Genomic DNA, 136,253 nt, shown 5'->3' on the forward strand with positions numbered 1-136,253 from the left:
AAGCAGAGGAGTGCTGTATGGATCCCAAATTTCACGTTGTATAAGTTCTGAGGAGAATCCGTTGAGGGAGGAGGGGGTTCTTTGTCCCCTTCACATGCAAACCAAATCGCACATGAATATCTGTCTCTCTCTCAACAATGTTAGGAATTTCCACAATGGAGCAAATTTTAAAAGTACCTTTTCAGACAAAAATACCCCTAAATTTCTAGGAGCTTTTACAGGGTTCTTATTTTTTTCTTACAGCACAATTTACGCTGGTCCACAAAACTCAGCGTATTGCACCAAGCAATGATGGCATTTGTTTTCCAAAGACACAAACAATCCTTGGATTGAAGTTGTTAGGGAAGACATGCCAGCTTTTTAAAAAAGCCTCCCCAGCAACAGTGGATTTTGCCCATCTTCCTTTCTTTCTTCGATTTTTCTCTTTTATTAGTATTTTTTTTTTTTTTGTAAATAACAGTCCTCACTGGGGTGTTATGTGGGTGCCCAAATGGCGTTCATTGTAAGACAGAGCATATCTAGTAGATGGGATGCTTGACTCTTACTTAACTTTCCCCTCTACCTTTGCCTGTCAACATGTGTATGTAGATGCAGGTGGCCCTTTGCCGGATGAGAGAAGGTGCTGGAGAGAATTGTTTTCTGACTCTTAGAGAGAGCCTCGAGTCACAAATGTAGGGGCAGGTCTTTTCCTCACTGCAGTCTCTGAGAGTCCTGCAAGTGATTTTGGTGGGACACAACTGAATCTCTACTCTCTGAAAGTATGAATCTTAAACAGACCAAATTCTGCCTTTAGGAATGTACCAGTTGCATTGAGGAAAGGAAACAGAGCCAAATCCTTTGTTTTATCTGACTAATAAATAAATAAATATATAAATCAGTGTTTTTCTTGTGCTCTGTCTTGCTGGTTCCATGATTATTAGTCTTTTTTTTTTTTTTTTTTGGGTGGGGGGGAGAGTGTGGGGAAAGATATTCTTTTGATCTTGTTAATTTGAATTGAAAAAAGGTGTGGGAGAAAACTGAACCCCAGCATTTGCTCTGTTACCTGGTATGTTTAACATTTGGAAAGAGTTGGAAAAATGAAAGACTCTGGAGGAAAAAGCAGAAAAACAAATACAAAACAAAACAAAACACAAAAGCCCTCAACACAAAACAACACACACACAAAAACACAACCAAAAAACCTCAAACCCACCAAACCCCACAGCCCATTGACTGAGCAGGGGACTCCAGGGAAGGTTTAGAATGCAAATGATGAGAAAATTTCATTTTCTGCCTTCACTCCTGGAAACATCAGGAAGTGACAACCACCAAAAATAAGGAGACACCAAATGTCTTGAAAACACAGCAAAATCTGTATTGCTTTTGCCTCTCTCAAAAAAAGTCTTGGGAGTGGGGCAGAAGATAATACATTTTCCTCTTAAGCCTCCATTTCACTGCACTCTCAAATATACCAATGTCATGGAAAAGAAAATCAAGTGAATAAATGTTGCAATTTATATATATTTGAATAGATAACAAGAACAATTTTACTGTTTGTCATAAATGAAAAACCCCACCAAATCATTCCTCTAATTGAGGTTCTGAAGCTCTGTTTATGGCTGCAAAGTGATTTGATACAAAAAAATTACACATTTTGAGTTATTATATCACCCAGAAATTTGATGCCACTTAACTATGTAATTTTCAGAAATGATATAAAACCACTGCAGAAAAACATTTAGGGAAGCCCAAAAGACCTCTTTTTATCTTTTTTTATGGGTCTAAAATGAGAATTCACAGAGATCCTTGCACTGTATGTGAAGGCTGAACTGCCACCTCGGGAACTTTATTAATATGTATGTAAATATGATCTGGTTAGATCCTGTGTTTCTGTGTCTTTTCACAAGGTGGAGCGGCTAACTAAGCCGATCAGATCAACACCCTGTGTTTATTATTATTTATTTCTCTTCCCAAGCAGCAACATTTAAAGATTCAAAGAGAATGAGGACAGCAGCCTCATTTATGGCACGACTGTCTCAAATCTCCTTCCTTCCTCCCTTCCTTCCCTCTCTTTCCCCCCCCTCCAACTCCCAGATCTGTATCAAAAACAATTTACTTCTAACTTAGCATGAGCTTTCTCAGTAAAGACTGGGAAAAAACTAAAATCACATCACACAGAATCTGCAGCTCCAATTTTTCTTCCAATGAAAAGTTATTTGAGCAAATGGAGAGAAAGTGGAAATGCATTCAAAATGTGTCCAAGTGACACATCAAGCTTATCCCCTGTGAGGATATTTTGACTTCCTCTTTGCACTGAAGCCACTGTTGTTTATGTGTCTATAGCCATTCCAAATTTTAGCTGAAGACATTGTATAATTAAAAATAAAAAAATAGAAAAATTTAAAAAAGAGAAGAAAAAAAAGAAAGAAAAACCCAGAAGCTGAACATGTATGTGCAGAGAGTTCTTGACTCAGCATGCCTTGTTGTATATAGGATAAAATGGAATATTTAACATATGAGCTTGATTTCCCTTATGATAAGGACAGTGTTTCTGGATGAGAACTCTTCAAATCCCTGGTATATTATGAAGACAGAAAAGATGATTACCTTAATAGAAGTTATTTTCTGCAAGAGAGTGCTTTCGCCCCCCCTAATTTTAAACAAGGGACTTTAGCACCTTCGAAGCTAGCTAAAAGCCTGTTCTCATTCTTGCAGGTTCTGCTCCCGTTTTGCCTGGTTATTTTTATTCCTTTTGGGGATTTTTTTCTTTTTTTTGTTGAAGTCGTTGTTGGGTTTTGGGAGTTTTTGTTGTGGTTACATGGAGCTGCGGCCCCAGATTCTCAGGCCGATGGCGGGAGCCGGGGCTGTACCGTTCCCCTACGGCGGGCGAGCAGGGGCCGACGCACGGGCCCCCTTTCCCGGCCGCGGGTACTGAGCACGGCCGTGCAGTCCAGGACAAAGCGGGGAGATGCCGGGGCCGCCACCGCCTCCCGGGGCAGCCCTCGGGGACCCCGACCCCTCGGGGGGGGGGGGCCGCTGCCACCGGCTGCGCCGGGGCCGGGGGGAGAACACAAGCGAGGGGCCAGCTGTAGATGGAGGCGGGTCGAGGGATAGGTCAAGGTTAGAGAGCGCTTGCTATTGATCTGGCTTTGAACGCGAGACAGGGAGAGCAGAGAGACTAAAGGGGGAGCTGTGAGACAAGACATTAACAGCTTTCAGTGCTAATGATCACAAGTGCCAGACAGGGGAGGAAAGAGGAGACTGAGAAATCACTTTGGAATTTTTTTTTTTCCCCTTATAGGGATGTATTTTCGGAGGAGGAAGAGGAGGAGGAAGGTTGGGGGCTCGCCCCCCTCAGCCCTGCCCGCACCCGAGGGGAGGGGGTTCCGCAACCGCCCGCCTGGTCAATCATTGCCGGCCCTTATCTCTTGCCCTCAGTGCCCACTGGAAGACACTGGTGATGCCCAGTAACTTCCTGATAAGCTGCGCTCCGAAGGAAGCTGAGGAACGGCCGCAGCCGCTGCGGACTGGACTTTGCACCCCACGGCCCTGCCGTGACCGGGCCGCAGCCCCGCCGAGCCGGGCCGCGCTTTGCACAGCAGGCGCGGCCAGGCGAAGCCTCCCGGCCTCGCAATCTGGGAGGGAGGAATGATCAAAGCAGGGAGAGGAGTGAGGGTAATCCCCATCCCCCCTGACCGGCCCGGGCCTCCTTCCCCGCGGGTGCGGCGGCCAACGGAAGGGAACCCCTTCCCTCCACCCCCCGCAGGGCGCCGCATCTCGACCCCAGAGGCTCGTACGACGCTGCCCGGTAGGGTCGGCGCGGGGCCACCCGTCGGGGCCGCGGGGCCCGCCCTTCCCTGCCCGGCGGCGGCGAGCTCCCGCTGCTAGCACTCTCGCTTTTCTTTGCAGGACCCTGCTAAACAACCCAAAACACACAGTGCGAAGAACCTGAACAGCTTCAGCGCTGTTAAATGGCTTTTACGTGTTTGCCGTGCGCTAACACAGGCGAGCGTTGAACTGAGGGGGCTGAGGAGAGGGGCACTATGAGGCTGGCCCGGCTCCTCCCGCCCGGGCGGGGAGATGGGTGGGGGCCGGCTGCCCTCGGCGTGCGGCCGAACCGGGTGCCGGGAGGCCGGGGTCTGGCAGCGAGCTGTGAGCGGGAAGGCGGGTGTGGGGAGGGAAAGGCAGATTTGCTGGAGGAGGCGAGAGCGATGCTATTTAGCCAAATTCTACTCAAAGCTGATTAAGGGCACCGAGATGAATTCTGGTTTCCCCCCAGAGGCTCTCACGCAATTTAATACCAAAAAATGCTCACTTAACGTGGAAAGTAAATGACAAGACTGAAGAGCGGCTCTCTTAGCCTGCTCCGGGTGAAAGCTGGGTTACTTGGGTTTCTGCTCCATCTGCCTTCAAGCCCCCCCCGCCCCCTCCTTCCAACTCCCTCGCCCTGTCCAGACCTGGTGCTGAAAAGCTGTTCGCACCGAACAATTTCCTTGTCTGGGGGCGGGGTAGGGGGAGATGGAGACAGAGAGAGAAAAAAAACCCAAAACAAATTATCGCAGGAGATGTGCAGGGAGAGCGGAGGTAGAGGAGAAAAAGTTGGTTTCCAAGAATCTCCCAAGTTAGAAGCGCAGGCCGTTGTGGGCATTTACCTGCGTGTGAAATAGGAGGACAAGTGCACCGAGATTTCGTCCCTGGGAACTCGGCGTCTCTCGATTCGTGGCCGAGACTTAGTTTCTCCACGGGAAAAATCCTCTCTGCCAGGATTTTAAGGGGGGGGGGGGGGGGGGGGAGAGAAGAGGGTCGGAGCGCGTGTGCGGATCGGGTGTGCGCGCGTGTCCCGTTACCATCACACTTCGGGTAGGGAGAGAGGAGGGAGAAAAAAAGAAAAACCCGTCTCCCTCAACCCACACAGATATTTGTGTTGTTGGAAAACTGTTCGAAATAAATGCAAGGGGGACGTGCTCGCCGCCGAGGAGCTGCGGCGGCGCCTGGAGGAAAGAGCGGCCCGAGTTCCCCCTGGGAGCTGCCGCTCCCGGGCACGGACGGCGGGGAGCGTGACCCAGCGCCGAGCCCGGACGGCGCAGAGCGGTCGCCGCAATGAGCAGCAGCGCAGCGGCGGCACCGGCGGGCAGCGCCCCACAGCCTCCAGCCCGCACCTGCCTCCCCCGACCCCGGCCACTGCCCCCCGCCCTGCCGAGCCCCCGCCGCGCCCGTGGAAGTTTGGCCGTGCGTGAGGATGCGGATCTGCTTCTTGTCCACCCGCTCTCCTCCGCTGCCGGCACTCCGCGCACCACGAAAGCGAAGCTGCACAAAGCCCGGAGCGGCTCCGAGCCCTGCATGGGCTCGACTTGGTGTGTGTGCGGTGCGTGGTGTGTGTGTGCGGGTGTGTGTGTGTGTGCGCGGGTGTGCGCGGTGTGTGCGAGTGGCGTTTCTTGTTCTCTCGCAGGGTACAGTGTTAAAAAGCCACCGCTAGTCGCCCCCAGTGCTCCTACTCTCTGGGTCTTTTTGTCTCTAGTGCAGATTAAACGTCACGTCCGCACTTGAACTTGAATTTTATCCCATTGTACAGAGGCAGCCCCAGCCATAGAGAGACAGAGCGCTCCCAGAGAACCAGGACTCCGCCATCTTCACATTGCAATATATAATAGTAATAGCCAGCACCAGCCCAGCTGCACTGGGGGCTTCCTTCCTTCCAGTCCCAGTGCCAGGCGAGGGGGGAAGAGTGCAAAGTGGTGCAGGAGCATTGGCAAGCCAAAAGCACCCCGGCAGAGCAGTGCCACTTGAACTGGGAAAGAGGAGACACAGTTTTGGCTACCCCTTTTAAAAAAAATTCTCTCTATATATCTACCCAGCAAGGGTCAATTTCTGAAAAACATTTTTTTGGCTTTTTTTTTTCTTTTTTTTTTTTTTTTTTTTTTTTTTTTTGGTGTGTGTGTGTGTGGGCAATCCCAATTCTAGTACTTTTTTTTTTTTCTGCTTTTCAGATTTTTGCTTTTTAAAATTTTTTCCTTCCTTTTTTACCCTCCTGGTGGAAAAGCGCACTTGCCAATTTGCCAAGCACTCTGGAAAGAGGAGAAAAGTGTCACTGGCGGTGCATATCCTCCTAAGTTCAAGAAGAGATCTGGAAGTCCAAGTGGCAGAAGCAGTGGAGAAAAGACAGTGTGTGAAAGAGAAAAAAAAAAAAAGAGCGAAAAAGACCTGATGATGATGATGATTTTTAATTGAGAGGGGATCCCATCCAGTGCACCACAGCAGCGACAAAAAGGAGGCGCTTTTTTTTTTCTTTTTTTCTTCTCTTTTTTCTTTTTTTTTTTTTTTTTTTTTAAGAAGAAGAAGAATTCGATAAAGAAGAATAAAGAGGGAAAAAAAAAAACAGAGGAGGATCGCCCCCCCACTACATCCCCCCAAACCAGTGCAGCTCTCCAGGCGATGCCAGTGTAAATGCCAGGGCAATGTCCCGTCGCAAGCAGGGAAACCCGCAGCACTTGTCACAAAGAGAGATTATCACACGTAAGTTTGAACTTGGAACCAGACCGAGCCGAAATCGAGCAGCAAAATTAGGGACGGGGAGGAAGCTGGAGGGGGGGGGGGGGGGAGGAAAGACTCCAGGAGAAACCAAAGCTGGTAAATGACTTCAGAGAGAGGGAGAGGAGAAGGGAATTAAAGAGGGGAGGGGGGTGTGTGGCTAGGGGGGATGGGCTGGGGGTGGAGGGGGGGAGAAGCCCGAAGTTTGCTGTGCGTTTTTGCAGCGGTGCGGAGGTGAGGCGGGCAGGCAGGCGGCGTGGAGCGGGGAAGGCGCTGCCGGCGGGGCGAGCGTCGCGCGGGGCTCCCCCGGGGAGCGGGAACAGGGGGCGGCGGGGCGAGGCGCGCTGTTCCGGGCTGGGCCGGGCCACCCCGCGGGGCTCTGCTGCTCGCCCCCGGCCCTGCTCCCCGTTCCCTGCTCCTGAGGTAGCGCGGAGCGGTGGGAAAAGTTGCTTCTGCGTGACAGGCGGGCCGGGGAGGGGGAGGCGGATCAAGGTGGGCAGCTAGGGGGGAAGCAGCGGAGAGGCCGGGGGGGGTACTTAACAGAAAGCACATGAAGGAGGTGGCCGGCCGGTGCAGCTCGGGCAGGCAACGGCGGGCGCCGAGCTCCCGTGTCGGGGCCGCGGGGCAGGTAGCTGGGCAGGCTGCGCCCTGCCCGCCCCAGGTGCATTGCCGGAGGGGGAGATAGCTCTCCCGCAAAGAGGGGAAGAAGCAGGATCAGCTCGGCTGGGGTTAGAGGCAGGACAAGGGCTGCAGAGCTGCCGGGGGCGGGCGGCAGCGTCTGTTGGTGGCGGGGGCCGCAGGGAGAGCCGAGGCGGAGGACGGGGCTGGGGGCCCGAAATGCGGGCCCGGCAGCGGCGCCGGCTCCAATGCCGGGGCAGGAGCGGAGGCTGTAGTTTGCCGAAGCTCCCATTGTGAAATGAAAACACACACATACCCGCCCCCCCCCCACGCCCCCCCCCCCAAAAAAAAATAGGGAAGGGAAAGATAGAGCGGGGGGAGGGAAGGAGACTCCCCCCTCCCCCCCTCCAGCATCCCCCCTCCTCCCCGTTCCCACCCTTAAAGCTCCGGGAGAGGGGCGAGCGCCTGCAGGCACAGTCGGAGGCAGGTCCCCGCGCTGGCACCCCGCTCCTCTGGTCCGCCGCTCCCGCAGAGCTTATGCCGCGGGGGAAGAGGAGAGGGTCTCCTGCCGGGGCGCGGGGCCCCCACGGCTCCCCGCTGCTCTCCAGCCACCGACGCACGGGGAGGGGGTGGGAGGTCAGGAGGTCCCCATTTCCCTCCTGTAGCATCGGACCTGTTTCGGGGAGGGGGAGGTAAAAAAATGCCTGGGGCAAATGCGAGGACTGGGGGCGGCAGAGGCCGGGATGGGGCCCCGCACCACGCCGGGAAGGCCGGCCGGACGCACACCCCCCACCCCACCAACCGAGTCCGCAAGTTGCTGCGGGGGGCGGCGGCGCGCACGGAGCCAGCCCGGGGCTGAGCCTGAGCCGCAGCGGATCCGAATATTTATGTTGAGATTTTAAAGAATTTAAATAAATAAATAAAATATTCCCCCGGCTTCTCTCCCCTCCCCTGAAAGCCAAGAATAGGAGCCATCTGCCAGGAGCATTTGGTGCTTGCGAGCTCTTCTCTTTCTTTGTTACCGGTGATAAATTTCCGTTTGTAAGATTTCCTTGGGAATCGATATATATATGTGTATACAATTTTTCCACCTCCTGTGGGATTTTTTCCTTTCCGGAGCGGAGGGTTGCGGGGGGACGGTTTGGGTCCCGAAATCACAATTTCTTTCGCTCTGTCATTCCTTTTTCTTCTTTTCTTCTTCTTTTTTTCTTTTTTTTGTTTTGTTTTGTGTGTGCCTTTATTTTTTAACCCATTCCTCCTCCTCCCCTCCTCCCCCGCCCCCCCCACCCCCTCCCAGCCCATCAGCTGGTGGAACATAAATGAAGATGCATCTGGTATTCAGCTCTTTCTGGGGTGTGTGTGTTTAATTCATTGTTATTTTGGAGCCAGATTTGCATCACCATAAAAGGTGGCTTTCCCCCCTCCTCAATTCCCTCCCCTTCGTTAATTGCATTTTTGTTTTTAACCATCCGGTTTGGAAATCGTGTTTCCTTTTTTGTTGGTGGCTTCTTAATTTCCCCCACTTTAAAATTTTTTTAATTATTTTTTAAGAAAAAAGCATCCACAACCCTCTAAATCCCCCTGTGCGATTTCTGCCACTTCTTTTCTGTCTCACTTGTGAGGAGATGTGGGGTGTTGAAAGGGGGTGCCTGGAAAATCTGGTTTGTTGCACACGTCTGAATTTGTTTAAAGGGGTGAACACTTATTTTCTCCCTGCTTTTGCTGCTGGTGAGGGTGGGGGTGGAGAAGAGAGCCAGGTAGGTTTGTACTTCCAATTTCATCTCCTTTTCTGATCGCTTTACTTGAAAGTAAATAATGAGGCAGGAGAGCATTAAAAGGTACCGAGGAGCTGCGTGTACAATGGGTTTAGCGGGGAGGCTGGGGAGGAATGGAGAGCAGAGCGGTACGCAGCTTTCCACCCTCCCCTCTTGCATTTATCTCTCTCTCCATCCTGAGGAAGCTGGCGGAGCAATCAGGCTGCATACTGAACAGTGGCAGAAAAAAATGAAGGTATCCAGGGGCGGCGGGGGCCGGGACGGGGGCACCGGGAAGAGTAGCATTGCAGCGCACAGGCGCTGAGCCTGGGCTGCGAGGGTAGGGGAGTTGCAATCTCCGCACTCCTCGGGAAAGTATCTGTCATTCCTGGGGAAAAGCAGCCAGGGAGACGGTCCTCCCTAAAGGGGAGTTTGGAAAGCAGAGGGCAAGGGAATGGGAAACATTACAACAAAATAAAGCCAACCCAAGACAAACCCCCAAAGCTGGGATGAATTGATACTGTTTTAAGAAATCTTGCCTTTATGTCATGCTTATCTTGGGCTTCCCCCCCCGCCCCCCAGCCTCCCTTTTTGGCATCTGTCAGGAGAGTTACATTTCAGGATGGATTGGAGGTCTGTGCCAGGCAAGGAAAGAGATTGGGAGAGAGATGGAGAGAGAGGGAGAAGGGTTTTCTGACACTGCTCAGCTGGAGTTTATTGGGTTTCATGCACTTGGTGTTCAGAGAAATGTTTAGATCCTGAGCGTAAGAGAAACAAACAAACACAGAAAGCAGGGAGGCTGCAGTGTAGCTGTGCTCCAGAGCTGAAGCGTCTCATTAGTGCAGTGGTCTTTAAGACTACCAGATGAAGTGGCCTGTTCATCCTCACCAGGCTTACTCAGGCAGCCTTGCAGTGGGTGCATGTGTAGGACCAAACATAGGGAAACACATGGAGACGAAAGAGTAGCTCTGGACCTTCCTTCAGTGGTGTTGGGCAGAACAAACTTTGTAGCCGAGCTCACTTAGATGGCTGGACAAAGCAAAAGGGGTGATGATGTAGAGAAGAGGAGGCTGAGCTGTGGAGCTGCTCCGTGCAAAGAAACGTTATTTTGGTTTGATTCAAATTGCTGATTTTCAAGCTTAAGATCTTTTTTTAACTTGAGAAATCTGTTTTCAAACTAGCCCTGCATTTTGCATTTGAAGGAAATGTGAAAGGCGAGAGCATGTGAAAAGCTCACTGGTAGCAGTTTTGCAGACGGTGGCAAAGCAAGAACATTTCTGTAGAGCAGCAGCAAAGATTGGGAGGGAAAGGCACAGTAAAATCATACAATTCCAGGTAAAGCACCAGGTTTCCCAAGGAGGCTTTTCAGTACCTGGTCAACAGGTTCTCTAAGAAGAGTAATAGTTTCCTTTATTGCTTTGTATTTGTATGCAGTCATTAAAAACAATAATAAAAACCCTATGATTTTTTTTTGCATGTCAAAGTTTTGTAAATTGCTTCAAGGAGCTTCTCTTAAAATGCACTTAGTTTTAGTGCAATTAATGCACTTTTCCTGCAGGAAAACCCCACACCAGTGTAATCAACTCTAATGCAAAGAAAATATAAGTGATGACTGGAGAATTGGTGAGGAAGTTATTATTTTGGAGATGGCTGACTTTTTCATAATATCCGCATAGTTGTGCACAGAGCAGCTTAGAATGCTTTTAGAAGACATTATATGTGTTGGCTTTAAATAGGACAGGAAAGAAAAAAAAGGGTTGTGTGCTGTTGACTTCTAGGTTACCTTTCATTTGACTATATTTGTATCGGGTTTACAGGATAGAAAAATAAAAAATGGCACATTTTCATAGTTCCTGGTCTTTTAAATTATTTTGTAAAAACTGGGGCAGGGTGACTGGACTGTGGATCTGGGTTGTTCCGTCCTTTTTGGTTGATGTGCTCAGTGGCTTAAATAGATGTACAGTGAGTGAGAAATAATTTGCATTTTTTTGCTGGTCGGCAGATGCAGAGCATATTTTGTCAGCCTTATTTAAATACCGAGAAATAAAAGTCTTTAGGATTTTGCAACCTGGCTGCCTTTAGTAGGAATGGTTGGAGCCCTTGTCTTGCACAAAATGCATTTCTCTGCAGAACAAAGGGTTGTGTTGTGGCGTATTTGATAATAATTATGACTTAAAGGAGCGTGTGCTCATACAAATTATTGATACCGGTTACCAAATTCAGTTGACACCTCTTCGGTGGCTCTTCCCAGGGCTGAGCTTGCTGCTACCAAATCCTTTCGCTTAAAGAACTCCTCGCACGAGATGTTCGCTTCTCTTCCACATTTCCTACCTGGATAGCTTTGCTCTCGGTGGTCTTTGTTGATGGAAAAATACTTTCCAAAATAAACTTTGCTGGCTTTTTCAGTTGCCTCGCAGTCTGCCTGGTGTCCCGGCTGCCAGTGGCGGGTGCTGGCGACTAGGGGGAGCTCCCGACCCGCCGACGGCCGCCGGCTCCGGGATGCTCTGCCCGGGAACCGGCCGCCGCGGCTGAGGCCGCCGGCGCTGCTGCAGAACGCTTCCCTCTAAAGTTGTAGTATTGATTTTCATGCGAAGATCTATAGAACGCTCGCTGAGAGGGGCTGCCAGCCAGACAAATCTATTTTTAGCTAAATCGCCGCTGATTAATTGACTAGGGCGGACAGGAGTTTTTTAATTAAAATTAGTTTTTAACAGCGTTTTTTATTGTCAACACGCAGTCTCTAAATTAACCATTTGTTGTTGTCAGATTGTGATTGGGGTAATGATACCTGTACATGAGCAAGTGTCTGTGTGCGTGTGTGTGAGGGAAAGCCCACGGAGGTCTGTTCGTTTACTCCAGTGGATGTAGAAACAGAGAGCGAGGAAGCTGGAGTTCTAGGAGAAGGTGTGTACAGGAATAAAGCAGACATACATGGACATAATTTGGCATTGTCAGAAAGCCACACATACCCCTGCCGAGGGGATCTGATATTAAATAGTTTACCGTACTTTGAGCCTCAGGTCCTTACAGCAAAAAATTCTGTAGCTCCTGCAAATGAAAACAAGCATTGTTTATTTATTTCTTTTTCCTAGAGAATTAAACACAAAATTGCATCTGTCATATAGAAGTTGCTGCTGAGCAGCTCCCGGGTTGCTCTGTGGTGTTTGTGCTGTTCTCTGCTGCAGCTGGCTTGTGCATCGTGGACGGACTTTCGTGGGACTCTTTCTTGCCTAAACGTACAATTCTGTGGCGTACATACGGGGAGCTTTGATCAGTGGAAGTTTATTTTACCCAACCTGACAAATTCAAGTTATGGCATTATTAACACGGCACAAGCATCTTATTTTTAGGGTACAATATGTGGATGGAGGTTATCTCTTGACAGGAAAGCAAATTTTATTGTAACCTGAAAGAGAAGTAAATTAGGTCAGACAAAAGATCAGGGCTGTCATCAGCTGTACAAAACCCCTTCACTCTTAGGTAGAGAGGGCCAGCAATTTATCTGATGATTTCTCTACTTCGTTTAATGTTTGAACTGAGCTAGTTGGAAGCATGTAGACTGCAGCCAGCTTGTTTGGCAGACGGGTAAGCTGAAAAGTAGTTCTCCGGGCTGCTGCTGCTGCTAGTGTTCCCCAGTGATGGGGAAAACCTTCCCTTCTCCCTTCCCAAAACCTCAGACATTGCTGACTGTGGCTTTCCTTCCATTCCACGACTGTTAACTTTTACCGAGAGAAGCAACAATTCCCCTGTCCTCCTCCCCGTTGCCTCTGCCCATCCAGCTCACACTCTGCCTCCCACCATCCCATTCCCCCAAGTCAAGGCCCGGTGGAAAAGTCTTCATGCAGAGACTTGCTACCCCAAAACGGCTTGCTGCCTCCTTGCTGGCGCATTTCCTTCTTTTTGTTGCAGTTTGGTTTCCCCAGGGTTGTGTTGCAGTTGTCAGTTGAATTTGGTCTCCCCTCGGCAGCCTCCAGAGAAAGCACACAGAGAAATAAATGGGGGCTGGGGGTTACCACCTGTTTTAAAGTTAGCTATGCCATAAAAGCACTTGATGAAGCATCCGTATTGGCTGTAGACAGATTTATATATATGTATCTTTTTAATGGGGGAGGGAAAAGGCATCAATAATTGCATGCATTGATAAGTGCATGATTCACTCAGCTTCACTTACTACGGCATCTTCCTCTTTCATGTTTATTTACTTTCTTAAAATGTATCTGGGCAGGCTGTGCACCGTTCCTCGGCACCCACAGTTACAGCCTCAGAGGCAGTTGTGCGTTCAGCTTCTGAACATCAGCTAAATTTGCTCACTGTCTGCCCTCCCTCTTGAAAAGCTGGTGCGTGCACCGTACTGTAGACCCTTCCCGGAGCTTTAAGTAGCAGCTTCTTTTTTTTTTTCCCCTTTTTTATTTTTTGAAAGGATATATAAAAATTTCCTAAAGCAGGCTATTTGAAAACAGATTAAAGCAGAGGGACACACTTCATGTGTTGCAGGCACGCGCCAGTAGAAGGGGGTTAGGAGAATATCATCATTTTACTAGCAAAAGTGACACCAGATCGGGGATTTGATTAATGGTGTAGCATTCACAGGGACTTAGTTCTGTGTTTTTGACATATGCAAGTCTTTTGTGTAGTTGCCTCAGTGTAAGAAATTCCGTTTTGTTTTGTTTTGTTTTGTTTTTTTCCTGGAGCAGCTGATAACTTGTGTGTGTGCTGAATATGCCCAAGGTACTTTCCAAAGACTAGGCACTAGACAGCGTAGTATAAAAAAGGAATCCAAAGTTAAGGGAGAGGAAAAAAGCACACTGGTTTACTTAACTTTTTTATGACCCCTTTTACTAAGCCACTGGAAGGAGCCATAAATTCACTGAATGTTATAATGAATATGCTTCAATGAAAGTAAAAAAAGGCTTAAGAAAATTGTATATAAGCAACAGTGTGCCGTACACAACTGAGAAATACAGCCTCTTTAGAGCAGGATATTTAAGAAAGGAACAGAGCTGTTGTGTATTTAATACATGTTCTAAACTAATTACTTAATTTTGATCATGCCTTTTAAATACCTTTTGATCATGCCTCGGGTAGAGAATCTGTGCTTCCAGTATCATTTTCTATGCCAGTAAAAAGCCTGCACCCAAATACTACTCCTTCTCTTTTTGTGGTACCAAGCGTTCCTTTTTCTCCTTGGTTGTCGTTTAGTTTTAAATAAAACAAATGTATTTACTGGGGAACAAAGAATGCTTTTATATCACATCATCACATCCCATTTTTATCTGCAGAGATTTACAGCTTCTGCAGTCTATAGAAGAGCCTATGCATTTTGCACTCTCAAAAGCAGTAAATATTTTTTATGAACGTATAGTTTACTTAAGGGGAGACACGCCACTCCCTTCTTGAACACTGTACATAGTTTCAGATGAAATAACATCTGACAAGTGCTGGAGGTTCACACTGATCCTCAGATATTCCTAGCTTTTGTTCTGTTTGGGTCCAGCATGGTCATTGTGTCGTTTTTCCTTCTTCTTTTCTGTAAACCCTGCTGTGTTGGTTGGCTCTTTGTGGAGGTGCTTGGGCTTGCTCCATCTCAGGTGTGTACCGAGGGTTAAACTGCTTTCTGAGAGATTCAGGCTACCCTGCAAAAGGCGTTTGATTAAAGGCATTGCAGCAAAGCCCTCTAACTCAAAGCTGTGCAGGGTGCAAAGGCATTGGAGTGAAGCAGGCTATTTCACCCACCCTCCTTGCACTGCTGGGTCCCCATCCCCTCTGTCCTGGTCCCCTCGCTGTCGGTTCCTAGTGGGGGCTGTGTTGTGCCCTGGGCTCCACCCTTCCTGCTGTGGGCCATGCTGAGCCACTGTCCGGTGTGCGGGACTGGCATGCGTGCTGCGGTGGTGGATGGGACCGGACGGCTTTGGCTCAGCAGCTGCAGAGGGGCCACGCGCGGCACGGCGGCGGTTTGCTGCTGTTGTCTCGGCCTTTGTGCACTTTACACATGCCTGAGACTCACTCGGAAAGTGAGGCAGAGCTGCAGCTCATAACCCCTGTTCCTGAGGCTTCCCCGTCATGTTCTTTTGGCCAACTCAGCCTCAGACTTCTATTTAGAGAAAAAAATAAATAATACCACAAACAATTGTTTTTTAATCCTCAGAAAAAATAAAAAGTTGATGGCAGATAAGCAGTGCCTAGAACTGCCGAGGGTGATGCTGAGCCAATATGTAGGCAGAGCTCAACTCTGCACCTTGCAGCTGCAGGGAGCTGCAGGAGGCTCTGGAAACAGGTTATTGATAAACTTTGATGGCGAGGAGCTGCACTGCCCGCTTTGAGCAGTGTTAGTCTTTGTGCAGTGAGGATCCTGACACTGATCACAGCGATAACCCAGCTAAACAGCGTGTGATGCGAGCTATTTCCGTTAAGCATGTTGATGTTAAAGTAAATGTGACATGTGGGTGTTGATTGAAGGGACATCATTTTCAGGCCTGCTTTGGCCCAACAACACCCTGAAGAGCAAGTCACTTCTTTGTGCTCACTCCCCAGCTAGGCTGAGCTCTTTCTGGATGTGCCTTCAAGATAGCAGTGACTGCGTGTGGAGAAGGGTGCGCTTGGCACACTGCGGCGCACTTGCAGGCAGCTTCCCATGCCTGGACAGCGTGAGCCATGTCCCCATAGTGGACTCTGGGCTGCCCCAGCTTGTCTCAGAGACACTTCTCCCCTCAGGTGGGCATGAGGGCAGGCAGTGACTATGGTGGGGTGCTGGGGCAGACAGGGTACCCAGCAGCACCTCTGCAGTGAAAGCACTGGCAGCGCTCCCTTTAACCACCCCATTACCGATTTGTGCAGAAGCCGGCAACAGAGAGGAGGTTTCACACGCAACGCTTTGGCCTAGCACCAAGCTATTCCCTCTACCCCCTTTTTCTGCCCCGTTCTGATACTGTGGGATGAGAAAAATAAGGAAGATAATAGATTGGCAACTTTTTGATCCCTTCTTACTTTGGTTCTGCAGTGCAATAAAAAATCAAGGAAATAAATTGCTGCTGCTTGGATCCAGCCTCACCCAAACCCTGTGAACAAGCATCCATGGTCCCATCCTCTGAGGACTTGTAAACGATTTTTAGTAACACAGTGTTTTTCACTATTAGTGGGTAGGAGTTTGAGACATGCGACAGACAGAAAGTAGTTAGCATGTGCATTTGCTTTAATACTGGGCATGAGATTATTGTTTGCATGGGGCACATATGTTCTAATGATGTCACCATGCTGAAGTAGGAGCACTGGTGGTTTTGTGACAGTGCCTTTATGGAATTAAGGAGTTTGTCCACTGTATCCTGGTGTGGTAGGCAGCCAGAGAGCCTGGAAATGCTGCTTAGAGTCCAGGCAACAAGTGTAATGCTTTTAGAAGCAAATGATTCAGATCATCCGGTTGCATTAATTTTATGAAACCATCGGGTAACAACAGTGTCGCTCATGCCCCCATAGATCGCCCATCCCTGACTCGCTGTTCTGCCTGGGCAGGCAATGCCACAGCAGTCCTTCTTGGAGAAATCTCTGGGTGCAGGGAAAATGCCGGGCACACCTTAACACACCTGGAAGAACCAGAGCACGAGTCCTGGCTGGAAATAGCTCATTTGCATTTTTTTCCTTTTCCCACGTAAGGGAGATGAGATGTTTTCCATCCTTCTTTTTTTTGTGTGGCTTGATTTCTCCTTCTTAAAAATAATACAAATTAATTTTAAATAAATACTCATGAGGAAACACCCTCCTCCCCCCAAACCCAGCTACCAACAAATAACAATAAAACCACAGAGTTAAATTCAAATAATGTGAAGCGACTCATTTGAAACCCACAGACACAAGTGGAGTCAGAATTTCAGATTGAGACTGGCCTAAATTGCCCCATTGGTATTAAAGGACTCCTTAAACAGCCTAAGATCTTGGCTGTTGTATTAACCAGGCATGACCCTATGCGTTATGGGCTGCACTTGCAGGCTTTTTTCTCTTTTCCTTTGTGGGTTTTAAATCTCTCCTGTAATGTTACTTGCATGCAGGTTTTTAATGGCTTGAGTTGTCAATAGGAAGGGTTTTTTTTTTTTTTAATTCTGAGTAAAAAAAAAATAATGCAAATTGACATGGATAAAATGCATTTGAAGACCTATTCAGCATTTTGTTTTTCATTCTTTTATGCCTGCTTTCCATGTCCTGAATAAGGGGATATAATACAGCTTCTGCATTCTTGGGTATATGGCTGGTCTCATGCTTGGTGATTTATTAAGCTCAAATCAGAAATAGAGTTGATAGCAAAAAGTCTTTTGATATTTTGAAACCCAATTGCTACTGATCATGCGGGCCCAGCGTACCAAGAAAACAAAAAGCTGATTTTTAGTAATGTGACGACTGACAAAATATGAAGGAAAACCAGATGTTATTTAAAAAAAGTGCCACTGCAGAGTCCTTGGAAAGAGAGTGAGCAAGTGGAAGCAAATAGGCATATGTGGATTTAAATAATATTCACATGAAGTGTAGAATGGAAAAGAAAGAATTTGTAACACTAGCTGGTCAAACCTCCTTCATGTTTCCACAGGCGCCTGGTCAGGACCCTTACCAAGTGCAGCACTTTTGCTACGTTTTTGGAAGAGCACAATTTAAATAGCAGGCAGAAAAATATAATAAACCTCACATAAAAAAGATAAAGAAGTTGAAATCCGTGCTTTTCTTTTTATTTGGTACATATATATATGCCAAAATTCAGCCTTTGTAATTTAAGAGATGCACTTCAATCTGAAGGCTCTACAGGAATGTTAGGTGAAACTGGTAACAAGCATTTCCCCCCCGATACCCTTTTTCCTTACAATCCTTGGTTTAGTTCCTGTTTTCATGTTGTCTTTTCCAGTTCTTTGTCCCATCTCCTGCGTGTGTATCTGCATGCCTGTGCGTGCCTCTATGGGTTTTTATTTAATATTTTGACACACTGCTCCCCCTTAATAGGAATTTTTCCTACAAATAGCACGCACATTTCTAAAGGACCCTTTTCATAGTCCTTTTCTTTTGGCTCTAAAATGATGTATATGTAATTGGTAATTAAAGGTGCAAGCTCTCTTCAATATAAACAATATTGCTCAATGTTAGATCATTAAAGGGAACCACAGCACTAAATAATTACCTTTTGCATCGTGAGACACTGTTCGCAGGCATCCGCTCCCTTTCCTGCAGTCCCCGTTCAGCGCAGGGTTATGGTTACATTTTCACTAAGGCAAGGAGGCATCTTTTCATGACATAAATTGGTGAATTAATTACGTAGAATTGTCTTCAAACTCCTTTTAAACTTAGATTAAGGGAAAAAGGTAATTAATGGTTTTCAGAATGAGTGTTGTGCTGTGTATTTGGTAAGCTTGGTGTGAGTTAGAAAAACAAAGCCTTCCCATGTCCATCATCTGCTCTAACAGGATGATCTGTGCTTGGGCGCTTCTCTGGGGTCCCTGTTCTTTTCTGCTGTCACTGGTGCTGCTGCTGCTCTCTGCTTTGCTGTTGATGAGCTGATACAACTTGCAATACAGCTGGTAGATATACTGATCAATTATTTATTCTGGAAGGCGAAAATGGGGGCAATTCTTTTTCTAAACGGCCTTTTTCAAGGCTCAACCATTTTTGTTTCCAGGTAATACATTTCACCTTCTACCTCTTGTCCCTTTTCTATGTTTTTTTTTGGGTTTTTTTTGTTTGTTTTTTTTTTGTTTGTTTGTTTGTTTTTCACTTTGCTCAAGAGTAGGACAAAACTCCTTTTGTTTTTGGCCAGGAGGAGAACCCAGATCTGGATTATAACATCTATTTATCTCAGTCTTCTTCTTTGAGATATTTGTGTGATTTATTTTCCCAAGGAAATCCATAAGCAAACTGCTCAGGCTAATGGAGAACATTTTTCCTTTAATCCTGATTCGATTAGAGGTCTCACTCACTGATTTACATACTGTTAGTTCCTGTTTTGTTCAGCCCAAATCCTATAGTCATTGCAGAGGCAAAACAGCCTTAGGCAAAAGTCAGTGGAAATTTTGCCTGAGCGAAGACCAAGGTTTGTATGATTTGGCAGTTACACAGCAGAACAAGAAAAAACAAACCAAAAAACGCATTTTGCCCCAGAAAGGAATTCTGATCCATAATTATTTTATAATGTAACAATTATCTTCTAAATACCTATTAAAAACACACTGTGTTTTATTAATTGTGAAATGAGAAGCTGCTTATTTCTTAGAAACTGATGTAGGTCACTCAGAAATGCTTTTCCAGTCTTTGGGGGTAAATGCTATGAAATCCATGAGGTCCATGGGCAAAATTTAAACAAAAAGCTTTTATTAATCTGTATAGCAACTGCGGGGTTATTGGACATCAGGAAAATTGAGTGGAAGGTTTCAGTCTCAGCCAATGTTCCAGTATGTTAAAGAAGTGCCTCATTCTCTTTCCCACTGTAGACACTTCTGAAACCCCTTAACTTCTCATGAGACCGTATCCTGCTTACCTTACTCTTGTGAATAGTTTGCTGTAATTCTTGCTAATTGGTGGTCATTTAACTGTGCAGGTGTCTCTGCAATGGGGCATAGTGATACTAATTTTGCATGCCACAGGGAGCCTGATCCTGCTCATGAGCTTTCCTCCTCTCTGAAATAAGAGGAAAAGTTCGGGTGCGTAAGCTTTGTTGGATGGGGCCTTGGCCAGATGGCTGGGAGACATGGTGGGAATGAGAAGGTGGGATAAAAAGAGAGGTACTATTTCAGAAAGTGACTTGGGGCTCGAACGTTTGCAAAATGGCTCTTTGCTGATATCCTTGCAGCGCTGGCAGCAGTGAGAAGGAGCTGTCAGGAAAGCTATGCCAGGTCAGCTTTTCCATTTTGTTTCAGGCAGGCTTGGTTGCAAAATATATTGAAATCATTCTGGGAGAGCAGAAAAGCTGAAAAATAAGAGAAAGATCTAATCAAAAGTGGCTTTTTGGGGCAGGGGGAGGAAGGCTGGGCCTCTTGTGATGCATCCGTCAGAGTCTGTGAACATTCAAAGCAATCTCTTTCTCTTCTCCCCTCACCCCTCTCCTCCCTCTTTCTCCTTGTCCATGTAAAGCAGAGGCTGACCATGTGGAACCGGCACTCGCCGACGAGGATGAGAGCCTGGCAATAGCGGAGCCGGGTGGCATCAGCATCGCTGCAGGCGGGACAGACCCCGACTTATTAACCTGTGGACAGTGTCAGATGAACTTCCCGCTGGGAGACATCTTGGTTTTTATAGAGCACAAGAGAAAACAGTGCAATGGCACTGGTGGTGCCTGCTATGAAAAGAGCATGGATAAGAGCAGCCCTCCCCCCTCCTCACGTGCCGAGCTCAGGAAAGTATCAGAGCCAGTGGAAATCGGGATCCAAGTCACACCCGATGAAGAAGACCGTCTTCTCACGCCTACAAAAGGAATTTGCCCCAAGCAGGAGAACATTGCAGGTACAGCATGTTTTACACTCAATCAACTGCCTAGGTAATCTTTTAACGAGAGCCCTCTAGAAAGTACTGTGAAACAGAGGCTTCAGTAACAGGTCTTTGTAAGAGCCATTGTCCTGGAGGATCTCCGTGGCTGCGCAGGACTCAGGGGGGCTGTCCACCATATTTAATTATAGCTATCTGCCAGCTCCCAGAGAGAGGGTCCTCTCAATCCCCTGGGAGAACCAAGGGGCAGTCTGTACATGTAGGAAAAAGCAGAAAGTTGGGGTCAGAAATCACTTCAGGAGTGTCCTTAAGCAAGTAACAGTGGTGGAGGGATAGGGGGCCTTGGTGAGATGCTCAGTTCAGTCCAGATCAGGTTCTCTTTGTCACATTCAGTCCCACTGGGAAGGATCAAATCCTGGCCCTACTGAAGTCAGTGGAAAAATCCTCTTCCTACTGACCGCAGTGGGAAGAAGATTTAGTTGCAAAGGCTAAAGCAGGGGTTCATTAAGTCCTTGCTTGCTTCTTTCAGTGAGGTAGGCATCAGCTTCCTGGTCTGCGTTGCTGCCTGTGTCTGCTGTCCTGGGTCTCTTCAGAGAGCTGGAGTTGGCCGGGCAGCACCCCCATTCACATGCACACCCAAATGGGGCTTTTGAATGAGGAGACAAGAGCACAGGCTGGCTCTGGTGATCAAATTGTGGGCATTTCTAAAACTCTTGTATGTGGTGCAGTTAAGACTCAGAGGGCCTCCCTGGGTCAGAGGTGGGCAGGTGTGTGATGGTACCCACCTGGGTGAGCTGATGCATAGTGGTTCAGCAGAGCACCCAGCGTGGGGCTTCTTTTGGTATGCAGGGCGTTTCTCCCCTTTGCAGTGGTGTGTTCCTCTACAGCAGTGAAAGGAAGGCTCTGTTCCCTGCTACTGAGTGGGAGCTCTATATTACACAGGAGGATCTTCCCTCAGAAGGGCCTTTTTTGTTCAAATTTACTGTGTCCCATACAGAATACCTGTGGCAATTTGTCTTTGCTACTGCTGTCCCAACCAAATTTTCTAGGAATTGTCCTATGGGATTATATTTGACAGTCCAGGATCCTGCCTGTAGTAGAGATGCTCCCATGAGGGGATCCCCAGAAGACTTGTGAGAGGCTCCTATCTTTACAATTGAAGCTTTAGAGATTCCTGCTTTTAGCATTGGAGATCTCAGAGTCAGTCCCACCATCTCTGATGGGCTTGGCCATCATATGAGTAAGGAACTGCTGAACTCGACATGATCTGCCTCTTAACGAGAGGCCACATGCCACCCATTTACTACCTTGTTGTCTTCTAGGAATATTTTTTGGGTGCAACCATCATCTTGGCTTGGGGTAGCTCTTAGCTTTGAGGGCATTAGCTTTGCCAGCTTGTGCTGTAGTGTTGTAAGCAAGTTTACTGTTGCTTACATCCTTGACCCCATCCTTTCCTCATCCTTTTTCAGCTTTCCCCACCCTTTTTCAGCTTTCCCCACCCTTTTTCAGCTTTCCTCATCCTTTTGCAGTTGTGAATGCATTTCTTGGCAGAGATGACTACCTCGTGGTGTAGCAGCTTTTAAGGCTAGATTTGATTCCCATTTGGTGGGAACAGAAGACAAGTACTCAAGACCTCCTTCAGTCTGCTGAAGGCCTCCTGAATGGTGCTGAGCACTTTCAATAGCTGTTGTGCAAGCTGATGGTGCTCAGCCCCTTCCAGAGGGTGCCCAGTGCTTAGTAAGGGTGGTCCAGGAGACCTATGTTGTCATTCAGCCCAGATTTCATCTTTTCCTAATCTGTGCCCAAGTTTAGTCTGTAGTAAAATACGTCATGTTATACACAGCACAGAGCATGCTGTCCCATCCCAGCTTCTGGGGGTCAGCATGAATATCACTGTCTCTTTTGCCATGCAGAAAATCTGCTGGGGGAGGGTTGAAGGGGATGTTCACCTGTGGAAAAGGCATAAAAAATATATATATTTAAAAGCCAATCTGGAGCACCTAATCTCTTTCAGACTAAACTGAGTAGCGAATGAAAATATGTAGGAGATATTTTGAATTGAGAAAAATAAAAGGGTTTATTATTTGGCTGGCATTTTCTCAGCAGTGCATGGAGATAGGGACATCCACTAAACAGTGCAGTAATAATGCTTTCTCAATTAGGAGCCCAGCTCCAAGATAAAAAGGTGCAGTGTCCTTCCATATTTTTTTTAATGGCAGCGGATAGTTTTCAATAGTAGGATAAAAGCCTCACATTACAGCCGTGGAGGGTAGCCATGAAAAAACCCACAGAAGTCATTCACTGGAAAGGCTTTAGTGGGATATACCAAACCCCTTATTTATATTTCAATAGAAAGGCTTTCTGCATTAGCCAAGAAAATCAGAATCTGCATTTAACATTAAAGGTATTTCCCAGTGAGCGGCTGTAGAGCATTGTTGTTAGATTTGTTAAAAAAAGAGACTAAATACGATTTCATAAAAGGGAAACTTAATCTCTAAGGCAGCTTTCTCCCACCCCACCACCCCCTCCCTTTATTTTTTTTTTTTGTAATAATGCAACAGCCTACAGTATTTTTACTTTATATGTGACGAAAGATATTCTTAGCCTTTCTGTACTGCGACAGGAAGAATGAATTTCTTTATTCCACCAAGAAATATGTAAAATAATCCCTTAGAAGTATGGGGAGATATGTTTGTTCAAAGCATTTAAAATGTTATTTTAATCAAAGGCACAAAACACTCTACATGCTGTGTCAGCTAAAGGAGACCATTACATTTTAACAGCAAATCGTGCTCTTTTTCTCCCCTCCTAGCCAGCCCCCCCACTTTAAAACTAACTTTTTTTTTATTAAATAAAAAGGAGAAAAAGATTAAAGAATAAAAAAAACACTTCAGTGGCTCAAATATATAAAGTAATTTAATATGGTGGAAGCATTAATTATTTTAGCTTAATTGAATTCTGAGGACTGCAGTAGTTGCATTTTTGTAGACAAGCTCTGTTTATTATTTCTTTGTGTAGATTAACAGTAAAGGAAACATAGATAACTTTCAGTTATTTATTGTAAAATAAATGTGTCAATTCATGTGTAAAGCAAGCTGTTCAAAGATAATTGAGTCTTTATATTTGAAGAGGGAAGCCAGAAATCACCCACTCGCCACTCCAGCTCCCTGAAATATGCTGCCACCACAGCTGCCCTCAAATAGGTTTCAGCTCCTCTCCTTGATCTTCTGTTATTTTTGTAGACCTTTTTATTTGTTCAGAATGATTTGTGTGGCCTTCTGCAGTGTGACTAAGCCACGAAACCTTACAGCTTCCCATGCCTGAGTGCAGTGAGGGAACGTCAAGTGCTAAGCTTGGTTCTGCCATTGCACCTCTTTTCCCTCTGCGAGTGAGGATGTTGGGATGCAGCACCCTGCTGAGCATTCACCTTGGTACATGGTGCTCTGGAGTCATGAGGTCTTTCTTCCTCTCTTTCTTTTTGCCTTTCTTTCTTACTTGGTAACTCCATTCGCTCTGATCACTGATTGCCTCTTGATGACAAAGCAGACCTTGGGCCACTCTGAGGAAGTCAGGTACAGCTCAGGAGTCTACAAGAATTTGCATGCATGCAACACAAATCTCCAACTGACTTTTCCAGGTACCAGTAGAGACAAAGGCAACTTTATCTCTGAAATCAGCTTTTAAAGACTTTCTGACATCTTTTCCTAACTTGTAACTTGAAAATCCAAGCTTTTCAAGGCACTTTCATTTAGTTACCACAGTTGGTAAGGTGTGTAATAGCATGTTAGCTGGCACTGGGTTGACGTGATTTGCTTGGGAGCAGTATGTCCTGTAAAATTTTTATCTTTTTTTTGAATTGGCTGACCTGTTTGAAAATAATTTCTGCCTGTTTTACAGAGGGTGTGATAGTATCAAACAGATGTACCAGATTGTCGCACAGCGAAACACAGCTGGGCCAATGGGTTAGCTGGGAGTTATCAGTCAGTGCTTCTTTCACTTCACTGCTGGCAGGTATTTTGGAAAAAAATTACACCACTGTTGTGTTTTATACCTCTTTTTATATTTCATATTTATTAGATCTTGAGCCTAGCCAGGTGACCTGTCCTGGCTGAAGAAGGCTCAGGGAGGTGGCTCCTGCTGTCCTTTGGCAGATGGTATTTCCTGTCCTCATGGCGCTGCTGGGCTTGTGGGCCACCAGGCTGTTTGTTAACAGGGCTCTCTGAAACAATCCAGGTTAAAGAAGAAGTATTAATCAGCTTGTGTTTAACGCTGTATGGTTTTAGAGAACCCTGGTGCCTCTGTAGGGCAAGCACCACTTGGACCAGACCTTCATCAGCTTCACTGACTGGTCCTCAAGGTCAGGGCAGCATACCCTCGTGGACAGATAGCCACACCAACAGCAATGGTTCTTGAAGACAGTGCAGCTAATTTCTGCAAAAATGGTGCTAGGGAAGGGGAGAGGGTTGATTGGAATTCCTCGTTCATCCTATCCCGGCCGCCAGTGCTGGGCTCCATACATTATGTACTTGAACTAGATGTGCATCATGAAAAAAGGCTCCCTGTCAGAGGCAGGATTTAACTGCAACCCCTGCTCCACGAATGTTCATTTCAGGCTTTTGAATGGTAAAACTGCCAGTAAGAGAAACTAAATAACTTGCATGTGCTGGAAGCCAGAGATAAACACCGCTGCAGGTTGCCATGAAATAGGCTATTTGATATATTTAGAATTGTTATTTTTCTCCAAATTAAGATTAGTTAAATCCATGTGTGTTGTGTGAGTGATTGTTAACTCAATGGCATGGATTATCCTTTTTTCAAATCATGACAGCTAATTATTATTGCTGTCTACCCTGAGACATTTACTTACAATGTACCATTATGGACCCGTGCACCCATATTAACTGTAGGACTGAACCAGCCATCGTGATGTGATGTCTTCACACGTGAGGAGAGGAAAATGTGAACTGAAACAACCCGAGGCCTGTGGCAGCAATGTCAGGCAGGTTGGCAAGAGGTGTCCTTAGCAGTGCCGAGCTGACAGAGGTCTCAGGGGCCATTCCCTTCCCGAGGCTGCCATGGCATCCAGTCCTCCTGCCAGCACATCCCCAGGGTGGTGGGTCTTGCAGGAGTGATTTGTCAGAGCCCGGTCAGGAAGAACGCTATGTGAAGAAGGCAAGGCTTCCAGAAGTGTGTGGTAACAGTGCCTGAGAAACTCGGGCTCTAGCTGCAATCTTTTTTGTGAGGCTTTTCCAGGCTTGTTTCTTCCCTTGCATTAGGCAGGCTTTCCCTGAGCTCAGAGGAATTACGTGGCCTCCTCCTCCTCCTCTGCTGCTTCACCAGGTATTTAGCAATGTGTTTTGCTAATTGGTGTTGCTGAGCACTATGGGGGGGATGATACACTGGAGATGCCAGCCACTGCTCCTGTGAGAGTGGGGTTAATGAGCAAGCCTCCTGCCACAGGAGACCTCGTCTGAGGTCCTGACTTGGCTCGTGGTGAGAAAAACAACCTGGGTGATCTCACCCAGAGCCCTGCTTGTGCCTTGAGCAGGTCGGGGGGCACGTCAGGGGAGCCTGCAGCGGCAGCGGCTCTCCCCTGGCTCTCTGTCTCCAAGCATGGTGAGGGTCTGCTGAAGTCAGAGCTTCAAGTTTTTAGGCTGACAGTGACCTAGATGGAGAACAGCGTGGGGCTCTCCAGGAGATGTAATCCCCACTCTGGGGGCTCCTAGGAGGGGTTGGTGTGGAGGGTGCCAAGGGGTGATTTGGCAGCCGCTGTCATCAGCATGTCCCCAAAGACATGGCACAGTTGCGGCCACAGTGTCTCCCGCCAAAGCAGCAGTAAGCACCCTGATAATCCTGGGAGGATTTAAAGGTGTGAAACCTGCTTACAAAACCCTTTCTTCCCCTTGCTTGAACTCCACCACACCCGCATGGCGCTGCTCCAGTCCCCACTCCTCAGCCCCAGCCCTGGGGACACTGGCCGCATTCTCCCTGCCACCATCTCCATCTCAGCTTGCACTGGTCATTTCCTGCTGGCGTCCAGCTCCATCAGGCTCCAAGGCTTCCCTGGCATCCACTAGAGTCAAGTGTGAGATTGATAACAGACTTTTAAAAGCAGGCTAAAAAGCTGCTGGGGAATATTATGAACTCGATCCTCCCTGCCGGTTCTAGCTTTTTGTTTTGTTCCTCTCACCATCCTGTTTTTCAGAGTTATTTTCTGTGCTCTGTGTATGGTTAACTGGATTCCCACAGGGCTGGGACAGCAGGTGCTGGTGCTGGAGGGGTGGGTGGGGTGGGTGTCTGGTTTGTCCAGCTCTGCCCTGATTTCACATGGGGTAACTCCCCTGAAACCGGCGGTGCCATGCCAGATTGATAGGGTGGCGCAAGCGGGGTTCTGCCCATGAATGCATGGGGTGCCAAACTGCGAAACAGGAGCTTGCTGATGGTTTTTCTCTGTTATCTCCCTTAGCTACAATCATCTTCATTTTTATGTGTGACAACTCTTGGTAAAACCTTTTCGACAAGTGCCATTTTGCAGGCTGATGAGAGGGGATTTAAGAAGGTCATTCAGTACACATGGCCAGAGCTTTCTTGCCCTGGGGTAGATGCGCAGCACGAGTCATTCTTTAAGAGGAAAACTCGCTTGTTTGCACCAGCGTTGCACTGCTGTTACCCTCTTAATTCAGTGGAAGGACTCTGGACCTTTTCAGAGGTCGAGCCCAGTCAAAATGTCACCCAACAAAATGTTTTTTGCCTTTATTTGAGCCATCTTGTGAAATTACTTGGGCCCTGTGTGGAAGACCAGAAACAGTGTGTATATTTCTGATTATTACTAGCATGGAAAGATTGGTAGTTTTTTTAGACAGTGTTAGTAGTAAATGATGGAAAGGTACTGGTCAGCCAGTCATTACTCACTTTTCTTTATAACTTTGTGAGCAGCTGTTAGGAGAAAAGTAAAAGTAGTGTTCAACCATTCCATAGGCTCCTTTTGCACTTGTGGGTATGTGACTAATAGCAATAGGCTTGTGCTCAGTGGAGTATTGACTGCAAAAAAAGGAGTTCGTGTGCATTCGCAGGGGAATTTTGTACTTGAATGTAGCTGAAGGAAAGCCTATTTTGTGGAAGCACTATATAACAGAAAAGCTCCCATATAGATAGAAAACATTGCTGTTTGTTTCTGGTGGTGATTAAATACATAAAGGCACAGAAATGGTTCCTTTGCTTCAGCAGGACAGAAGTGCCACTATAGCATGAGGTTGCCTCCCCTTTGTGTCTTTTCCATAGATTGTTTTTCTTTCTCAGCCTGTGTTTGAACTGCACTGCCTTAACCCACAGTGACCAAATCGGCTGTGACATAAAGGTTGAACCTTTCCAGGGATTTTGGAGATTGCAACATTTTTATATCATAACTCCAGAAAAAACCTCTGTGAAGTAATCATACTTTTTGTACAAGAAGGGCTTGGTTTTCTATGTCATGTCACATAACTTCAAAGGGCATTGATTTCAGGCTGAGTTTTTAGCACTGGCTTCGGTGGCTGAGTGGGAAGATGGGAGCCCAGAGGGTGAGAAGTAGAAGAGAGATGCCAGGTATAGAAATAAACCCATGTTTCTCAGCAGGCAACCCTGGAAGCTCTCGGCTTGGGAGATGTGCGTGCTCACTCCGACAAGAGCATCCTTTTCAGCATGGTTCCTTCTCCCCATTCCCTCCCACCTTCCAAATGGTAATTGGTGGGCTGTGCACTAGAAATGTTATGGAAAAAAAAAAAAAGAAAAAAAAAAGGAGAAAAAGTGGGTGGGTGGGGTATCTGGGGATTTGGTGTCTAAGCTCAGGAGTTAAGCCGGAAATCCCAGAGATGTAATGAAAACAAAACGGACTTTTCACTCGCGCTGTGGCATTCTGGCAGTGAGAATGCTTTCGTGAGCCAATGTTTTCATTGTAGGTTTTCTCGAGAGAAGTAGTGGAAACGAATCGTTAACCCCTTAACAGGAATGAATGTGGTTGCTGCAGCAGGGAGAGAAGAGCTGTCTTGGCTCCTAGTTGCCATGTAGCAGTACTTTGGGGTGTGTGTATGTTTGTGTGTAGTGGGGAAGGTGGGGTAGATATCGCCTGTAAAGAGTTTAATAATGTTAATGGCAGATGTGGTTACTTAGCGGTTGCTGTTTTTTCCTCTTTGCATGTATGCGTTTGCAGAAAGATTCAAGCGCGATCAGCACAAACCACCATTAAATACAACAGCTTTTAAACTCACTCTTTCTTCTGGCATTTGGTAGCATATTTCTTGACTGGGAAAAAGGGGACACTGCTGGCCAGTACCTTGGCGGAGTCATAAAAGCTGCAGATGGAAAAGACCTACCAAGCAGCAGATCCCAGTTTTCTTGAAAAGTGGAAGTACAGGATGCGTTCTGTCACAGGCATGTTATGTATATGGCTTTAAATGTCCAGGAGCCTTGGATGGCTTTCAGCCTTGCAGGAGTAAGCCCCTTCATTAAAAACAAGGGAGTCTGGGGAGGAAGGGAGGCAGGAGTGTTTAATCTAATTTACTTTAACAACCACTTTTGGTGAAGAGATTGTGTATCCCTGTCCTCCATGCTCTGATTAGGATGCATTTTATATTGATATTTTATTTCACCTTTTGATCATGGCTGGCACTTACCATATTTTTCTCTCCACTCTCTCGTTAGGGTATTTTATCTGCACGTATTCTTGGAAACGGTACAGAGCATTAGCCTCCTGCTCTGGCTAAAGAGCATCTCCTCTAGCCTTTAGCATCTTGGAAGGGCAATTAAAGTCATTGCACACCTTCTTCCAGCTGTCCTAGATCCTGTGGTCCAGTCTTTGCATGCAGGTTGTGGGACTGTCGGTGCTGTGCAGACTTCGGATGTAATTGCATAGCTGCTGCAAGGGGCTGTGCCTCTGCAGCTGACCTTGCTCAGTGCATCTGGCCTCTGAATAGATGTTTGCCTTCTTTCTTCCCACTTTGACAGCTCCCCCCTACCCTGCACTCTAGCCCCTCACTCTGCCCCAGCCCACTCCTTGTCTGCTCATGCTAGGAAAGCATTGCGGTGGCAAGGTATTTATGGCTGAAACTGCCTCGTCAATGAACAGAGGCTCAGGAGAGAGTCAGTTCTCTCACATGCCCCTGTTTGAAGAGGGAAAAAATAGGAAAGGAAAGAGATGCTGCTGAATAGATGATGGTTCTACATGTTTTTTATACCATGCTGCTTTCGTAATGGTCATTTAAACAAGGTGGTGTGGTGGGGGAGGAGAGAACAGGACGAGACTGCAGACAGGGATTAAACAGCCCTTTTCTTTTAAGACATTTATTATTTTCAGAGTCAAACCTGTAGCCAGCTAATGTAACTGTAAAAGTCTCCTTTGAATTACTGGAGAGGCGCTCTGAAGTCTGCTGTTATAGCTGATGTACTTGCGTGCAGGCAAAATCCAGATTTGAATTTAGCACCTACTTGTTTTATTTTCTTTATTAAACCAACTCCCAGCTCATTTTTTCCTTTCAATGCCTGCTTTTCGTTTCCCGTTTTCTAGAGTGCCCTATTACTAGCTCATAAAAAGAGTTAGAAACTGAAGGGAAGTTTCCCGAGCAAGGAGGAATTTTCTTTTTTGGCCTTTTTTTTTTTCCTTTCCCTATGGCTTGGCAAGGAGCCAACCTGTCTTTCAACAAGTAGAGAGCCATTCCAAGTTGAAATTTATAGAGGAGAGTCCAGGTTCAAGGGCTGAAGCCCGCCAACAGCTCCAGCCTCTTTGTTACTGATTAATTCTGCAAGCGGTTCAGCTGGTTTGCTCACTTCTGCCCGCTCTTCACAGCACCACAGTGCTTCTGAGCCGGCTGTCCCTGCTTTCCCCCTTGCTTTTCAGCAAGGCTTTCACTTCTCACTGTACAGCATCCCCCCAGTGCAGTCCAAGCTGCACCAATTTGACTTTATGGTAAATTTACAGAAAATTCTTTCCCTCCTATTTTTTTGCCCATTCTCCCCCTCTCTTCTCCCCCCCTTTTTTTTTCTTCCTTTTCCCTAGAGCTAATTTTAAATGTCTGGAGCTTCCCACTTCACTTCCGCTCATATTAACAATTGTTTCTTGGCATCACTTGGAACCCAAGTTCCCAGGTTTTAATTACTTTACTCAAATGCAAGCAGTGTGGCAAAATAGTTTCTTTCAGCTTTACCTGCAAAGGATGTTTCCTGTCTCAGCAAGGGGGTTTCCCTTGCAGAGGGATTTGAAAGGCAGAAGTTTTCAAGCGGTCTCAATATGGGGCCCCACAAAAGTGAGTGTGGGAGATGAGGGGGAGAAAGAGCAGGAAGGAAAAACGAGAAAAGAATTAAACAAAACAACAAGAAAGAGTTTTGGAAAGTACCTTAAAATGAGGATGGTCCCAATCCTGCAACAAACTGGGTGTCAAAGAATAACTCTATTGACATCAGTGGAGCTTTTGCCATTGGCTTTAGCAAATTCAGGGTTTCACCCGTAGCCTGCACGGAGCTGTAGGTATGCCAGTGTTCCTCTTGCAGTCACTGGGATTACTGATATGCAGAAAGTTAAGCATGTCTGTAAGTGTTGGCAGGATTAAGATCTGTGCTGGTATTTTCAGACCAAGTGAAATGCATGTGGGAGGTTTTTAAAGAAGAAAGTGCATGGGAGTTGAAGAAAAAGGAGAATATAGCCGAGCCTGCCATTTTTAAGTGCCTTGGGGAAAAACCTGGGTTGCTATTAAAAATATTGGAGGACTAATGTGTTGCTAATTGTGACACAATTAATTTCTTAAAAGTATTTGATTATGAGTCCTGAGAAAATAAAAAGATGGGGATGAAGAGCTAGAAATTCAGGCCTGTGTTTCCCTTTAAACATTTCTTTTTTATTAACTAGAAATAAAAGCAAGCCTTGAGGTTCACTTTACCTTGCATCCTGGTTACTCTACTCCCAGAATTCTACTTTTGAGTAGTTATTTAAAGAATTAAAAAAGAACAACAACAAAGAAATGAAGCTCAAACCCAGCAGCTGTCTGAGACTCCTAGATGTGGCTTTTCCACAAAGCTCTTTAAATCTTGTTTAAACATTTCTCCAGAGCTGTTACTCAGGAAATAAAAATGTGTGCTGTTTGTCTATAGCAGATTAAAAGTTTACCTTTAATGTGACAGCTTCTCCAATCTGGTATCGGAAACATGCCTCAATTTTAGGGTATTATGAAACAGGTCTGGAGCAGAAACAATATATTTAACTAAGAGAGAACGAGAGAGAATTTGTGGGTTTCTTTCTTTAACGGTTTATAACCAGAAACCTTTTCTGTGTCTGTCTCTGAAACTTCTGTGCATACAAGTGGCCAGCACATGTAAACTACACTTTGAAATTTAACAGCTAACCTTAAAAAATCTTAAGTTCAGCAAAATAGAACCTTTTTTCCTAGTCTATGGACAGCTCTTTGTAATGATCTGGCAGAGGAATCTAAAGTGTGATGGTTTTGTTTTTTCTCTCCAAAACATTCATAATTTCAGCAGTAGAAAACTGAAGTACACCCGAGCTCTGAGAAGGCTCTCTCACATCTGCCTCCGCCTGTGTGCTGATTCCCTGGGGTCCCATTTATAACAATCTAACAAGATAGAATCTGCCTTTGAGTATCAGTAAATATGGCTAAAGATCACAAAACTGTACTCATAATTGTTCAAGACTAAAAGGCAGAATATAGTGTTTGATTAATGTTTATGGTACAGGGCCTTTTTGCAGAAAGAATTTAAAACAGTAGCCCCTAAGCCCCCCTAAAAACAACCCCTGAGCCCTCACTCCAGCCCCCTCAGCCTCCACTGAAGGATGCTATCCTCATTGTGCAAAGCACATCATTTAAGATGATACATTTTATTTTTGATTTTGAAGCTGATCAAGGGTAACAGATTTGAGCTATTGAAAGGGATGCAGAAGGTAGTTTTCTGTCAGTAGTGCTAGTACACAGGAGCAAGGGACATCTTTACTGGCCACGAGAACCAGATTTGAGCTATTGAAAGGGATGCAGAAGGTAGTTTTCTATCAGTAGTGCTAGTACACAGGAGCAAGGGACATCTTTACTGGCCACGAGAAGCACCCATCCCTCAGGTCAGGGGGCTTTTGGCAGTGCATTGTCTTGGACTGGCCTCATCCTTACCATGTCTACTCTATAAATGAGGAAAACCACCCCCAGTCCTCAATGCTCCCTATCTGACAATTAATGTTCATTAGAAATATTAAAGTGGGGACATGCGGTGGTGTCTGTCAGAGGCACCTAACAAAGGCATTTGCTTGTTTTAGAAGAACTGATGAGCTGGATTGATGAGCTCTCTATTAGTGCTGGAGCCTTGGGGCTGCTCAGGCTAAGGTTTGTGCCACGTGACTGGCAGCTTGCAGCAGGCATTACCCAGGTGGGGTGATGCCCTGGTTGTCCTCACTGCCTCCATAGGAAGCCTGAGAATTCCTGTTGTCTTTGCTGCTGGGAGACTTCCCTGCTGTCTGGAAAGATTTATTTTTTTTTCAGTGGTAGTGAGTGGAGAATACAATACAGACGGATCTGCTTCTCTTTCATTAGCTCTTCTAAGACACTTGTTTAAATGTGTTCACTTTGCTTCTCAAATGGTGAATGGCAGTGTTTCAAATATCACTGCTAACAAGGGGAAAAAAAAATCTTTTAAAAAGCCCAGGCCAGGACTACTTTAAAATGCTGGTCTAGAAATTGCAAAGGTGAGTCTGGATGTGCAAAAAGAGGGGAAGATGTGGGGAAGAGTTGGTGCTAGTTTGCATTTAGGGTAGGTCCCTTTCCTGCCAGGGCAGAGCCCAGAGTAGGTCGTGTGGCAGCAGCCAGCAGTGGGGGTAGAGATGTGGCTAGCAAGCGGGGATGGGTGCTAGTGAGGGTGTTCAGGGGATGTGCTGAGTGGTGGCTGTGACTTTTGCAGTGAAAACCCATGTTTTGAGGAACAGGGCTAAGGGTACAGAGAGAAAACCTAGAAGGCCAGATATGTGTATGCTCCAGCGGAGTTTGTTTCTTACAGAGGAAACTGTGGCCTTTGGGGTAAGTCAGTAACTGGAGTGTGCAGAGTCTAAATACCACCCCAGTGTGCCACATGGCACTTCCAAAATCATGCTTGAATACCTGTTTCTCATTCTCCTGTTCCTACACTTCTCTTAGCCCTGCCTGTGTGATATCAGTGCTGAGCAGAGCCTAAACTCTGTTCCCCATAACCCTTTTCTAGGGTAGATCTTCATGGTTTGATGGGTAAAGCAAAGGAGACCATCAGCCCTTTCTGTAGCCCTGAAATCCCACCCTTGTTTCTGGGAGTGGTGCAAGTCCGGGGGTTTTTAGTGCTAGTTGCTGTCAATTTTAACCCTCCCATCTCTTTGCCTCTGGCAGCTTTAAACCGCCCACAGGAGATATGCACTCATTTCTCAGACGAGGCAGAAAAGATGCGAATGGCTTTATTTTCCAAAGTACCAGCTGCATCTGGCAGGGGTTTGGGGCAGCCTGTCATGCTCAGCACCCTTTTGGATTAGGCCACTAGCATTACCATCCAAAATGACAGCAGGGAGCAGGGGTGATGGTGGGGCTATGGCTGTGAGAGCCTGCCCTCTGGTTCATTGCTCACAGCACTGCCCTTTTGTGCTGCACTGATTTTTTTGAACAAGCCCAAATCCCCCTGGGTCTCTGTGCTGTTAGCACGTTCCCCCATCGCCAGACTCCTCAGCAAAAAGGCTGGATTAAACAAATGTGATATTACAGGCAGGGCACTGGGGAGGGTGGTGGTCTGTCACCTATTGCAGCCCACATGCTGCCTATGAGGATGGATGGAGGATGAGAGGACACTTCCCAAGCCTCAGCAGCATTGCCACTGCAGGCATTGGTCCAGAAGATGGCTTCTGACTCATAACTGAATAGGCATCTAAGGAAATTTCACTTATGAGTGTGTGATAAGGCCCTTCCTGTGCGCGGAAATAGGAGCCGTGGAGCCGGGTGCCTTGGGTGAGGTGCTGAGTTTGGCTGGATCCATCCGAAGCTGGGTGCCCTCAGCTCCAGTGTGGGTGTCGGTCCCTAGAGGAGCAGGGTGTCCTCAGCACTGCATCCCCGCAACTGGGTGCTGAGGAAGAGGCAGGAGGGAAAGGGGGGGGGGGGGGGGAAGGAAGAAAAAAAGATCTGTGACAAAATCATGCGACACCCACGTAAATATTGTTTGTATGAATTGGGTTCTTCATCTTTTGTTAGCAGCAGCTTGTTAATTAACAGCAGATTAGTGCTGCTTTCTTCTGACACATGAATATATTTTGGGCTAGAAAATACTTGTACTCAATAAAACTGTGTGACTGAACAATTCAGAAAGTACCAGCAGAGTGCCATAATGGATTCCCTTTTCATCCCCTCCCCCCCGCCTCCTCCTGCTCTAAATGCAAGCAGATTTCTGCAGTCTAGTGCAGAAGAGACATGTTAAACACAGCTAAATAAATCATGTTTACTCTTGGCGTTCTTGGTAGTGAAAAATCTGTTGGCTGTTTTTACTTCCTTATTTCTCAGCATTTGCTTCCTACCTGTTTTTGAGCCTGTGCCCAGAAATAGTAGTTTTGTCAAACGAGTGGATTATGCCAACCAGCAGTTCCCTCTGCCAAAGAAGCTGCTGGATCACAAACCCTGGTGACTTCTTTCTTACAGTGATACTGAGATTCTCCCCCTTCCTCCCTCCCCCCATATTAGAATATAAAAGTATTAAAGTTTGGAGAGGGCAAAAACGTAAGCAGATCCTGGCAGTTTAAGAGCCCAGATGAAGGAAAGTTGAACTTCTGTTTCAGAAGCCCTCCTTTAAGCTGTTTGTGGAGGTGAAAGCACTGGAGAGGATAGCAATAATAGGAACCAGCCATTTTCCTTTTCTTGTTATCATTCCTTGTCCCATCCCCACTTCTTCCCTCCCCCTCCCCCCCCATGGGTGTGGGTTTTGTTTCAGTGTTGGGGTTTTTTGGGTGGATTTTTTTTTTTTTCCCCTCTGCAGAGAGTTTACAGCTGGGAGGGAGAGGTAACTAAGCTTTCATTTTAACCAAGTCAGCTTGTGAGTTCTGCTGTTCCAAGCAGTGGATGAGCTCTGATTTTGGGGCTGAATTCTGCTTGTGACCCTGCTTTCCTGGACCACCCTGTAAACCTCTTGCTTTGGTGAGGTCTAAGCCAAAGGGTCGTAGCTCCCTTTGCAAGGTGGGGTGAATGAAGATGTGACAAAGCATGTACAGCTATATGTGCATATATTTTTACGTGTATATATATATTGCATCTCTGCTGTCATCAGCAGAGCTGCATCGACTGGAGGGTAGCAGAGCATAAAATGTAACTAACTCCGTTTTAATGCGCTCTTCTTTGACCTCATGTGGCAACATTTTAGTCTGGACCTATCCTCCTCACTTCTTTTATCCCAGATGTCAATGATCCCAGATGTGACTGTAACATGGATTATGAGCCTGGTGGACTCTGTTTAGTTTTAAAATTAGAAAAAAGATTCTTTTTCCCATCAGAGCTTTGCATGTATTTACTCTTTGATCACATTGGAAGGGCCTTATCCTGTCTCCAGAGGAGCTTTAGTTCTGCTTTCAGTGGTAACAGGGATCTGGCCCGTGCTGAATATTAGCATTTTAATAGCTTACTTAAAACCCCATTGCTGGTGCACTCACAGGGCTCCCTGCAGAAGAGTCCAGCTCTGGGGTTTTGTAAAGCGATGTTGCAGGCTGCAATGCCTGCTGAAAGAGAGAAGCAAGGATGGCCTATTTGTCACAGATTATTAGTATTGTCAATAATAATATGTCTACAGTAGCCAGATTAATTCCTTCTTCCACTTTACTAAGTCCAAGGAATGCCAGATCAGTTTCAGAACAGGGGAAAAAATAAACAGAATCAAAGTTTGTATGTTATGATTCCTCGGAATTTCTGGTGGGAATACTCTGTGATAGAAATGATATTTCCACAGAGGCATTGGCTGCCAGTTTGCTTAATTACATTAAATAGTGGTATAAACCTCGGCAGAACATAAACCTCTGTTACAGCCAGTCATTAGAATACTGAATCATAAGGAATAATGATACCAGTGGTAACGTGTTACAACAGTCTTTATTATATTAGTGATTAAAGTGTTATTTAAAAAATAAGGTTTGTTGTAGCGGGTTAGGTGTGCATGCATATTTTCTCTGATCACCTATTAAGAGACTGAGAACTGGATTTGAATTTATTACAGGGAAATAAAAGGCTTGCTTAGAGGAAGAACTACTAGATTGCTGCTTATGATTTTACAATTTGATTCCACTTGTCCTTAAGGAAGATTCATAATGCTTACTTCAGAAATGCCATCTACATCTAGAAAATTAGGGTTAAAAGGACTACTTTGTTGAAACTAATTACAGGCTAGTTCAGTTTTTTAGTTGGTGACATTTTAGAGATTTTACTTGTAACGTAAGAGGTTATAGAAAAATTTGGTTAGACTGTGATATACAATAATAAGCTGCTGTTTGAGTATGTTTACATTTTCATCAGAAACAAACAAAAACCCACTAGCCTTTATTTTACTGGGATGATAGGTATGAACTTGGTATCACTTTCTCACACTGGCTGTGGATGTTTGAAGGAATTCTTTTGCTTCACCTCAGTTTGTACAGTATCTCTGTTTATTTATTCATTTATTTCGATACACTTTCCTGGGTAATCAACTTCAGTTTCCATTTCAAGCAGATCTGATAGTAAAAGTCTTTTTGTGTCTTACACTTTTATCTTACAGAGAAAGATGCTATTCTGTACAAATAAATGGCTGAATTGAGAGCTATGGGGAAATCTGATCCAGAAAAAACATCCCTCAGAAAAAATGCACTGTATGCAGAACAATTCGTGTTTTCTTGTAGTTGTCTTTGCTCCTAGTTCTTCTGTCATACTAAAAGGAGCAAGACCTTCTTTTTGTACCATACTTGCATTTTACCTCTCATGGTGCAGGGTTCAATTATCCTATCTAATTAGCACTTGTGAGTGGCCAAATCCTGCTTAGATTCAAGTCTTCGGGTGAAACTTTTCATTTTATTATTTAGCAGCAGGTTTGCAGCATGCTTCCTTGTGCAAATGAAACATCAGTTTATTATTTCCCTGTTTTAACTTACATTTATAGTCTGAACTGGATTACTGGTTGCTGTTTTATTTTTCTGCTTTCTTTCATTATTTAAAAGCTAGTTAATTTTCTAGCCTCTCTTCCATTCAGAGAGCATTATTTACTTGGTTGTGCTGGTGTCCAGTAAACTGGGGGCTGAAGCTTTAGATCCTCAGGGTTCCCCTCATTTGGTGGATTGTTTTACCATCTCAAGCTGATGGCTCCACTCATTTAATTTGACAGATTCAGTTATCAGACTTGGTCCCCTTTTTACACATGCAGCTGGATTTGCTTTCCCTTGAGAGATCCAAAACTCAAAGGGGAGAAAACCTAATTTTAAAAATCTCTGTTGCTTCCATGACACCACCTCCCCAGTCACTTGCCCTGCTTTGCTTGCTTAAGTTTGCTTGGTGTCAGTCAATTGCTCTGCTGAGTGTGAATGTGCTCCACGCACAGGGGAAAATTTGCAGATTATAAACATGCACTTTAATGGGATCCCTCTAAACTTGAAGTGCAATATATGCCTAGGCAGGTAGACTATTTTTCACATTGAAATTCAGCACTTAAAAAGTGCCTAGACTTACATTGCTTTTGGCAAGGGGTGAGCCAAAAACCCCAGGAGCTGTAGTTCTCTCTCAAAGCTAATTGTGTCTGTATATTGTTTGTCCATCTGTGCTTTGCAGGGATATCTGCATTACCTGATGTCCCTCCTTTGCATTACCAGCAGTGAAACGGTTAACAGTGCTGCTGCTTAGTATATTGCTGTTACAGAGTCTTTACAATTTCCAGGACATTTAACTAAATCAGGTGGACATCATTAGCTGATTTTCACAGATGGGGAGACTGAGGCACAGAGGGGCAGAGTGATTTCATCTGCCTCTATTTCCCAAAGTTCCCTCCCCTTCCAGGAATTGTTTGTGCTACCAAATAGCTGAAAAGTTGTTAAAGCCTCATCTTGCCTAATTCCACCAGTTATATTTTGATTTTTTTTTTTAGTGTGGGATAGGGACAAAATTAAAAAATACTAGCAGAAGGCAGAGCAAGGCAGAGATACTTACTTGAACAGAAAATCCTGCTGTTCTCTTTTTCCAGAAGTCATATTCTGCCTGAGGATGCTTGTGTGCAGTGCAGTTCTGAATGGCCAAGGCAGAGGAGAAGTCCACCGGTGTTACTGGCTCTTGCCCATCTGGGGCTCTTCCCTGGCCACTTCACTTCCTTTGGTTTAGCCTCTTGACAGTGCTCTTGTGGTCAAGCCCTCTGATTATCTGTAGTGGTATTTCTCTCTCAAGAGCTTTTATATATTATTGTGCCCTTTGGAAACAACTCTTTCCATCCTCTGATTTCCTTTTTTAATTCCAGGGCCTGTTAAATTGCTGTGATCATCTGTTGGGGTGGTTATATGTTTCAATTATATCAGGAATATTTGCTGGTGTATAGAAATATTCATGGTATAATTAGGACAAAAAAAATTAATCCCCACAAGGATTTTTACAACCACTGAAACTCCCCAGGACTTAATCACATGAGTTGGGGAACAAACTTGGGGAAATTGGTGAACTGTTTATTGTCAACCCTCTATGCCTCTTCAAAAACAAACTGCACAAATCAGGGTGATTATTGTTACTTGTTAGTTTATTGTGGTAGCTTCTGGACATTGCAGCTCAGATCAGGGCACCATTGTGTTAGGCGCTCTGCCACCCCCACAGTGAGAGCTAGGCTCTGCTTGGAAACATTTTGGGGCTGAACAGACCAGATGGGCAGAGGGTGGGAAGGAGAAAGCTTTGCTCTTGTGAGAACATGTACTCTAGTCTGGGTGGCCCATGCCCTGGGGTGTGCTCCCCAGCCCAGAGATCTGTCTGCGAGATGAGAAAATGCCCTTGTTTCCTATCACATCTGTTTATATGCTGTATTTATCCCTGATGATGTTTTTAAGCCAAATCCTGCCCTTTTTTTCTCCTGCTTTCCCACCTGGTTGCTGTCATAGCAGGGAATATGGTACTCCAGGGACAAAGCCTTGTGTTGGTGGGGTGGGCAGAGGGCACAGAAGGAGAAAGCAATGAATGCAGCCTTGGGGTAGGCAAGAGTCTTTATTCTTGTGTGCTTAATTAAGGTGATTTCAATTTTCACTTAGCTTCATGTTCAAAGCATAGACAATGGGCTAGGAGCAGGTTGAGATGAGCATCAGGTGGGAGGAGGGCCAGGTGGTCTTACAGGAGCCCCCACAGGGACCCAGCTCATAGGGATGCTGCTGATGTCTCTGTGTGGCACCTGGACACCGACACCCCTGCAGGCTTGTCACCCTGGCCCCAAGCGGGTCCAGCAGCAACTGCCACTTCCTAAAAGATGGGGTTTGGCATTGAATATGCAATTTTGCATGCATACTGTGGGCTACTTCTGGGAATCCACATGGTCTCTTAGGTAAGTAAAAATCTCTACAGCCTGCCCTCGATGTTTGAGCCTCCAAAATGCTATGTGCAAATATGTGGATGACCTAAAATGTGGATTTTTATGCAGTAAGAAGAGTTGCGTGCTCAAAACAGTATATTTAGATATATTAGGATATTTATTAACCACACGGGGTGTTCCAAGCTCAGTTTATTTATCTTTGTAAAGTGCTTTCAGATCTTTGCGTGGAAGGCACTAGAAAAATGAAAGGCTTATTATTATTATTATTGTTATTATTGTTGTTGTTATTATTATTACAGCATCTAACTACTGACAGGCAACCACAGCTGCATGCTCAATTCAAGCCACTTAAATTTAGGGGCTGATTTTTACACTATTGACACTAATACTTTTTCCTATTGACTCCATATGCAGAAATGTGTGTTCACCTGCCCTGCTGAAGTATCATTATTCTCCAGAAATATGTAAATGGGGTGCTTTTAAAGAAAGGAAGAAAATGCGGCATAAATATTAAGTGTTCATATTTATATGGTAGAACTCAACTGCCATTTAAGAAGGGCTTCAAAGCAGCCAACTGTATGAGCTGGTGGTTGCTCCTCTATCATTAAAAGAGAAAATGCATTGATTAAAATAAAACCAAGGAATCTCGTAGACAAAGAATAACATTTGCGGTGTTCTGGGTTCTGACATGAGCTATGAGCAGCCCAGGAAATGGAGCCCTGAGAGTTTCACAGTCAAGCGGTTTCACCAGCATGGTTGTGCACAGCCGCGTGTGGGTTATGTAATCTCACACTTCACCCACCCACACCTAGAGACAACAGGCACCTTCGAAAGGTCTTGGCATTATTCAGAGGGAAGGCTCCCAGCAATACCCCTGCACGGTGTTTAACCTTATCTCTACTTACCTTGAGGAGTTCCTTTCTCTTTTCTTTCCTCTCCTTCCTTCCTTCCTTCCTTCCCCTTCTTTTTTTTTTTTTTTTTTTCTCCTCCTTTTCTTTCCTGTGATACATCAATAGTGAAATTTTTGTGTCTCCAAAAATGGAGCAGGTATAGGGAGAAAAATCCCATTAGCACCATGATGTGTTTTCACGGCAGCTCTGAAGGTTCCAGTCATGGCCGTTTTGTGCATTTTGTAGCATTGTCCTCATGCTGTTATTCTTTTTTTTTTTTCTTTTTCTTTCTTTCTTTTTTATTTTTTCCTAAGTAGAGTTGAAATGTTACATTCTGAAAACACCAGCTAAGTATTAAATGGTACCTAGCCTATGCTTTCTTGAGATTTTAAAATAGGAAATTATTAACCAGTGGTTTTAAAGATCTCCCGAACAGCCAAACAGGCCTATGAAACCCCAGGATCTAATAACAAAGGTGAGTTGGTTTTCCAGTGCCCTGAGAGTTTGAAGATACCCTCACTCTGGCTTTTGAGTTACAGGAGCTCAACCATGTTTCATTCTGGTATAACACAGCCCTGAATTTAACTGTTTTTTGAAAAAAGACAAAACTGCAAAACTCGGGGATGTTGCTGGCTGCTAATTAGATGTATTTTAACTGCAAGGTCATTTTAGCAGCTAATATTGTTGTTATGTGTTTCAGTGTGAATCCTTAGTGAAGCTGTTAAACTGTGAGAGCCTGAACTTACCAGACATTTTGTAACGTGGCTGGATTTTTTGTATCCTTGTTCAGAATTCTGTGGGGGGTGGAGGACCTTTCTGGCTCTGGCATGGAAAACATATTTCTTACCAACTGATTACCAGGGTGGGCAGCTGAGACCTTCCTGCTTGCACCTTCCTTTTCACCTTTTTTTCAGTCTTTAAAATTTTCCCTACCTGGCAATAAGATTTCTTTTTTCTGTTGCACTACCTTCCTTCTCTCCCGGGCGGTAGTCAAGCCCCGTGGTGCACCTTCTAGCTGAGGATGCGTATTTAGCAGCAAGGACTGGTCTCGGTTATTTCAGGATACTTTTGACTCCTGCCTCTTGTGTACGACAGGTTGGCAGCTCTCAGTAGTCGGTGGGCTCTCAGCATCGGGCAGGCTTCTGCTTTTGTAAAGCAATAGCCCACAGCAGATAGCAGACTTAGCCATCATTTTCTGATCGGTTTCTCACCCAGAATTCTTACTTTGTAATTGCTGGATTGCATTTCTCAGGGTTAGGATTTTCCCCCGCTGTCTCATTGCATCAGTTGCTTTTATTCTCCTTCGCACTCTAAAACAAAGTGACTGATACAATATCCAAACTGATGAAAAAGAAGGGGATTTTTCCCACCCTTTATTAGCTCAGATTTGAATTGGGTTATCTGCCTATCTTGTTTATGAAATTTTGTGCTGTCTTTTCTGCACAGACTGTGACTCCCAAATCTTCCACAGCTCCATTTCCATATTCCTGCGTGCTTGTTCTTTGTTAATCACTTGGCAAGCGCTTATTTGAATATTAAAAATTTCTTTAATCATCAAAGGCAGGAGCACAGCTTCATGAATATTCATATTTTTTTCCTCCTCAGACTGGATTCTAGTTCATTACCCTGCAGTAAAGCCAAACAGTCATCAATCGCGCTCATTACAGCCGCTGGCGTTTTGATTGGCTGCCTGCTGCTGGTAGCCCGCGTCCCCCATCCTCCCGCTCTCCTCCATGAGCTGTCGTGTACCTGCCAAGAACAACAACAAAAAAAATATCAACAATGCAAGAATAAATTTCTCTGGTTGAAAAACAACTTTGCAAACTTGTCAAACAGTCCTTGTCACTTTTTTAAATTTTTTTTTGGTTTTGCACCAAAAAAATAGTAAAAAAAAAAAATTAGAAGGGAGAAACTTGAGCTTTAGAGATGAATATTTGTCAAGAGAGTTGACGTAAGTTTCATTTGCATAATGACTTTGTACTTCTGCATTAATAAAATTTGCATATGAAGCCATGTTAATTACTCCTGATCATGCTTTTTGCATTCATGCATAGTAATTTTCTCCGACTTGTGAGAATTAATGTCTTGGCATGGGGGGAGGAAGGGGGGGAGTTGGGGTACTGTCAAATTTCTGTGCCAGTGCCCCTCACTTGCACTCTTTCTCCTTCTTGCTCACCACGTTGCTGTTCTTGATCTATGAGTCATTTATGCACTATCATTCCAAATTCATGGGAGAAAGAAATGTATCAATTCAGAGGGAATCCTTGTCTGCCAAAAAAAAAAAATAAATATAAATAAAATCCCTGAGCAAAATATAACAAGAAATCCCTTCCCTGCCTTTCTTCTTCCCTCCTCAGTGCAGCCTTTCCATTTCTAGCTCTAGCAAAGTTTTGTCTTGGCATCATAAGTCGGTGGAGGGGAACTGCTCCAAAACTGCTATGTGTGTGCTGGGGGAAGAGGTAAATGCTGGTGTGCTGGTGTGTCTGGCTGAGCACTGGACTCTGTGCCTGAGTGTGTATAATAGCATGTCTGCCTGTACCCCTGAGTTGTTCTGCCTTTCCTGGGGAATGTTGCCTGTGTCTGCCACTTGCAGGATGTGCATGCATTACTCTTCTAGTTGCTGTTGGAAATGTTTGTGCATCTGTGTCTATGTATCCTCTGTGTGTGTGTACATGTGTGTGCTTGTGCATGTCTGCTTCGTCAACCCTGTTGGTGTCTGTATAGAAAGGCATGGTAGAAAGATAATATCAGGTGGGAGCAGTCTGTATGAGAGAGTGCAATGCATATGAGATGTCTTGTTTCAGGAAAAGCTTGAAAGAAAAATCTGTTGTAAAGGTTAGTGAATAGATCTGTCTTTCAGTTTGGATGTGCCTCTTCAAAGCTGCTGCAATAGTATATATAAAAACCATCTCAAAACCTCTGCAGTACTGTCCCTGAACATGCTGGGCACAGGGCAGCGATGAGGCTCCAGCATGCACTCTGCATTTGTAGCCATACACTGTTTGAACAGATGTTTTTCTTTTTATTGAGAGCTTTTTAATAATGGAGCTGATCTTTAGTCTCTAACCAGCTATTGACTGATTTTTCATCACCAGACAGGCACAGAGAGAGACAAAGAAAAACTTGGTTCATGCCCTGTTAAGTGACTTACATGTCTGCCTCTGTGCCTGCCTGTCTGCCTTGTATACAGATACACACCTTAGGCACCCACACAGGCAAGACTACAACACCCCAAGGGACACATCAGCTACACAGCTACATGTGGCTGCATTTACATGTGACATGAGACATAAAGCAAGATCTCTTAAATTAAGATCAAGTCCCCTGGTCTATACCATGCTGAGGTGGGACATTGTGAATACTGCTTGTAGCTCCATATTTGTGCTTTGCTCAAGGACTTTTCTGCAGATGTGCCAGGGTAGCGTAGTGTTTTACGTATACCATATCATATGGCCAGGCTCGGGGAGAGACACACAAAAGAATTAATTTTATACCTTGATTGTGGCTTTTGTCATGTTCATCTAGGCTCTTATGCTCATTTCCATCTTCTGGGGTCATGTCCAATTTACCTTATTTTCTTCTTTGCAAGTTTAAAAACAGAAGAGAACAAAAATATTACTGTTAGTTGTGTCCAGGAATCAACATAACTTGGGAGCTACTGCCATGTACAGGCACTAGCCTCTTAAAGTGTAAGGACAAAATCCTCCTTCACCATCAGCAATGCAGATCTTTTATTTACACGGTGACAGTCCCTGTGCATGTTTCACACTTATGCTGTGTGCAAAGCTCCCCGTCGTATTCCTGCAGAATGAATGCAGAATATGTAATTCAGATCTGCAGTGCAGGTGAGTGATTTCCCAGAGCAGACCAAAGAGGAAAATTGAGCCCCACACATCTTTGTCAGCAATGTCCAACTGACAGAACTGTACATGTGTGCCCGTTCATGCCTGCTCACCCCATCCAGATTGAATATTTGCTCTAAGATTGCACCTCCGTTCTTGTGGTCTGCTTTCCCCTAGTGCCAGCTGTGGCTTTGCCCTTTGTGGCAGTCAGGGGCTTGCAGGAGTGTTTTCTTTTTGAAACCAATGTGCAACATGATGTGGTTGATTGGCTGTAGTATTCCAGAGACTGGCTCCCCTCCCTCAGCTGGTTGAGCAAAAAACTGAGCACCGCCTCAGGATACTGTCTGTCTATCTGCTTATGTCTATTTATCTTTTAATCTTTGTCCATTTTGTGTTTGTTCATCAACAGTAGAGTCCCTGTCTTTGTTTTCAGCTTAAAATAGAGCCTTTATGGGGAAAAATCCTGCAGAAGAGGAGCTGGAGAAGTAAAACATGGGCATATTCCTAGTGAACACAAGCTGAGCATTTCTGAGCACCACTGTTATTCTTTCCGTAGCAATGAAGAGGTGCCATGTACCTAATGGTAGAGAGTTCCTTTTTGCCATGCCTTTCCTCAGGTCCAGTAGTTACGATTTCCCCCTTCCATGATTTGCTACTAGATCTCATTCTATAGGACCGTCCTGATTTGTGAAGCAAAGAAGCAAACCCTAAAGTGGCAACAAAGATGAGGAGGAATCACCTGATTTGACTTTGCTTGCAGGGCAGGCTCAGCCTCCTGGTCTGGCAGCGCTGTGGTCTTTGTCTCTCAGTGCTGGACCCAGGAGTTTTGATGGGACACCCTGAACATCTGCCAGAGTCTTTCTTTGCCCGTTCTTCTTCTTCCTTACAAACTCTTTCCTTTCTGACACTAGGTTAGCACCTTTTAAATTTCCTCATATATACATCAAAGGACAGAAAAAGATGTGAGTAACATGTTTAGTTCCATGACTCAGGTCAAAAAGACCTGACTAACATGTTCCAGTTGACTAGCAACTGGTTCACATATTCCTTCACATAAATTTGTTAGGTACCTTATTAAAGCGGATTGCTGGCTTGCCCCCAGTGCCTCTATTGGAAGGCTCTTACAGGATTCCTTTGCCCAGATGGTTAGAAACCTCCTATTTGAAACCTTAGCTCCCATTACACACTAGAGGAGATGTATTGAACAAGAGTGGGGGTGCTCCCTATACTCATTTCGTGAGCTCTTATCATCTTCTTGAATGCCTCAGGGCTGTGCAGATTCTGACAAATTCATTGCCAATGGATAGGTGGGACTCACCAGGACTAGAGAAGAGAGAGGCTCTTGTTCTCAGGGTAATGTTGCATGCTAGGGCCAATGCGCCACCATGTTAAAACTCAATGCAGTTGTGGTTGATGGTGCACTTGATGGGCTTCATATAGTACCTCTATGTCTGTGTTTGAAGGAAATTTGTGACGATTTCCTTCAAAACCTGTAGTCTGGCACCATGATGTGCAGGGGGCTGAACGACTGCAGGATGTGTGCCCTTAGTCATAGGGCAGCTGCAGGCATGTCTGAGTTGTAGTTGCCCTGTGGTCCTACTCTAAGTCCTGATTTCAAGCTCTCGACTTTCCCAGTGAGGATGAATATCCAGGCAGCCCAACATAGCCTATGCTAAACCTATTTTTTTTTTGTAATTGTAGGAACATAGGATACAATTGTTAGGTCATTGGAGGGAATCATTGCTACTTTTTGCTTGTTCCATGAAAAAACCCCACAACCTTGTTATTCAGATGTGTTACAGTGGCAGTAGAGTGGTTCATAGGCACATAGAAATCCATGTCTGATATCAGTTTTCAGATGCCCAGCACACACTCCTGCCTAGAATGTAACGTAGGTACAATCTGGATAGCAGCTATCATTACCTGCTTGTGTAGTACTTTCAGTGAGATCAAACAGTTATGAAAGCCAAGCAACTGAGCCCCCAGAATGAAAAAAAAACCTTCCTCATCCCATGAGCCACATAGATGGCTTCTATTTAAAACCAGTCCTCACAAAAGAGCACAAATTTTATCCTTGATGCTTGAAGCTCAAGTATTTACACAGGGAATTTAGACTCTTCACTTGTGGTTTTGGCAAAAGCTTCACACAAATGTTTTGCACTGGTGGTCTCTTAGCCATTTAAGATAAACGACAAAATCAAATGCAGTCCTTGCAGACTGTATCAGTGGATGTTGTGCCAAGGATGAAGTATCCCCTTTTGCCTCATGTGTAGCTGTCAGATCAACATGCATGCCTAGTTTCTGAATCAGGACTCTCTAGGTGGAGAGGCTCCCTTAGAAAATGTTGCTTTTTTAGGGTTGGAGGGAACACGGATAAATATTTGTTCTTGCAGCCACAGTGTAACCTCCTTTAGAAATTTTTTCTAGAGTTGGAGGGAATGCAGAGAGGTATTTCTTCTTTCTGCCACGTTGTTTGCATGTATCTGCACGGCGCACATGCACACACAGGCAGATTCGCCACCATTTAAAAAAAAGAGAACATTTGCCAGAAGATAACCCCCAAGTAACACGTATATTTCCTCATCTAAATACAGGGGGAAACTGTGGTTTCTGATCTACCACTGTGTGGTAACTATTGGCAAATGCCACCTTTTTAATGGTGACCGCTCCACCTCATATCTTCTTTTAGGAGCTGCCCTTGATGAGTAGCTACCCTTTATTTAGTAATTAAGTGCCAGGCATAGTTTTAGATGAAGGGGGTGGGATTCTTGGTGGATGTAAAGTGATGCTGTTTGCTTGACTTCTCTTTAAACTCTGCTATGTTGCACCAGCCAAAACTGTGACTCCTACCTGATTCTGTGTGTGTATTTGTTTGTGCGTATCTGTATTTGTGCAGGTGTATATCGATATTTAAGACTTATGTCTTAGGTTTTCAAAGCTGTGGAGCTCAGTTTGGACTAGTGCCAGGAGCAGGAGAAAACTCTTTTAAGTACAGCTTATAAATGGCAGGTGTTTCCTAGAGGGGTTAAAAAGAAATGATATGGTTGGCGGTTACAGTATCATCTTTTAGCTACCAGGAGCGAGGTTGCTCCCTCCTTCACAGGCTCAATAGGGAAGCAGCCTGCATAGTCAGGGCATGCAAAATGCACAACTGGCCGCAGCTCAAGCAGCACAGCAGCCGCCAATGCTTCCTTCTGGGAGCTCAGCTCCTGGCATCTCGCTGAAGCCATTTGAGCTCGAAGTCACCGCATTTTGTCCAGGCTGGTGCATGGAGCCTGCTTCAATAGTGGCTCGGCAGAATGCCTGCTCAGTTTTGTGTCGGCTCAATGCATTAACACAGACATATAAACAATAATACCCCTTTTGATTCACTTCCTGAGCAAGTGCTGGTGGTGATGTCCACTATCTCTGTCTCTGCTCCATGCCACGGCCAGTCACCCCCTTCCATCACCATTTTTCCCCATTCTGTGCCCCCCACAGGCCCCCAGCTCTGGTTTGCAGGTCCCTGAGGTCTTTTCTTGCTCTTCCCCCACCTGGTGTGAGCCTGCCAGCCTCAGCCGGACCCAGAGAGAGGCTCAGACCAAGTGTGTCGCGTGTTAGGCAGCCTGCCCCCACCTCGCCTGTTTCCCCTGATGATTCCTCCTGTGTCCCTTCAGACTTAGATCCGACTGACAGTTTTTTCTATTGTTTTTTCTCCAGGGCCGTCCAGGCCTGCAAACCTGCCGGGGGCTCCCATAGCTGCCTCCTCCCACCCTCACACATCCGTGATCACGTCACCTCTCCGCGCACTGGCCTCCCTCCCGCCCTGCCTTAGCCTGCCCTGCTGTGGTGCACGTGCAGTCTCAGTTGGCGGGACTCAGACTGAGATTCAGACTGAGACGTCAGGCACATTTGGATGTCATTGTCAGTTGTCAGGTAATAGAAACATTTTTTTTGTTGCTATCTGAAGGTCAGTAGTGCTGCCAAGTTATGTCTTTGCTGTGGGAGAGCTGCCTTCGCTGGGTCATGTGGGGAAGGCAGAAAAAAATGTCTTTAACCACCCCCTCTCCCTTCCTTCTTCCCCCTCCATCCTGGTGGAGGATGGGGAGTGGGAAACGGTGTGCAACTCCTTCCATTTCCGCATCCCTCCCCTCCTGCCTGCCTACCTTCAGCTGTTACCAGTGGCCACTGCTGGGCTGTTTGTGCCACATTGTGAACAAATGTTTGAGACTCCTCACAGAACGTGATACCCCAGTATCAAGATTTCATCTCTCTGGGCTGTTTATTTAAAGCTTAATTGGATAACATTTAACATCTGAGGCTGGTTTGTGGTTTGTTTTTTTTTTTCCTCCTTTTTTTTTTCCTTCCTCCCTAACCATTTGTATTAAAAGCTCTCCTCTGCATCCATGTGCACGCAGGATGTATGTGCTCCATGCCATTGTCTCCCCTGCTTTGAGAAAACGCTTCTTGGTAACTTGCCATGGATCCCTTGCCTCTCCCCTGTCAGCTTTTCTTTCCTTTTATTCCTTTTGGATGCCTGACTTTTGTCACTGCAAGGAGGGTAAAGTGATGTGGAAACGAGGGTGTACCGAGCTAGCCAAAGAGGACACGGACATATTGTCACCAGACCCCATCATTTCAGACCCAGCAATCTCTTTGAAATCAGTGGGTGTTTCAGAGTGTGGCTCAGTTGCAAGATTGGGTCTATGGTGAGCTGCGGGCTGGAGAGGTGAAAACGGGGAGGGCTTAAAGGAAAATACAGCCGTGGCAAAATCCACAAGTGTTTGTGGAGTCTCACTGTGGTGGGCCAAACCCTGCAGCCCTCACTCATACTAACATGTGTGGAGTTTTAATAGGGAGTTCCCAGAACGATGCTGATAACTGATGCATAAGGACCAGAGGATTTAGACAGACAGCAACAACTGTCAGGAGAAAAGCCTTTGGGAAATTGCTCCTCATGCTCCCCTGAAGCTGGCAAAACTTTGCTGCACTCAGCTGTTCCTTTCACAGGCAGTGGTACCACATGGCTGCAGTACGCTGTATTTTATGAAAATGTCCTTGTGCATCTCTCATTGTAATAGAGCAAGACAAAAGCAAGAAATTTAAATTTGCATCTTGGAAACCCTTGGTCCTGAAAGAGGAATATTCTCAGGAGGAGTCTGAGAGCATGCTGCAGGATCCTGTTTCGACCGTGGGTAAAGCTCAAGGCATGTGAGGAAGGCTCCTGTGCCTCCTGGGAGAGGCTCGGCCTGCACCCTGCCACTTGTGCCAGGATGCAGGAGTGGGCTTGCAACAATGCGCTATGTGATGTGGTGCAGTCAGTGCATCCATGGGATTTGGTTAGATTTCCTAATTCAAGCTGCCATATTAAGTGTGTGGGGATGCTGTTTTAATAAGGCTATGCTTCATCAGCCTCAGCAAATTGTCCAGCTTGCCTGAGACAGGTGCAGAGATGGGCTCTTCCAAAAGTGAGTGCTGGATCAGAAAGTAAGATAGCTGCTGTACCTCCCCAGTTCCTTCCTCTGTGCCACCAGTAAACCAAACTGGAACTGATCTGATATTTTGCTGTTCTCTGTCTTCACTGATGCAGTATGCACACAGGTGCTTTTAGTAGGCAGGTAGTTGTAACAGTGAACTGGATGCCCTGGTTCCCTGTTGCTTCTGATGCCAGCAGCTTGTGGGGAGGGAAGCAAGTACAACTAAAAATAGAAAAGGAAGGAAGGAATAACTTATTAAAGAACATGGGAAGGCAAGGCTTTTGTACTTTGCGTACTTTGAGTTCTCGCTGTGGATTTGTGCACTGTGAGTTTTCAGAATTGCCTGTTTGGTGGGAGAGTGATGCCAGCTCTGTGGAGAGAGAGACCTGTTATCATGGCTTCCTGTAATTACTGCTGCAGTCTGTGGCACTTAGAGAATAGGTTATATCAAAGAGCATGCTACATGTTTATGACAGTAGTTGGTCAAGGTCTGCTTGGAAGAAACATTTTCTTCCCTTGAAAAAGGAGATTATATCTACTTAACCCTTTCTTAGCTCCCATAGTAATCACTGTATATGAGACTGCACATGGTTTAAGCTCTGTGGCAAGGGTTATGGGATCTTTCTAGCTCCCAGAAGGTTTTGTGGAAATGAAAGAAAAGTGAGTTCTTTGTTCCGACTAATAATCTAGTGATGATCCCTGCATTGTGCCCTCTTTTTTTAATACAGACATTTACAACAGTCACTTGCTCCAGCTTTAGAGATCTGCTTGTCTTTCTGACTTGATTAGCCTTTTATTCTGTCAGCCCTGTTCTTGCTTCTGAGGAATTGTTTCCTTCTTTGAACAAAACCCATCATCAGTTCCTGCCTCTCCTCCTCCTTCATCATTTCTTACCTTTCCTGTTTTTCAGCATTCATTTAAGTCAGGACCTGGAGTTTTTCCGTGCAGTTCTCAAGCAGGCTGTGACTCTGAAGGCTTGAAGTTGCAGGTACTCCCAAATCTCTGCTGGGCACTCACAAATCAGACCCTCAAGAGTCCCAGCAGTTTTGTCATGGAGAATCTAAACTTCTGGCTGCCAGTGGGATTTGAGGTACATGTGTGAGGAAACTGCATTTGGAAATCTCGAACCAAGAGAACAATTGCCTGGAATGCTGAGTAACGTTCAGTCATGGACAGGGGAAGTCGTGCTGCTCCGTCCAGACCTGTTTGTGATTTTTAGAATTCGTGCTGGTGGTAATTTCTATCACAGTAAATGATGCTGGGAAGTCCACTTGGCTGGTGCTGGTCCTGGTCCCTTTTATCTTTGTTCAGTCGTTTTTGTTCAGGGCACCACAGGATGAAGAATTTGCTAGTAAAGGTGTGTGTTTTTCCCTGTGATTAAAAAACAAACAAAAAATATCTACCACTGGAGCGATATCTCTCAGTCTCTTTATTATTTTTTTTTTTTTGTCTCAGAGGCTTCTGTCTGTTGAATTGGGTTCTCCCGTTTAAATGTTTTTAGTGCCTATTTAATTAGAAGTTGGAAGAGAGTCATGAAATTCACAGGGTTGTGTAGCTTGGAACTAAAATATAAATGGGCAGAGCATTCATTTTGCTTTACCCCTTGCCAGATTAGGGTGCTTTTTTGAGCCTGCTTTTTATTTAATTTCAATGAATTGCAACTGCTCAGAGTAACTGTAAAACACACACAGTTTTTTTTTGCATAACAGAGGCATGCAAATGATTGTTGAGAGATGTAATTATGTAAAGAAAAGTATATGCTCGTATGCAGGCACGTATACATTGCAATGCTTTTTGTGGGGCTATTTTTTCACAATATATCTTCATAAGGCTCTTTTTTATGATGCTGATTTATTAATATTGTACATTAAGGCTTAGATTGTCAAAGCTGCCTAAGAGATTTGGATGCCCGTTCCCCATTAAAGTTAACGAGAAATGAGCTTTGAAAATCTCAGCGCAGAAGTGCATGGCACTTTACAGTGTGCTCTCCAAAGAAAGAAGTCCCTGCATTGAAGATACTACAAATGCAGAAGCCCCCCAAATGGAATTCTAATCAGCATAAGACAATAGGGACTGTAATGGCACAGATAATAATTTATCCTCTATGCCGCAATTCAGATATATACCTGATCCAAGATCTTTGGATCTGGGCCCATGAGTGAGGGTTTTATATACCTCTGAAAAGATAATTAAATCTGTCCAATACACATATGTTCAGCTAACCAGTGAAACTGCTTACTTCCCACATGTAGGTTGATGGAAGAAGGTGGAAAGCAATTACGATACTTAGTTGCATATATAAAAACAGCAAGTAGGCATGGGCAGCAGTGATTAATGGACATGGATGTGAAGTTTAAGGTCTAAAACAGAGGAATGCATGGGGCTGTAGCACAGAAGAGAGGAACAAGCTCCTGTTATTTCAAGGAATCAACTCTATTAGTCATTAGGATGTTTTGAAAATCATGCAGTCATCTTGTAAAGTTAATATCAATTTACTTGGCTACTGAAATTCTACTTACAGCACCATTTAACAAGTCTGGTGTTTTCTTAACAAATCTTAAAGTGACAGTAAAGATAAAAGAAGTACCTGTAAGTAAATAATAGGTTTAAAAAGAATACTTTTTCCTCCTTCAATTATAGCACTGTATTCATTGTGTTGGTTTTAAAATGGAGTCAGTCAATAAGGAGAGCTAGTTAGACCACCCTGCTGTAAAAATCTTGATGCAATTAATACAGTCTGTCTAGAAAGCAGTATTATTTGAAAAAATTTTATGTCAATGATATGGTATGTACTCAGCACATTTCTTACTAGAACAAGAAGCAAGTTTTTGTTCACTCCAAACTGTTTTATTAACACAGGAGGATCAATGGAAAACAAAACAGTAATCACAGTGGAGAATGCAAACTCACCCAGCAAAAACCTTCAGCTCATCAAGTCCAGGATGATGGCTAATACTCTACTCTTCATATTTTGTTGAGTAGAATCTCAAAAAAAAAAAAATAAATTAAGAATCCACTAACACTTGATTTCTGATCAGCACTGGATGCTTTTTTGAGAGGATAGAGAGGAGCTAGGTATATGTGTCTGAGGGCAGACAAAGACCTATACTTTCCCTGAGACCCTTTGTAAATGTATCTTTTCATCTTGCTGCATAAAGAAGAGGTTTGCGTAAAGTAGGGGCTAACATTCAGGAGACATGGCCCTATTAGTCATGGTTACATGTATTTATTTTAGTGAAATAGTTAATGCATGCTACAGTGGAACTGACTTTGTAGACAGTACTTACAGAGTGCAGGAGTGTGAGAGATGTATATACTATAAACGGTAATGCATGTCTGAGTGCATGCATCCATCGTTTCATCTATCAATCGATGTGTTCATCCATCTATCCGAGTATTAAAATCATATGTGACCTGTCTGTCCGTGCAGCTCTCTGTCTCACCAGATATTAAAATCAGATCCAAACTCAAAATAGATGGATCTAATCACAAACTGATTTTTTTACTGAATGGTGTGTTTGTCAAGATGCAACGAAGAGACCTTAAGACAGCAAAGATGCAACTAAAATTAGGGTGCTACATGGGGCAGTGGCATTGGCAATTCGACATGTCTGAGGCTTTGTTTTAGACAGATACCCGATCAGTATAACTTTGTAAGTCCTAATTATGTCAAGAACCAGCAGGAGCAATAATGATATTTAAAGATGCTTTAAAGTGGATGCTTGCCATTTCCAGACATACCAGGAAAAAATAAAAGTCCTTAATTACAATATTAACGGGTGGAACTGAATCTGATAGTCTTGGGACAAAAGAATTTAAGGCAACATTGCCTGCAGTGAAGACAATGCCTTCAACATTGAGAGAGTTAACTCGATCGCATACCACTATGCTGAGCCCGAGAGTCTGAACTCTTCAAACGCTCCAAATGGAGAGCTAAATCAAAGAATCCTGTTTCAAATCCATCCAAGATGTTGCTGTTTTTCTCCTCTGACAGGAGAAGCATTTGGAAGTGCAGTTTCTTTCTTTTTTTTATAGCTGTCTTAAAAAGGAGTTTGGATGTTTAGCACAGCTGGTGCTCATTACATTATGCACTATCAATAAAATAGCATGTGTAATTAATTTTTAATGCAGTACTGTATGCAGCGCTTTAAAGCAGTTACTGTATGGGGAGAGCTGACACTGGTCACTGACATCAGAAATATTGAAATAGGGGGCTAGATTTTGCATTTTTAAAGGATGTATGTGTGAGTGGGGGAAGGATAATTCCCAGCCAGCAATTCTCTGGCCACAATCAAATTTAAATATAGGAACAAGATGGATGAAGGTGATTTTATAATTTGCTTATTGGAATGAACAAATTTATTTCCTTTTAGAGCTTGCTGAGTGATGGCTGGGTTAGGAAGAGGTGACTTTGGAGTATAGGTAAGCACGAGGGGACAATACAGCAACTGATCCATCTTTGTTAAAGCACAAACAGACTTTGGTGGTATCAGGTAGGAGATGAGGCAAAAGGGGAGGTTATGGGAAAGCAAGCAAAGGACATTTCTGTTCTGTCTCATTGAGTTTTGTGGTTTTATTTCATTTATTTATTTATTTATTTACAGGGCTCCTTTCTTGTGCCTTGCTCCCATTCTAAAACCTCCTTTTTTTTACCCTTTACCTCTTTTTTTCACTTGATTCATTATATGTTTGTGAGTATCAGTAGGGAGAGAGCATCTTGGTTACAAAAAGGCACCACTGACAGTAAGGTGCCTCCTGCTTTGGCAGAACACCCAAACAGATCACAGGGATTTCTTTGGTGTTTGTGCAGTACTTTTAATAGGCAAGGTTCGGGCACTACCGTAGCTTTGGGCAGCCATTTTGTCCAGAAACACCTTGGTTGTCCAAAGAAGGAGCAGACCTGTTCTTGAAGTTGTAGCATGATGCCTGTTCATATTCAGCAGAGACAGAAATGGCTTTCATGTTTCTGCAGCAGAGTAACCAGCAGGGATGGTTTGTAGGATAGGATAGGATAGGACCGGCCTCTGTCTGCTGCCACCTCCTTCCCACCCTTTTCAGGGAGTTGAATGCCTCTTGGTGAGCACTTCCTAAAAGGAGAAGAAATCAGATGCAGGAAGAGAAGGAAGGAAGTAATCACCTACAAAGCGACAAAATTAGGGGTACTGTTTGTCAGGTTCCTTGCCTTTTGGTTGAGAATGCACCAGCTTTCTAAGAGCTGTTTGTTTGGGTTTTTTTTTTTTTTGAATACACATGCATGAGGCATAAATGTTTGCAATTATTCTTTCTTTCTCTCAGTAAATTTCCATTCATTTGTACATAACATATGCTAAACAGTTCACTTGTACAGCTTCACCTGGCATATTCAGGATAGAGTTTTCTCCTGCCCCTTCAGCAGTAGCTTTTTGTCATCACTTTTCTTCTTGCTTTCTAGTAGATACGTGCGGATGTGTTTGTCTGTCTGAGCCAGGAAGTGAATTGGGCTGTTCATCTTGTGAAAACAGAGATAAATCTCTTGTATACAAATATAATGCTCAGCATCAAAGGAAGTAGGGCAGGCCACGGTGTATGGTGTAGGTAGTTGCAGTGAGAAGCACTCTTAGTTCACAAGCCAGAGTGGGAAAAGTGGAGGCAACAGTGAGGCACTGTACATTCTGTAATGAAAGAGCTTTATTTTATTTTATCTAGAGGAATTGGATCACATATTCCTGGGGTGGCTCAGGTTTAGGCCAGAGAGCTGCAGAAAAAATTACCCTGTGTCCCCCCAGAGCTGCCTAATTCAGAGGCCCTGGGTTCTTTTTTCTTTGTTGAGTGCTTCATAAAAATAGATAAAAGAAAGAGTTCTGTGCTCAGATGGGATGGTTTATGTTCAGAAAGGGATTTGAGTCAAAGAAGCCATGCTGATGCACCTCGTGTGTGCCCCACTGGGCTCCTGTGTGCTGCATGTTGGTCCTTCTTTCTGCTGAGCCGTAAACAGCTGAGCAACTGTTAGCAACATACGTTTTTATTCTGTTTGCTTTCTTTTGGACAGGCTTTTCCCAAGCATTTTTGCAGTATGTACAGAAATCTGGTAGGCTAGAGTATGGTGCGTGCCTTTGCTATCTTTATTTCCCTCCTGGTTTTGTCTTAATCAAACCACTTCTGTGTTCCTGTTCCAGCTAACACAACCTGCCATAGCACAGGCTGGGGAAGCCAGGTTCAATGAATCAGTAAAACATGCACTTGGAAGGAAGCAAGCAAAAATCCCACATAGCAAAGACTTACATTTTTTATGAGTTCAGCTGTAAGAGTCAGAGGTCCTGGGACTTCTGGAATAAGGTTAATGCAGGCACTAAGCAAGGCGGTGGGGAGACACAGGTGCTGGAATCACATCATGAAATGGTGCATTCTAAATTATTGTCTTTGCTATTAACATAAGGAATCTCTGGTTAGAGAGAGGCCAGTTTGCACAACATACCTGCAGCTTTTATGATTGTTTAAATGTCACTTAGCTATTTGGAGCCAACTGTAAATGTATTATTTTCAGTACATCCCCTGGCAATGTGAGGGGAGCATCCTGTCCTTTCCGTGTGTCAGACTGTTTCCTTGCATGTCCTGTATTGACCTAGATTATTTCATGTGAGATCCAGATCTAAACCTGATCTTTACATATCTTCCATGGCTGTGTGACAAGCAATGATGCTGCCAGGGTATGCTGTACCATGCTAGCAGTCCACTGAGGGCTGGGTTAGGGACCGCCTGGGGATGCTTAGTTGATCATCTTTCTGTGAGGTGTTTTCTGACTTCAGTGCAGTTGTACTGTTATGCCAGCTGTGAACATGGTCTATGGAATTCAGGAATGTACAGAGATTTAGGTAAGAATCAGATACATACCATTTAAAACTGTCCACTGTGATAAGGTTGGAAAACAAAAATTCAAGGAATCTTGTAAGACCTCAGCATAGCACTAGCACCCTTTGTCTGCAGGGAAGCTATTTTTCAGTTTGCATCTTCTAGCAGATATTTGCGTTATTTTTTCCTCCCCTCTGTTTGAACAGGGAGAGAGCAAGTTCATTTATTATGGCACAGACTGGCTTATAATGCAAACTCTGTCCAAAAATTAGGTCTGTTTACGGATTGATTAATCCAAATCCGTTATAAAAACGCGTGAACTGTTGATTAAACTGGGAACAGGATCATTGTGGTTTTGCCTACAGTGAGGACAACATTAATGAGCAACTTTATCTTTCTGCAAAACCTCATATAAAATCTAATCTCTATTCTTTTCTGGTTTCTCCTTAAACTGACCATACCTCCACTGTAAATTTGAGATAACAACTTAAAAGCTCTATTGACTATTGAAGCCAAATATTTTACTATCATTATCAATAGATACATAGAATAGTTGTAAAATAATCCTGTGAAATTGCTGTAAACTGCCAATTTCCTTCGTACTTTCTCTGCACGTCCTCCACGAGGAGCAGTGTGAAAGCTGCAGTGGTGCTAGCTCCTGCCTCCACCACTACTGTCAACATTCATTAATGCAGTTGAGCACACTCATAAACGTCTGAGCTGTTCCCATATTTAGAGCTCTCTAGCCAGCAAATCTTCTCTTTTGACTAAAAACCCAGCGATCAGGGTTTGAGGTGGCTGCTTGAGGTATAATTTTAATTCTGTGTCCTGGTATCATCCAGAGCTGTAAGGAAGAGTGTGTGGGAGACAGCATCATCATTGCCTTAAATGATTTGCTCCTTGCCCTTTCCCTTTAAGCTTGCCAGGCCATGTTTTGTGATTATAAGATGAGATTTCTTAAATTTGTTTTCTCCTTAATAGGTAAAGATGAGTGAATGCTGTTTCTCACTTTCTCCTCGCTCATTCTTCACAGATGTCTTTGCTCTTTGGGGCCAGCTGGGACTACTGGGGAAGTATTACCCATGGGATTTCTTTGCCCCAGGGTTAGATTTGCCTCTCTGCATGGCAGCACAGGGCTGGATTGCAATATAGCTCCTTCTCAGCAAGTTTCAGTGAGTCACCATCCTGCTTGTTAGGCTGTCTGATGGGAAGAGGCTTGATCTGCCTGTGGCCACCCCACCTATGGAACTTCTCCCTGTCTGCACCTTTCCCTTCCCCTGCTCTGCCCCAAACATTCATAGTTCGTTCTTTGTTTAATATATCATTTAAATTTTGCCATCAGGTAGGTCCTTCAGTTACTGCTGTCACTGCCTGCGGTCCCTGCAGTAATAATTACAGCATTTTTTCCTGAAAATCAAGTCCAAAGTGAATTTGCTGGATTTTGTGTGTTTTGATTATTAACTTCCCATTTTTTTTTAAGTGGAAATGACTGCTGAAAGTAAACACAGCGTGCAATGGACAGACTTATTGGGCCAGCATGAATTTCCTTAATAAGCTGGGGTATGCGTGTGCGCGCGCGCGTGTGTTTTTTCCCCGTAAACCTTGCAATAAGAGTGCTGTCTCTTTAAATCCTAACTCAAACTTTACTGGCGATTTTACAGAGCCTGGTTTCATTTATAGTGGAGCCAGACTTGCTGTGTGAGAGCCGTCCGCATGCTGGAATTAGTCTTAAGCTTGCTTCTGTGGCGTTGCCAAATTCCATGTTTGTGTTTTATTTAGAATTCTTTTCACGGCCAGTCGAATCTGTTCAGGCACACATAGGCAGTGTTGCGCCCCATGGAGAAAATAAGCAAGTTTGCGTTTTCTTTGGCATAGGCCATGGCCACAAAAGACTGCGGTCTAAAAAAACATTTTTTAAAAGCTATTTTAACCCATAACAGATGTATAAAGTAGGCACACGCATGCCAGCTTCCTTAGTTTTAATTAAAAAATAATTACAGCTTTAATGGGATGCTAGTGACAAATTTGGATGAATGGTGGGTGACATTATCTCAAGGCTTGCTTCAACTTATAAATTAGTGCATTTCTCTTGGCCAGTGGTACAGATGAAATTAAACGAAGGAGCAGATTAATATTTCTTAAAGTTACATTGAACCAAATGAAAAATCAAATCAAATAAACCAAGGCCCCTTCCTCCCTCTCTTGCTCAGATTCCTGTTTGCATGAGATCACAGAACATGCCGGAAAGGTTATTTTCCCTGGCTGATAAATGGTCTGGCTAACGATAAACTGAGCTTAGGTTTGCAAGATACCTGTTCCTTTTGTAATTTCACATTGGTAGCTACATTGCCAAATTATTGTGATTAATGTCAGCAGGCGTGTCTATTTATAACCACATCTAACTAACTAACACAGTACCTCCAAGCCAGGAAATCTTAAATATAAAACAAGCCCTACATGCTGCATGTTGCAATGGTTCTCTCTCCGTACCTCGGCTAACTGCCTGCCTTTTGGGCTGCAATGCCGGCTGTGATCCTTCACATCTTTAGGCTATTTTCAATTTGGGGCTTTTAAAGCTCACCAGAACTGGGCTAGATGTACAGGCTTGTGCAGGTAACAACAGTTTATATTTCTGAAGAAATAAACAAAGGAGTAATAAACATGTAATAAGCTAACCTCAGATGGTATCTCTGCTGTTATGATGGTCAGGTGCATGCAGACCTGGAGAAGTGAGAGGGAAGGATCAGTATGGGAGGCTGTGAATATTGAAGGAGGAGAGGTCTGACAGAGACACTGGAAAAAAGTATACCCTCTTTCCATGCAAGCCTCTATCCCAACTATGGACACCCTAAACAGGTGCTGAGAGGAGATGTGACAAAGCAGCACAATTTTGCATGGTGTGCAGCAGAGCCCCATTTGGGGGGCTCTGGACTTGCTTGTCCTACCTGGGTGCTTTCCAGCAGCAAAGGCAGCCCAGTGCAGGATGGGGCTTTCTGGATGGGAGCAGATGATGGCTTCATGATCTATGGCACAGGCAGATGAGGATCATTTTGTTTGACATTCTCAGATGGCATTCTTTCATGAAACTTTTCATCTGCTTAACATTTAGATCTTACAAAAAAACCCTGAAATGCTGTGTATACATGTAATCTAAATGATGAAAGCTCTTCTTCACTCAGGCACTGCCAGTTTTCTGTAACAAATATACTACATTTTTTCCTCGTTAAAATATAAACTCATTTTTTGAAGAAAGTTGAAGAAAGATAAGAGTATCAGGTGTCTGGTGGGTAGCGGCTTGCCTTCCCCTAGACCAGTCCAGATTTGTCTTGTGGTCATCTACAGATCTTTTGCTACTAATTTCCAGGCAAATGTGGCAGAGTCCTCCACCTTGCTTGCTGAAAGCTGTCTGCCATGTTAAGTTGGAGAAACCCAGCAAGAGGAAGCTGCTTGAAGTTTGAGCTAGTCTGGAGAACGTGAGCTCCTCAGGGGGATCTGTTTGATCCCTCCAGGAGGGCAGTGTCTCTCTTTGGTGTGCAGGATGTCCATTGCCTGAAGCTGAACCAAGCCAGACTCTCCAAAGATACGACTCTTAGGCTTCGTTTAACTGCAACAAAAGAGAGAGATTTTCCTTTGTTGATTGAATGAGGAGTTCTGTGGTAACATTTTCCTGAGCTTGAATTCCTCATGAGTGAAAATGAAGTTACAGCATTAAAAACATGAGTCACACAGTGCAGATGAGAGTCATTTTTGCATTCCTGGAATTTTTGGAAGGGAAACATTACATTCACAATAATCCTTTCAATTATACCTTATTGCTAAAATAATCCATGAGGCATTCTGCAGTAGAGCCCTCTGCTATTTGGTTACAGTTGAGGCTTTGAAAATAGCACCTGAAAGCTTTTAGTCTCCTGTGTGTCAGTATCTTAATTTTCTTTTTATGTTGCTGCACATGGGATGGTCTGGTGTCTTTTTTATTTACTCCTTAGGATTTTATTGTTTAATAAATAAGGCTAATTCGATTTGTTCTGATCTGTCTCAAGTATCTAATTGCTGCTGTAGAGAATGATTAATGTCCAGTTGAAAGGATTCCACATCTATAAATGAGAACTGAAAGCAGATGTTAGTTTGATGAACGTGTGCTGTCCATTCCTTGTCTGCACTGGCTCAGAGAGCAGGCTGCCGGGGTATTGCTGTCTATCAAAAGAGAGATGTTAGATGCCACATACAGTTCAGAGTCACACACCCATCATGAGCTGAGTGAACAGTTAACAAATAATGTATCCCAGGTAGTTTTTTTCTCTGCTTGTGAAATATCTATACACAAGACAGTCTTATCCTCAAATTGTCAGAAGTGCTTGACAAACTCCAGCTCAGGAGAATGCACTGTGAATTGATTACAGCGAGGACTTTGTCTCTCAGTTTTTAGTCAGAGGGTAGCACTGGTATGTTATCTGGGGGCAGATAAGTTCAGTTTCCAGTGCTATTGCACGTGCAGTGCTGATTCTGCAGTTAATTCAAGCCACAGAAAAAAAAACCAAAAAATGAAGCTGATAACTGTTCTTTTTTCTATCTGTGGACTGGCTAGGTGCTCAAGCATTTCTGGCGAATCAGGCCAGTTGCTTTTCAGAGTTCACTAGTCTGAATTCACGCAGGTCTGTGGAGAGCAGACAGTAAAAGGAACGAAAGGTGGAATTGCCTGGCCACGAGATCAGATTTTGTCGCATCCAGCCAACTTTGGCATACACCTGCACACAAGCAACAGCTTTTTAGATAAGAGCAGGTATGAACAGCATCTTTTTGCATGGGTTCCCCAGTTTAGTAATGCATGATGCTTTAAGGTCCTTTCACAAGTGGTTCTCTCTTGGCCCCTGTGGTTCACCTCCAGGGACAGTGTGTAACAGCAGGTTAGCAGCCAGTGAGTGCCAGAGTGGAGGAGGAGATATTTTGGCCAAGGGCAGTCATTTCTAATAATGGCAGTTGGAACAAGAGAGCATTTGGTTTTTAAGGCCTTTTCTCAAGATCTTCCCTGTACTTTTAAAATATTCACCAGGATTACTGTGAACAAAAGAGAGAAAATAGTTAGCTTAGCAGATTTAGTCACTTTGATTTTTTTTTTTTTAATAGCCTTTTCATTTTTATTTTTTTATGGAATTGCTATTCAGGTAATGTCTATGACTAGAACACCGTTTCACAGATGGACAGATGGAGATGTAACGACCAATACAAATCTTCCTTGCTGTCCTTAAACCAGGCTGACTTGGTATGTGTATATGGCAGGAGGAGAAAAAAAAGAGGAGGGGAGGATAAAAGGGACAGAGAAAGAACATGGAGTCATAGAGGAGGATACATACTGGCATCCCAGAGCTCTGGATGAGTCAGCTTCTGTACAGTAGTCATGTCAAAACTGCAGCAAAGAATGCTTCCAGTGAGACCTTCCATCCACTGATACCTGAATAGGACTCTATGTACAGCAGGCAGGTGAGACAGAGGAGAGACTGGTTTTACATTTAGCTTTTCCATTTGGATTGTAACTCTAACAACATTAATTTGGATATTATTATTTCTTAAAACACTTTGATTTTGTTTCACAGTACTGAACTAAGCAGTGAAACTTTTTTGATTAAGTTAACTATTCTTTACTAGGGTAAATCTTGGCCTGTTAGATTGTTTCTGATGACTTTTGCTGACCTGTATCTACCTAACTGTGCTATAACGTCAGCAGTTCCCAACTGATACCTCACAAAATGACTGGAAATCTCAAAGTGGCCTAAAGTAGAATAAATGGTAGCTCACTCTCTAGCAGGTCACATTTTCAAGTTACTAAAAAACAAAGCCTGATTTTTGTATTCCTTTGCTTCTCTTTTTCCTTCTTCACTCTCAGCTTTCTTTCCTTAGAGGGAAGAAATGTAATTAATGCAAGTACGACTATCCAAAATTAAGGTGGTGAGATACTCGTGGCTGATATCATTACTGGTCAGCCTGCAGCAGGTGGTAAACTTAATTTCTGTGGAGGATACCCAGGACTGAGGTCTAGAGATGGGGCACAGCTTACAGTGCACTCAGCAAGAGGCGTTGGACTTTCTTTTGGTGCAGCCTCCTGACTGCTTGTTCCTACATCCTTACATTGGATAGAAGACATCGAGCAAATCTGCAAAGAAAGCTATCCTTTGTAATGTGATGGCTTTCCTCATTGCAATGAGCTCAGCCCGCTGAATGATCTGTGAATGTGTAATTTTTGCAGAACAGGGCCTGTCTGCAGTATTTTTATTGTTTCTGGAAGTGGTCACTAGAGCAAATACACATGTGCTATGAGTCAGTATTGGTTTGCTCTGGCTGCTTCTTAGCAGGTTTTCCTATGACTAAAGGTGTGCCTGGCCCTGAGCAAATTGTGGAACTCCCTTGTGTTGGCAGTGGGAAGGTCTAAAGTGGTTGGGAACTTCATGTGGAGCACATAGTCCAGTGCACATCAGAGGCTCAGCATCTTTGGTCTGCATGGGCAAATACTTCGTTTTCCTTAAACAACTGAGGGCGTAGCTGTAAGTTTTAAACATGCATCTAAAATCAAACGAGAACACTGCACAGGGAGTGTTCCTTGGAAAAGGCAGCTTTAGGAGACCAACAACAGGTCTTTACAGGTGGAAGAAATGAAAGCATTCCTGTCCAGGAGTCCGCAGTGATATCAATGTAAGGACCCTGTATCTGGCTAAAAAAGAAAAATCCATGTTGAAAAATAGTCAGTCAGTGGATTTGAGAACTTGCTTTATGCTTTTATTGCTATCTAGTGAAAAGTAGTGATAAGAGAAGGAATTTCTCGTATTAGATGTCCTATTTCCTACAGTTTGGAAAATCTAAATGCAAGCCTTCACTGAAATTTCCCTGTGATCTTGGAAAAGTCCCATGGGTTCACCATGGAAAGTCTTCCACCAATTCAGTAAGGAATCACAACTCTTCATTCTCTGATGAGAGTGTTGTCAGGATAACCTTGGAAGTTTCTGAGATGCTCAAATAGTAAAATAATAAAAAGCTACAGAAACATAAAATGAGAATTGTTTAGGCTAATTTTTGAGGAATTACTCATCCTGAGATTTACTGGATGTGATGGAAAGGAGACTGAGGCCATTGATGGTGAGTGATGTTTGTCTAACTGTTAACTGTGTTTAAAATAGTCACGTGTGTAAGAGGTACTACTGTTTCTCCTCTCTGTGAATGGTGGATCAAATTGTACTCGCAGGTACTGCAGCTCAAGACCATTGCAAATTAAGCCACTGGAAATCAATGGGGTTGCACATTTGTAACTGAGATCAGAATTTGGCTTGGCCTTGTGTGGTGCTCTGTCTGTTAATTCTTGCATCTAAACCTGGAAGAAATGGCTTTTTTATTACAGCAGTGCTTGAAGAGACCCCAGGAAAGTAAGGTGTAAATATTAGAGGCTGCCAACAGCTAGTGGCAGTTTCGGCCTAATAAACTCAAAGTAAATAACTTGGTGATTAGCTGGAATTGGCAGGCCAGTTGAACACAGTGCTGACTGGGTATGTGGTTTTCCCTGTTCACACCTTAATACTATATAACAGTACAGATAGATGCCTGGAAGATATATGAGCCTCAGCAGAACTTGTTCTGAATCTACTTTGACACATCTATTTGTGAATAATCTCAATGATAATAATAACAACAGTATGTACTTAGTTAGAACCTTTCATCCCAAGGAGCCCAGAGCATTTCTAATTTGAAGAGGGAGCAAACAATAAAGAAAAAAGATTGAGGTATTACAGCAAGGATAGGTTTGCAGCTCAAACGCTGAACTGGGAAGCCAGCATAAATCAGGGTTTCTTGCTGCTGCCCCCTCCTTTCCACCCCCCCTCCCTTCACCCCCCAACCCCTCTGTGAACTTGTCTAGCTCTCTTTCCCCCCACTGTGTCTCTGTAGCAAGGACTTGTGAGGCTTAATCTCAGACAAGCAGGTATGTAGGTAAAGCAAGCAGTTCAAGAATCTAACCAGAATTATTGCGAATAGACTGATAGACTTGTATGTTCAGAGAAATTCAACCCATGGAGATTCATTCTAGGAAGAAATATGATGAAATAGCAAGGGAATAAATGAACTCTTTCAGGGCAGGACACAGACGAAGTCCATGGGAATTATCAGAAAAATCAATTGCTATTGATTCAGTGAGCATTAGATCAGGCTTCTTGCTCCCTGGCTGCCATTAAGTTGTATTTCAAGAGACAACAGGGCATTTTGGCAAGGGCAGTAAGAGAAAGTTTGGCACAGTCCACTCATTTTTGCCACTGCCATGCTTCTCTGTCTTCTTACATGTGTGTAATGTAAGTAGCAAGGGAAGATTCTGGTTCAGTTGTCATTTGCTGCCTTTCTGAGTTACACTTTAAGCTCTAATACACAAGCTTGCTTTAACATTTTGTTGCTCTCCCAGATGACTTTACTTTTTCCTTTGCAGCAATGAGGTTCTGCTGCAAGGAGGAATTCCCCTTTCCTATGTAATAAAATGACCAGACTGAGTTGGCACTGTGTTCCCAAAGAGAAAAGGATATAAAATACTCAAACAGGCTCCCTGACAGAATTAATGCCTCATGGTATTGTGTCATTCCTGCAGCCTCTGCTTTTCAGTTACCCATCCCTCTTAGTCATTTCATTAGTCATTATTTTTGGTAATGGGTGTAGCTATCTGGTTTGATTGAAAGCACCAGGGTACAGTGTCCAGGTTTGTTACTTATGCATAGTGGTCATCATGTTGACATGTAGATTCCTAAGAATTTACTCTGTGTAGTGGTCAGAGAGTATAGTGTTTCTTGACTCCTCTGATCTCTGAAGTGAAGTCTTTTGGTGGTTTAGAAATGGAGTGATAATCCTTAAAAATGCTGCAACTTGCCTGAGATTATGCAGCATAGTTCATCTTTGTGGTTTCTCCCAGTCAGCCCTCACAGGTGAGTATGACCATTTTACAGGCAGAAAAAAAACCCTACAGGGCTTGGGCACAGACTTGGTTAGGAAGTTCTCAGCCTCTAGAAATCTTTGTCTGGTCACGTCGCTACATGAACAGCAGGAATAAAGTGAATGTATGGTTGAAAGTGATTTGCTCTGGGTTTGGATTACACCCATAATCCAGGTCAGCAGTTATCAAATTATCTTGCAGAAGATAGGAGTATTTTGGCCCAAGATAGTCAGAATTGAAATGCATGACAAAAGTACGCCTAAAATTCTTACTTAGGAGGGCTAAAACTGATGCATGGAATATTGCTGATCAACTAATAGGATTTTTAAAAAGAGGAGACCTGAAATATTTAAATAAAACTGATTTTATTTTGTTAAGATTCAGTACTTGATTCCTGGAGCATCCTAGGAAAGCAAAACAGGGTTGGCTCTACAGTGTGAGTCTCTGGGTTTTGAAGAAGCCAAGAATCTAGTAAGGCTGCTTTATGTGGGATTTCTTCATTTCTACAACCTCTTGGGCAAAAGTCAGAGCTGTGTGAAGGTAGGTGTGCACAGTATTTTGCAAGCAGACGTGAGCTTGTTCTGCCCAAGCTTCAAGCCAACTGGACACAAGCCAGCCCTGCACCGGAAGCTGTGCAGCTGCATGAGTGAGGATGTTGAGCTCCAGCCCTGTCTCTGTGAAGGGCTTGTTAGCTTGGGTTTGGGGTTGCCCTAAACCACAGCTACATGTCCTCTGCATTGGTGCTGGCTTGCGTCTGGCCAGGTTGGAGTGCAGGCAGGGTGAGCCTTTCTCAGCCTGACCACATACCATGTAGACATACCCTTCCTCACCCTAGGTAGCAGTTTCTCAAGCACTTAATTTTCATTGAAGTCAGCATGAGCAAACATTAGTCATCCTGGGTAGCAGTTGCCAAAGGAGATCCTTTGTGTAATGCATAGATTTAGCAATCTAGGCATTGACTTTGCATTACTAATATTTGGTCTAATATTCAGTCCTTTCTACTCTCTTGGTCACTGTCAATCTCCTTTCCTGCTAGCTACTCCAGCACATAATTGCACCTGACTGCGGTGATACAGTTGTCAGCCCTGGAGAGGTTTCTAGACATTATCACTACCCTCCCTCAGGCAATAGGCAATGCAGTTTGCCACCAGACCTCAGAGGCTGGTTTGGGGGCTCTTGAAATTGTTGAGATCTCGACAGTGCATTATGGTGATATTGCCCTTTCTCTTCACCTTGGAAAAGGGTGTGGCAATTCAGCCATGAGAGAGCAAGTGACTTCAGCAAGCTGGTGTTTCTTCCCTAGGGAGTATAATAAAGGTTTCACCCTGAGGGGTCAAACAAAAAGAACAAAAAAGAAGCTGGTGTTACCTCATGTTTCTAAATTGTCTGAGCTTTGATTGGTTTCTGTAATTCAAGGAATTGTAGAAGTACATTTTATGTTTCCTTTTATTGTCTGTTACTAATTCACTATTCCTTCCTACTTGGCATCTAGCTGAGGAAACTTGAACTTCATAGTCATATGAAATTTCCCATAAGAATTCGACATCCTTCACTTTTTTAAGTGCTTGCACTGGTGCTCTGAAACATTCCCCCCCCCCCCCCCCCCCCATGATCTAGGTATGAAACTGTGGTCTGTTCAACCCCTCAGAAACTTCATGGTGGCTTCTGTCAGGTTTTTCACAAGCATTTTCATCCTAAGAATTGAGAAGAATAACAAATGTTCAATTTGCATCCATTATTAAAGTTTCAAATTGTGTTTTTCTTCCTACTGGAATGAAACCTAAACTTAAAGATTTCTAAGGAATGTAATTTTTTTTTTTCATTTTTTTTAGGCAAAACCATGATATTTTGGTTCAAATCCTGTGGCTTCTGTTTCAGTATCAATGTTGTTTCCGCATATTTCTCCCAGACCATTTGCAATCTAAGTACTTAGTACTAAGGCAGGTCCCCGACCATTAGGCAACTCTCTCTCTCTTGCATACTTTTTCTGATGAAACTTCACTGAAACTCAGCTCTTAACACAAGACATCTTGGCTGTCAAGAATCTTGGTAACTGTTCTGAACAGCTCTAGTCCGTGGTCTTCAAACTTGTTTTAACTTTAAGTACATCACATCTGTAAGGTAAGATCTGTGGTGTCCTGTGAAAAGGAATGGGCTTTTTACATCAACAACGCTGCTTGGCTGGTACAGTTATCCTCCAAGAACTGTTTAACGTGATGGACATAGAAAAGCCTTCCAATTGTCTCTTCCATGTCATGCATATCCCAGCTAGAATCCAAATAGGATCTGAAAGTCCAGACATAGGTCACTCAGTTTTGGGGTGTTACAGATGCCCTCTTAGATCTGGGAGGAAAGAAGTAGAAACGTACGTTGTAGAATGGATGCACTTCACAGTTGGAGAGATGTAACCTAATTTGTCAGCTATGACAAAACACATTTCATTTCCATTGGTACAGTTTTGGCTAGAACTCTTCAAGCCCTACTGGGTTCAGTTCACAAGGTTGCAATGTAAACTGAACCCTACTCTCAGGTTGAGGAAGGGTGGGTGGAGAATCAAACCTTTCAAGTTTGCTTAGAGGATGAGTCTGAGAAATTCACACCTTCAGGTCTCTTCATACCTCAGTCTTCCTCTACTCACATATGCACTGAGCCCTTTTGTACTCCTTACTCAGGACTTCACAGTGATCCTGGTAGTACTTTCTCTGTTTGCATTTCTGTCTCTCTGCTGAGTCACTCAAAGTGCTATACAGCGCTTTCTTCTCCTTCAGGGCTCTAGGTGCTGCCACTAATTAGTTTTTGCATTGTTATAAAGTACATTCAGGATCTGCTCCACACTGAAGGTTACCTCGTTGCAGATTTGATCTTCTCTTGCTAATTCACATGCGAAATCTGTCTTTCTAACCAAGTTCATGAGAAGCGTGGTTTATAATTTGTAGAAAATACGATAGGGCTACAGTTCTACTCAAGCTACTTAGAACAAACACCAGTGCAATATTGTGGCTTGTTAAGGCTATTTGCAGCAGGATCTACATTCAAATAAAACCCAACCCTGCATCTAGTAGACAAAATCGTGTTTATGTTCCACAGCCTTGATGTGGCATGTGCAAGAACTCTTTTTAACTCACAGTTGTGTCCCTGTCAGTGTCCCCTTCTTGAACATTCATATTAATCCCAACTCTTGTTTTGGTGTGTTGGCCATATTCTGTTTTTGCTTATGCTCAGTTGATTGCCATGAATTAAATACTTGTTGTGGCAAAACATATTAAAGATGAGATAATAAAAGAACAGGATTTTGTGTATGCTTCCAATTACCTTAATGAGTATATATATTTTTACTTTGGCTGTAGAGATGTTTTAATGTGGCTCCTCAACTTGGCACAAAGTAAATCCCTTTCTTCCTGTAGGTGTTCTAAGAAAGAATAATCCAAGCCTGTGAGTGATTTAGCTGCATAGTCCACCTCACTTTACTCACAGTGACAGTATAATTTCTCTGTTTAAATACAGTACAGAACAATTGGCTCTGAACATGTGGATTTTGGTGGAAGACACAGATTCCCTCTCCCCTGGGTGCTAGAAATAGCAATAAGCAGTCAAAATATTTCAGTCTCTCATTCTGACTGTATTCTGAGTATCTCTGAGTGTGCCTGTGTTTCATGTCCTGTTATCAATGCAGGAAAGAATCCCCCATCCTCTATATGTTTTTTTGGTGCTTTTTGCAAACATGAGAGTGAAGAAGTAAGGGGGAGCTCTTCCACAACAAATATCACTGCATGCTCTGGGATCTTTTGGAAACAAACCTTTTCTTTTCTTTTTTTTTTTTTTTTTCCCTAAATATTTATCTTCCAACAGTCCTTATTATTAAGATATTCATTCTTATAAGGGGATGTTAAATAATTAAGCCTGTGGAAGGGGCAACATCAACAAATGCTGGAATATTTTTGAATAATGAAGAACATCTTTAATTTGTACATGTAAAATAATTGTGGGCCAATGGCAGGTTAAGCATTCATATTTATTAAAATGTACTTGTGTCTCCTTTAGAGGAAGAAGGTTGTCGTTTCCTATACAATCCCTCAGCCTGAGCCACTTCAAGGCTTCCTTCTCTTCAGTAAAAAATAATCAATTATGCGTTGTGGCTGCTTTTCCCCAAAATACTTTGATTGCCTCATTTTGTTTTAGCTGAGAGCACTCAAGTCATTCCTCTCTATACAGGAGGGAAGAGGGGTGTAGAAATTACCCAGTCTGTAACCAAATAACCTGGCCTTTAGCACAGATTCCTAGTGATTCAGGATATTGACAGCAATCAGGAGTCTCAGGCTGTTGAAACTTCCCCTCTAATTGAACTGGGAAAGGTAAACCAGTTTCAGTGCTCCACACGCTGTAATTGCAATAATTTAATTTAGCTATTTAACCTGTAATTCAGTGGTATTTATTAAAGAGCATAGGAGAAAATGAGGCCATTAGGAGCCAGAGATGAATACATTGAAATGAAAATGAACACTTCTAACTGCTAGTTGACCTTCGTTTTGTAGCAGTTTTTATTAGGCTGGTCACGGTAATTACTGGGACGTGAATCATGGAGAAAAGTGAATAATTCTGTAATGAACATTTTTATTCATCATCTCACATTTTCAGGAATCAGAAAAGTATCATGTAAAACTATCTCCAATGTTCTTCTTTTGTTTGTTTTTTGAGCAAATAATGGTTTATGGACAATAGCCCGGTGCAAAGCATCTCTCCACTGTGAGAATTCGTGTCATGCTGAATTGATGGGACCACAGTGTTCTGCATGCAGTGTGTGGGGCTGTAGAGAATGCTGAGGGAGACTCAGCAGTTTGTAAATCAAGCCGAAGCCATAGTAGTAGAGGTAGGACATACTGGTCACTTGTGTTAAAACTTAGAAGGGCATACTTTTTTAGTGTGAGGTGGCCCTGCCCATGGCAGGGGGGTTGGAACTTGATGATTTTAAGGTCCTTTCCAACCCTAACTATTCTATGATTCTATGATTCTATTTTGGGACAAAAGCTGAGGTATTAAAATCTTCCATTCACTTGTGTTGGGCTCTCTGGTCTTGAGCCCATTCACCCTGGCTCCTGCCAAGGGGCAGTTTGATTGGGAACAGGTCTTCCTGACCATCAGTGAGCTGTTCTGGGAAGCAAAGTCAGCATCTTTGGAGGCGTCTGAATGCTTTTTGTAAGGCAAGAGTGAGGTCTCTCCCAATACCACAATGCAAGCAGTAGAGCATCCTCCATTCCACAGCCAGCCTGTCCCTGGAGCACGCAGGTTGCCTCCTCAGGGTTTGCTCCAGAGGAGAAAGGGTAGAGGGAGAGCAGATTTGTGGCCCTGCCTCTTGCACGGCTGCTCTGGGACTGCAGTCTTGCTTGGGAGCAGGAGGAGAATCAGCACCCTGTGAGGAGGGGAGGGCCCACGTGCTGCCCTGCACTGGTGCCTGCATGCTGTGAAGCACCGTGGCTGGGCATCCTGTCACCACAACCCTTCCAGCCATGTTGTTTCATTAAATCTGCTCCTTTGCTGCAGCAAATTGTTGGGAGTTAGTGTCTCAGTGAGGAGGAGAACGGGCAGCGTTTTGGCAGTTGCGCCGTGATTGATATTCTGTTCACTGCTTTTGAACACTCTGATCGTTCTTTTTACCACTCTTGTTTTCTTACTAGTGTTATTAAACCAGCCAGACTCTACAGGGACCTGGCCTCCTGCTCTCCTGTAGTTCGCAAGATCTGGAGGGGCTTTTTTCTCTTTTCTTTTCTTTTCTTTTCTTTTCTTTTCTTTTCTTTTCTTTTCTTTTCTTTTCTTTTCTTTTCTTTTCTTTTCTTTTCTTTTCTTTTCTTTTCTTTTCTTTTCTTTTCTTTTCTTTTCTTCTTTTCTTTTCTTTTCTCTTTTCTTTTCTTTTTTCTTTTCTTTTCTCTTTTCTTTTCTTTTCTTTTCTTTTCTTTTCTTTTCTTTTCTTTTCTTTTCTTTTCTTTTCTTTTCTTTTCTTTTCTTTTCTTTTCTTTTCTTTTTCCTTCTCTCTCTTCTCTTCTCTTCTCTTCTCTTCTCTTCTCTTCTCTTCCTTCTTCTCTTCTCTTCTTCTTCTCTTCTCTTCTCTTCTTTCTTCTCTTCTCTCTCTTCTCTTCTCTTCTCTTCTCTTCTCTTCTCTTCTCTTCTTCTTCCTTCCTTCCTCTTTCTTCTCTTTCTCTCTCTTCTCTTCTCTTTTCTTTTTTTTTTCCTTTCTCTTTTCTTTTCTTTTCTTAACATTTTCTTTTTTAGTCTTTTTGTTTTTACTAATTACTGCCCAATATAATGAGATGTAAGTTCAGTGAGAGTATCCCTCCAGCATATCTTTACTCTTCATGGACACAGTAGTTCTAGATGGATGAAGAGGGTGAATTTATCGATTGTAATTATTCATGCTGAAGAGGATGCTAATAGTTCTAGGTTTGAAGTTCTGCATACTGGAGATGAGCTTTGCTAGTCATTCTTTTCCCTGCTTAAATGTAGCCAATAAACTACACTAAGCAGAGTGATGGAAGTGTCTGTCTTCTTGAAACTCTGATTCTGAGCTTGACTTTGAAAAGGAACATAGGTCTCATTTAGCTTTAAAGTGTCCCAGTGATTCACATTCCCAAGATAGTTTTCCTAATTTCTTTCACTGTCTTCTGGCAAATATCTCGCTGGGGCTGGCATTGACTTGAGGCTTGGTATTCAAATGGCTGAGGCTATATTCTGTGTATTTAAGGTGGTAAAAACAAATGGAGTAGTAAGTGATAAGGTGTAAATACTTTCAACATTCATCTGGGGGTCAGAAATTGAGCGTAACTTAAAAACGGAGATTGGAAGAGCATGCTGATAAGAGAGACCCCAAGGAGCTGAGCTGAAGACAGGGAATGTGGTATTTTCCAGTAGACTGATTTTCCTGACATATCCCCTTACCTGCAAACTACCTTTTACTGTGTAGCCTAGAATCCCAGCCTGGTAAAGGTATCACTGTTTGCACCGATTTTGTTTACCTGATACTGATTTAACCTTTACCTCACCAAAGAGTCTAACCTGAATGTTTGCTGGGGTTTGGAAAGCACTCGTCCCCTCTTTGGAATTTGGCAGTGTGATCTCAGGGTGGCTTGCCAAGTCTTTTGTGGGGGGTTTAGTTACCTATGACTAGCTTTCTTTAGAGTACTGCCACATTCTTCTGGGCCTCTGTTGCTAAATGGAGATGTGCAAATGCATGTCTGACCACCCCCATTCAGTTATCAGCCAGAAAACTTATTCTTGGGAAAATCTAATCAGGTTGAGGTTTATTACTAGTAGTTTTCATCTGGGGTGGCTAGTTAACAATTATGGATGATATGTGAATGCTGACTCAGTATTGTCAAGATACTTAAGGATTTGAGAAGGCTTAATGCAGCTCAGAGTTTAAAAACAATTACCAGATTTTAGGCTGCATTTCTTCTACAGACAGTTATTTGCCTTGTTTATCTAAATGGGCATAACTGAATGTCCTTGCTGTACATTTTTCTACATCTACATCAAAACCCGCCTGGACACTTTCCTGTGTAACCTTATCTAGGCGTTCCTGCTCCGGCAGGGGGATTGGACGAGATGATCTTTTGAGGTCCCTTCCAATCTCTAGCATACTGTGATACTGTGATACTGTAGTGGTGAGAGTTACAGACATTCCTGTACAAATAGATATATATTCAAGATATTCCTTTTATATTCAATATGTATCTTCTACACATATGCATCCATCTGCATGTTTATGTGGGTAGGTAATAAGCAATTTTACCTTTACATTTTTGTTTGGAAACAAATGCCAGCCTGTGATAATGGTATACATTTTCTGACATAGGATCTTCTTAAGTCATAGACTCTGCCACTGGGGACTGCGCTATGAGGTAACTGACCTCCATGTGAGTTATGTGTCCCGAGTCTAAAGCAAGGGCACACGTAGTGGCATCAAAATCAATTATCTTATAATCCATCCTCAAGTGAAAAGGGCTACTGCTGTTAGAACAGACCCATGAAAAAGATTTGGATATTTTAAAATGTTTTCAATGACTTAATTCTTAGAAATAATATTATTGCATTAAGCAAAGAAATAGAATAATGGTGCTGGATTAAACTGTACTGAGCGTACCTACAGATGGACTTGGTATAAGCACTCAGTAGCTGGGTATGAAATCTCATTGGGGTATCACTGACGGGGTATCACCAAGGCTGTAGTAACTGGGCTGCCTCCATTGCTGCCATGCAGGTGACCGACAAATAGATGCATCTCTGTTTCATCTCTGGTTGCCATCTTCTTGTGTGTGTCAGGGAGCAGCAGAGGTAATGGACAGAGCTGTGAAACTCTGAGGACAAAATTCTACTTCCGCTAACCCTTGCAAACCCTCGCCAGGGTAAACCTATTTGGAGAGAGCAAAGGTATTTAACTTAGGGATGGTGTCTCCAGTCAGAGCCTGATCACCCAAATGATCATAGCTAAACTGTCATGTACTGGAACTTTGAAACTCTTCAATTGCCCAGTTGCTTGGTTACAGGACCATTTGTCATCTCTTCTGGTAGCAGGGTGAGAGGTGGAGGAACTGGAGGGAAGAGGGGAGAAGATTACATGGACTGTTGAAAATGCAATGAGCACATTTGATCATATCTAATTCCCATTTATATTACTGTGGACATCCTTACTGCCCAGCTGCCCTCTCAAAGACTCAGAGCTATGGGATTTTTTGATGCATGAATGGAGACTGGGAAGAGGGCCAGCATGCAGGCTTCTTCATCATTTATTACCTCCTAGTTTTAATTGTTTCCCTGATTCTCTCAAGATATTTATCTGGGAGGAATTGTACTATGCAATACAGACACGCGAGGTGGCAACTGAAGATTGCTTGTTAGCTCAGTGCACCATAAAGTAGATGGATCTTAATAAAAGAGAGAAGAGTATTTACATTAATAGAAGAGGCCCATTTATAAACCTTTTATTACTGAAGTGCATAAGTCTGACTCCTGTTTGTCCATTATAGAGGTGTGGGTTATATAATAATCACCATATAACTGCATTGTCTGTATCTTTATAGTAATGAAAATCAGATGTCTCTGTATGCCACATCGTTGCACCCTATTGTGTCTGCAAGGCTACATTTATCTCTGGTGAAAGCCTCGGATAGATTTACAGTAGGGCAAAATTTAGTCTGCTTAGATTCTGACTGGTATTTCAGCAGTGGAAAATTAAACAGGAGCTACCAGAAGAGCTCTTGATGATAGGAGGTAAAACAAAGGGGAAGCTGGCAAAGGAGGGAAGAATAGTTAGTAAGGAAAATATAGGCATGGAGTGAGTGCATCACAGAGCACGATCGAAGGGAGGAATTCAGATCCCTAGTTCCTTGTATCTTCAGTGGTGCTTTATGGCCCTTTTCTGTGGTCAGCTTTTAGGTATTACCCTTGCTGCTGTTTGGATTCCCTCATCAGAGCCCAGTGCCTTTGCCTCAGGCAGTACCTCTGGCTACCTTTCGTGGTCCCTGTGCTGCTTCCCAGCCCTGTCCCATCCTGCTGAAATTGTGCCACAGACTTTCCTCCTTGCAAAGCTGGTGACAGCTGTGAGGGGGGCAGTGCATGGCCAAGGTGCAGAGGAATTTGGTCTGTGGTCAGCCTCCTGCACCAAAACCTGACACAAACACATTGCTGTACCCAAGGGAGAGAACTGGAAGTGACATCTATGAAACAAAGCTCCAGCCTTCACCAGTTGGTGCTTTATATTTTCAGAGCACCCCACACTGTGCAGGAGATGTGTCAAATCTACATCTCCGAATCTCCAAGGAAGGTCAGGCCTGTAGGGTAAAGCAGGAGTGACCATTTTGATTTAAGTCTTCTTTGATTTGAAGAATAAAATAATGCAAGTCTCTTTTCATGCCGTGCAGGATAGAGAATTAGGGGAGCGTTCACGCCTCTGTCCCATTTTAGTCTTCAGGAAGGCGAGGTTTATGCATTACTCCAATTTCTTTTTTCAAACACAAGAGTGTAGCTGAGAGTAATTGTGTGTACATCAGGACTTGGAAGAACTGAAGGCCACTAAATGCAGAGGATCTTCCTAGTTGGAGAAAGTGGCTTCAGAAGTAGGCATTTTTGAATTGATACCTCAAAAATTATTTTATTATTTCTCCCAACACTTCAATGACCTTGAGTGTTTATCTCACCTTTTGGGGGTGTGAGGGGCTCCTCATTTTGTCATTGTGAAAGTTCATGTTATTCACCAAAGGAGTCAGGACTCTTCTGTTTGTCTGGTAGCTAGCATTCAGTTAGTTAACTGGAAGAATATTTGTTGACTTTGAATGGTCTGCTGAGTAGAGTCCATGTTGCCAAGTTCAGTAAACAAAGCATATATACCAGATTTATCCATTCCTCATCCATCTTGAGAAAGGGATAAATATTGACTCAAGTGCTCAGTCCTGTTTCCCTCCCATCACTCCTCCCAGCAAAACCCAAAGAACATGTTTTATGGATAGAGCCAAATGACCAAGCTTACATAAAAATACTTTGTACTTGTAGATATGAAATTGAATCAATTAGTCTGAGTAACAGGTCATCTTTCCTGAGACAGCACACATCATTAGGTCTAAAAAAAATGAGAATATATAATTTATAAATATATATCATATGTATTTCCTAATGAGTTAGGAAAAACCTTTTACCGTGTTGTACTTTAAATTGTATAATAATGTTGAAGTATGTGAATCAGCTTGATTTTAAAATGCGAAGAGCTGAGTACCCTAATAATAAATCCGTAGGTGTTTGTTGGGAAAGAGATGTAGTTTGTGTGACTGATGAGATATTAACAGTTTCGACCTATCTCTCAGTGACTGATATTGATAACGTTCATTTCTAGAGAGCACTGAGGCTCCCATACAGCACAGCCTAACTTGAGGTTGGAAGGGGGTGTGTGCAGCTCATGCTGAGTCCAGTGTTTCTAAATGGGGTACTTAGAGCAACCCGATTCCATTTTTGTGAATCATGGCCATAAATTTAGAAAGCAAAAACCGCCTGTTTCATAATGCTACCCTGGCTCTAGCAATGCAACATTATTTTTGTTGTGTACTCTCAAGTGCTCCTCCTTGTCTGAGATGCCTCCACGTTGGGGCTTCTCTTAAGGATATGCTGGCCTCCTAGTTAGGAAACGTTTTCCTGATAATCAGCCTACACTGTCACTGGCTCAATTAAATCCCATTACTTCTTGTTATACCCAGTGGGAGCCCTCAAACAATTCCTTGGCATCCTCACTATCTGTCTCCTGTCAGACACTCCTGGATGCTCATCTGGAGCCTCCCGCCAAACTCTGGCTATAAGTCAGTCTGATTGCTGTCTGCTCTGTGCATGTCCAGGGTCCTTCCCATAGCCCTCAGTTGCTTGTTTTTTTTTTTTTTGTAAATCTGGTGTGCCATGATGTTTTGGTTAGAAAATTACTTCTCTGTAGAGTTAAGCATCTGTCTGAAATTGCTAAAGGCAAAACATTCCAGACTGAAGGTTGTCAGTTAATCCCTCTGTCACTCACCTCTGTCTGCTGGTCTCAGGGGTCATAGAGGAGGGAAGGTTCTTGATCACTGCTTGATTGAGGGACAGTGACACCAAGCTATGGAAAATACTGTTACTTCTCAATCTGTACACTCCAGTCAGCCTTTGTTACGCACATGGGCCAAATTCAGTCCTCACTTTCACCATCCCAGGTTGTTGAAGTCAGAAACTGATCCACAGCAAGGCTACATGGGAAACTCTTCTCCACAAAACTGTGACCCAAGACTGCCTATAATTCTGTGCAGCTTGCTAATTGGAGGATGTTGTCAAATTGGAGGTAATTCAGAGAAGAAGAACAGAAGTGATTAAAATGTTGCCAGGATCATTTGATACAGAAAGATGGAAAGAACTAAAAATACATGAGCCAGTTAAATAAGGAGCAGGTAGGGGGAGTATGATTCAGGTAACAAAGAGCATTTGGAGTGATTCTGTAGCCTGACAGCTCCTCCGGGCTCCATTTCCATAAAACTTGGAGTGAGGTTACAAAGTCCATTAAGCCAACGGGGCTTCAGTGTCGGTTTGATGCTCCACACCAGGTGCCTATTCAGTATGAAAGCTACAGTCGCAAATAATAGGTAAACTGAACTACATGTGAAATGACCATTAGGAATAACTTCCCTGCCATGACTGGTTTTCAGGTTGTAGAGTGTTCTTCAGAGATGGAAAAATGCCAGGTTTCAGCATAGTACTTATAAACCCATCTCCTACCATGAATGCCTCTTCCTTGTTTGAAGCATTTAAACCTAGATTAGATGTTAAACCTTAGGAACAGAGCAAGAAACTATTCAGTCAATCAGAAATCAAGGGCAAACAAACTAAAGGAAGGATGGTTTGGGAAGTAACCACCATATCTGCCTTATGTCCAATCCTGAGTTTTCCACCTGCTATGAGTTAGAAGTCAGTCTCCCGTGGAATTGGTAAGGATTTGCTAAAATAATAATTGTGTAAAAGCAGAGAGTGTGATTTTGCTGTCAGTACCACCAGGGAGTATTTTGCAATGGTCTGCGGCCATGACATGCTCAGGTTGCACTTGGCAGTGCAAGTGTCCCTGTTAAATGCCCTGTGAGGCAGGCACCAGACATAAAGCTGATGCAGTTTTTCTCTCACACCAAACAGAAGTGTGGAACTCATTGCTGCAGGATATCACAGGGGCTGAAAGTAACAAAAGGGTTCAGAAAAGGACTAAGCAAAATCAGGAAGATTTGATGGGTGGTTAATAAAAGCGTTAATCTGGTCTGGATCAACCCCTGGCACTGAAAGACTCTAAATCATTGATTGCTGGGAGCTGGGAGATCTGGATAGGGTCTAGCTGTGAACTTTTTTTCTACCTTGATTCACCTGATCTTTCCCTAAGCTTCTGCTGGTGGTCATGGTTGAAAATGGTATCCTGCCTGTGGGCATGACCAAGGGGTTTTATGTTCTTGCATGAGCAGGAGCAGTAGTATCTGGCTGATGGAATCTCACTGATTTCACTTTGTCCTTAAAGAGACCTCAAGGTTCCAGCCCAGGATGCTACCATTTCTCTTACAGAGTTCCTGTGCAAAGCCAGTGCAGCATTTGGGTCTGACCTGAACACCCTCTTTCACTAGTTTAACTAAAGTGGTATTTTAGCAGGTTCCAGAATATTTCAGAGTACAGATTGTTTTAACTGATTGCCACACCAGTTTAGCTGACATGTTTTAGCATACCTATAGACATTTACAGTGAGAAAATTCCTGATATAGCCAGTTTTAAGCTGGCAGAGATAGAGGCCACACTGGGGTTTGCACTGGTTAAAGCGAGTCCTTTTGATTAAACTTGTGCCAAATTCTGTGTGGACAAATCCTCATATTGTAACAAACCCACACATCCTCCCTTTCCTCTGACAATCATATCAGGCTGGTGAGTCCTATGGACCCAATCTAATAGAAATGGATTTTTTACCATGCAAATCTTATTACCTAAAGTGCCAATGAAACTAATGGGATTTTGGATAGTAAAAAATACTCTATATGTGATACATAGTTTGGAATATAGATTCATGTGTGTGTGGGGGGGAAGTGTAAGGAAAAGGAGCTGTTACTGCATGTGGCCCTCTGGAGGACCTGTTCCAACACCCCTCAGCTCCCCCTTGATCTCAGTGGGACCAAAGTGGTCTTCTAGCTTCTTGCTGGAAATACTGAGCTCCTTGCAGAATTTGATTTTCAAAATGCACAACTAGTGTCTGTTTGGCTTACAGTTCATTTGAGGGAGAGGAACAAATAAAAAATATCCCAAATGCTCTACTCCAAGAACAGACATCTAGAGGAATATATATTTTTCCAAAGGGAACCATTTTTGCTGTGAAAGTTGGCTGAATGCGTCGAGAACACAGGGAGCACTTGGACATACTTTGACAATCCCTGTATTAAAAAACCCCAACAATCCTGAATCTGTTTAGATAACATTTTAATTTAAGCCTTCCCAATACATGCACATATATGTGGTGTATGTTATATATCTGCTAGTGGCCTTAGGCTGCCAACCTGCGTGGCAACTCTCAGGTTGAAGACAGTGTCAGCAGATAGATCCAGAGTTAATAACTGAAGTTCTGCAAATGCTTCAACCTTTAAAACTATCTCCTATAGTTCCTATATGTTGTGATAACAGCACAACTTGCAGAGGCTTCAACACCCCTTCTTATTGCTTGGGCAGGATGTCTACTGACTTTTCTGGAAACTTAGTTTATGTGTACATTCAGGCCCCAAATATTTTATAGTAAAATCTTTTTAATAACCTACAGTGTTGTGCCATTTCAGTGGTGATGCTGGTTACTTGGTGCCGTGGTTTAACCAAGCACCATGCAGCCACTAGCTTGTTCCCCCTCCACTGGGATGGGAAGGAGAATATGAAGGGTAAAAGTAAGAAAACTCGTGAGTTAAGAACAGCTTAGTTATGGACATAAATTAAAATATAATAAGTAACAATAAAATTGCAATGAAAGTGAAAATAATAAAAAGAGACAGAAATAAAACCCAAGAAAAAAAATTATGCAAATTGAAAACAATTGCTCACCACCAAATGACTGATGCCCAGCCTGTTCCTGAGCCACGGCCCCTTGGCCATCATTCTCCCTAGTTTATATGCTGAACATGATGTCATACAGTACGGAATATTCCTTGGGTCAGTAGGGGTCAGCTGTCCTGGCTGTGTATCCTTCCAACTCCTTGTGCATCTCCAGCCTGCTCACTGGTGGAGCAGCAAGAGAGCTGAAAAGTCCTTGTCTTAGTGTAAGCACTACTCAGCAACAACTAAAACCTCCGTGTGTTATCAACAGTATTCTCATCCTAAATCCAAACTGCAGCACTATACCAGCTACTAGAAAAAAATATTTACTCTACCCCAGCCAAAAGCAGGACACTTGTTTTTCTGTCGCCTTGGAAGCAAAGATGCAATAAACAATACCCTTATTTTTGTTTTTATTTTAATGAAACACACATAAAAGGCACTTTAGAAAAGTGGAGGAAAGAGGAGGAGGTCAGATAAAAACAACTGCAGTGTGATGTTCGTTTTTGTGGCGTTGATAGTTCTTATTCCCAAAGAAAATAATGTCCTTTTTTATTTGCTTTTAACATTTTGCCCTTGGCATCTGTTCCATCCATTGTGGACTAACCTAGACTCTGTTCTTTGACGATGGGTTAAAGCGAGCACTTACTGAAAAGCATTCTGTACTTAATTACTTTTCCTTCTTCTGGAAGCTATTTTTTTTATAGTCACATGTTAATTGTGTATTAGTAGGCCTTTCTGATTAGTTGAAAACATAATGAAACCTTTGTAAACAACAGGGAGAAAGAGGGGGAGGGAGGGAGGGAGTGGGAAGGGGGGAGAAAGGGACAGGGAGAAAGAGAGGTGTGAAGTGGGGGCTGGACCCGTTGCGGGGAGGCTCGTGAATTTGGAAAAGCAGAAATAATGCTGGTAGAAATGTCTGGGTTTTTTTGAACAACAACTTCCCTCACCCAAATTAATCAACTTACTTAACGAGAAATGAGATGCATGGAGATGCAAATTGCTGCCGATCTCCAAAAGCAGGGTGGCAAAGGCAGCAAGTTGGAATGGTGTGGAGGGGGGCTGAGCCGCAGCTGTCCACTAACAAGTCAGTCGTATTTGTAAAGGCCATGGAGCTGAATAACGGTTTTGTTATTGTCTTTCTCTCAGCTGTAGGTAGAAATGCTGCATTTGTTTCCTGAGACTATTTCAGTGAGAGAGATGTCCTCCTCTTCCATTTTTCCTGCCCGTTTGATTCCCACAGCAGAGCCCTGTGTTCCCCATGCACCCCATCCTCCCTTGATGGGCAGAAAATCTGGATGCATGAGGAGCACAGGCTCAGGTGCTGGGTCTCAAACACACAAGGTAATACCAGGAATTATTAAGTTATCTGCACTCCTCTTAGAAGGGCAAGGAAAAAAAAAACACCAAAACCAAATAAACAGTACTTAGGACCCAATTCAGTGATGCTCGGAGCCCAGCCAGCGCAGATCAGATTCAGTGAAACAGCTGAATCAGGCCCTTTTCTCAGAGATGTTTTCTTTTCTTTCCCTGGAAAGCTGCTTCTTAAACACAATTCACATTGGTTGTTTTTAAAAGGACTATCCTCTGTTTGCAGCGCTGGCTTTTGAACGGGCAGAGCCTTCCCCCCAGCTCCAGTCCTCCGCCTCCACCCCCTTCTGTTGCTGCTTTAAAGAGCTATGCTTATAGGGATTTTGCAGCTCTCCGTGTGTTATTAGAAAACGTGTGGCTGGGACGGTTAAAATGGGAGTGCTACTGTATGCAAGAGCAATGTTCACTGTAAGCAATCCAAGGAAATCCTGCCAAGGCAGTATATGAACAGCAGCCAAACAAAACACAGGCGCCTTTCCAGTGAAAACCAGCACACTTCTGCAAATAGAGGAAAAATTGACTTTCTGATTTGGAGTGTTTCTACAACTAAGAAGAATTACTACAGTGATTGTTCTAAAAATATTTTTCAGCAGCACATTCTCAAAGGGATGCTTAGCATTGTTTAATTACACTTCTCTTAGGTGATCAGTCTGGATTGTATAGAAATAAAATAGGAAGTTTTTATGATTTTCTCTTAAGCCAAGAGTGGCATTATTTTCTGTAATGATATAGTGACATAAACCACAACCTATTTAAAGATCAAAATTAGTATTTTTATCTTTGCACTTCAGGAAGTATTATTGGAGATTCATCTTTTGCAACTTCATAGTTATAGATTGCAATTTAATTGCTTAATCTAGAGCAACCCCCAAGACCCCTACTTCTGTAACTGATGGGTGTTATTTTTCATCTGAAGTATTTTATATCTTCCTCCTTCCTTGCACCCTCCGTATTTAGCCTTTTGAAGGTTCTGGTCGTTTTCTTCTTTGTTTACCCAGTCTGGGTTTTTCCTTTACAAGACTTTTGAGTCTTGTAGGAACCCTTTAGTATAAGATGTCTGGAGATATTTGAGCATTCAAAAAATATCCATAATGATGGAAATTGAATGGAATTCCACAAATTTCTTTATTACCAAGAATAAATGTTATTTAAAAAAATGTTTTGCTAGTCACAGCTACAGTTTTTTCAAATAATTATTAATAATGGAGTTTAATAATGCAGTCAGTTTATCTGAAGTGAACTAAAGAAATAGGATAGATCTACAGAGAATCATTATTATCCTTTTTTACTTCCAAAATGCAACATAATATCAGCATTAGAAAAAGCGACAGAATTGTCAAGGATTAATTTTAATTTATATATTAATGTATGTATTTGTCCAATTTCAACTGTTTTTCTTTTAACTAAAAATAGAAAAGATACTTTACTAGATATGTCTCCATTTATTCTTCTAAAATATTTACATCTTTAGGCTTATAGCTGCTGTGAACTGAACTTTTCTTCTTTTAATTACACAACCACATACCAGATTTATCCCTCCATTGAAGGCAGTGTTGAGGCTAACAAATCCCAATGTGGAAGAAGATCCTCATCCAGAGCCCATTGAAACCAATGGAAAGATTCATATTGACTTTGGTGGGCTTTGTACTGGGATATTAAACATTAATTTCCTCTTTTTTTTTATTTTAACTACTCATTTTTCAGGGTGAGGTACTCTTTACTTTCAACAGATCTTAAAGTTGCCCTAATTTACCAAATTAAATTGTGCTGTATTTAGTATTCAAGCAAAACTTCCAGTGGGGTGGAGCTGTTGTATAGGCTTCTCCCAGGACAAGACTGTGGTTTTGAAAGTCTGGTTGGAACAGATGAGGTAGGACAGACCTCTGCCCTGTGCTTGGCCCCATTCCTCCTTTGTGCATAGTCCTATATTCATAGCCACTCTTAGAGAGAGCAAATCATGTATATATACGTATATCTGTACACACACACATCTATATGTATATATATATAAATAAAAGAAAGATTGAAAATGTAAGCATTTCTGCTTTGAATGTGAGGGATATCATCTGCTGTGTTCAAATTAGGACATGAAAGTTGTGGCATATGCCGTGTCAAGGCACAGCAACACAATTCTATATCTTTAAATGTTGATGTATCACGGTGAAACCAGGTGAGATCTGGCCCCAGGTGCTGGCTTTGCATGCATTGCTAAACAATTTTTAAAAGATGCAGATTGGGTGGTTGGAGGAGGAAAACGTAGGTCTTTTTCTAAACAGACCTTTTTTTTTTGTGAAATATATTGTAGGTTTAATGCAATGGTTAAAAACAAATAATTGACTTAAGCTTTGTACGTTCCGCTGCTAACAGCTAGGTATAATCCAGTCCTGACCTGGCTCCCCCTGATGTGCAGTGATAGTTGTTGTTGAGCCTCAGTTATGCCAAGCTGGGGAAGATTTTGTTGAGACCATGAAACTCATTTCACTGGTGACTGTACACAAATGCTGAATTAAGTGTCCTTCACAGAATTACTCTACAGGGAAAGCTTGGATGCTGAAGAGGTGCTCCAAGGACAGCTTCTGCTTTCCCTGTCTGCACATCAAGAGCCCACATGGCTTGAAAAACAGCTCCACAGCAAAGTTTTTCCTTCATTCCTTTCAATGTAGATCCAGTTTTGAATCATTTTACCTTCAAGTTCGTAAATTCAAATTCTGTGGTCATGAGAGATAAGGCATCGAGGTAAATCTGCAGTTAATTTGGATAGTGGCCCATGCTGAAGGTGTGTGGCTTCTAAACCTAATTAGAGGTGCAGTTTCTTGCAGGCAAAAATTATTGATATACAAGGAAGGTTTTATTTGGAGACATCTGTAGGTTGGCAGCTGTGCCAGCCATGTCTGTTCTTCTAAGTAACGGAAGCTGTGCAGCGGGAATAGCAGTGTTTTGGTGACAAGTGTTGAGAATATTGGTTGAATTGCATTATCAAAATATTTTCGTTATTTTTATTATTACTGTTCTGCAAGCAGAGTTGAGATATGAGCCTGCCTATGTCTGTGTGCGTGAGCAGATGAAGTAGAGAAGGAGGACTGTTATTTCTATTTGTTTTTTAGTCACACCTCCTTAGCATTTTGTATATATCAGCATTCTAGCCCAGCGATTTGCTAATTGCACTGGAAGACCCACTTTAAATTCAGGAATACTGAAACTTTGCAACTGTAACATTTTGACTGGCGAGAATGACCAGTCTTCTTTTCTGTTTCGCAGTGAGCTAGTTGAAGGAAGCTGGCATTGTCGCAGAGTGAAAGCTCTGCAGAAGTGCCGCAGGTTTTTCATATGGAAATGTGAAATAATGGGGTGATTAAATAGAGCTGTATATTAAAGTACATCTGACATTAGAATTAGCATAATGTGCTCTAGCCCTAGGCTGAGTACTTTATTTGCCATCTGCGTCGGACCAAAATCCCCTGGGGAAGCGCTAAAATATTCTGAATAAACTCAGCCCGAGTTCTTATTGAGAGTAAAATACCATTTGTGGCACGTCGTATTGATTCGTCTTAATTGCGGTGCAGAAAAGAACATTCAGTTGCTGATGACTTTTGTACTCTGTGACAAGTCGGCTGGAGTTATTCTAACACTGCAGTTGGTTAACCTGAACAGACTGCCGTGTTCAGAGAAGGAGGAAACCTTATCTTCGGTAGCATAAACTACCGTATCATTTCTCAGCTTTACTCCTTCCTATCTTAATACAGCATCTTTTTCTTGGCTTTATTTTTTTTTAATATGTATTATTCCCCTAAACCACCAGCAAACAAACAGAGGAGGGAATAGGGCTTCACTGAATCAGTCAAAAAATTCACATTCTTACCTAGTTACTCTCCACAGTCTCCCTCCCCACATTTCCACCCTCACATCTTCTTAAAAAAAATTAAAATCCAGAAACATCTGACCAGTTTTCATCTAAGGGAGTGAAAATCAGTGGAACTTGTCCTTGAGGATCCATCTCCAGAACCATTAGTTCAAGAGATTTATTATGTATATTCTGTAAAAAGCTGTGGCTTCTCCTGTGCGTAAGCCCAGAGTCTTAGTTGGTTGTAATGGTTTGATTTTTGTCTAGTCTCCACTCAAATAGGTTGCTGAATACCTTTGAAAAAGTGCTTATAACATGCATAAAAGATAAATATTTCATCTGAAGGAAAATACTTTGATGCTCCATGCAATTCTGTAACATTCATAAGGTCCAGTTTTTACCTTATAATTGCCTATCATTATACACAATTTACATATTCAAACATTCTCTACAAACCTTAGTCTAGCATGTTTTTATTACAAATTCAGATCAAGGGAATAACCTTTAACTTCAGAGACAAATGAGACAAATTTACAAGTGCATGTCTGCTGTTTTCTTGTGTTTTATAAATCCCTGCAGACCCGAACACTTTTGCTATAACGCCACTCAGAACAATATACATATATTACTACTTGTTTGTAGTGCTTCGGTAATGAGTCCCCTTTGTATTAGATAACCTATATAATTCAGCATCTAGGCCCTCCATAACGTCAATTATCTCCTCATAGCTAAATGTACATTCCATTAAAACAAGATTTACAGCCTTTATAATACTTCTTAGGATTGAACATGGAGATTTTGTGGATTTAAAGAAGCAGAGACGGGAGTTAGCATTTCTTAAAGAAGCAATGAATTAAAACAAAAATGCTATTTCATTTACTAACTATGAATAGGCATCTAATACCCTTAAGAAATAGTTGTAGTAAAACAGGCTGAAGTACTCCTGGGGAAAAAAAAATAAAAAAAGAAAATTTGTTTTCACCCCTTGGCTTTTTTTATTGTTTCCTAATTTATTCTTTATTTTTCCATTATATGACATGGACATTTTCCTTTATGCATCCTCCTTTAAGTTCCTATTCAGATTACTGAGAATTCTTGCTTGTAAGATGAGAAAATGTCACCTTAGAAAAGTCTGTGGGAAAAAAAAAAAACCAAAATCCCAGCACTTGCCAGTTTTCAAACAAAACTACTTACAGGAAACTGATTTAAAGGGAAGCTGCTGGCATATTTCATATGTTGTAGAAAAGACTGACATTATTTCAAATGCATTAGAATACCTTATGCAAAGAAAAGGCCTAAAAGTGTCCTTGAGCAGTACAAGTGTTTTCCATGAATGCTTTAAATGGGTTCCTGTGTATCAAACCACCACCAATGGGTAGTTCTATGGTCTTTTCATCTCATGACTGAGTACTTCCGGCCTATGCCCCCAGTCCCCCCCCACATTACTTTCCCCATTCTCAATGATTTTTTCACTATTTTATACAGCAGGTTTGTAAAGCATCCTCACAATCTGTTAGTTGATGTCTTAGGTTCAGAGAAACTAACTAAAAGACACAAAACTGTTTAGATGCTAAAGGTGGAGTCAGTTGAAACTGTTGTATCACAAAGGGGTAATTTAAAAGTTAACTTATTCACTATTGATCTTTTAATATTGATTTTCCTGTTTGCTCCTTACTTTTCGCACTTCTCCCTTTCTCTGCTTTATAAATTGCCTTTGTATTTCAGAATTTAACACCAATTAGTAGAAGGTGTTCAGAGATGACAAACATGTTTTTTATCTTCCTTTTTAATAGCACTTCTGGGTCAAAATCCCTGTGTCGTGAGTTCCATTTTTGGTATGCAATTTTCTATCTTTTTCTGCACTAAGTAAAAGCACTTCTTACACTTCTGTAGGCTGAACATTAACTTCCAGTAAGCCACAAGCTCTTTTAAGGAATAAGAAATTTGACATGCAGAAGGAAGTTGCCCAAAATGACTATTGACATTTTATACCTAAAAATATAATATTGCCATTTTGTAATGCACTTAGAAATTAAACTGAGCTGTGCATTTGGCTCATTTATGTGAATCTGGCTGTACAGATCTGAGGTATGATTAAGTCTTACAGAAAATGGGACTATTGAACACAAGCTGCATCTTCAGTCAAAGGTCGCCTGTGTCCATTAAGAAGCAGGAAGCATCTGTTTGTGTTATGCATGGCTGTAGTCTGCCTGCAGTCTCCTTCTTTTTTTCTAAGTATAAATGCCAGAGAGGACATATAAAATGCTTCTGGGGAAAGTTTAACTGGAAAAAAAAAAACTACGACAAAACCACCACAACTTGGTATGTTCTTGTAAGCCTAGTTAAGATCTCTGTTTGTGATAACCTGGTATAGTTTATCAAGAAAAATTCAAAGCCTGGAATGGTTGTCATCAGAGCTACTTTGAAATTGTAGTACGGTAATTGAAATCAGAGTTTGGCTAAGAGTATGATTTTAAGGTATTATGAAAGGATCGACTTTAGACACACAGCGTGACAGTCTGACTTCTCAACTACGTGGCTGGCAATTAATCTTTTTGGGTTTTGACTCACATGATAAAATAGCTGATTTGACAAGAAACATATTATTACAGGAATGATAAACAGACAATCCTGCCTAATAGAAAAGGAACATTGCTGAAAAGCCCAAATGGCTTCAGAAAAAAAATAGTCTTCCAAGAGTGGGGCAACATTTAATCCACCAAAGACAGTTTGGCAGTTGGCTTTAGCATAGAAAGAATTAATAGTACATGACTAATAGTAGTGTAATATAAATACATTTTAATATTGGTATTAAGCAGTGTTATTGTAGACCTTTTTCACCAGGTAGAAAATGCTCTCAGGAAAATTCACATTTCTAATTAAAACCAGTGCTGGGAGTGAGAGGGTCTCGGGGTTTGTAGGTTCTCTTGGCATAATATCTGTAGAGAACTTGCATTCTCACTGGTCAAGGTAGAAACAGGACGGGGAAAGCAGTAAAACACACAAGCAGTGTGTGGGAGAATATTGCATGAAGTCATGATTTTTCTTCAGTTTGAAGATGGCACTGGAGGAGATAGGCTATTCAAGGCAAGGTAGGAAATGAGCACAGGGTCTAGAATGGGAGGAAACAAAGTCTGTTACTGAGAAGTAATACTTTTTGATTACATCTTCTTTCTTCAGACACCCTTATTTTTCCATCCATCTCTTAAAAACATTTAAGTTTTTTTCCCTGTCACGTTCCTTTCACTGACCTCATCCTGAGTTTCCCCATTTCCAGATGATGACAGGCTCAATGACCTCTCATGCTTTGGCTCTTGCACCTAAACCTTCATCTCCTTCACTGAGATGCACTTCAGGTCAGCTGAGCTTTACAAAAGAGAGTGGCTGTTTATCTGAGTGGAGAATTGGAGGTGCTTAGGTTGTGAGACTGCAGGCGTCTTGCTAAGTCATAAAATACCAACTTTAGTTGCCAGTTGATGCTAACTTTACAAACTGTTGGTGATAGTCCCTCTCACCCTCAGCAGGATGTGCTGCAAGACACTATTGAGCTCTTTCTTTAAACAAGGCAGTGTAGGGATAGATGCACTGTGTTAGCTCTGGGGATGTGAGAGGAGTTGACTTTTTTTACATCTTCAGTTCATGTTGCCATCAAAATAAAATTAAAATGAACAGAGGTAGAAAAAGAGATGGTTCCCTTGAGTCTGATGTTTACAACTAGTGACTGGCATTGGACTGGCAGTGGTGATCCTCACCCAGGCTTGGACCCTACTTGACACGTCTGTCTGTTTTACTGAGACTGTCGGTACTTCTGAAACGGAAGTAGGAGCACTTCCAAACAATCTGGGGAGTTCAGGAAGGGTAAAACTCTTGATATTGGGTATGCTCAGCATATGTTTATTCAATCAGAAACACATGTAAGTAAATGTTCTTGCTAACTTGGACAATTTAGAGTGGTAATACGGCTTATAAAACCTTTTCAGCAGAAATACCTATGTTAGAGATATTTTTGTGTACCCAGTCAAACACTGGGTATGAACCAATTATAGCTCACAATGCAGATCCACTCTGCAGACACCTGGAAAATATTTGGCCCTTGTCTAGGTGACCTGTCAAACCACATATAACCATATATTTTCTTCATTATGAAACACTAAATCTTTCCAGTATTTAATGCCCTTCTCTTTAATGTCAGCTGGTCTTATAAGGAGACTTGTTAAACTACTGTTCTCAATTATGGCATTTTAATTTAATAATAATTCAATTAAAGGTGTGTTTTTTATGGAGCATCCACACTACCTTTTTGGCATTATTAGAGTAACCATCATAATAACAAGGAGTAATTATTTAAATGTTCATTAAAAATGAAGTGGTGGAGAAGAGAGTAACGGTGGTGGAAAGAATGTAGGAGCTTAATACATGTCTGTTCCCGAGTGCTACAATAAAAAGTGTCCTTTCTTTAGTGCTTTCAAGTTTCTACTTTTCCTGATCTTCTAAAGGTGCAGTAAAGCATTATTAAGATTCTTTAACATATTTATTGCTGCTGTTGTAACTTTGTAAAGGGAACCAGAAATGTTATCTGGGAAGTACTGTTAGACGTATGGCAGTGGTTACGTGGACCTGACTGCACGTCCTCACTGCAGTCCTGGCAAGGGCTTATGGGTGGGTGATTAAAAAGAGGGGGAGTTTTTTCTCCGTTAAAGCTAATGGAATTATTCAAGCATGCTGAGAGGAGGATTCATAAGGCACTGGATGTCACTGTAGCCCAACAGAAAATAATGAATTCTAAACTGTTCTTATCATACACTGATTATTGTTTGATAGTATCCGAATAACTGAGGATATTTTGAGGGAAATTTGTCTCCAGGGCAAAGGTGCTCAGTGTTCAGGGTGTATAGAAAGTTAAGTACCTACTGGGCAAGGAAGATCTGCGTATCACTAAATGATGTAAGTCAGACTGCAGAGGACAGATAAGTCAGGGGGTTCAGGCTACCTGGTGAAGTGGGATGAATGCCCACAGACCCAGGCTACTCTTGTTCTGGGCTGGGCAAACCGACCTGTATTTTCTCACTGCCCTCCATAAGGGCAGAATTTGGGAGGCAGGATCTGAATTTAGCTTTGTTGTTTGCTGTTCGTGAAAGAGAAAGGAGCACATTATTGCTTTGACATTTTGAACAGATCATAATCTGTCTTGCAGTAATGAAGGGAACACATTTTAATATTTCTGGAAAGGACCATCTTTTGTCATAGTACTCAGAAAAGGCAAGAGTGTTCAACAAGTTCATAGTTTATAATTACCTGCTTAGGGAGATGATACTGGAGAGATTTTTAATCTACCAAGTAAAAACATTAAAAGGTCTAATGTTGGCAGTTGAATTCAGCAATTTAAGTTGGAAAGAAAAAGTTTTTTTTTTAATGTCGAAAATAGTCAACCATTGCCACAGACTGCTCTGATACTTTGTGAATTCCCTCTCACTTGGCATTTCCGATTCAAGTTGGGAGATTTGTTTTTTAAGAGACACAAAGTGGTTCAACTGAAAATCTCTGGGCTGGATATCTGTACATGAGATGCAGACTAAATTGTTTCCTGCGTTTTTCATGTATGTGTAGGTAAGACAAAATATAATCTTAAATTGTATGAAGAAAGATTTAAATTAGGCATTTGGGGAACCTTCCTGGTAGTAAAGGAGAAAAGGAATGAGGTAAACTTTGGGAGGGTTGTTAACTCTCCATCGGGGGGCCTTTGAAGTATCTGACATAGATATCAATAGATGCATAGATATGGATGTCCTTTGGGTCAGGAATCAGGCAAGGGCAACCCTTAAGTTTTATCCCAGTCCTCTCATTCTTTAATCTCACCATCCTTCCTAGCCTACAAAACAATATTTCTGAACCTCAGTAGGATCTCAGTAGGATCCAGACCTGCAAACCTGTCTCATGCCTGAACTCCAGTGACAGTACTTGTTTGGCTTTAGAGCAACCTTAAAGCTACTGTTGACTGCCCAAGGCTCATAGACTGGATGTCACATCTCAGTACATATACTGTATCTATCAACTAATGTAAAGATAAAAAGTTATACTCGAGCCATCAGCCCTGAAAGTCATGCCTACTTATGGAGTGTAGGGTTGAGTCCATGTGCAATTCATTGAACAGTATTAATGAAGTCTTGACTTGTGCTTAACTCTAAACACATTAATAATTTCATCACTATCCAACACAGCACTTCAGCCTGTGCTTAAGTTTCACTGATGTTGATTACTCACATGGTCAAAGTCAAGCACATGCTGAAGTGATAAAGACTGAATGTGACAAAGCCTATATAGCTGGTTGTCATAAAGTGGGTATTTAGCCAGACTTCAGTGCAGGTGGCAAGGGATTAAGATAGCCATATATCAAAAGTAGCCTTATAACAAAGAGTTTTATAGTGTAGGTGTGCTGCATTATTAAATATAAGAATTATTATTGAGCAATACATGGCTGTTTCTGGGCATGTTTAAAATATTTAGCAAGTTTTTGAATATAAAAATGTTCAGAGTGGATCTTCAAAGAGTTTTTGACATTGTTCTATTCTTAAAAGTGAGCATATACACTGCTCAGGGCAACTTCTAGGCAAGATACCATGAAGTGATAATATGGAAATGAACATTTTATTTTATATTTTTTCTTTCTTTTTTTTTTCTCCTTTTTTTTTTCTCTCTTTTTTTTTTTTTTTTTAATGGGGAGTCTGGGGAGAGTCTTTGAGGGCTGTGAAAGTTAAACGGTGGACACACAGGCATACACACGTGAACACTCGTGAAGAAGTCAGAAATTGGTAGCTAGGTAGCCTGCAGTCAATTTTGCCATCAGGTCAGGGTTTCTCGGAGCTAAGGAGCATAAAAGCTAAACAAAACAAAAAGGAAGACTGTTTTATGACTGCTAGCTTGTAAATCTTAGCACTAATAGGACTAATTTGCTCTGTTCAAAAGAAACTAAAAAGGAGGGGAATTTACTTTCCTCACTTGAATATTACAGAGGTGAAGTTTTGGAGGACAAAACAAAACATCTCAGTTCCATGTAACAAGTAGTAGCAAGCATCCAGCCAGCTGCCATTTTGAGGGCAATTTTTTTAATCAGCCATTTCAGTTTTATATTGGCCTTGATCTTCAGTCTGCTCAGGAATTTTTCTCCTTATGTATGTGCTGAAGTAAATGTGTTGCTGTTGTTGTCATTGTTGTCTAATACACAGCTTTCTTCATCCTGTCAGCTCTTGAGCTAAGCAAGGGGAATGCATGCACATACACACTCTCACACTTAATTTTTTTAAAGAAAAAACCCCACAACAAAAAAGAATGAAGAAAGAATGCATGCTGTGACTTTAAAAATTAAAGAATTGAACAGCTGTGGGTAATAAATCGATTAATTAGAGTGGATAAAATGAAGGTGAAGGGTGCAGAGCACTCTTTAATTTGAAGATATATGACCTTGTAAGATGCTGCACTTCATTTGCTATTATATCACACTTTGGAAGGGGCTTTATTAAAATCTATTCTAGGGTGAGCTGAGGTAAAACATATTGTTAAAAAAAGCTTTTGACAGAGTATGTTATATACTTTAGTCTGCTTCAGTGATTTTTGTCACTTTTTATACTACACATGTTGCTGTGCAAGAAAATTAAAAGTCTAGACATTTTCATCGTATTTCTGTAAGAAACAGAAATTTAAATATTTGAAGTAATAATGGGAGCATTTACTGTTGCTTTGGCTGCAGAGCTGACATAAAACTCCCTAACTGCCTCCGTGCTGAGTAGATTTTTAAGGGATAATGTATCAGTTCCTTTCCGTGTTTGTATGTGGTTTTCATTAATGTCAATAGCAGTTACTGGCACTTTTTCCAAGCTGAGTGCAGTTCCCAAACTTGTGTTTTTTTCCAAGAGCAGTTGTTAGAGAGTAATCAAAGCAACTGGGTCTGTCCCATACAATACCGTGTGCAGGATCGGGGCACAGGGGCCATGTCAGAGAGGCAGAAACACTTGGTGTGTTGTGTGCATCTTTTCTTGAATGTAGAGAGGCAGCTTCTCTGAAATCAGGGTCTGAAGCTGCTATCCACAGCAGTAGCCCTACTAAATCAATAGGAGCTTGAGGAGCTGCACCACATTTATCACCTACCTTTGTAAATAAGTCTCAATCTGATAGATGCTTTTTCCTTTGCGCTTTTATGGATGTACATTGGGTGATAACATTAAATAGACTGACAGGCTGATAGGTAGGCAGATAATCCTCTAGCCCCCTTGTCTAAGGTTTTGTAGGTTTTGCTATCAGTAGCCATTCCTGCAACTGCCAGAAGAGAGGAATTCAGTCAGCAGCAATCCTGCTTCACCTGGTGTGCTCGAGTTTAATTTTTTTTCTCTTTATTTTTTTTGACTGCTATGAGTCATTCCTCTTTACAAAGGTAGTTTTGATAATACAGCTCTGTTCACCTTATAAGCTCATTCTCAAGCTCAAGCATTGGGCTTTTGTGAACTGCAGTCCTCTTCATCTAGAAAGGGGTCATGTAGTTCAGCTTTGGATCTGCGAAGGGGCTAGGGTAGGGCTTCATCTCAGTTGTTGTGCACATACGGGTCAGGCGGGAAGCTTGGTTCAGGCTTTGAACTTTCAGGAAGTTTAGTGCCTTTAGGTGCAGTGGGGCTATTGCTAGCCAAAATATGTGCTTTCATAAACAAACAAACAAGCAACAAATTAATTTTAGATATTCTAAAATGGGTAGTTGTTTTTCAGGAAACCTCCCCCTCATTTAAAAAACAACAACAACAAAATAAATCCTGGATCATGATTTTCAAGTTGACACATTTTTATGAGTTTATCAGAGTCTTGAAGAAGCACTGAAAAAAAAGGAGGAGAGGGGGGAAAGTGCTTTTTTGAGATAGCACATAGTTTATATTGTCCTCAGGACTGGAATTTTCTAGCTAGCAAAATTATGACTGTAGTGCAGACTTGTCCACACCTGTCCTTTATGTAAAGCTGAATCAAGGTTGAAGGAATGCTTTCCACCTTCATGCAGTCGTTCAAAAAGGCTAGAAAGGCAAACAGAACAATGTTTTTGGCTCCGGTGAGCGTTTCTGCATTGGAGGGCAGGCTCAGGCTCAGAAATTCTTGGGACCCAGTTCAAGCATGGCCCGACGTTTGTTACTGTTAATTGCAACTGTGCTGTTGGCTTTGATTACCGGATGTTTCATTTGAGTGGCTTCTTGGTGTTTTGGCAAAAAGAATGTCAAAGTGGTTTATGCAAGGGTATGTTTTCCAAGCTCCTGTTGACTTGAATAGAACTTGTGCAGCTAAATACCTACGTAGTATTTTAAAAATGGAAGTCCTGGCATGACTGAAGCATGTATAAATTAATTTTAGCAAGATCTCAGGGGACTGTTGCATGAAGTATATAAAAATATAAAATGACAGAGTGAGAATGACACTGAAGCTCCTTGCAGGTGCCTTGTAAAACCTACTACACTGCATTCTCCTTGGTTTCTGTCTGTAGTTAATAAATCCCTTGAAACAAAATCCTTTTTGTGGAATAAACATGTGAAATGATGTGGATCCTTCTGCGTCATAAAGGAAGGTTTTATTTGCAAGTTAGAAGATATAAACATATATAGCACCAATGCGTACGTGTGATATTTGTCATACATGTTAAGTGAATAAGTGTGGTGAGTAAATGTGCTGTTCAACAATTTATATCAGTCAATACATTGCAATTAAGTCCTTCTTTCAGAAATGCCAAGGAGGAAATGTGTTAGCAAAATAAAGTGCATGCCAACTGTATTTAAATGTTCTCTGCTGTATTATTTTTTGAATGTTCCTTCTTTTTCTTTTATAGGTAAAGATGAGCCTTCAAGCTATATTTGCACAACATGCAAGCAGCCTTTTAATAGTGCTTGGTTCTTGCTTCAGCATGCCCAGAATACACATGGATTCCGCATATACCTGGAAACAAGCCCTTCAAACAGTTCCCTTACTCCACGCATCACCATCCCTCCTCCTCTGGGACCGGAGACTGTTGCACAGTCCCCACTAATGAATTTCCTTGGAGACAACAACCCTTTCAATCTTTTACGAATGACAGGACCCATCTTGCGTGAACACCCTGGCTTTGGTGAGGGTCGGCTTCCAAACACACCTCCGCTGTTCAGCCCACCACCTCGTCATCATCTGGATCCACATCGCCTTAGTGCCGAAGAAATGGGGTTAGTTGCCCAGCATCCCAGTGCCTTTGACAGAGTTATGCGTTTAAACCCCATGGCAATTGAGTCCCCAGCGATGGATTTCTCCAGAAGGCTTCGAGAACTGGCAGGAAACAGTTCCACCCCTCCGCCAGTCTCACCCAGTCGCACCAACCCTATGCATCGCTTGTTGAATCCTTTTCAGCCAAGTCCTAAATCACCTTTTTTGAGCACCCCGCCACTGCCTCCCATGCCCCCCAGCAGCACTACACCTCCCCAGCCTCAGGCCAAGAGCAAGTCCTGTGAATTTTGTGGGAAAACATTCAAGTTCCAGAGTAACCTTATTGTGCACCGGCGCAGTCACACAGGAGAAAAGCCCTACAAATGTCAGCTCTGTGACCACGCTTGCTCCCAGGCCAGCAAGCTAAAACGCCACATGAAAACGCATATGCATAAAGCTGGCTCCATGACAGGCAGGTCAGATGATGGACTGTCCACCACTAGTTCCCCTGAGCCAGGCACAAGCGAGCTCACAGGAGAGGGACTGAAATCCAGTGAGGCAGATTTCAGGAATGAGAGTGATCCTTCCCTGGGCCATGACAATGAAGAAGAGGAAGAGGAGGAAGAAGAGGAAGAGGAGCTTGAAAATGAGAGCCGGCCAGAGTCAAGCTTCAGTATGGACTCGGAGCTGAGTCGTAACAGAGAAAATGGCTCCAAGTCGCTGCCAGATGAGAAATCCCTTGTGTTGGGAAAAGTCATCGAGAATGTAAGTCTAGGTACCATCCAGCAATATAATGACATGATAGCTGAAAAACAGAAGAGGAGTAGCTTCATGAAAAGGTCTTCTGACCAGCGAGACTTGTGTCCTCGAGACCTCTGTCAGAGAGATCCAGCTGATGAAGACTCAGTGGTAGGAGAGCTAGACCGCACTGAGGAAGGGACAGTCAATGGAAGAAACTTTGGCCCAGGTGAACCCTTCCCAAACTTGTTCCCCCGCAAACCAACACCTATCACAAGCCCTAGTTTAAACAATTCCTCTAAAAGAATAAAGGTAGAGAAAGATTTGGACTTGCCACCAGCAACAATAATACCTTCTGAAAATGTTTACTCCCAGTGGCTGGTAGGGTATGCAGCATCACGGCATTTCATGAAGGATCCATTCCTTGGATTCACAGACTCCCGACAATCCCCCTTCGCAACCTCCTCCGAACACTCATCGGAGAATGGAAGCCTGCGTTTCTCCACCCCGCCGGGGGACATGCTGGACGGGGGGCTCTCAGGGCGCAGCGGCACGGCAAGCGGAGGCAGCACCCCCCACATCAGTGGTCCCGGCCCTGGTCGACCCAGTTCGAAGGAAGGGCGCAGGAGCGATACATGTGAGTACTGTGGCAAGGTCTTTAAGAACTGCAGCAATTTGACAGTGCACCGTCGGAGCCACACTGGAGAGCGGCCTTACAAATGCGAGCTCTGCAACTATGCATGTGCCCAGAGCAGTAAGCTGACGCGCCATATGAAAACGCATGGCCAGATAGGGAAGGAGGTCTACCGCTGCGACATTTGCCAGATGCCCTTCAGTGTTTACAGCACCCTGGAGAAACACATGAAAAAGTGGCATGGAGAACATTTGCTGACAAATGACGTCAAAATTGAGCAGGCAGAAAGAAGCTAAGGGCCCTCCCCATTCCCCGCTAGGTTAAATTTCAGGGGTCTAGGTAACATTTTATTTGTACAGTTTAACTATTGCCAACTGAGAAAAGATGACCTAACTTGCCTCCGTAAACATAACTTAGCATAAATACGGTAGGTGCCAGACTTTGGCACTTAAATATAACCTGTGTCTACAAAGTTCTATTAAACCCGAGGGTTGATTAAGGCAGTAAAAATTGTGGAGCCTTTTAACTGTGCAATAATTTCTGTATTTATTGGGTTTTTGTAATTTTTTGGCATGTGCAGGTACTTTTTTTTATTCTTTCTGTTTAAATTTCTTTAAAATTTTGTTGGGTATCCCTTTTTAATTTTACCCAGTCGTAGCCTGAGATTACTTGCATTGTAGAGGAGAAACATATCTTTTAAAATTCTAATTTTTGGGCCGCTGCTTTGTTGAAATTTAAGCTACGCATGTGTAATTTCTTGTGAAGAAGCCAGCATTTGAACAGAAATACTCTTTTTTTTCCTTTTCTTCCCCTCCCCCCCCCAAGAACCTTAAAGATTAGGGATTACAAAATTGTACAGCGGATAACAATCTTAAAATCAGCACTTTCTTTTGGAATTGGATCTAACATGCAGCACTGACAATGTCGCTGACGATAGAGGCCTTTTCTAGATGGATTTAATCACTAAAGTTGTGGCAATGGATAAAGCATAGGTGCAGAAGGCAGCTACATACAAAATCCAGAAACATTCTTAATTGTGTGTTACTATCAGGTGGTCTCTTCTTGCTCTTAAAAGCTGTAGCAATATAATGGTGCCATTTCATCACTTTTTGGGTTTCTTTCCCACTGTCTTCCCTTCCTGCTACTCTTCCCAGAGACATTAAAAGTATCCCAAGTATCATATATTTTCAAACATTGGAGGAACCAAATACCATCTTTTTTCTTTTTAAATGACAAAATCATAAGTTTGTGTTCAGGACATCTACTTTATATTTGTTGTAGTTAAAATAATTACTAAAGGATGGGAAAGTGTGAATTTTGCAATGAAAAGCCTCAACTCATTGGCATTTGGTTTATGAATAGAAATATTACAACTATTTTATATGATGTGCAATGATGTTATTATAAAGAAGGGAAAAATAAATTCTAGTTGCTTTAGCTGTCTTGGCAAGATTCAGCTCCTACTTGAAGTTGGTAAGAGTTTTCTCCTTGACTTAATTAGGACTAGAATTGCATTCAGGTAAAAGCATTACAACAGAAAAAAGTAAAGAAAAATGCACCTGCTCTACTTTCAAATTCCAAATTTTTTAAAGCCTTTTACAACTAATACTAGCCAACAGTGGACAATTATGGTTAGATATTTCAATTATGTTGACCCGCACTTTAAAGCTTTTGTTTGTGGATAAGAGAAAAATGGCTTCTCAACAAGAAATTACATCGTATTCTTCTATTTGGCCCAAAGGTGGGTTAAACTGTAAGGGAACAACTGAGATTAAGTGTCAGTGTTGCTAAGCATGGCATTCACAATACTGGCACTATAAAGAAAAATAAATAAAAATAATTTATTGGACAGTTTTTGTACTGCCATTCAATTTGACGTGAGTGCCTTGAAAACTGATCTTCCTATTTGAGTCTCTTGAGACAAATGCAAAACGTTTTTGTGAAATGGAAAGACTTTAAAAAAAAAAAGTAAAGCAAGAAAAGTACATTCTTTAGAAAAAAAAGCCACATTTACTTAAAAAAAAATAATAAATTACTGGTTGAAGATAGTGGACATGAAAATGCCATAAGACCCAATCAAATGAAGATGTATACCCAGCACAACTTCGGACATCCATTAGCTGAATTATTCTCAGCCTTTTTTTTTTTTCAGGACAACGCTGCTTAGGAAATGGAATGGAAATGAGTTACTGCTGAATTAAAACGCAAATGACACAAATTACAAGTTGTTATCATTGAATGAGAAAAAACAATTCAGGAACAACGGCTAATTTTTTTTTAAAGTTAAATTTAGTGCACTCTGTCTTAAAATACGTTTACAGTATTGAATACATACAAGGGTAAAAAAAGAAATTGTGTGTATGTGTGTTTGAGCAATCTTTTTTTTTTTCAAAGTTTGCTTAATAGGTTATTAAAAAAAATGCCATAATGGCCATGTGTATATTGTTTTCTTTTGGTGACGGGGTTTTAGTATATATTATATATATTAAAATTTCTTGATTACTGTAAAAGTGGACCAGTATTTGTAATAATGGAGAATGCCTGGGCATTTTACAAAACCAGAAAGAAAAAAAAAAAAAACACTTCTTTTTTCCTTGAAAATGTTGCAGTAAAATTTAAATGGTGGGTCTATAAATTTGTTCTTGTCACTGTAACTGTAAAGTCTTGAGTTTTAGTAAATTTTTTTCTGCCTTGGGTGTTGAATTTTTATTTCAAAAAATGTATAGAATCTTGTATTTGGGGATTAAAAGGTAATTGCTACACCCTGTAGAAAAAGTATGTAGAAAAAAGTGCTTAATATTGTTATTGCTTTGCAGAAAAAAAAAAAAAATCACGTTTCTGACCTGTACCTATTTTTCTCTTTTTTTCTCCCCTTCCCCCCTTTTATTCCCCTTCTGGAATGGATATTGATATTGGTTGATTCATATGATGTAGGCACTTGCTGTATTTTTACTGAAGCTTGTAATTTTTTAACTGTACGCTTGTCCTTTTAAAGGGATTTAATGTACCTTTTTGTTAGTGAATTTGGAAATAAAAATAAAAACAAACAAACAGGCTGCCATAATATATTTTTTTAATTTGGCAGGATAAAATATTGCAAAAATAAAAAAAAAAATTTGTATGTGAAGTCCTTATTGTACAGGAAAAAAGGGGGTTGTTTGACGACCTCTGAGTAAAAGAAACAAAACAAAATAATTAAGTGTTTCTTTATTTTTAATTTTATGTTGTTGTTGTTCACGAATAATTTTAGTTGTATATATTTTTTTTGTCAGAAATGGCCTACAAAAAAGTGCTGTTCCCACAGGGCTCTAAATAACTTCAAAGTTGCCTGGACCCCTTGCATCAAGGTTTTACAGGTATGGTTGAACCAGGCTGGATGGTTATTGCCTATTTGTGTGAAGTGAAATTCTATTCCCATGCAGATGTCTGGGGTGACATCCCACAACTTCCCCACTGATTTGAGAGAGGGGACTTTTCCCCCCCCCCGCCCTTCCAAACAAGAAGATGTCCAACACATCTTCCCTCTCCTGGCCAACCCACACTCACTGCTGCCCACACCCTGCCACTGCCCTCTGGAAGAAAGTTGTTTTATAGCAAAACGTGAGAGCTGTTGCATCCACTTTGACAGAAAATGGTAAAATGCCCTGCTGTTGGTATAGCTGTAATCGGGTTGAAGTAAAATTAGTCCAGGCACAGCCCTCCTATTCCCTGTCAGAACAGGACCTACTCCGTGTACAGGTCTTGCCAGTCCATGTTATTAGCTGCTTTGCTGCTGTTCACTCCTTATTGTACATTCCATAAATTTCTGAATGTTTGAGGGACTGGGATGAAATCCTGTGCCTTTTGATTTCTCTCTTCTTTGCAGTCCTTTCTCTCTCTCTCTCTCTCTCTCCCTCTCTCTTCCCTTTTGGGTCGAGGGGAAGACAGGTGGAAGAAGAGGCAGTGATGCTCTAGTGAAGGGGAGAAGGAGAAAATGCTCACCGCTCTTCCAGGAAGTGACGGTAAAACAAAACAAAAACAATGACAAAAAATATTGCCATGCCATGCAAGATTTTTCTTCTGCTTTAATCTTTGCAGAACTGTTGAAGCAATTGGAGAAGCATGGGAGAATTTGGTCCAGCTACCTAACAGATAGATATATGTCTTCCTGGCTTGAGCAACATACCCTTAAGAATTCTGGACAAATTCTGGGTCTCAATTAAATGGATATAAATCAGGAATTATTCATCACTCTTAGTCCTGGGTTACTCCAGCATAGCTGAGGTTGGAATGTGGTCCCTTAAAGGTATATTTTCACTTTTTGGCGAAAATTCACATCTCTGGCATTCATATAAACCCAGTCATGTCACAGAACTCAGCAGAATCCCTTGGACATGCATCAGTGTAATAAAGGTCAAAAGTTACCTGCATATTTTCAGGCCACAATTAGTTGATTTAAGAAAGAATTTAACCTTTCATTTTAGTATAAGTTCCTTAGGAGCTCCAGTCTCTTCCTGTTGTTTTCAATTATCCAGGATGGCTAACACCAGCAGTTATCTACTTTTGTGACTTAGATCACTAAAACTAATAATAAGTCACCCAAAAGCACAAGGGTTGTGTTTCTGCAGACTGTGGTGATAATGAAATGGCCCCCCTTTTCTTCTTGCTTAGAAGAACTGTAGTTTACTAGGCCATAAGCACAATATAACATAGACGTAAATAGCTAGAATGCTGCCGTAGTTATTTTCAAAATTTAAATAGGTTTAATTATTACTTTAAGGTTGAATTTCTTACTTTCATTGTGTCTAGTCCTGTTGCCTTTGAAGTCCAGAGCAGAACTCCAGTCAACTGTCTTGGCAACAGAACAGGTCCAAAAAGCTGGGTTTAGAAATAAAAGAAGCCAGTTTTTAAGGAAAGGGTCAAAAAATCAGCATTTCATCCCAGTCCTATGTAAAAGACAGTCCAAGGTTTTGTTTATCACAGGCAAACTCATTTTTATGGTGCTCTTTGTATTTTAGAACTGCAAAGCAAAGTAACATTGATTTAAGTTGTTTGCATTTGTACCGGCAAGGCAAAATATTTTTATTACCTTTTTCTATTACTTATTGTATGAGCTTTTGTTGTTTACTTGGAGGTTTTGTCTTTTACTACAAGTTTGGAACTATTTATTATTGCTTGGTATTTGTGCTCTGTTTAAAAAACGAGAGCACTTTTTTTTTATTATGGATAAAATGTTGAGATGGCTGGAGGTCATTTCAATATGGCTTAGTGAAATATTTATTGTTCCTTTTATTCTCTGTACAAGATTTTTGGCCTCTTTTTTTCCCTTATTGTCACAATGTTGAGTTCAGCATGTGTCTACCATTTCATTTGTACGCTCGTTCAAAACAACGTTTGTTCCAGTTTCAAGTTATAAAAATAAATTGGACATTTGACTTGATCTCCAAATCTTGTCTTTCCTGTTTTTTTGAAATTGAGGGGTGGGAAGGGGAGACTAGAGAGGAGTGAGGAGTTGAAGCTTCAGTACAGATAGTAGAGCTCATGCTGTATTTTCTGTCAGTTCTCATGGGAGTCAGTCAGGAGAGAATTCTCGTTTGGGGAGGACATATGAACACCTGCGTGATGCTAAGCAGATGCTCAAGTCCTGCCTACATCCCTTGGACTTAAATAATAAAGTCTTTCCTGAGCAGGGCTCTTGAGAGAAAATGGTAGGATAATGCTTGAGACAGTCAAACTTCTCATATGAAATGATGTTACGTTTGGGACAACTAGCGCAATTTTCTGAAGACTGCAAGAACAGTTTTGCTCTTGTGTTTCTTTCCATCCCCATAAACTTAATTGAGTGCTGTGTGCACCTAAGTTTGTTAATGTGTTTTGCTTCTAGGATGCCAGCATAAATAGGGAGAACACTTACCTATTTAACTGGGAACTGAATCTGGTTATTATTATTTGGTATTATTATGTGACAAGCACCAAAAGGCAACTGCAGCTAAACATTTGCTCCTCCTCCTCAGCTAGGGACAATGGCATGCACAGTTAAAGGCAGAATTTTGCACAATTTGCAGTTTGAGGATAACAGCTGACAATTACAGGCAGTTCATTATCCTGATGCTCTTTATCAAGCCAACCTGTTAGCAAATGCATGGAAATCTTAAATGAGAGAATTGTTATTGAAACCATTATTGGAAAGCTCAGGAAAGATTTGGAGTGTTGGAGACCAGGTTCTGTTTTCCTGGAGTCCCTGGTCCAACAAACCATGTAACAGGCTTGTGATTCAAAGCAGGTGGGTAATGGAAATTCATTTCAAAGGAACTGCTTCTGGACTTTAAAGTATTTGGCTGAACTCAGAAGTCAGGAGGGGAAGCTAAGTGGTTTGTGCTACAGAAGAGCTCTTACAGATGGTCCCTTCCTGATCTCAGGCTCCCTGAATCTACAATCTAAATTTAGCTATGTTTAAGTGCTTTGAAAAGTTGTACTCATGGAAAACTGGTGAAAATGAAATCAGAACCCAACGCTGACAATTACATTGGTCAATAGTTCATGCTGTAGTTCCCCAAATGCCACATTTGTTTTGAGTACTTTCTGCAGTGAGCTGTAAAAGCTGTTACACTTTACTTCTAAATTTTGTACAGTTTGAATTTGAGGGGGGTGCTTTTGACACCCCATAAACATGACTTCTCTCTAGTGGATCTTTACACTGCTCTGTCATTTTGTCAGCTTTAAAGGCATTGCAGGCCTTGCAGATGTTGATGCGGTGTTGGAAGATTTAGCAGCAGTAGCTGCTGCTGTGCATCCTGGCCTGTAGCCATGAGGGTTTGGAAGCACAAAAGCACTTCCCATCCACTGCTCTGCTAGGGTAGGTGCAGTTAGGTATCTGCCCACCAAGGAGAAGCATGGATCTCCTGGAAGCAGTAATGCCTTAACTCATCACTATTGGATCTGCTAACGCTTGTCTGTCAGAGCCCTGGTTACTCACATAAGTTGGCATGAGAGAAAAAGCAGGATTAGGCCCTTTTGACAGAGTAAATGTGAGAAATCACACAAACAAGGCCGCAAACAACTAAATACAAATGAGTTTCTTAGCAGCATCCTCTGGTTGGATGCTCCTGTTTTGCACACGTTTCTGTAACACAAGAACTCCATTGTAATCAGTAAAGGGAAAAGGTTCAGAAAAATCTTTGCTAAATCCAAATTAAACTAATGAAGTTCAAACTTTGATATGAAATAAGAGGTATTTTAAGTCAGCATTGTAATTATTATAATGAAGAAATGTGTTATAAAGGTGATTTAATTTCTGAAGGGCCTCATTCCTCACACTGATTCTACACCATATTTCTTTGGATTCAACAGGTTTACATAAGTATTCAGTGGATTGAATCCAGCTTAAGGGTTTTACATCCAAAAATATTAAATAAATTATAAGAACACAGAATAGCACTGGTCATTGAACTCTAACTCCATAACTGAGATGGTTCCACCAGGAAGTGTAGTTAGCAAGTTACATTTACCCTATCAAAGGACAGAAAGATGCCATGTGATCTGTACATCCAATTACAACAGCTTGAAAACTGAGCAATCAAAATGAAAAGCTTGTGAACAGACCAATAATTATACACCAAAATCATTCAGGAAATAATTTTGAATAATGAATATATTTGAGAAAATTCTGATCTATTTTCAGACAGCTTGTAAGCAAAAAAGAGGCAACAATTGCCTAATAGTTGATTTGCTTTGAGTTAGTCTCCTTCCTCAGTTAAACACTGACCTTTAGCTGCTCACTGACAATATGCATTTCATTGTCTGACAGATGACAGACTGTTCTCTGGGATCACATGTGGTAGGGATGGAAAACACCTATTCACTCCTTTTGCCCATCCATGACCAATGCAAGATTATTTCTTTCAGCACTTTTCCTCAACAGGACATTATACAGAACACAATAAAATTTAATTTTATACCTACCCACCCACTGAAAAACACCCTGGCTGTTAAGAAAAAATTCTTCATTCAGTTTAGTCACTGTCCATTTTCCCATGGGTTTAATCACAGGGTATAACGACATGGTACTACATTTATTAACAGCAGACATCGCTTTGAGGCTTGGTTGGACTGTAGTTTGAGTGTGAGATTAGTTCCAAAAGATGTTCTAATTCTTCTATTTCCCATAATAATCAGGAACCCACTACATTATACAGACAATTTACTGATTTACAGAATATTTTTTTCTGCACCAAAATTAGATGTTGGCTTCCTTTGATGTGTATCTTTTTATTTATTTCTTGTTTTGCCAACCTGTGAAATACCTCCTGTGCAAGTGAAGACTACTTATATATTTTCATGTAGAGTTGGCAAGTGTCAGTGCCGATTATGGTAGAAGTCATAGGTATCATCAGAGAACATCAAAGCTATGGAGAATGTGTAAGAAAACAATCAGGTTTTAAAGATTCCTAAACTGGCTAGAAATTACAGTAATGCAAAAGATACATGTTGCTTTTTAGAAATATTTTAAGCATAAAGAATGGATGTTCAATGACTATCAAGTTATATGGATGAGTATGCAAAAACTACGTATACATTTCTGTGTACTTAACAGATTCAAATTTCAAGTGCACTTGTACAAAGCTAGGGTATAATATTGATTTAATTTGAATTTCTCCTAATTACACTATATCCTTAAGATTGCCAATTTTACTTCATCAAAGCTGATTTAAAATGGGTATTACAGTGATAAATGAAGACCCCTTGCTTCCCCTCTAGAAATCACAATTGGAATAGACATTGCATGTGGGCAATGCCTAGATAACATTCTTGTAGACACTATTAAAGTCCCTAAGATGCTGGATTTTACTAGAAACTGATAGATCATAAAGCAAAGTTCGGTGACTAGCCAGACTAATGTGGGGCATGTGAAGTTTCCACAATGCCAAATTACCACTATGAGGTATGTTTATAATTATTTTTCTCACTGTATTTATTAATTCATATGAAAAGATGGACATAACTATCTGCTTGGGGGATGTGAGTCTTCACTTGTCATGGTACATCGGTCTTCCCACTGGTGTGAGATGTGGAAAGACAAGTGAAACCAAGATAAATGACAAAAGCCAACGACACATGGAAACACTCCAGAATTAACTCTCATCATTTAACTCTCTGTGATGAGACGGTGAGAAGAATTTTTGCAGTGAAAAAGGAAGCCAAAGGAGTGAACTCTTCATATGATATATTCCCAATGTGAACTATCAGCAAAAATAGGGAAAATTGATATTGATAACAATAGTAGTTTCTATTCAGGATGTGGCTGCAGCAATCTAGTCAGAAACCAGGCACTTATAACAGTATACTTTGAATTCTTAGCAGTGATGTAACATAATGCAGCTTCACTGAGAAAGGCACCATTCCTGCAAAATACCTCCAAATGACTGACAGAACAAAATGGTACAATTTCAGAATTAGAAGACGAGAGGGGAGGAGATATTAAGAGATATAAACAAGGGAGAAAGTCATGTTTCACATGGTAATAATGTTCAGATGAAAGGAATGTGTTGGATCACTGAAGAATCAAGCCTGTTAGACATTTCAGAATACCTAAGTGAAATCGTAGTTTAAATCCCAATTTAGAGGTAACTTCAGTTCTAAGACTCACTGATTTTTAACAAAAAGCCTTGCATTTCCCAAATGACTTTTGGAAATAAGGCAGTAGTCCAAAAATATTTTAGGAAAAAAGTTCTCCTGTCATATATATTATTCTGCTCATATTCCAGTGGCTTAATTTAGCACTTTTAATGTCTGAACATTTTTGAACATAGAGAAATCTGAATGTCAGACTTATCCTGTTTCAGTTTATGGCTTAACATCATCTTTATGAAAGAGACACCTAACTCCTCACTCCTCATATTTCAGGTATAGAAACCCATCACTGTACCCAACAGAGCACAAATTCAGGGTAAACAGCACATGGCCAGGACAGTGATCTAACCATTTTACCAGATATGGCAGACTGCAGAATATTTTCCAGATCAGTATGGCTCATAAGTGTTCTAGTAGTCCTATGGAGAAAGTCCACCCATGATCCTACGATACTCTGCAACAAATACAGAAATGCAGAACACTGGAAGTGACCAATGGAGACGGAGATATGCTTATGAAGATGGATTCTCTTCCCAGATGTGGATCTGAAAGCAGGCTATTTTGTTGTTTTTTTTCAGTAGCAAGTTAACGAAATACATTTTCTAATTCTACTTTGTGGGGGAGCAAACCAAAACAGGACACTGCCTGGTGTGAATCAGCTTTGCTCCCTTGTGCCAAGGGAGCTAGGCTTGCGTATCACCTGAGAGTTATTTTCACATTTGTGCTGTCTACCCCAGCTTGATAGATGGTTTTAATATCTGATATATTTTTCAAAAATACTAATATGTTTTTCATATTTTTTTTAAAGCAAGAAGTGTTTTAAACCATATTACCTTGATTGCTTTGTGATACTGAGACGTTCCCAGTAAGTCAGTCCTCAAAAAGAGTAGCAGGAAGCATTATCTCTTGGTAAATTAGACTGTGTGTGTCAGTAGGAACTTCTGTGATGTATGTGAATGATCAGCCAGCAGAATTAACTAGTTATTTTGTCATTTCAGTCTGACGTAATCTCTCAAACTATTTTTCCCAGAAGTATGTACTTGTCTTGATATGCAGAAACTCTGGCCACAGAGTTCACATGATTTTCCATACTCAGAGTCTGTTTCTTTTGTTAGCTCTTATTCAGACATGATTTCATGTTACCACTTTAATCCTGGTGATGAGTGATTCCTCCGTGTAAAACCAGTATGTTTCTCTTCACCATGCTGTTTTCCCACAGATGAGGCTTTGGTCAATCTTCCCCTCTCCAGGCAAGACTGGACACTGAATTCTCCCTAAATTGTTAATGTGAACTGATTTGTGCAGGTAATTGTGCCTCAAGGGAAGTTTCTCAGTTCCTGCAAAACACCCCAGTCCCAGAGGACTGGTGATCCGCTTTTGCAGTTCTCCCACGCAATAGGCTGCTTAATAAAAATAGAAGCTGAATTCAGATACTTTGAGCACAGAGGACAGTAAGAAAACCCACACTCCTACAGGTAATGTGTTGTTTGGCTTGCTTCTGTGTCTACCAGGCACTCATTGTATTTCAGTTTGTTCAAATTCCGACATGCTCCTGATTTTCTCTTCAAGGTGTCTTTTCTGTTCAGGAAGAGGGACATACAGCCTGAGGGGAACAAAGCCATCTTGGAGGATTTGCTCTCAAATCAGAGCGGGTTTTAAGGGATCAGTACTAGGAGAAATTCTATGCAATGTTTCATTAAAACCTTAGATGTTGGGCTGGATATACAATTTATTATATACTGAACCAAGTTTGGTATGCAGTTCTGTGATTCTGCGATTCTAAGTTGGAAGAGAACAGAAGTGTGTTGAAGGTTGGTGGTGGTGTTCAAAGTGATTTTAATATCTCGCTAAGTTCACTAAACAGCTTTTGGTCATGAGAAAAGAACATTATGTGACAGGGAGGCAACAACGACGCTGTTGCAAAATAGGCAGATACGATGGGATGTATTAAAAAAGAGAGTGCCTGCACATTATATCATGTACTCTGTCCATTCTGGCCATCATTGGTGAGGACTTCGGACATTCAGCTGTGGGTTCAGTTCTTACTACTGAAGAAAAATGTAGGCTAGTTGAAGGATTTTCCTGAAGGGAGCAAAGGAAGTGATCAGAAGTCTACAGTGTATGTTTGATGAAAATACTGAAATAATTGGCATTGTTTATCCTAAAAAGAGCAAAAGAAGGAATCAAAATGAAGCAGGGAGTTAACTCTTCCCAAGTAGGAAAAGCCATGTTGTAAAGATGTTCTTCCCTTCCATGGTTTCATCATATGCCTCCATGGTACCTGGAAGAAGAAACATATTCACTGCACCTTCACAAAGAATTTCACCCTATACAACTCTCAAATAATTTCTTTGGCAAAGCTTTCCTTTTCTCACAAACCAGTGGTCATGGCTCCATTGATTGGCATCTTAAAAAAGCATTTTAAAATGTTTAGTAAACAAGGGAGTTCAATGGCAACACTTGCCTTCAGCCAGGATTTATCAAGCATAAGTAAAGACCTGTGGACCAGATTCAGACCTGGTGTAAACTAGTGCAACATAACCTTTGAAAGAGTTCCTCCTTCTTCCACAAGACCCGAATTTAGCCTTTAATTTAACTCAGAGAAAAATGCAAATTAGCCTAATTAAACATACAGTTCAAGCAATCAAGATACTGGTTTTATACTATATTGATCTATTTTAAAATATCAACGTAGGACAGCTAAAAGCAAAGGGGGCAATTAATGTCTTTCCCTGGAAAGGTGTGAAAGGTACCTGTCAGGTTTCATTAAGTGTATTTATTCTTTCCTTTCAAATTGTGTCTCATTTGAGCAGACTACTCTTCTGGGCTAATGGTGACAGAAGACAGCAGCACTGCTGTAAGCACCCTACACAGCAAATGTAGCCTGTTAGTGAAAGATCGGGAATCCTGAAAATGAAATACTTTATTGTTAATGCCTCTGAAATACCCCATATGCTTATAACTGTCTCGGGGAAGCAATGGTGGAGCTTGCTACCTCTGGCTTTGTGAGAAACTTAATATCTTTGGGCAGTACATATAAGCAGTAAGAATAAAAAATAATACAGGAGCTTTCTGAGTAGGGATCTGAAACACAAAAAAGTTAAATTATTTTTCCAAGGTCATACAAAAAACTGTGAAGTAACCAGTTTTGTGTGGATCTCCTGAGTCCAATTCTGGTGGGTTTTCATCTTGTTTCTCCTCAGTCCTAAAAGAACATTCATCGTTTGGCAGATGTGTTGTAACGGCAAGCTACATCTGAAGGTATAAGAAAAAATGATTTTCCATACAAGCATTGCCCAGAGTTTGTTCAAGTCTCTGAAAAGTCTCCCATTGTTTTCAATGGGCCAGCCAAAAACTGTGAGGAACAAGGCCACCCTCTCACAGGGGGAGCACAGCACAATTGTGCTGGACCACAAGGGATGAGCCTGACCTCAGCCAACCAAGACACCTGGGAGGTCAGAGCCTGACCTGACATGGAGAGTAAGAAGCAGGAGGGTGTTTTCCTACTGGACTTCCTGCAGTGGAAAGGATGGGAGGAGAGGCAAAAGAAGTGAGAAGAGGCAACGGGCAAGGAGACTTTGTATTTCCTGGCGAAACCTGCGCTGTGCCTTGTGTGTGTTTCTGTGAGTTCTTCCGGAGCAAGTACTTCAGGGCTGTGATCACAGCCATACAGTTTGCAAATAACCAACAAATGTGAGCAGCCATAAGTGTCTGAGTTGTGACCTTTGACAGTGGAATAGATTTCCCTCATGATGTTGAGATTCTTTGACAGCTGAGCCTGACTCCAAGTTTACATGTTTTGTCAGGCCAGCGTCTCTCAGGGTTTGTGGTTAGGGTGGCCTTAGTGACAGTCACTGTGTTCAGTTCAGGATGTGAAAGAGATGCTGGGCCACAGCAGCAATTATTTGGATATTTCTCCAGCTGAAAATCTGCACATCTCTGAGCCTGACATTTTCTTCTCAGTAGTTCTTAATGTTTATATGGATTTTTAAGAAGTATAATTTATGCCAGTGCCATTTAATGATGCACCTTTAACCAAAGATAAAACACTACCCATGCTGCTTCTGATTTAGCCTTTTTGGCCCAGTTGCTGCACATCATTTTAGCAAGGGAAAGGTTGTCTGCAGCATGAATCCCCCAACCAGGGAAACTACTTTGTCTTAATTACCTCAGGACAAGAGAGTGCCCCTGAAGCAATCATCTTTGTTTGTTAACACACCCTATCTGCTGCACTACTCTCCATAAATAAAACATGACCAAGATTACAATGTCATGTTCCTGTGGACTCCAGACCTTGGTAACTGTGCAAGTAGAATGCACAAAAACATCCCACAGCAACCTGGTACGTACTGGAGGGCATATTGAAGGGATGTTTCTCATTCCTAAGCAACCGCATGCATACTGGCTTCTAATACTAAACACGATGTTTGCTTGAATGCTAACAAGACGTATAAGACATACTCTTTCTCGCCTTTGTCATGGGTAAACAGCAGATCCCAGGCCACATCTGAAGCTACTAAAAATCAGCAGAAGCTCCAAGATCTGGACAAAGTGTTTACTTTCTGCAGATTGCCTTATTGGAGCTCACACCCACAGTATTAGCAATTACCATGGCATTTGTAGGACAGGGTTGTAGGTGATGTTAAAGATTTAAGGATTTGCAATCATTTTGTCTTAGTTTTCTCTTGTTTTTCTCTGTAAACATTTGTCCATTAGTGCACTGCCTGTGCTCCCTAGGCAAGGTAGCACTTGATTATTCAGGATACGACAAATGAATACTACAAACAAACAGAGAGGCCTCTTAAATATCTGGGAGGGGGAGGTAACAGGTATTAGCTGTGAAATAGTTTCCTAGGTTTTGATTCTTACAGGCAAAAATGGAGTGTAGGGTCACTCTTGTGCTGAATAGTGTCTTAATCTGTGGTTGATTTCACTAAAATTAAGGGTCACTATAAGGCTGGTTTAATGGAGGTTAAAATAAGGGCAGTGTACTATTACCTCCTCTGAGAACAATTCAGTGTTAGAGTAAGGGGTAGAATGAAGCTGACCACATACTCAGAAATGGCCTCCTCCTCATCCTAGGAGGAAGGCATGTCCTACTGCCATCTTTAAGGGTCTTTGGCTTCTATTGCAGTGGCAATCTGGACCAGTGTGGTAAAAGAGTAGGTAAGAGTGGCTGGTTGGAGATCTGGCACTTTCTGCTAATTCTGCTGTGCTGCTTAGTAGCCATGTGGCATCAAAAGAGTTGAAGAGGGTTTTTCTGACCTTCTGGTTGTACAGGCCACTTCTGTTACAGAAATGCTCCATTACACCTGCATTGCATATCTGCACACGTGGGACCCAAGTAAGTTAATTTCAATGTACTCAGCTCTCCCCTGCTTTTTCTTAAAGAAGCAATGTTTTCCATTGTACTCCTTTCTGTCCTGAAAAAAAAACACAACACTAATCCTGATACAAAACTGCCTTCTACTGGTTCACAGATCAGCTACAAAGACCACTGGCAGTGCTGGTCCTTATTCAGAGAAGGTTCACAGGGAAGACCCAAGGTGTGGAAAGAGAACGATTAAGAAAATGTCTCTTTAGATGATGAAACAGATATCTGATGTCTGTAAAATAGTGAGGATGGATAGGGATGGATGAAATGATGCTGGCTGGGGAAGATCAGAAATGGTTTTTCACCCCACATGCAGGTAAGCTGCAGGACTCTTTGCAGTATATTTCTAAAGGTTTGCATGCTTTAAAGGGGAGGCTCTGCAAGGTCGCAGAAAACAAACCTTCTGAGGATTCCTGAATACACAGAAACATCTCTGGCCTAGAAAGCTGCTGAGCCACAAAGGGCTGGGAACTGGAAGACTATTTAGAGAAATGTAGTACATGTTGCCTTGGTTTTAGCCACTTCATATGCACTTGTATTTGGGCACTGTTGGAGGAAGAAGTTTATTCTGATCCCACACATTGCTGCTATAGTCATATTCAGGGACTGACAGTCATATCTGCATGGCTGGTGTTACAGGCTGCTGTATGAGCTCCACTGTTGAAAGAGTCTTCAAAGGCCCTTCTAGCCGGGGCCATGTCATATAATTGCAGCAGTGCTGTTGTATTTGTTCATTCATAATATTTCTGTTTCTGTCACCTATAATGTACAAAAAAAATATCCTTGTATGACCAGTCAGTTCTCGGTGCCTCTGCTCAGAGAGTAATTTGTGCCAGCTGCCCTGGTGTTTTGTTGTGAGAGAGACAACATCTCCTGCAAGGGGAACCAACAGCTCTTTTTATATAGGACACCAAACAGACAGCAGAAAGGGCACACAGCTGACAGGCTGTTCCATAGATTATCAAAGGCAACTGCCTGCCAGCGCCTTGACCTAATGCTTCGGTCAGGCGACGTATTTCATTCACTTGTGATTTCAGAGGTGCTTTTTGAAGGCAAAACCTCTTTTCTCAGCTAGTTGCTCTAAACACAGGACTCTAAGTCTCTGCAGAATACTCCACTCCTTTTAATGATTTGTGCCATGTCAGTTACAGAGTTCTTTTTCCTAGCATTGCAATAAAATGGTATTTCCCTCTCTTGTGCTTTCTTCCTACTACTGTACTTTCAGGTTTTGTTTTGTTTGTTCAGTACTGTCTTGATAAATTCAATATTGTTCTTCTTGCTTTCCTCTCTTATCTTTGTCTTTATTGTTATCCTGATTTAAAAATATCTGCTTTATTTCTTGAGCTTAAATCTGTATATCTGCTTTCTTATCTCCTGCAGTTGCCTTGTTTCCTCAGATACATCCCTGGCTTTTATCTGGCATCTCACAGCCTCTCTTGGCAGCTTTCTGCTAAGTGTCTTCTGTTTCTTCCTTTGTAGCACCATTATTCAGGTGGGTTTTACTCTGTGATTTGCTGGTTTGCATCACTCAGGATGGCACAGTGGAAGTTAGGTAAGCACTGGATTTTTTTTATTTAAAAGCTATAAGGTTAAAAAGTCTAAAAAAGGAAGGGGGTGTAAAAGAAGCATGGCCAAAGCAATACAATAAGCTCTAATCAAAGTTTACTGCAAGAAGAATCTGATGGACAACAGCTTTGGTTTGGGGGGAAATATAGGGAGGTGTGTATGTGAGAGAGCAAATCTCCATATTGTATCAAATCAGCGTGGCTCTACGTCTCTTTAGCCAAGGGCTTGGCCCTGGTTGTTAATTCATTTATCTTGCTCAAAGACCTATCATCTGCATAATATTTCAGTCATTTTGCAGCTGAGGAGAGAAACCTGTTGGGGCAGATTTATGTGTCCGTGCAGAGGAGTAAGGCTATTGTGAACCTGACTGTGCCCAGGTGTGCGGGTAGAGCTGCTTCCCTCTCCCACAGGCAGGTAGACAGTGGCTTCCAGGGATGGTTGAGCTGTCATGGGGAGGGCTATAGGCTGGTGTTAGATAGTGCTTCCTGCTCTGAGGAAAGGGCAGAAGGGGGACTGCTTGCTGCCAGAGCTGTCTCTGAGCTTTCAGCCTCCCAGGGCTGCTCCTGGGCTGACTCACTGTCAACACCTACTGCTGTCTCAGGGCTGGGCCTGGAGGCATGATCTGAGCCATGATTTGTTGATGAAAGGATCTCATAATACAGAAAGTCTGAGTTACTGACCCCTGAGCCCTATTAATTAAAGGCCTATTAATTAAAGGAGGGAGGGGGACCCGAAAAATCACATTTAGTCCTATGTAAACACTGGTTATTGGAGGCCACTGTTTTCACATGCTGACACTAGGGGAGACTCCAGACAGACCAGCAGAGTTAGCAGACAGAAACTGGCCTTGTAAATCTGAACTGCCAGTTTTTGTGACAATGAACAAAAATGTAATATTTTTAACCAAATATATGTGTCATAACTTGGTGACCTCAATGAATACACTTTAATTAAGTCCTTTTGTTGCTTTTCACCCCTTTCCCCCAAAGCAATTCCAAGTTTTTGAAAGGAGCCAAGAAAAGTCTGTTGTGATTATTATGTATCTGACAGAACTATGAATGACCCACAACTATAAAACCACAATATACCAGCTCCTGTCTTTGGCTTTTAGGCAGGACTAGCTGTAGCCATTACCAGGGTAATGAGAACTTCTCAATTCTGTGTGATGTGTTGCAGTCATCCCTTAGGGCGAAACTGTGTACCAGCTGCTCTAAGCCTGCACTCTTCTTCAGAAATCAGGGGACCCAAGCTGATGCATATCAGCTCTGGATTTGGCCCAGAGACATTTGCCTTTGTCTTGAGAAAGGGACATTCTGTAACTATCACTGGGGCTGGAAACCTGGCCTAAAGGCATGAAGCATACATCATAGGAGCTGCAGGTGGGATGGAGCTATGGAAGCCCTTCAAACAAATTTCAAGAAAAGGTTCAGAAAGCCTGGGTGATGTGGAAGATGCAAAATAGGAGACAGAAAAAAGAAGCAAGGAGAGAATGAGGAACACATGGGAACAAAATCCAGGCCAGGGAAATAGGAAAGCAGGGAGAAAGCGCAGGACTTTGTGGGAGGTGAGGATCAGAGTGTTTAGCTGGGTTTCAAGGCTGGGCACCTGAGCAGGAAGTGGGAGAAGGGGGAAAGATCTGGAACTTGGAAGTGCTCTCTTCCCAGTTGGGTTAGTAAGATATAAGAGGACCAGGAGGTCCCAGAAAGCTGGTAACTGGTATGATCTGAGGCAAAGGGCTATCTATGAGTGGGGATGCTGAAGCATGTTTGAGATTTCCTTGCAGAAGCAGGTGGGGAAAAGAGCTTGGTTGAACAGGTAATTATTCTGCTTTTGCAGACCTATGGAGAATGCTGTAAACTCAGAAGAGGATCACGGAGAGACCATTGAAAATAACTAAGTGGATGATCTCATTCCATTATTTTTAACTCCATATACCATTGATAATTAATTTGTCTGACACCATATTGATTTTCTGTCTCTTGTTTTATTGTCAGTGTTTTGTTTGCAATATATAACTGGTAAAGTTACAATTAACCCGTATAAACCTGTACAAACACAACTGTGCATGTTTAGAAGCACAATATGAGCATGATGACTTGAAATGATGCTTACAATGTACAGTAAAATACACTAATGAAAAAAATTGAGTGGGGTCCTTTGATGGATGTGGGTAGAGCTAGAACTGATGCTATACTAAGCCCTGTTTGGGGAACACAGTAGATACCTCATCATTAAATTATTCCTGTTTCACCCATACCTAGGACAAAAGATCTGTACAAAATATTCTTCTGTAGATTTTTTTACCTAACTGATTAGCATTTCTAAGGGAATACTTGTGTTCAAGCCAAATCAGAATACTTTACATTTCTTAAAAGAACTTCCCTTCTGATAACATTAAAAACCTTGATATGCATATGCTAAACTTGTGATTCTCTTTTTTTTCTTGGTGGTGTGATACTGTGTTCATTATCTTACATGTAAGCTTTCTTGCTTCTAGTACAATTAATTTTGACTGTCCAGGATAGCTAATATGTGTATTAATACACACATTTTCCTCCTTCTTTGACTTAGGTTTTCAGTCCCACACTGTGAAACTCAATCATCAGGAACAGCAGTTGCTTTTGGTAATTTGCTGTCATAGCTTCACCCTCACTATGTAAGTAAAAACATGCCCTGTCTCTATAACCAAAATGCTAAATCTAAACAAGTAGCACTGGTCTCCTGTGCAACTTGGCTTCTGCACTCAGTTCTGTACGTCAGGATTGCTTTGCTTTGACATCAAAATGCACAGGGTCAACCAGAGACTGTTCCAGAGAAGCACCTCCCAACCATGATGAGAGTGTTCACATGTCCCCTTCCCCTCCCAGCTGTTCATTCTCTGCAACTGAGATACCCGGACCCTCTAAAATGTATAATCCATCTGTAATTTCCCTGATGACTGCCCAAAACTGCCCTCCAGGCTGCCAACAGCTCTCAATACATCCTGGACAAGCTGACTAAACATCCTCCTTCCTCTCATGATACATGCCAGTAATCATGCCCATGCAGTGTTGTAATATCTTGCGACAGCTCCTTCTGGATTTTGCATTACATTATGGTCTGGAGGTACCTGAGGCCTTAAGTTCTGGGAGGATGAGTAGGCTCCTAGTTCTGAATCTCCAGCCTCTGAGCACATGGAAGTTCAGTCTTAGTCACCAAAGCTTCCTCCTGAAGTTAAATGGTATGAAAATTTGTTTCAGGTATTAAATAGAGCTACGTTTTCTCTTGTTGTCATGGCTCATAGTAGATCATTAGGCTTTGTCATTTCTGATCAGAAGTGGGCCCAAGTCAGAGCTCCTCACTTGAAATCTCTGGGGGACACCTGAGATTTATCCATTGAAGTTTGTAGAAAGCTCCGTAAATGGTGTTCTGGTGGTGGTCACTGATAGTTTTGTTCTTCCAGCTCAAGAGAGCACTCTTGGGTAAAGCTTGTTTGTGAACAAAACACGGCCTTAAGGAAGCTCTTCATCTATTAGAACAAAAGCTTAAGAAGCTAAGGACCATCACAAGCCTCAGAGTCTTCCACTCCAAGTGTGAGACATGCTTGTGACCTTGCTTTATCCACTATGCAGCAACATGTGCAGACAAAAACAGAAAAAAAAAAAACACAACTAGGAAAACAAGAGGCCTGGTGCCACATACTCCTCCTCCATGGGGAGATGATGAGAGAACAAAGAACATGTGATGGATGTGAGACACATCACATAATGTGATGTCCTCAGATACTCAGATGAGCAAGAATCCAAGTTTTGACAGGACAGAAAGACACCTGCATTTCTGCAACAGGTTTCAGTGGAAAGTGAAGATGCTGGGGTGAGGGATTCAGTGCCACAGTACTCTTCTTGCAGTGACTGTTCATGGATCATCAAATTTAGTGGTTAATGTAGACATGATTTCTTCTGGACATTTTATGGCATTCCTGACTTAATTAAAATCATGTGTTGTACTGCTGTGCTTTTTTTTTAATTTTTTTATTTTTTTTTTAATTCTTCCTTGTATGTAGAATGTCCTAGTTTGACTGCTTGTCTGGTGGCTATCTTCCAGGAAAACTGTTTTGTAACAGCTGGCACATGTTCCTTGACTTTAGCTCATAGACTATCAGAGTTGAAAGTCTGCCTGTAATCATGTAATGGAGAAAGGGCATGTTTTTAACTTACATAGTGAAGGTGAATCTATGACAGCAAATATCACTTTCCTTACAGGGGAAATTATAGATAGGCAAAAAGAAAAAAAAAATATGACTGAAGGAAGAAATTCTTCAGTTCTGCTCCCACACTGAGCAACTGGAAATCTGTAGGTGCATATTGCTGGTACCTGCTGTGACTACTTGCCTCTGGGAGGATTAATAATAACCATTTCCAATACTTCCCCAAATGAGGAGCTGTTTTCAGTGGGGAAAACAAATTTCTTAGTTGCTTTTTGGGAGTGGACCTTTGAAGAGAATCCCTCTGAAAATGAAACTTCAGACAACCAACAGCCATCATTTAATACAGTCTCACTTAAAACTCACAGGAAGAACTGAAATGATAAAGGGTTTTGGGAGTTTGCTGCCTGTAACCATCAGACATATCCGATCCACTTCCAGTCTTCAGCCACTGTAGTATCATAGAGATTGTTGAATGTGATGCTTTTTACAAATTCTGATAATCTGGCCTTGTGATTTTTCAGGGGGTACAGGAGAGAATGGTTCACTGGCAAGAGATGTTTGTGATATATTCAGGGGAAAAAAATTAATGGACTTCTTTGTCCCTCTGAGTATTGCCTCAGTTGGTGGGGTTCGGGAAGATGTGTAATGGGAAGGCCTGACAGGGTTATTGGTTAGCATAGGAGTTGCCTATCTCCTTTACTTCCTTGGCTGATCCCTCTCTGATTTACATTGTTCTAAAGGAAAAGGCCAACAATTCAGGACATTTTCAGCTTGTTTGTCTCTCTGAATTTGATTTGAGACACAGCAAATTCTGACCTTAGAAGCCTAAGCCTGGCTCTAGTTGCCCCTCTATTGTAAACTGTCCTTGGTGCCTGGGGCTGAGAATCAGAAGCTCTGCTCACCTATGGCAATGTGCTGCTGGGCAAGCATGCTCTGCATATCCAAACCTGCTCACCATATTTGCATGTACTGGGGTACTCAGCCCCTCAGTTTTATTCACTTATGTTCCATCGTCCCCTGCAGAAGACAGCTGGCTTTATGGGTGACATCTCCAACCAGATACCTGCTGAAATGAGACATGCTCTTCTAGCATAGATATAGTCTGCCTAGTGTAAAGATTCAATCTGGAACACAGGCTCCAAGGCACATAATTAAAAAGAAGCTGAAAATTATTTAAACATGAGTCTTAGCAGGGGAAAGCTGCAATCTGAATGTGTGCTTTAGCACACTGCAAATATTTAGTGACTATAGATATACGAGATGTATCCATTGGCTTGGCTTCCTCTTGGACACGGGTGCCTTGATACGGTGTGCAAGCTGCACACTCAATTGACATAGGAGGACATAAACCCTGCTTAGCTGCAAAAAATGGGACATCATAAGTAGTGGGATAGTCATCTGCCTTCTTGCAGTCAGCATATTTGGGTTCATTATCAGATGGGTTTATTATGTCAGGTTTAATGCTTTGATGTCTGTGGCTGAGTGGAGTGTGGATGGCTTAACACACTGGCAAAGTGTTAATGTCTACCCACATTACAGTATATAGACATGCTGTGTCATTGTTCCTATGCTGGGCAGAGGTTGGTCTCAACAGAAAAGTTAATTCAAAACAATGGAATTTTCTGTTGTCAATAATAAGAAATGGAAGTGTTAGATTTTGGGTCACAGTGTGCAGAAAACACCATAGGAAAAACAGCATGCATTGTTCCTGCAGACAAAACCAAAATAAACAACAAAACAAAGGCCTGAAGAAGCCAAAGAAGCAGTTAGAGAAAATGTGAAATCCACTTAAAAGGGAAAAAAAGCAGTAAGTCAGCACAGCACTAACAGGTAATGCAAAAGGTGACAAATAACATGCCTCTTTAGAACCCCAGACAATGCCTTCTCTTTTACAGCTGCTGTCATTTCATTTGAAGGACATTAGTAGCTTCATCTTTACTGCACTCATGGGAAGAAAGGAGAAAAGGCAGCACCTAGAAGTTATACTTCCCTGAAAGGGAGTGTTAAGGGTTATTGGGTAAGCTAAAAAGGTGAACAAAAAGTGAAGTGATGTCCTTGGTGTTTGATGTTCAAACACAAAAAGAAAGAGAGCCAAAGCAGTGCATAGTTCAGGTTTTAGTCCTTCCTACATATATAGTGTCCTCTCTCATGAGGCACTTCTTGAAAGCAGAGTTTTTGAAGATATCAGATGTAAATGTATCACACAAGCAGCCTATCAAAACACAATATCCCTTCTTGCAAAGCCACCTTTTGTAATGTGCTTTTTTTAGAGTACTTGAAACAGCAACATTAAATGTGGTTAGCAGAACATTTTTTATACACTTAAATTTCTCATCAATTGTATAACTTAACATATTTCACACCAAGTTCTTTCTTTTGTAGTTTTTATGAGCTTCCAGCTTGCTTGGAGAATTAAGGTATTTTATTCTGGGTTTAAGAGTTACTTTTTAAATGCCAGTATTGTACAAAGTCTTGTGTTTACCTTGCAGGCATCTTGATGTTGGTGCCAATGCAATTTATTCTTATGATGATAAAAGACTGGCTTGTACTTGGTTCTTCTGTAAGCAGGGTGTTTTGAAAGTATGTTCTGATGTTTACTGGTTAGTTGTCTGCTATGTTCCTTTCCACATCCTGCTGAGTCTCAGTACCACCTTCATGTTAATGTCCTGAGTTTGTAATAGTGTGTATCTGTGATATTTGTGAATAATATGCCCAGCCACTCCTCTGTGAGATGACTGAAGCTTTATCTTATCAAGGCACATATTTTCCTCACAAATACATTATTTCTCCTGAGCTTACATTTGATCCCAACAGGGTCTCCTGATGGTAGTTTTGAGATGTTGCTAGTTCATCACCTATTTTGTGCTTTGAACTTTGAGTCTCAATTTTTGTCTTACTTATCCTTTCACTGTTGGCTCTAATAAAGCTCTAACAACAGAGGGACTATCTGCATTCATCTAGATATCAGCGTGGTAAGGTCTTGGGTGGGAGCAATCATCTCTCAGTATTTTTTATTCTCATTGAGGTTTTCTGTATGAGGCTGAAAATTTTTTCCTTTCTCTACTTGACCAGCTTTCACATGTGCTAGCAAATTGTTCAAACATTGCTAACAAACTAGTGTCTATTGTCTGAAATTACACAGTGTGGGATAGCATTCATGATGAAATGCTTTACTGCTTTGTTTGGAATGGTCACTGTGGTAGTGTCTGACAGTTCGCCTGTTTCCAGGAAGACAGTTTTATATTAAACAGTATAGCATGAGCATATCCCTTGTTTTGACCAGACCTTGTTTTTTTCTCAAGATGCTGTTCTCTGCAGTGCCCTGGCCAGCATCCAAGTCAGGGAATAATTTTCTGTCTATAAAAATCCCTCTCGAAGTTACAAACAGTTGAGTTCTAAAGACTCTTGAATTTAATTTACCAGGATGAGGAAATGTCAGCTTAAGATAATGAGGAGAAAGACTGAGAGTTTTCTTTCTTCTCTTTTTTTTTTTTTTCTTTCCCAGATTTTGAGGAAATAGAACTTAAGTTTTTATTAAAAATCTGCAAAATGTTTTGGAATGTTGAACATTTTTCTCCTATTTTTTAACATATCCTCTGTTTCAGGCAGCTGTTGGGGTGTGTATCTATCTCACAAATCGATCTGTACTTCTGTTACAAAAAAAGGTGTTATGGGATTGAACTCTTACATCATCCTGTAAATCATGTCTTCCAGTGTAATGAATGATCAGTTTAAAACAGCATTTTTTGTTTGTTTAATAGATATTTTGATAAAAAGTTCAATTTAAAAAAAAATGTATGCATAAAAACATATTTCTCTCTTTTATTTTCCTCAGTTTTCCCTGACTGAACTGAGAGTTTGTTTCCATGAAAATCCTTTCAAAAGAAAATTTTATCAGTTTTCTTATTGCATAACTAAAATTGCCCAATCATCTCCAGTATTCAAGTAAAAGGTTTGCAAAAGTCTGCAATGAAGAAGGAAGGTATGATTTATGAGCAAAAAATGGCTTGTATTTGAGCAAAGAAGCCTGTTTATCAAGACCGCATGAAATCCCAAGTCACAGAAAAAACAACCAACCAACCAACAACAGAGAAATGCACACTGGCAGTGTCACGAGAATGAAAATGGAAGTAGAAAATTTACATATTGTACTGTGGAACAAAATAGTTAAAGGTTGACATGTTATTTTTTGGAACGAGAAAAATGGAATTAGTGACAAGTCCCTTTGAGATCCTTTGGGATGGAAGATGGCACATAGTGGCAGGATGCACAGTATTTGCTGTATTATTATAATCTTTCTAATTGTTCTGAGAAATAAAATGTACTTTGCTTGCCATCCTGTCCCTCAAATTTCCATCCCCTCTTAGAATATGCATTTGAACAGTATAAAATGATGTTTTGGCAAGCCATGTTGAAGATAATTACACAGACACTTTATTTAGGTCAAAGCAACTGAGACTACAGTTTCTTCTTCCAAGTTCCTAGAGATTGTTATTTTTGTGGAGGGGTCATCTGCATAACTTAGAAATGAGGAGGCCCTTGCATTCTATATGAAGCTTCTATTTTTTTTTTTTTTTTTTCCCCTGTTTGCCTTTGATCTGTACAGAATGAGGAAAACCTTCTCCAGTTTGAATTTCAGAATGACACGAATTCTGACTCTGGAGAATCAGTGTGCTAGGAGGAAAAGGGAGAGCTGGTTAATCTTCTACAATGTTTTCTCTAAGTAAGGAAGGAAATATCTTAATAGCATGTTGTAACAACAAGTGTGTTGTGTGTGCGTGTGCACGCGTGTGAATGAGTGCACGCATACTCATGCCTCCAACTCTGTGGTTGGATTTGGCGCAGAGAGCCCAACTAATAAATAAAGCCCTGACAGGTTGTGTTAATCATTGCTACTCTTGGAAAACCACTTTCGTAGGCTTTAGTTTGTAAATCTCATGCATTACTCAGATGTTTAGTGCTCTCCTTCTGGGGAAACAATTTGTAAACCACATGTGTAATTTCTCCTCTGTAAACAGAGCAGGAGAACCTAATTTTGGGGTTCTCCAGATTTACAAGGTAAATTTACAAATTTGCAAAAGCCAGTCCCAGGCTATGCACTAAAAGTTGCAAATATTGATGCATCCTAAATAGAACATGAGGCATATTTTACAATGATATTGCCAGTAAACAGTGATCTTGTGTGAGGCCTAAGCATAGGAAAAGCTACAGCAATTCATACCCATCATCCAATTCAGTGATGTTTCAGAAGACTTGAGTTTGGCTCACTCTTTTCTCATGCTAAAGTAACAGACTAATAGTATTCGGATGTCATATATGTTGATATTTTCTAAATAAGTGAAGAGCTATGATCTCTTCATGCTTTTCCATGAACTATATATCTGATGTGTTCCATATAAAATTATTAAATAACAGGACATCATGGGCAGAACTCCTTTAGTCTCTGACATTACAGTAGATGATTTTCCTATGTTTTTACATAGGACCTATAGAATACCTATGTACTTATTCATATCTATGAAAGCATAATCACATATTTTATGTATATATTATCATAATTGTGTTTTAAAAAATATTGAGTTCCTATGATAATTTAGAATATTTATTAATATCAGAAAATGTCAGAAAAGCTCTTGCTGTCTTGAGACTATAAGCTGAAAACAGAGGGGTTTTTTTGTATTGTCACAGAACTCCAAAAGTCCTTCTGTAAAACTGCAGCTGTGTGGTGCTCTTCGGCTGATAGCAGTGTGGAGGGATGGCATCAGGCTCCTGCTGTTACTTACCAAGTGATTCCCTCCTTGGCTTAGTGATGGGGGAATGTTCTCCTTCAGTTATCCTAGATATTATATATATATATATATATATATATATATATACACATACACATAATTTTATTTTTTGGAAAATAATGGAACCTTTAATCAGAAACAGGAAAAAATTAACATATAATTAAGTTTATTTTGGGGTGCTTTTTTTTTGAAAATGTATGTGCTACAGGCATGCTGAATTCCATTGCATTTTATGTTACTTATTTTTCAGAATTGTTTTTCATTCTTATATTTCCTACCTTATAGTAGGTGTAGAAGCAGAAGAATCATCTAGGACCAAAAGGAAAAGAAGGAAAAGAAAAAAAACCCACCACTTTTGCTAAGGTGATGGAAGTTTATCCAATCCTTTATTTACTCAATCAGAGGACTATATGGCTGTCCTGTGAAGTGGAATCATTTAATTAGGAGATGGTACAAGTACTCAACCAAAGTGCTGCAGCTAAATCCTGTAATTGCCACATGGAGCATTAACTGTATCTTCTTGTATGCTGTCTGCTTCTATAAGATTGCATCAGTATGATCTATTGTGCTATCAATATTACTTCTAATATTCAATGGAAACTTCGGTGAGAGTCTGCAACCTTGTCAGACCCCTGAATAATTTGGAGTTGAGTTGGTTACAATAGTATCAATTATTATGAAGCAAAATTATTAAAAGTTTCATCTGCCAAAATTAACTTTTGACTAATATTCATTTAGTAGCTTAGACTGAAGTATCACATGATCCAGAGTGACTGTGTTTTAAGATGGCAAACAAAATTAAATGATGGTAACCGCAAAATAGTTATATAGAGGGAGGAATCTCCCCTAAATTCTTGTCTGTTTATGTCTATATACTTGCAGGCAGGATGGTATAGGTACCCAGAGACGCTGAAATAATTTTGGAGGGTTGTTTGAAAGGATCAGCTCAGGAAAGTCAAAGGGAACATTACAAATTACTAGGTAAAGAATAGAAAGAAAATAGAAAGTATGATTTTGTTATCATGCGTGTTCACGACATATCTGTATCTTAAATATTGCATGCAGTTATGGTTACCCTATCTCAGAAGAGACAAAGGTAGCTGAAAGAGAGAAACGTGATGTGTTTTGCCAGCTGCAGGAATGCCTTCTGTACACTGTGGATTGGAAACAGTTGGAACTTTTAGCTTGGAAAGAGCTTCTGAGGATAGACAGAAGTCAGTAACATAACTAATATTGCAGAAAATGTGATTAAGGAAGGATTAGGCTTTGTTTTTCACAATCTAGTGAAATTGTTAGGGTTAAACCAAAACCTTTTTTTTTTTTTTTTTTTTTGCAGTGCATAAGCAAAAAATGGGAATAGGCTATAGTGGACTTGAAAAGTAAAAATGAGTTAAAAAAAGAAATAGGCTTATTAATTGAAATCCAGAGGTGTTTGTTAAACCATATGTTCCAGAAGTAAACTCTGCTTCACAGAGTCTTTAAAACTGACTGAGGGAATCTTGGCAGGTAAACTGGAGCCAAAGCCCAATCTGGAGCTCCACCTCTGCTGCTGTCCCAAGTATACATCACTGGGCACAAGCTGGGCAGATTGCTGTCTGATCCAGGATGGGTGTGATGCTGTTATGTGTCCAATGCTTAGAAATCTTGTAGATTTATTTTGTTTTTTTTATTAGCTTTTCTTTTTACCATCTTGAGACCTTTTGTGTGCTGCTCTTCTCAGACTCCTAAGTCTGGTCAAACAAATCGGGGAGACAGTCCCTGTGCTAATGGATTTGAGTATAAAAACAAGCTGTGGGAGAGTCCACAGGAGCTTGGAGAAGTGACTTGCTTTTGCTTGCACAGCACTGAATGCTACTCGGGAATAACTTTATCTGTCTGTGGTGAATTCTTGACCTTGTTAAAATCAATGGTATAATTACTTTTGGCTCCAAAAGAGTTAGCTCTTCACCCTTTGTAATGAAAATTCTGTAGATGTTAGTATACTGTATTCTGAATTATGATATGTATTAGAATAGGCTAGTCCAGGCTAGAAAAGTAATTAAAGACTGCTCTTTCCAATTAATGGAAGCCTATTTACCTTACTTTCAGAAACTCTGAACTGCTTCCATCACTGTGCATGATACTTATCACAAGCTACCTTGGTGATTATCCAGTAAGGAGCTGCAACTCTGAACTCACAGAGAGCTCTGAGAACCCAGCAGAGGCAACAGACAGTACTTAAGAGGCAGTGTGTACCCAGCAAAATCAGTTTTAAAATGAGTTCATTTATTTTTTCAGGTATATAGATTCCCACCCTGCATGTTGGTCCTCCAAGTCTTACTCTGTCTAAATTTTCCACCTGCATAAGTTAACTTCAGTATGGAAAACCCCTGGGGAATATAGAGGTGCCTGTGAAAGGGGGACCTGGATGTTCTTGATTATGAGATGTGTATCTCAAATAGAGTAGGAATGATTTTAATCCAGATTATGACATTTGTGTTCTTTTCAAGTTAGTCTGCATAAGGGAAAACTTATTAACATCTGAAATCTACAGTAGAAAAATTATTTTCCATATAAAGATAAAAATCTTCAGGTTAATTTTAAATGTTACATATTTGTGGGGTTTTTTTTCATGGTTTGCTTTTTCTTTATGAGGTTTCTCTTGTCCCAGTGTGTTTCATGAATAATAATCTTAAGCCTTCAAAATAACAATAGCACTTGGATTTTCTTCCACATTAACTGGACTACATTTTTTGAACACATGCTAGAGATTTGGAGCCACATCCTTGTGAAAACTGAATCAAAGGAGCTTTGTTGATTTACACAGCCTGAAGACTTTTCTCTGTGTTCTGGGCTTTGCTGCTAGCCCCAGATTTCATGCTACAAGAAACCATGAGAGTTTCCATCATCACTGTGTAACTGGCTCTATGCTCCCAAAAGCTAGGAGAACAAGAAATACAAATGGTCTGGAGAGTATTAGTACTAGAAATTGTTTTAAATTTAGTAGTACAAAGTGCAAAGTATTTCACTTAGAAAACAATAACAAGAATTTCTGCTGGCAAAAGGAGACTTGGTTAGACAGAGCAAAAGACTGCACCTCACACATTGCAGGCTAATACAGAGATGTGTCTAAGCCACTAGCAATGATGTGGCTGTTAAAAAGGGAATGAAGTACCAGGTAAGACATGCCAAGCAGAAATAGAAAAATATTAATGATACTATGTCGGGCATCAGAAGGATCTCCTCTGGAAAGCAGTGTACAATGCAATTCTGCTCACTCTTACTGAGTGAAGATTAATTTAAGTGCAGCAAAAATGTATATGTGAATTTACTGGGAAGAAAGCAAGAAAGCAACCTGTCTCAAGAAAATAGATGGAAAGAGCTCAACAGGAGATGCTAGTGTCCTGCCTCAGCCCTTGTGCCTGAGAGCTTAATTTCTAGAAGCAAAACCGGTATAAAAATAGTTCAGACCACCATCCTCTGGTCAGACAATGGTTGATAGCTACGTGTAGACCCCAGAAACAATTGTTTCTTATGTCCTTTGAGATTTCACAGCCTGCTTTCTCACAAATGAATTTTAATACATCCGTCAGTCTGCTTCAGCTAGGAAAAGTAGCATACAGTATGCCACACTGAAACTATTTCCTATCCGCTCTCCATATGGATACCGTCAGAGTAAGCTGCTTCACATAAGATATTCTTAGTGGGAGCATAACAGCATCTGTGTGAGGATCGAACAGGAGATTAATTCTCCCTAACTGTAGGTCCCTAAGGTGTTTCACGTAGAAGCTTATTCATATCCAGAGGGCAATCAGATTTTAGGTGAGTTGGAACACCCTGGGGAGATGTCCCTCTCTTGACTAGGCAGTGTGATTTGGCACTTGGATTTGGTGTCTCAGACAGTGTCTCTGTAACATCTCATAGGTGAATCCCTTCCCTCTGTGCAGGATTTCAGGTGTGCTGTGAATTCTCACCTTAATGTGAACTGATTTCAAGATGAAGACGAAGCCAGTATCAAAGAACAAAATCAATGGTTGCTTTGTCACTGATTTGAAGGCAAGAGGATTAGGTTTAAATTAACATTCCTACCCAAAATTTGGCTTCCCAAAATGTATACTTGGGTGAGAAGATAGTAGTTAACTCATTCTACGTTTCTTTACTGGTTGCTTCTACATGATTAATTCAAGCCTCTGAGGAAGAATTACTTCCAGGCTGACTTTTCAACCGGTTGGAATCTCTCCTGTCAGGATTATGAAGCTGTCTCCCACACAATTTAAAAGTCTCTTTGATGTAGCCTGTATCTTGCTTTAGCTGCACAGTAAATATCTGGGAAATTAAACTCTCCAATGGGGAGGGTATCCTGTGGTTACATGTATCTTGAGACTTGGTCCAAGAATTATTATTCTTGCTTTCCTCCAGTCTTGGTGATCTATAGTGCTTACCTCCTGTAGATTCCCCTTTGATTTTCATTCCTTTTGTCTTTATCCAAGAATTTCACTACCTTATTCTCCATTTTCATATTGTCGTCTGCTGGCATTGGAGATGTTTTTCACATACAAAACCATCCCTCCTCTGTCTCTTCCTATTGTATCGCTTCTGTATAAATTGAACCTGTCTGTACTGATATTCTGGTTATAAGAATCATTTTGCAAGGTTTCACTTGCACTCATACTTTTCATTATTTAGTGATATTTCTAGTTCTTCTTGCTTGTTTCCCATACAGAATTTCCATTCACATAAAGCCACTTTATGACTTCAGTACTTTTATTATTCATCTTCTATTTGAGAGCCTCAACTTCTGTCTTATTTTGTGTTTTAAAAGCACACACTTGAGTTTTTGGATTAAGTAAAAGCTTCTCCTTTCAGCTTGTTTTAAAGCCCACATAACAAGCCAATTTTGTACCTGAGAAGTTGTCACTCTGTTTTAGTGGAGACCATCTAAGCAAAGCAGCCATCTCTCATCACAGAAGATACCCAAATGCTCTTTGATTCTAAAATCATTTTCTCTGTGCTGTGGGAGAATGTAGTGATCGGTGTTTCGTATTTGTCTTACCTTTTTTTTTCTTTTTTTTTTTTTTAATTTTCTTTTCCCCCCACCAATCCATTGTATTGGAAGGCTCTCTGAAAAAAAAAGAATAAAAAAAAATCACCTGGGTTGATTTCAGCTTTGTTTCTTTCCTTGTTTCTCTTCCTTGATCTCTGAGGAGGTCTTTTATCTTCCCTAAACAAAATTATAGCTGTTCCTTAAGTCAGAGATTGCTTATCAGAAAAATCCCTTCCTTCTAAAGAAATAGATGAATAGAACAAAACTAGATGAATATGAAACAAATGTTTCACATTGCTGCAGTTATCAGTATGCTAATGTCCATGCTCTGCAGTATTACTGTGGAAATACTGCAGTATTACTGTGGAAACGGTGATGTGGGTTACTAAAAGAAAGATGATCTACTGTCAAATGGCTGCCAAAAAAAGAGGGGTCAATTTCTTTATGAGCCTTCTTATTAAAAAGAGCAGCAGAAAACTGAAAGTCCAATCTGATCCATACTGTTGCAGATTTTGAGGGCTGAGCTCAAGGCATCATAACAAAATTGCAGCCCCAGCACTCCAGGAGATGTTCCTTGGCTGTGCATAGCACTGAAGGAATAAGCAGAAATACTATTTGTATTTTAACAGATAAATGTCAGTTAGCTGTTTTCCTGTTTTAACAGGGAATTTGAATGATGATTCCTGAGTTTCTCTGAGGTTGGTTCATTTAGAAGCAGTCTTTGATATTTGTGAAATGCCACCTTTCTATGAATATAAGAGTTTGGCAAAGAACGAGAGAACTATTCATTAAAATTCAAAAGTACATAAATGACAAATAAGGAAGTAATTTAGAGGATGTATTTGGCATGTGGGGTGTGGAAACAAACCAAGTAGCCTACTGCAACTTTGACTGTATTTGAAGTTATGTATTTAACTCATCCTTCTGATCCCAGGCTGGCAGGAGTCTGCAGAAGAAGTGTTTTCAGTCCTGTGAGAGGCACCAGGTGTGCTTTGTACTGAGGTCAAGTGATGGCCTCTAGACATATTAAGGCCAGGGTAAAGGCTGAAAAGCTGGGCCATCTGCCGCTCCATGGGGGTGATGGAAAGTGGCAACACTGGTGAAAGCAAATGACAAAAGGCTAAATAGAGTGATGTAACCAAGAGCTTAATTTTTTATACCTATTGACACCTGAGACCAGGAACGGGTGTTGTCCAACTGATGGCAATTTTTTTCTCAAGAAGACATTGTTATCTTTCCACAAGGATTAGAAGAACCTGCTTTGCCTCTGCTGTTCTTAGAGCTGGCATGCCTTTGGATATCACCTTGAGCAGGGCAACTTGAAGAGGGCTTTTGCCTTGCCTGGGCTAGAAGTCCAGGATGTTGAATATTCGTTGGTATTTGTACTTGGAATAGATAGATAAAACCTATACTGGGATCACCTGTATATGTCAACCACACTGTTAGCATCTAGAAACAGAATGGTTTCTACTCAAGTTTGTGTTACCTACCAGGCAAAAAATGTCTCAGAGATGTCAAAGCTTCCTTTGCACAAGCAATCGTCTTTGCATGCCACAGTGATTGTGCAGACTGCATTACATATCTGTGTTGCTGCCTGGAGTTTGCAAACATGCCTTAGCTCCCTTTTCACAGGCAGTCGCTTGCATAGGAAAAGCTAATGAGTTCAGAGGCAAGGACTGAAAATAAGCAGATTCATGAAAAATTATTGCAAAAGCTACCAACCCTACTCACAAAGAGAGAGGAATATAAGTCAATTATTCTTTCTCATAAACCCATTGGTACACACTAAATCCAGGAATTACCTTTACTGGCTTGCATGCCATTTTGAGGTACACAAACAGCACGGCAACTTCATTGTTCACAATGGTAATTAAGTCACTACATTATCTCATCTCAGTGAATCACTTAAATGGCATCACTGTTTCAAGATGGGAAAATTTACCAAGCTGGAAATTATGGGTCAGATTAACTCCTAGTGTAACATTCAGAAGTATTATGCCCTGGATACATTTGGCCCACCCTTTATAAATTAGATTGTGTTTAATGTGCTTTGGAGAGGAGATGAATCAGACCTGGTGTTTGAAAAAAAAAAAAAAGAACCTGTCTCATGCTTTTAGTTTGCCCATTCCTTGGGGCAAATGGCTGTTGAAGTTGTGGAAATAATCCCTTGTTTTTCCAGAAGAGGCCTACCTGGACCTTCAGCAATAGATTACCAAGAAAGTGTATCTTCTGTACTAGGTCATGGGAGTTCAGTGCAGAGTTGTACAGTAGAAAGAGCATGCCTGCAGTCTCTTAAAGACATCAGACTTCTGTAAGTCTGTCATGCACATGGCCCTTAAAGGATAGCTGCAAGGTACTTAAAGCTATAACATCACACACAAAGGTCTGAGATGGGAATCGAGTATAAAATATACAACTACATTTGAAAAGTGGTTTAGAACAGGCCATGAATATCTATTTTTTAAAAGCCCCTGTGACTGATTTTTTTTTTTTTTGACTGAAACTGTCGATACTGATGACTCGCATTACCCCTGAGTGACAGCTCCTTAACTCAATTGCAGGAAAACATGGACACCATGTCCAGGTAAACATTCATTAACTTTTCTTGACAGCCCTTTTTAAATTAAAGGTGTGTGTGTGGGAGAAATGGCACTCAAAGTTGCTGCCAAATTTGTTAGCTCTGATCTTGTCCTGATGCTAAGCCCAAGCAGCATTTATCAGGTTTCATTTCCGAGGACACCGGTGTGCTAAAATCAAAGTGGGCGCCACTGTTTCCAGCAGGCTTGGGGCTCTGGCAACCACTGCCACGGTGGCATTCCCAGCTGGAAAGCGCGTGGAGCAAAACCCCTGTGTGGGTGCAGCGTGGTGCTCTTGGGGTTTCATTTTGTGGAAAGAGTTAAGTGTTTAAAGATGAGGGTTCGAGGAAGGAGAGTCTGAGCCTGTTGAACTTGTTTTTCTCCCTCCCAGAGCTGCCCAAGTTTACAGTCTGTGGCTCTATCCGTAGGGCTTCAGACAGCAATAAAAGGGAGGCAGAGAGGTTCCCTGACAAAAGCCTGAAACCCTGGTATCTCTTTTGTTTTCACCCTAGTCTATGGCCACTGACATTACTCCCTTACACCATGGATGGATAATAAGCCCCCTTCTCAGGAATAGAAAAGCTCTTATACATTTTAATGTGACCTTAGACAGTGCTTTTCAGAAATCACAGGCACATCTGACTACACTTGAGGTTGAATTGAGCTAATGGCATTCACCTCATCTTTAGATGCAAAATTGGAAGATAAAAAGACCTTGATGTGAAAAGGAAAGGGGGGTTGTGGGGAGCGGGGGTGGGGGGAAGAGGAGCAGATTAGAGATATTGCTTAAAAATCTTATGATTGCTAGTTGATAACGAAATGTCTCCTTCTCTTTCTAAAAACCCTATGGGCTTGCAAGATGTCCTTGCGCTTTTATTTTTAATGATAGAATCTTTTTATTCCCTGGCCAAGGAAATTTCAATGTTGCTGCATATGTGGCCAGGAGATACGTTGACCGTTAGCAAATCTTATTTTTAAAATCAGATGGAACAGTTATTGCAATATTCTAGCCCTGTAAGATTAAAAAAGAGCTTTCTTCCTCTGTAATCAGACGTGGATTAAATTTATTAAAGGTGCAGTATCTCTTCTTTAAATGACACTTGCCAGTCATATTGAATTCTAATAAGCCATTTGAAGATTTTGTATTCTCCTGCTTTTATTTTTTTTGAAGCTGAAACCAAGGCATTATAAAAAGAGTGGGATAACTTATTTGACTGGCAAAGAAACTTGATGTTAACAAGAGAAGGGCAGCAGACAAAAGAAAGCAACTGAAACATTAATGAATGATAATGCTGAGCAATGAAACATGCAAAGGAACATGCAAGGAGGAAATTCAATGTGGAAAATGCATTTTAAAGCTACAGTAAATCTACTCAGTGAAGAGGTGCAACAGCCACAAAAAAGGCTTTAAAAAAAATCAAGTGGTGTGTTTATTATAATAATTTCAGTTCTATTCCTGAGTAGAACTGTCTGCTTATTGGGTGCATATGCACATTTGAGAGTATGAGACCAGTCAATTCTATTTAAATGTGTTTTTATTTGCTAAGTACGAAGAGTTGCTTGGGGTTGTCTGAACTGTAAGTAAACCTATAATCCTTTCTCTTGGGAGTGTACAGAATGACTAGATAGATTCCTTGAGATTGTTTTTGAAATTTTGAAAGCAAATTTGTGAAATTATTCAACAGCTTCTATTAAAATGAATATTTTCTGAGTTTCATTTCAAATCATAGAATAGTAGAATTGTTTATGTTGGAAAAGATCATTTAGTTCAATCATTAACACAGCACTGTGTTGTGGTTTAAGCTCAGCCAGTATCAAGTCCACAACGAAACCACGTCCCTAAGTGCCACATCTACATGTTTTTAAATGCCTCTTCACCACTTCCCAGGATAGACTATTCCAATGCTTGACAACCCTTTAAGTGAAGAATCTTATTTTTAATATCCAATCTAAACCTCTCATGGTGCAATGTGAGGCCATTTCCTCTTGTACTATTGCTTCTTACTTAGGAAGCTTTCTTACTTGCTCATCCAAGCCATGAATAGGCAGTTTCTCAAGAATTCTATGAGAAATAGTGCCAAAGGCTTCACTAAAGTCCAGGTGGACAAAATATACACTCATATCCCTCATCCACTAAGTGGGTCAGTGTGTCACAGAGATGAGGTGAGGCAAACAGGACCTGCCTTTCATAAACCCATGCTAACTGGGCCTGATTGCCTCATTGTCCTGTATGTGCTGCATGATGGCACTCAAGATGATCTGCTCTACAACCTTCCCCAGCACTGAGGTCAGACTGACAGGCCTGTTGTTCTCCAGAGCCTCCTTCTGGCCCTTCTTGTAGATTGATGTCACATTTGCTAGCCTTCAGTCAGCTGGGACCTCCCCAGTTAGTCAGGACTGCTGGCAAATGATGGAAAGCAGCTCAGTATTTCCACCAGCATCTTTGGTAGCCTTGTGTGGATCTGTCCAGCCCCATAGATATGTTTGTGTCCAAGTGGTGTTAGAAGATCACTGACAGTTTCCCTTGAATTATGGGGGCTTCATGCTGCTCCCCATCCTTGTCTTCCAGCTCAGGGGGCAGGGTACTCCAAGAACAACTTGTCTTACTATTAAAGACTGAGGCAAAGGAGGTGTTAAGTACCTTGGCCTTTTCCTCAACCTTTGTCATTATGTTTCCCCTGCATCCAATAAACAATGGATATTCTTCTTAGCTCTCTATTTGTGTTAATGTATTTGTAGAAACACTTTTTATTGTCTTTTATGGCAGTAACCAGGTTAAATTCTATTTGGGCTTTGGCCTTTCTAATTTTCTGCCTGCATAACCTCACAACACCCTTGTAGTTCTGAGTTGGCTGACCTTTCTCCCAAAGGTCATAAACTCTCATTTTTTCCTGAGCTCCAGCAAAAGCCCTCTGTTCTTAAACTCTAAGTGTGGGTCCAAAAACACTGATGGCACAGGAAATATGAAGTGTACAAGGACACTCAGGAGAAGTTTGTCATTAAGCATATCCATCTTTTCAAAATAATTACTAGAGTCTTAATTAGGAGTCTGATCTATGCTCTCTGACTGTGCCTAGCAAAGGAGCCTCTCTATCTGACCTTCCCAGTCCTACTTAGCCTAAATTTTTGGTGGTTCTGAACCTGCTTGTCAGAATCAGTCTAGATGTGTGATAATCAGGGTAGGAATCTTCATAAATGGCCTCCTGAAGAAAAGGCAAAAATCCAGCTTTGCATCACTGTATACAGAGCCCAGGGTTGCATTGCTTCAGCCCAGGGTCTGCATGGGATCTCAGTCAGGATGGTGCTGTAGATGCACCAGGGCTACTGCCCCTTCCACACCAGCATGGGGAGAAGCTGTCCAGCACCAGGCCATGTCAAAGCACCTTCCAGCTTTCCACCCTGAGCTTCCCAATTGTTTTTCTGGTTTCTATCTCTTATTCCCCGAGAGATGCCTGTTATTAGAATTATATATATGATAGTGTGATACACAGAGTCAAATGTATCCCCAGGGTGACTTTGCTGACACTAGTAGATTAGCATGTGCTATAAATTTGGCCATTCCCAGGATGCAAAAACCTTTTCTTTTTATCCCTAAATAAATATTAATTAAAAATTTTACATACATAAAATATATGAAAAGAAAAAAAACAAACACAACTGCTCCTGCATTAACATTATAAGAAATACCACTTACAACAGTGGAGGCTAGGAAATTAAGTAATTCAATCTAGTCTAGAAAATTGAAGCATCAATGCCAGCTAACAGGAGCTGACAATTAACTACCTGACTGAAATTTGTTAGTCATATTATTCCCTTATGATTTTCATTATACATAGGAAAACAGCCCTGCTTTAAATGTGTGATTTTTTAAAACCCAGATGGTTTAGGAGCCTTAAAAATTGTAAATCAAAACCAGAAGAGATTTTTCTCTTCATTCTGTATCTCTCTCTTTCTCTTGCTTTTATTCTTTCTTGCTTGCTTGCTTTCTCTCTCACTTTCTCTCATTTTTGTTTCTCTTTTCCCTTCCCTTCCCTTCCCTTCCCTTCCCTTCCCTTCCCTTCCCTTCCCTTCCCTTCCCTTCCCTTCCCTTCCCTTCCCTTCCCTTCCCTTCCCATCCCATCCCATCTTCCCTTCCCTCCCTTTCCCTTTCCATTTCTCTTTCCCTTTCCTTCCCTTCCCTTCCCTTCATTTCTATTCCCTTCCCTCCCTTTCCCTTTCCCATTCCCCTTTCCTTTTCCCCCTCCCTTTCCTTAAATTCCCTTCATCTTCTATTCCCTTCTCTTCCTTTCCCTTTCCCTTTCCCTTTCCCTTTCCCTTTCCCTTTCCCTTTCCCTTTCCCTTTCCCTTTCCCTTTCCCTTTCCCTTTCCCTTTCCCTTTCCCTTTCCCTTTCTTCTTTTCCTTTTCCCTTTCCCTTTCTTCTCTTCCCTTTCCCTTTCCTTTCCCTTTGTCCTGGGTTTAGTCTTTTCTCTTTTCTTTCCCCTTTTTTCTCTTCTCTTTCTTTTCTCTTTTCTTTTCTTTTTTTTTATTTTCTTTTCTTTTGTCTTTTCTTTCCCCTTTTTTCTTTTCTCTTTCTTTTCTCTTTTTTCTTTTCTTTTCTTTTCTTTTCTTTTCTTTTCTTTTCTTTTCTTTTCTTTTCTTTTCTTTTCTTTTCTTTTCTTTTCTTTTCTTTTCTTTTCTCTTTTCTCTTTTCTCTTTTCTCTTTTCTCTTTTCTCTTTTCTCTTTTCTCTTTTCTCTTTTCTCTTTTCTCTTTTCCTTTCCTTTTTTCTTTCTTTTCTCCTTTCCTTTCCTTTCCTTTCCTTTCCTTTCCTTTCCTTTCCTTTCCTTTCCTTTCCTTTCCTTTCCTTTCCTTTCCTTTCCTTTCCTTTCCTTTCCTTTCCTTTCCTTTCCTTTCCTTCCTTCTTCCTTCTCTCTCCCTTTCTCTCTCTTTCTCTCTCCCTTTCTTTCTCTCTCTTTCTCTCT

At 41.9% G+C, this 136,253-nt stretch overlaps 1 protein-coding gene and 1 long non-coding RNA gene across 7 annotated transcripts; both read left to right on the forward strand.

Moving 5' to 3' along the window:
- Positions 1–6,309: 6,309 nt before the first annotated feature.
- Positions 6,310–99,151, forward strand: BCL11B (BCL11 transcription factor B). Of its 6 annotated transcripts, none has more exons than XM_061376402.1 (4): positions 6,310–6,492; positions 19,974–20,342; positions 48,280–48,495; positions 95,454–99,151. In XM_061376402.1, the coding sequence occupies exons 1-4, from the start codon at positions 6,435–6,437 to the stop codon at positions 97,463–97,465; spliced, it is 2,655 nt and encodes an 884-aa protein (XP_061232386.1). In that variant the 5' UTR covers positions 6,310–6,434; the 3' UTR covers positions 97,466–99,151. The 6 variants fall into 6 exon arrangements, with proteins under 6 accessions (XP_061232386.1, XP_061232387.1, XP_061232390.1 ...); XM_061376403.1 differs by having other exon boundaries at positions 19,977–20,342; XM_061376404.1 differs by lacking the exon at positions 6,310–6,492 and adding an exon at positions 8,474–9,135.
- On the forward strand, positions 40,849–42,751 carry LOC133224675 (uncharacterized). Its single transcript, XR_009728927.1, has 2 exons — positions 40,849–41,213; positions 42,344–42,751. It is a non-coding gene; the product is annotated as an uncharacterized LOC133224675 (long non-coding RNA).
- Positions 99,152–136,253: the final 37,102 nt, after the last annotated feature.

The sequence above is a fragment of the Neopsephotus bourkii genome, unplaced genomic scaffold, assembly GCF_033783945.1.
Source record: "Neopsephotus bourkii isolate Nb327-2 ecotype Australia unplaced genomic scaffold, CSIRO-AGI_Nbou_v1 NB_1707, whole genome shotgun sequence".
NCBI lineage: Eukaryota > Metazoa > Chordata > Aves > Psittaciformes > Psittacidae > Neopsephotus > Neopsephotus bourkii.

Coding starts and splice junctions, on each gene's coding strand:
- BCL11B (XM_061376402.1), top strand. CDS start 6,435: ATGTCCCGTCGCAAGCAGGGAAACCCGCAGCACTTGTCACAAAGAGAG. Junction 6,493..19,973: donor ACAAAGAGAGATTATCACAC/GTAAGTTTGAAC, acceptor GTCCATGTAAAG/CAGAGGCTGACCATGTGGAA. Junction 48,496..95,453: donor ATGTCATTGTCAGTTGTCAG/GTAATAGAAACA, acceptor TTTCTTTTATAG/GTAAAGATGAGCCTTCAAGC.